A 105,848-nucleotide genomic window follows, 5' to 3' on the forward strand; every position below is an offset into this window, starting at 1 on the left:
GGTCTAGGCCCGAAACGTCAGCCTCTCTGCTCCTATGATGCTGCTTGGCCTGCTGTGTTCATCCAGCCCTGCACCTTGTTGTCTGTGAAAGAAGATGCTATTGCTCTAATAGTGAGTTACTGGAACTCGTTGGCAGTTGTACCTACAATAGTACCTTATTCAAGTAGTGTGGGAAGATGCTGGACATCTCAGCTCCGTGTGCATATTCAGGGCAATTTTGCCTAGAAGCTGTCCTATGATTGATCTTTCAATTGTGGGGTCAGAAAGGCTCAGTCCAGTAACACTTGATTGGTTCCTGGGTAGGTGGCTACTGCCTGAACGTGGACAGTAGAGGGGAAACATTCAACCTGCAAAGGGAAAGTATCTTCATCTTTTCCTAGTTCCCTTTCCTGTGTCGAGAACTAACAAGAAATCACCTAGGTGTTCTCGCACACCTTTTCCTTGTGAACTACTCTCTGCAAATTCCCTTACCGAAAGGAAAAAGGGAAAAATCATCTTCAGTGACATTGAAAGGTGAATCCTTAACTAATGAAAGAAAGACTGAGAATCCACATATCCACACCTTGTTTCCTTGATTCAAAAGGAATTGAACGAAACTGAAAGAAAACACTCCCTCAATGTTTGTGATCTGAACTGATCTAAAACTGTGCATCTGGCTTTTGTTTCCTTCCTCTCCCATGGTATTTATGCCTTGCCTTGTCTCATGTGTTTGTATGCATAAGGGAACTTCTTTTTTAAAACAGGTAGGATTTAAGTTATAGAGTTATTAGTTAGAAACAGTTTGATTATTATAGTTTTTTTTCTTGCTAATGAAAAATGCGGTGATCATGTTCTTTTAGTTTGCAGTTAGGTAAAATGGGTAGTTTGATAGTTTATTCAAATTGTTATATTTGTGAGGTCTCAGGGAATAGTGGGTCTTGATTTCCAGAGCATTACCCCAGTACATTGTGGCAATGTTGGAGAACAACTTCTGCAAGGCAAATTTAAGAAAAAGAATCAGTGAATAAAAGTGGTGAGAAGACCACTGTCAGCAAGACCTCACTTGCTTAAAGAGTCATCATTCCAAAATCTTTGGGAAAATGGTGCAGCAAAACCTCCAGCCACTCATGGAATCTCACCAGCATCCATCTACAATTTCGCTGGAAGGGTTGATTTTGAATACAGGGCAACAGTCTCCATGGCTGAGAGGGGTAAAACATTGGAAGAGTCAGATGAACAGCAAGTAACTTAAAAAGGTATAGACAGAAGACTATTGGAATCAACAATAAAGGAAGTATAGCAGAATATTTGGATAATCTATTCAAGCAAAGTCAACATAGTTTCATGAAAGGAAAATTGTTTCTAACTAATTTATTAGGAGATTTTCAAGGAAGTCTCAACAGGATTGGATAGAGGAGAACCAGTAGATGTAGATGTGTTGTAGGTGGACTTCCAGAAGGCGTACAACAAGGTACCTCAAAAGGTTAAATTCCAAACTGTGTTAGCCCTACCATCCCAGACAAGTTGCTATGTAGTCACAGGACCCCACTCCTTTGATTGCAGAGACCTGGACCCCTGATCGAGAACATGCTAAATAGGCACCTGACCATAGCCATCCTCCAGACTAGTATTGGAGGCTGCCCCTGACTTATCATGTGGAGACACACTGACTGATGGTTGCCTCCATGGATTTGATGAGGACAATTCCTCTAAGACTTTGAGACAAAGCTACCTCCTTGCTGCACGTGCAGTGTGTTTGTCATTTAAGCTGCTAGCACGTAGTGTAAGTGTGAGATTGACGTAGCACACTGCGTCAAACTATCAGCCTCCTTGACTGTAAGCTGTCTGATTATGTAACTGCGCTTATTGGCATGGCAAGGCATGGAGGATGTGAGCACACAGGTAGGTGCTAAGTGAATGAGCGCTAACAGCATACTCAAGCAGTTCTCAGATGTAGCCTGGTTCAAGCTGGATGCTTGCAAGAGCCAACTTTCAATGCTAGTTGCTGGTGTACCCTTCAGTGCAAAACTATGCTTCCTAAAGTTATGGACCAGACCGGACCCCCTTAAAATATATTAAGATAGCCTAGACCCTAACTTTTTCTTACTTTAAAAGGTAGATGTCAGATGCTGTGTTCCAGATGCAATTCGTCTGGTCAACATAACACAATTTATTCAAACAATATAGTTAAACAATAAAAGAAAAAAGAACTTGGAATAACTGAAATCTATTGGAAAACTTAACAGAATAATTGATATAGTAACTATTACTAATTTACTTTTCCAATATAGTAACATCCCATAAAAACACCCTTGGGAAAAAGGCAAATTCAGAAAACATTTGTCTTACATGCAATCCAGCAAAACAGGAAGAGAACCCCCAGCTTTTGGCTGGAATTGAGAAAGCTTCTTCAAGACCCCAACAGCAACTGCTGCAGAATACTAAACCTAAAAATCCCTAGTTCTGTGCATGGGAGCTCGAGCACACCCATTCAGTCTGCTTTTATTGTTCCAGCTTTAAAAAAAAATATGCAAGGCTTCACAAGCTGTTTATCTTTTCATAAACTGCTCAGTGCCTCTCTAAAAGAAAGCAGGACAAAACACACTTCTTACAGCCACAGCATCATCACACTAAGCAACCTGCACATAGATCAGACAGGTACCATAATATTCACGAGGGGTTGGAAAATGTCAGATGCCAATGTTCACAGTCGCAGAGTGTACATGTCTGGTGTTGGTGATCGTGCTGTGAGATATTGCTTGGTCTGAAGCAACATGAAGTTTCTGTGCAGCCAGCAGCAAGCTGAAGTCACCAGATACCTGCTCTGATTACCATATCGATATTTCTCAGTTTAGCTTCAGCGGGTTTGAAGGTAGGAACTAGAATGTTAATGAGGAAAATTGTGGCATTAATAAGGTGTTTAACAAGCTATAATCCATTAATTGGCATGTCGTCACTGCCTAGCAAGAAACTTGCCTTGCTGCTCAGCAAAAGCATAAAGAAAGGTGTGACGCTCCCAACATCGAGATTGGCTTTGTCAGACTTTTTATCTGATTCTGCAACAAATCTCGTCATAGCTCACATCTGTCAGACCCCCATAAGATTCTGCTATATGTGTTTGAACAATGAGATCCAAAACTCTGAATGTAGCTGCTTGTTTCTATGTCCCACACAGGGGAATGCAGCTGACTGTTAAGAGTCAGCGGGATTTGCAATGCACCAGAATGAACTCTCTGTAATATTCCAGTATGTCAGAACAAAGCTAATAAATGACAAGAACAATGAAAAAGAGTGCAACAAGCTGTGGTGAAGTTGGAAAGAATGTTACAATAGCAAGTTATATTTACATAGCATCTTAGAAAAAGAAATTTCAAGTTGCTGTGGGAGGTGCTTTATATTGCACTGATTCATTCTGAAAAACTACAGCCCCTCTCTGTATTATACTAAGATGGAATACCCTGTTTTTAATACATTCTGATGTACCACATCCTGCCTCTAAAACAAAGATACATCACAAGCTGTTCAATATAAGATGTAACACATTCTCTCTAATATGCTTTGATATATCACATCTTCACTCTAATACACTGATAAACAACACCCATTCTCTAATATATTTATTTACCACAATCTCTGCCTGCATTTGATATACCACACTCCACATCTAAGATACTCTGATGTACAATGCCCATGCTCTCTTGTTTTCTGATAATTAAGATTCTGCTGCAAGTTAGGCAACCCAGTTTTCCACAGGGATCCCAAAAGCAGGTGCCAATTAAGGCATGCAAGAGGCTCCACATCTGTTTCAAATATAAAATCATCTGACCCAATACGGAGTCAAGCCTATTTCTGAAACTGTGGGCACCTAGGTGATAACTGTTGTTGGTTCAGATTCCTTCAGTGAACTGAGTGAATGCTCAGTAAACATATTAACAACAAAAAATTACCTGAATTTACTTGCACAATCATTCATGTTTTCAGTTGCAAATCTGACCGATTCTGTCCTGGTAGGACATTAAATTTGCATCTATTACAAAAAGGACATTGAGGAAATTAAAGGAACTGTCGTAAGGAGGGTAAAAAAATTTAGAAAAGTGCTGGAGAGCACTGGGAAAAAAGCATCTCTATCATCAGCAGCCACTGCTTCATCAGACTTGCAGTCAGGTTGCTAGAAAAAGGATCTGTAGACACAGCCAAGAGTCTGCAGATAGAACATGGTACAGTTCATCTTGCTCTTTGATGGCTGCTATAGTCAAGTTGGATATATATGCTAATGGTGGGAAATAAGGATTGTTTAGTTGAGGTGCTTTTCCATGTGTTTTTGTTGAAGGTCAACTTCTGCTTTCTCACTGTCCTCAATGGCATCATTGATGATCCTTCTTCACTGATGGCTTCATGAAATGGCCCTCGAAATAACTCCACAGAGGTTGGTATCCCATCACCACTACGTACATAGTACTTGACACTAATCCAGCTTCCTTGACACTCCTATTTGTTAGACTCTCTGATTGGGACTGTTAACCTAGTCCACTCAGGGAAGTCATATTCAGAGGTCCACCTGGCTGGCCTGATTACAACTACTACATCCGTCCGTCTCCAAGTCCGGGGACGTGGGCCTGTTCTTTTTCTTGTAGCCTCACCTGGGGCATTTTCACACCGGATCTCGTTCTTCCAACTCAGCCTTGGATTCGGGCAGCATGTAATGGACCTTAGCCTGCTTCTTGCGCCAAAAGTGCCTTGGAAGCAATTTATCCTCTTCTTCAGGCGGTGAAGGCTTCAAGGCTGGAACATCAGCTGTGTCCATCTCAGACTTGAACATTTCTTTGATGCTAGAAAGAGGAGGAGAATGTACAGGTTCCGACAGCCTTTGTGGCTGTTCTGAGGGACCAGGCATGTTTTGCTCTTGCCCCATTTGCAAGTTTGCAGCTTTCGTGGCTGTCTTACTCAATTCAGGCCCAGTGGCCATCTTTTGCTGTCTCGAGTCTGCATACCGGCAGCAACTACAATGCAATACAACCAGCCCAGATCCTGAAGAAAATGTTGGCCATTTGGCTGAGGGTTGGCCCTGTTTTAGGGTTTGGCTGTGGACTGTCCTGAGTCCCTCTGTTCAGGATATGTCCTGAGTGAGGTTTTGCAATTGCCTTCGCTTAAATGGTGCCTTCCAAGCTCAGTCAGCCGGGCGAGGGTGTCCACTTCCATTGGTAGACCCTGTAATTCATATGCTCCACTTTCTGCATTTTCCAGTGACAAAGCCAGTTGTAGTGCCTGTTTGGAGTTCAGTTGGGCTTCAGCTAGTTGGCGCTTTTGCATGGTTACATCATGAATCCCACATACCAACCTGTCTTTCAGCATCTCATGAAGAGTTAAACCAAAGTCAACTGCCTCTGCCAGTCTTAACCTCATCAAGAATCCAGACACGGATTGCCCTGGTTTTTGAACTGCTGAGTAAAACCGATAAGAGTCTCAGAATTAGCAGAGGCTTGGGGTCGTAATATTCCTTATCTGAATCTGTCAAGTCTTGGAAAGTTTTAGTATCTGGTACGTCGGGAAACTTTAGGCTCCTAATAATCAAAAAAGCTGCGTGTCCATGACCTGTCAGGAAAATTCTTCAGTGCTTTTCATTTGCCCACTTAAAATAACACATTCTTTCCACATATTGGGGCCAATCTTCAACAGCAGGAGTCAAATTAATCAAACATCCCAGATAATGGCATAATGCCAGAAATGCTTACGCCAAATCAAAGACAACAGGTGTGAGTGAATTTCTTCAGGACTGTATTTTTTTTCCCCTCATCACCACTGAAATAATTCCACAGAGGCCGGTGTCCCATCACCAAGTCACCCTTGTTATGGACCAGTCCAGAACCCCTCAAAATATTTTAAGAAGATAGCCTAGACCCTAACTTTTTCTTATTTTTAACGGGAAATGTGAAGTGACTGTTCTAGATGCAATGCGGCTGGTCAAACTACTTGCCGTTATGCAAAACACAATTTATTTGAAAACAGTAGTTAAAATACAACCAAAGAAAGAGGAATTTGGAATAACAACTCTATGGAAAAAATTAAGAGAATAATTGTTAATAATTAACTGTTCCAATACAGTAACATCCCATAAACACACCCCTTCAGAAAATTCAGACAGATTCACACATGCAGTTCTCCTATACAGGAGGGCAGCACAGTGGCTCAGAGGTTAGCACTGCTGCCTCACAGTACTAGGGTCCTGGGTTCAATTCCATCCTCGGGTGACTGTCTGTGTGGAGTTTGCACATTCTCCCTGTGTCTGCGTGGGTTTCCTCCAGGTGCTCTGGTTTCCTCCCACAATCCAAAGATGTCCAGGCTAGGTGGATTGGCCATGCTAAATTGCCCATAGTGTTCGGGGATTGGTCTGGGTGGGATACTTGGATGTTCGGTGTGGACTTGTTGGGCCGAAGGGCCTGTTTCCATACTACAGGCATTCTATGATTCTAAAATTCAGAAAGAGTAGCAGCCAGGAGACGTTCACTGAAGCTTCAACTCTGTTGAGACCCCAATAGTTTCTAATGCTACTGAAAACCAGAAATCCTAATCTGTGAAAGCTGGCTACACCCATTCAGGCTGTCTTAAAAAAAAAACCCAAAGCTGCCCACACCATTGACTCAAGTGGTTGCAACTAGCCAGCTCAGACCTCTTGTTCAATCTCTGCCTTAAAAGAGGCCAGGTCAAAATAACCTCTCAAAGCTACAGCGTCATCACACCCTTTATTTACATGTTCATAGTACTTGACAGCTTCCTCAAAGCCAACTATCAAAGTGAACAGAACTTCTGACAGAGATAGTAGGAACTGCAGATGCTGGAGAATCCGAGACAACAAGGTGCAGGGCTGGATGAACACAGCAGGCCAAGCAGCATCATAGGAGCAGAGAGGCTGACGTTTCGGGCCTAGACCCTTCATCAGAAAAGGGGGAGGGGAAGGGGGTTCTGAAATAAATAGGGACAGAGTGGGAGGTGGATAGAAGATGGATAGAGGAGAGGATAGGTGGAGAGGAAACAGGTCGAAGAGGCGGGGATGGAGCCAGTAAAGGTGAGTGTAGGTGGGGAGTTAGGGAGGGGATAGGTCAGTCCAGGGAGGACGGACAGGTCAAGGGGGCGGGATGAGGTTAGTTGGTAGGAGATGGGGGTGCGGCTTGAGGTGGGAGGAGGGGATAGGTGAGAGGAAGAACAGGTTAGGGAGGCGGAGACGAGCTGGACTGGTTTTGGGATGCGGTAGGGGGAGGGGAGATTTTGAAGCTTGTGAAATCCACATTGATACCATTGGGCTGCAGGGTTCCCAAACGGAATTCTGTTTATATCTGTCAGCTAGGGCTTCCTGATTGCAGCTGTTAACCTGGTGCAGTCAGGGAACTCATATTCTATGCGGTCCACCTGACTAACCTCTTACAGAACAACCACCACCAGAGGGAAGAATGTTTTTTGGCTATATTTGAGGAAATTATTGATGTGTTCAGACAACCTGTAGTTCTGCTCCATGAAAACTCAAGTTGATCCGTCCACTTAAATGTTGTTAAAGGATCAAGTATCAAGCGTTTAGCATACTTGACTTTGTCATGTTGGTTCAAGACCTGATCAAAAAACATAAGCCCGAATGCAGATTGACACCTCCACTGCAGTGTAGAGGGGATGCCGTACGATCATTTTGCGTGGGAACAAGATAAAATTCACATCAGTAGTATGTTTTATAATATGTCTTACCTCTGCCAATTTTGGCTTTTTTTTGTTCTGAGTTCCAGGATCATAAGATATGTAAAATGGGCTGTACACTCGCTACCAGCAGTTTTACTATTGTACCAAATCAAGATCTACCCTGCTGTATCTGAACCACACTTAACTTACGTCTTTTCTTAATTTTCAGGATCTGTTTTATGATAGCAAATCCTTTCTAACTCCGTTTTATTCAAAGGTTTTCAAAAATTAAAACAAACAATAGTCCCTATTATACTTAAAAGGGTAATGTAATCATTTTGCGTTCATTTAATAGCAAATAATTGCTCCCAGACTGAACCACTGCTCCACTCCTCATTAATTTATTTTATTTCAGACCCATAAACTCCACTGGAAACTGAAGAAATAAGAAGCTCCCAGCAGTACAGCAAATGATAGCTCACATTGCTAATAACTCACCTTTCAGAGACGCTGCAAGCTGCACGAAGTGGCTATCCCTACATTTCCTACAGCCTCCATTGCACACTTCGACCCTCCGTGTCGAGCCAGAAACAGGAATCCAGATTCTGAAGCAGCTCAAACCTCATGGCCTAAGGTGCAGCTACCATGATCAGTATGGTATAACAAGGGACCCCTCCCAAAGTCGTGGTGTCAAACAGAGCAACCCATCCCAGGACTCAAAGGCTGCGCTCGCGGTTCTCCCAACGGGTTTACCCCAAGAACCAGTTCTTCCCGCCGTGCCACGCGTGCTTGTGGCTCCACCAATCAAAACTCGCCTTTTTTGCCGCTCTTTGGCCCGTCGCGATGTGACGGTTTGTTTTGAGTTTCGTTCGCGACCATCCTTTAACTGCAGCCATGTTGTCTCAGAAATCAGCTGCTTTATATGGTTTATAATCAAATAAATCTGATAACAAAAAGTGTTCCACGATTTCTAACAGGCCAATGGTTTCGCCCCCAAAACTGAGGAAAAAGGTCAAGTTCCTTGAATGAACAATGCATGCGCGTATTACTTGATTTGTCTGCATGGAGCTAAAAGCGTAAAATTGAAACCAGTGTCTAGTGGGAGTTAAGATGCCAGTAGCGATTCCTAACAACCTAATACTGGGACAACAAGGTGCAGGGCTGGATGAACACAGCAGGCCAAGCAGCATCATAGGAGCAGAAAGGCTGACGTTTCGGGCCTAGAATACTGGAATCGTTAACCCCTTTAAATAGTTTTGTGTCAAAAAAAAAATCATTGGAGATCGTCCAAAGAAAACTCAAACAGAGATCAGTTAATTGAACAATAGAAGATTCACGGTAAAACATGCAGATTACATTGGGAAAGGCTCCTCTTTTATTACTTTGTCTGAACTCGGTGGATCCAGATATAATGCTGACAGTGTGTATGCAGCACAATGTTATGTGGTTGTAGGTTATAGCTGGGGGAATGGATGGAAAGATTTTTTAGGATTGATGCTCTAAAAAGGTTGGCTATTTTTAGAGTGGATTAGTTGCATGTTCTGGATGTTTGCATCCCAAGTTGCTAAGGAAAATGGAGTGGAGACAATGTAAGAGCTTTCCACAATCTTCTAATCCTCCTTCCACCCAGGGAGGTGCCAGAGGATTCGAGATTTGCAAATATGGAAACTTATTATTACATTCTTAGATGCTGTAGGCAGTTAGTTTAACAACAGCAATTGGTCAGATTTTAGAAACAACAATCAGGCAAGAAAGATCAACAGTCACTTGAGAAAGTTTGAACTAATTTCAGTAAACTAATATGATTTCTGAAAAAAAAATTGTGCTTAACTAATCTAATTAAGCTATAGATGTTCTTCATATGGAGTTTTAGAAAATGCTTGACAAAGTGCTTCATAAAAAATTAGCAACATTGAGTCTTAGTAAATAGCAGGTCATTGTCAGATTTGTTAAAAAAAATGATTTTCGTTCAAATAACGGCAATTATTGGGACATAATTATTTATCAGATTGGAAGATGATTCTCCAAGATTCAGTGCTACGACCAGTAATTTTTGATGACTTATATTGGAACATAAAGTAAAATTTCAAAATTTGCTAATGATACCAAACTTGGAAATGTGGCAGTGAGAATGATATCCACCTAATTGCAACACAATATACATAGGATAGTAGAATGGGCAAAGTGGCAGATGGACTTTAATACAGAGAAATGTGAGTTGATGCGTTTTGGCAGACAGAACAGGGAGAGGCAATATGAATAGTTGGCACAGTTCTGAAGAGTGTACAGGGACAGAGGGACCTGGAGGTTTATTTGCATGCATCTTTGAAATTTTTGTGGCATACTGAGGGAGTAGTTAGCAAATCATTTGAGATCTTCAACTTCATAAATAGAGGTTTTGAGCAAAATCAGAAATGTTATGCTGGAACTTTATAAAGCTTTGGTTAGGCTGAGTGGAGCCCCCTGCAGCGCTGGGGTTACCCAATGCTCTCTGGTACATGACATACTACTGGACATGATGAAATAAACTGCACTCTCTTAACAATGACTTTTCCTTCTAATCCCCAGGTCCAGCAGAAACGCCCTGACTCCTCCTTTTCCACTCCCTTGGCTATTTCCATTGCTATCTGCACTACTGGGTAATGTGGTAGAATAAAGGCTTCCCTGTCTCAGCACTTCTCCTCAGGGTCAGAAATCACACAGGTGAAGAAGGAGTGAGGCTCTGAAAACTTGTGTTTTCAAATAAACCTGTTGGACTATAACCTGGTGTCATGTGATTTCTGACCTTGTCCATCCCAGTCCAACACCAGCACCTCCACATCACTTCTCCTTATCCTATTTGTACATTTTTCCTGAAATGATAGAAAAGACCAAAATAAGGTGCCACTGTGCAATAGGAGCAACACGTCTCAGGGTGACAGTTTCCCAGTAGCTCTTTGGCTGGGAGCCATTCTGGGGAGTTTGTATATGCCCAAAGCACACATACCTCCAGATTTTCAGGAACAGATTGTGCCTGAGGCTCCTCAGGTGGTGTGTCTCTGTGTGCAAGCTCTGAGACTATTCCAGATCGTTGGAAGTTTCACTTACCTGCCTGAATGTATGAAATTGTTTTACAGCATTAAACCCAGGTTCATCTTGGTTTCTTTCTGCTGCTGATGGCAGCCGTAATCTGAACCGAAACCACTTGAATTTCTGATGGTGACCTTTTGCCAGCTTTAGATATAGAACCTCCCTTCTTTTCCCCCCAGCGTTAGATTCAGGTTCATATCAATAAACAAAGGAGCAGCTCTCTCCCAGGTGCCACGTCTCCAGTCCTGTTGACTCATATCACATCACTCTGAAACAATAGAAGACTTTGGCAGAAGGTGTAAATCTCTCCCTTAGCCTCAGAACAACCAGCATCCTCACTGACAGATGTTGTGAAGAGTCTAAATCCCAACATTTCATCTGATCCACCATTGTACCTGCCCTCACTGGCTCTAATTGAACAGGAAACCTATCTTCATATTAATTAAGGGCTCACCAACATGAAACTTTTGACTTGAACCAGTACCAGAGACAGGTTTCAGGAATAGAAACAAACCCAGCCATTGTTTCCCCCTTCTGTATGTGAATCTTCAGCCCGGGGTCTTTGTTTATTGTCTCATCAAAAAGGCAGCATATCCAATAGTGCTGCATTGAAATGAATGCTTGAATTATGTGTTAAATCTCTGGCTTGAAGCTTGAATCCATGACGCACTGAAACAAGGCTGCCATAAGTCTGCTGCTAACATCTTAGTTTTACTTTCTCACCATCTTTTTCTCAACCTCACAGCTACTTCATGCCATTAGGAAAAACACTGTATTTAATTATTTATCCGTGTTCAAGGAGTAATGGGAAACTGATTGAATTTCATAAAATTTTATCTTGTTCATTTGTATACTTTTGTTTACATATGATCTGGTGTCACATTAGTGTTTATCATAGAATCATAGAGATGTACTAAACGGAAACAGGCCCTTCAGTCCAACTTGTCCGTGCTGACCAGATATTCTACATCAATCTAGTCCCATTTGCCAGCATTTGGCCCATATCCCTCTAAACCCTTCCTTTTCATATACTCATCCAGATGTCTTTTAAATGTTGTCATTGTACCAGCCTCCACCACCTCCTCTGGCAGCTCATCCCATACTGGCACCACCTTCTGTGTGAAAAGGTTGCCCCTTAGGTCCCCTTTAAATCTTTCCCCTCTCACCTTAAACCTGTGCTGTCTAGTTTTGGACTGCCCTTACCGGAGGGAAAAGACCTCGACTATTCACCCTATCTATGTCCCTCAAGATGACGTAAACTTCTTTAAGTTCACCCCTCAGCCTCTGACGCTCCAGGGAAAATAGCCCCAGCCTATTCAGCCTCTCCCTATAGTTCAAATCCTCCAACCATGGCAACATCCTTGTGTATCTTTTCTGAACCTTTTCATGTTTCATAACATCTTTCCTATAGCAGGTTGGCCAGAATTGAACACATTATTCCAAAAGCAGCCTAACCAATGTCCTGTACAGTGGCATCATGACCTCCCAACTGCTGATCTTAATGCACTGACAAATAAGGGCAAGCTTGCCAAAAGCCTTCTTCAATACCCCGTCTTTCTGTAATTGCACATTTAAGGAACTATGAACCTGCACTCCCAGGTCTTTTTGTTTGGCAACACTCCCCAGGACCTTACCATTAAGTGTATAAGTCCTGCCCTGATTTGCCTTTCCAAAATGCAGCACTTCAAATTTATCTAGATTAAACTCCATCTGCCACTCCTTGGCCCATTTGCCCATCTGATCAAGGTCCTGTTATACTTTGAAGTAACCTTCTTCACTGTCCACTACACCACCAATTTTGGTGTGCAAATTTACTAACCATACCTCCTATTCACATCCAAATTCATCATATCATTACAGATGTCAGTATTCAATAGTTTCTTAAATTATTTTCATTTTAAGTTTTATTATTCTTCATGTTTCTTTTTACCATTATGAACTTCCATCACTAAGTTTCACTCCCACAATTTATCCAATTGGTATTCCTAATTTTACCATTTCTTTAGCCATATATTAGAACATTATAAAGTTATCTCCCAGACGTAGCCTTTCCTGACGTAAAAAATAGTGTCTGTATTCTAACCTCATAATTCACATTCCAAATAAATGAGAGGAGAGTGAGTGAGATTCATCAACTTAAGGACTGGAGGAGGAGCTCGGCCCCAGTGAGAGTCAGCACCCTCAATTGGAGGGGAAGAGAGGGCCTGAACCCATGTGTGACTCAGGACTGAAACTGAACATGAGAGAATCAGTACCTTCTGGACTGGAAGGGATCTGAACTCCATTGAGAATCAATATCTTCACACATAATATGGTTGAGTTGATACTGGGCCTAAATTACTTGAATGCTGCCCTGAACACTCCTGTTGTAACTCTGGATAACTAAATTGTTTTCCTGCTTTGTTATATAAGGGATGGAGATTCTGCCCATCCATTACAAGATCAGTTACATGAAAGAAGTGGGACAGCGGTGGCTGGTGGGAGGTGTTATTGTCTTGGCCCCTATGGGATCTGATGTTTATCTTGATAAGAGTTTATAAACTTATGAATATTGTGAGCAAAAGGACCTTGAATAATAAAAGTTTTGTTTTATAAAAAGTTGAGTATCAACCCCTTTTATCGAAGTTGTCAACCATGAATCAAGGTGGTGGCAGGAAACAACTGAAGTGGACTCAGTCCTGGAAATTACAGTAGGCAGGTTATCTTCAGAACCACTAGGATTACGTTGCATATATTTTTGTCTTAAAATAACAATGCTTCCAGAAACACTGATATCAGTACCAGGTCTAATAAATAAAGAAAACCCCTGATTAAATGATGGTCTGTCATAAGAAAATTAATGAACAAATAAACAAGGCAGGAATATTTTGATTAGATTTTTCACTGAAATGCTGACTGACATTTTCAAAAAATATGTCACTTCCATTTTGAGAAAACTGTATCAGGGAATGATTCACAGTTATTTGGAAGTAGAAGTATATCTTGTCTAAAATATTTCCGATTCCATGTTCACAGTTGCAAAAAGCTAACAGGTTTATTAATGTCCTTTAGAGAAGAAATCTGAGTCTAGTTCAACGCCATGTTAGCTCTGAAGTGACCTGATAAGCTACTAAATCATATTAAACTGCTGTATCATTTCAAGAAAGCAACTCAATTTCTCAGTCCAATCAAAGGAGCAGTAAAAGTTCCTCTTGCTAATGATTCTCACATCCTGAGAATACATAATTTTAAGAAGTGAGTTTTCCAAAATATATGTTACTAATATGACCAGTTTATGAGCTAATCTTACTTGCAGAATTAAATTTAGGTGCAGAGGTTTTACGCAGTTTGAATATATCAAGAGGGCACATTCTACTAGGATAGTGCCAAAGGGTTCTCACACTCAGACTGCTGTGTAAATTCTTTGAAAGACTTTGGAAGGTGAATTTGACACGTGTAGTTTTTTGTAGGGTCGTTAGTGTAATAACTTCCAGATCAACACAGTTCTCTCAAACAGCCTGCATCTCAGCAGCTGCTTCCCTCCTGCCAGAGACAGGCCTTCAGGCTCGATGTGGGCTACTGAACAAGCATGTTCCACTTCAAAAGGGCACTCAGCGGGTCTCCCCACTTCTCAGATGTGTTGTGCTGCTGCAGCACAAATAACACAAAAAAGGTGAGTTCTTCTTGTCTCCCCATGGTACCAGTACCATGAAATGCTTGTGGGTGTGTTTTCAAAGAGGCTTTTACAATTACGATGAAAGGATGAGAAAGGAACTGTGACAATTTAATCCTTTATATAGGATGATTTATGCATTGGTTGTACAAATCAACCAATGCATCATACATGAGCACTAATTTCTCTGTATTTTCATGTCAGTGTTTTACCAACACAGAATTACTCTTCCCTGCAGTTCATATGCCAAGGATTCCAGTCATCAGGGTTGGTGTGTTAGTTCAAAGTGTTCTGAGGTTTGGCCAAGGTGTTAACACTAATGAGGAATAATAGAGATCTCTGAAAGCTGTATGAGTTATGCAGAACATATGTGACATCTCACTATTGTGTGTGACATCAATGTGTGAGATCATTATTGAGTTGCAGAATTATTATGAGGTGTACAAGGTCATTAGACAATGAGAACTGTTAAAGGTGTGCAGACCAGACTGATGTGCGCAAGAGACAAGACTCAGCCCAGTTAATTACGCCACAGTTATTCCTTCGTATAGTTTCTATAATTTTTCTTTCACTGGAAGAAATCTTTAGATAGTTCTCAAACACTATTAATCTCTATTGTGGAGGAACATCAGTATATTCTTAACAACGTTTCCCTTCATCTGTAACCCTGGTTTCCAATCAATTGCAAGAAATTAGTGGAATCAAGCTGGTCAATGGGGTGTTAGGTCTTCTTTCTTTTGTTAAAGCCTGGAGAACTCAGTGCCAATGAAACTTTTATAGAAAAAGAGTAAGATTTATGGCACAAAACAAGGCCATTTGGCTCACTGTACCCATGCCAACCAAAGTAAGGTTCTCCAGTTTATCTATCCTTCTAGCATCCAGTCCATAGTTCTATAACTAAAGGTGCCTAACGTGCATGCTCATTGGTTTTTGTATACTTTACAAGGTTTCCAGCTTCTACCACTCTTACAGGCACTGAGTTCCAGGCTTCTCCCTGCCCTGTGGATGAAATAGGTATAAATACAACATTTAAAAGGCATCTGGATGGGTATATGAATAGGAAGGGTTTAGAGGGATATGGGCCAAATGCTGGCAAGTGGGACTATATTAATTTAGAATATCTGGTCAGCATGGATGAGTTGGACCGAAGATCTGTTTCCATGCTGTATATCTCTAGACTCTAATTCATACAACAGTTACTTCAACCAATGCCCCTGCCTATTGACTTCAAAAGTAGGTTCTTCCCATCCATTCTATCTTGGCTGTTCCTGTAATGCAGTAACCAGAGCTGTATGCAGTATTCCTCCTGCTGTCGTCTAGTGTTTTAGCATAACTAACATGAGCTCCCTATTCTTATACTCAAAGCTTTGGCCAATATTGAAAGTATCATATATGTCTTCTTGACCATATCTCTGGAACATGTTCAAACACATTATTGCCCATTCTAAATGCTTTTGAGTAAATGATGGTGGACTACCTTCTAGATCCACTGTAGTCCATGTGATGTATGTACATCCATAGATCTTTTAACTTGAAGGTATTTCTTTCTTTGTATTCAGACACAATGTGATGTGATGGAATTTGTGCCAAAGTAAAGCACTGCATCACAAACTTTTAACAGCAGCAAAAAACAAATCTCTCCTCCATCCCAAAGAAATAACTGATGTAAATGATCTTTCAACATTGTATATTGTCTACCTTAACACTAATTGCATATGACTCATAATTCTGCCTGTTTTCTAATCCAATGTATGAAAAAAAATGTAAACTTATTCCATCAGAGACCAATCATCCTATTGCCCCTGCCGAGCACCAAAATGCAAGAACGTTATCAACTGCATGTGAAATAGACTTAGAAGTAAAGAAATACATAAACTCCTCTGAATCATTTCAAAGTGGTCAAGACATGGCAGACCATTGAGAGGCTCTAAAAGTGGGAAAACTATATTAGACGTGTTAGACCGACACACAGGGGAAAATATTTGATGGATTAGTATAGGGAGAACTTTAAACTGTATTTACCTCAGGCTATGCCTATAAGTGTTTGAACTTGGCACAGAATAAGGGGATTAAACTTTCTTGATTCTCTTCCCAAACGGAATTTATGTCTCATGAGTTAACAATATCAATCCAATTCCCAAAATAAAAGTCTGCTGGGTTCACTATACATTGGAAACACCCCATTAACCTCCGGATTCAACGCATCATTCTCCGCCACTTCAGCCACCTGCAATCTGACCCCACTACGAAGGATATATTTCCCTCCCCACCGTTATCTGCCTTCTGGAGGGACTGCTCTCTCCGCGACTCCCTTGTCTGCTCCACATTTCCCACTAGCCCCACCACCCCCGGCACCTTTCCCTGCTACTGCAGGAGGTGCTACACCTGCCCTTTCACCTCCATCCCAGGCCCCAAAAAAACCTTCCACATCAGACAGATGTATCCGCTGTTCCCGATGTGGCCTCCTCTTTTACATCGGTGAGATCAAGGGGAGACTCGGAGACCACTTTGTAGAGCACCTACGCTCGGTTCGCGACAAACGACAACACCTTCCAGTTGCAAACCACTTCAACTCCCCCTCCCATTCCCTGGACGACATGTCCATCCTGGGCCTCCTCCAGTGTCACAACGATGCCACCCGGAAACTGGAGGAGCAGCACCTCATATTCCGCCTTGGCAGCCTACAACCCAATGGTCTCAATGTGGACTTTACTAGCTTCATAATCTCCCCACCCCCGGCCTCATCCCAAGACCAACCCTCCCTCTCCTCGCCGCCTCCTTGACCTGTCCGTCTTCCCTCCCACCTATCCGCTCCTCTCACCTCACTGACCAATGCCCACCATTACCTACCTGCACTCACCTTTCACCATCCCACCTACCTTCCCCAGCCCAACCCCCCCTCTATATTTATTTCAGAGCCCCCTTCTCCTCCCCCTTCTCCTCTCTGAAGAAGGGTCCCGAACCGAAACATCAGCTTTCCTGCTCCTCTGATGCTGCCTGGCCTGCTGTGTTCCTCCAGCTCCACACTGTGTTATTGGAAATGACAGTCATGTCATGTCATGTCTTGGGAGAAGAACCATTTAACTATTCCGGGACACAACCAACCTCTTTAATGTCGCCTATTTCAAACCTGACCCTCAGGAGTCACTATACGTTTGTTGCCAATAAGGCAGTTGGTCTGAAATTGAAGTCTTTATCAAGATAGCGGCCTGTGGAGACATGACCAGCTCAACATGTGCTGCTTTTGCAGTAACTTCACACATTGTCTGAATGAAGTTCAACCAGAGAATTTTAACTCAGAGGCTTGAATATGTGGGGCTAAATACTTCAACAAGGACCAGCAGGCAGTCTTCATGATGGAAAAGCAGTTGGATCAGAAAATCAGCTTTTGGTTTATTAGGACACTACAAATGGTTGGTGCAGACTATTAGAATAACTAGGGAGGGGCACTGGCCATGTATTGGGGTTTACATTGATGGTTTCAGTTTTCCCAACGATTGGTTGGGCTCTGGGATGAACTTTGACGGTATATTCCATTTAAGAATCTATCCAAAAAATGCTCATATCCACAATGATTTTCTTTTAGGGACTCACGCTCTCAAGTTCAGGAAAAGTGGGCATGAAGGTGACATGACCAATACAAAATACCCTTTATTAAAAACACTTCAATGTAATGTAAGAAATATTAGTACATAATAAATTCTTTAATCATTTCCATGTTAGTTAATAAATATTTGAAAATGTTGTAACATTTTGAACTGGAGCCATTTTTCCTACTGTTTGATCCCATTGGGAGGGAGTACTCTTTGTACGAGTCAATTGAATGAGAAAAGACCTGTCAGACAGCCCAGGGCACATTGCCATCCAGGTGCCTTCATGCACTGTGGTCTGATCATTACATCATTTTTCTTCCTACCTTAATACTCACTTACACCTACCGCAGCCTGCCTGCTGAGTCAAGTAATGGTCCAGTTCTTCTTTGAATCCAGACAGTGTATTTACTGTGGCAAGTTAGTCTGTAACTTAATGACTTCAAGACTTAATCCTTTAAGTTATGTCGAACTTATGTTATTTTTCTGTTCCAGTTGTATCTTTAACATCTCAGACCTTTGTCCCTCTTGCTCACAATGACTCATATATCCAGCTACCTCCAGTCTATATATACGGAGAAGAAAATTAGTCAGTTGTAGAGTTCAAGACTGATAAGGAGTTTGTATTGGATAAGCTATTGGATTTGACAGGACATCAAGGACCAGATGAGACATTTGAAGAATTTGATATTTGAGGAAAGTGAGAGTCAAAATTGCAGAGACACTGGCCATAATCTTTTAGTATTCCCTAGACTTGGGGCTGGTGCCAGAGGACTGGAGAATTGCAAACATTATGCCCTTGTTCAAAAAGAAAAGTTGTGAAGATAAGCCCAACAATTACAGACAGGTCAGTCTAACTTCAGAAGTGGGGAATTATCATGAAACAATAATTCATGATAGGATTGATAGTCACATGGACAAATGTGGTTTAATTGGGGGAACCACTATGGATTTCTTCAGGGAAAATCCTGTTTAACTAACTTGCTGGACTTATTTGAAGAGGTAACAGAGGATTCATGATGATACAGTGTACATTTATTTTCAAAAGGTACTGAATTTAATACAGCACTACACAACATACTGTGAGGGAAGTTAGAACTCATGGGATAAAAGCAAAAATAGCAACATGGATACAACCATTGGCTGAATGGTAGAAAACAGAGTAATTGTCTTCCAAGCTGGCAGCAGATTTGCACTGAATAGGTATTTGGAATTAGATCAACCATGAACTCATTAAATATCTTGGCTTGAGAGACTTGATGGCCTACTCCTGTTCCTATGTACCCCAGGGTTCAGTTTTAGGATTCTACATCTTAGAGTGCAGGGGGGCAGTTTCAAAGTTTGCAGATCCTACAAAATTTGGAAGCACTGTAAGCTATGATGACAGTGTAGAATTTCGAAAGGACAATGACAATTATGGTGGATGGCTAGGCAGATGAAATTCAATGCAGAGAAATGTGAGGTGGTACTTTTTCTAGAAAGAATTTGGATAAGCAGAAAAAAAATAGGATACTACTTAAAATGTGTAGGAGCAATGAGTCCTGGATACGAATGTTCATAAGTCGTTAAAGATGGCAGGACAGGTGGAGAGTGTGGTTAATAAAGCATACAGTATTCAAGACTTTATTAATAAGGCCAGAGACATTAAGAATAGGGAAGTTATTGCTGAATCTATGTAAGATACTAGTTCAACATCAGCTGGAGTATTATGTACATTTCTGGTGCCACACTTTAGGAAGGATGTGGGTGTATTTGAGGAAGTGCAGAAGAATGATTCCAGAGATGAGTCATATCAGTTATGAAGATATTTCGAGCAAGTTGGGACTAATTTTGGTTGTTCATTTGCTCGCCGAGCTGGTTGTTCTGTGATGTGCAGACATATCGTTACCAATCTAGGCAACATCATCAGTGCGACCTCTAGTTGAAGCATTGGTGTTCTGGTCAGTTCCAAATTGGCGTGATGGCTCTTCCGGTTCTGTTTTTCAGCAGCGGTCTGTATACGGGGTCTATTTCTATGTGTTTGTTAATGGAGTCCCGTGTTGAGAACCAGGCCTCCAGAAATTCCCTTGCATGTCTGTTGTTCACTTGTCTCGGTATAGGTACTATGTCCTAGTTGAACTGGTGGCCTTCGTTGTCTGTATATGTTGAGACAAGTGAATATTGGTCGTGTTTTTTTACTGCCAGCTGGTGTTCGCATATCCTGGTTGTCAGTTTCCTCCTTGTTTGTCCAATGTAATGCCTATTGCACTCGCTGCATGTGATTCTGTATATCACATTAGTCCTGTTTACTTTCAGTATGGGGTCTTTAGTCTTTGATAGCATTTGATACAGTGTTGATGTAGGTTTGTGTGCAACCCTGATCCTACGTGGTCTAAAGAGTCTGATTGTCATTTCGGAACAATTTTTGATGTAGGGTAGAGTTACTAGTGTTTTCTGTTGCACCGTGTCCTTTGAGTGTCATTTGTTTTGTAGGCATCGACGGACGAAACTTCTTGGGTGTCCGTTGTCAGTAAATACTTTGTGCAGGTGTTCCTCTTCCAAACTCCAGAGTTCTGGGGTGTTGCAGTGTGATATGGCTTGTTTAAATAGTGTCTTAATGCAACTCTGTTGGTGAGGTAGTTACTATTGAAGTTCAGGATTTGATCCGTGTGCATAGCCTTCCTGTACACTTGGGTCTGGAATTAGGCACTAGTTAGCCTCTCTACCATTACATCAAAGCACACACTAGGACTCTTTCGACCACATAGGATGAGGGTTGCACACAAACCTACATCATCACTGCATTAAATGCTATCGAAGACTAAAGACCCCATACCGACAGTAAACAGGACTAACGTGATATACAGAATCCCATGCAGTGAGTGCAATAGACATTACATTGGACAAACGGGGAGGAAACTGACGACCAGGATACACGAACACCAACTGGCAGTAAAAAGACACGGCCAATATTCACTTGTCTCGATACACACAGACAATGAAGGCCATCAGTTCGACTGGCACAAAGTGACTGTACTCGGACAAGCGAACAACAGACATGCAAAGGAATTTCTGGAGGCCTGGTTCTCAACACAGGATGTTGTTAACAAACACATGGAAACAGATCCAGAATACAGACTGCTGCTGAAAAACAGAACCGCAAGTGATAAGTCCCACCATACCACAGGATCATATAAATTCAGAACAGAGCAGAACACCAATGCCTCGATTAGAGGTCGCATTGATGTTGTTGCCTAGAATGGTAAAGAAATATCTGCACACCATGAAACAAGCAGCTCGGTGAGCAAACGAACAACCGCATCCACAACCCGAGCTACAAATTTGCACTAAGAACTTAAAAACCTATGAGACGGTTTTCCTTGGAGAGGAAAAAGTTAAAAGAAGACATTTTTTGAAATGATGAGCAGTCTGGACAGATTAGACTGTGATAAACTTTTCCACTTGTAAAAATATTGAGTACAGGAGTGCACAGATTTAAAGTGATTTGCAACAGAAGTAAATGTGATGTGAGATGAAAACTTTCACCCAGCAAGTAGTTCAGGTCTAGAATGCACTACCAGAAAATATGGTAGAGGTAGTTCAAATGAGGCATTCAAGGGGGCATCAAATGATAATTTGATTAGAAATAGTGTACTGGACAACATGGAAGAGGCAGGAAAGTGACTGTTAGGGTGAATTCTCCATCAGAGGGTACAATCACAATATGCCAAATGGCCTCCTTCTGTGCTCTCACTATTCTATGATTCTACGACGCAAAGCTCCAAGGGAAAGTAAACTGTGAGGAAGATGTAAAAAAAACTGCAAAGATATCTAGATATCCAAAAAAGAGATATGCTGCTGAAGCTCATCAGGACAGATGGAAGATTACTAAATTTCAAAGGGAGCAACAATGTATACTGCATGTTTTGTTGGCAAGTTGACTATGATCAAATGAAGCGTTCGTTAGATAATGCACCAGAGAATTGTTGCTCCCCACACTTCTGTTTATTGGCCATCCCTTACTGCTATTGGACAGATCTTTAGTCAGACCAGCCTGTTTTTATTGCTTAAGAAAGATATACTTGGTCTAAAAGCTGAAAATGCTGGAGAAACTCAGCAGATCTGGCAGCATCTGTAGAGAGTGAAAGAGTGTTAAAGTTTAGGGTCCAATTTGACATCTTCGGCGCTGGATTCTAAATGGTTCTGACAAATATTCATATTGAGCTTGAGACATCAACTCTGCTTTTCTCTCTCCACAAATGCTACCAGACCTGCTGAGTTTCTCCTGCAGTTTCTGTTTTTATTTCAGATTTCCAGCATCTGTTATATTATGCTTTTATAAAGATATACTTGGCTTACAGGCATTATCATGAAGATCCACCACATTATTTTTTTGCTACGAGCAGATCATTCTATGAGGAGAAATTAGGTGGAATGAACATATAGGCCAGGGTCCTGTAAAGCTGTTGGAAATGGGATACAAGGTGAGTGGGACTTTAATTGTGCAGGGGGCCAAACGTCACCTGCCTGAAGTAAAATGAAATTACCCAATTAGTTGGTAGCAAGAAATTGAACTTCTTGAAACATTTTTCAATATATTTGCATACAATGCATACTCATTAAGAGGCAACCTCACCTTTCCAAATAAGCAATCAGTGAACAAGAATCACATGCCTTCAGATTTATAGCTGTTTTAAATATGGCATGCAGCAAGGGAGGTATCACCAAGGGTGATAAATTTGGAGCAACTAAGAGCTACTTTTTCCCCTATGAGGAGTTTTGTTCAAGTACAAGAAGTGTTCTGTACAGAGAATCTTGAGGATAACATTGGCCACAGTGGGCTGGCGAGAGTCCAGCTGTAGCTGATGCTAAGCATAGACCTATTCATTGACCAAAAGTGCTCAGAATGGAAAGAATAGTCCCTGCTGCCATCCCGAGAAAGAGGACGTCCATCCAGCCTGAAGAAGCACCTGCAGAGAGGCATGCTGAATCATGGGGCCACTCTTTGTCTACGGTTGGACTTATACCACTTTTGTATAGGGCAGCAGCAGTTCCAGGAATCCAGGTGATGAAAAGGGGGTGGCAGCAACTCCAGGATCCAATGGCCAGTGTTGATGGAGTAGCAACAGTTGCAGTTCCCAAAAACTCCTTTCAGACAAATAGAATAATGCTCCCGCTTTGAAGTGAGTGAAAATGCCTGGGTGGCCAGTCACCTTCCTGCGAGTGGAAATTCTGCATACCTCCTGTCCCACCATTGACAATCTCAATACTTACCCCTACAGTCTCTGAAATTTAGAATGAGAGGTAATCTCACTGAAGCATCTGAGATTGTGAGGGAACTTAATAAAGTAGTTGGTGAGAGACTGTTTGCCTTGCCTGGAAAGTTCAAAATTTGGGACATAGGGCAGAGTCTTAGTGAGGCATCGGGGGTCTCATCATGTGAAGGGCCAATGCAAGACCTGTGCTACACTTCCAGGAAAGCCATGTGCTAATCAGGTATTGGCAAGGTCACTGCAGGTCTTCACTTGCAATTCAGACACCAGTGGTAGAAGTTTTGCCCAGAAAATCAGAGTCTAGCATTCTTGCACTCAGTAGGTCTGTAAAGGAGACTGTAGCTGCTGCAAGGAGGGCACCCCCGGATTTCCAAGATCAGGATGTATATAGGATGAAGTAAATGATTTGTAGGGGTGGTGTTCTTTTGCATTTGTGTTTGGGGTTTGAGGAGAAACAGAGGCATGAGGCTAGATGCACGGACCAAGCGTGGCTCCCAGTGGGGCACCCCTCTATCCAGTTTCCCCTTTCAGGCACTTGAGTAAAAGCACTTTTTCTAAGTTCTCTGTACACTCTTTTAGACCTTCATATTTGTCCCAAAGTGTGGTTTACAGATCATATGTAATGAATATTTCCTTTCCAAAACCTTGCTTCCTATTATCACAATTTTTGATCAGATGTTCCTTGCCACATCTCCTATTGTAAATTGCTGCAGCCATTTTTTTTTGCTCTATTAACTGTCACAGTAGAGTTGCCAACTCCAGGGGTGTCTTTCTACATATGTTTCTAAACTCTTTCTAACCATACCACCAACTTGTGTGCAAAGACCTTATATCCATCAATTAATTGTAGGTATGGAAACAGTTTTATTTACTTATATTTGAAGCTTAGACAGATCATTGTATTTCCTATTTTTGTCACACTTACTTCCTGCAACAATTCTTCCCATTAATTTATTGATTTGAAAGAACTGAATTACTGTTCAGTAATTGTAGACCTATGCCCCTGAGGTTATGAAGTATCTAACAGAAAGCTCCTCATATTATAAATTAAATCTGCCCAAGCCTCAAAATTGGAATAAGTAAAATACAGGATCACAAATACTTACTGTGTACAAATTTCTATTAACATCTCTCTCTCTCTCTCTCTGAGCACCTTTGGGTAACTGAAATTAACTACCAATCTAAACAGGAAGGAGAAATATCAAACACAAAAGTCACCACTTAGTCCCAACCAAACAGACAGGAGAGACAAACAGTTGCAAGATGTTGGCGCTAACTTGCACACAAATACTCCCACAGTTACCGACACATACTCCCAGTTCCAGAAAAGCCTACATATATGCATATGCCCACCCACACCTACAGTTAATGACAGGCACATACACCTAAGCACAAACAAATAGGAACAGGTGAAGAAACAGTCACCTAATTACAAAGGGAGATATCCATACTAACATGCAATTTGAAATATACAGACAGCAAAAAAAACACGTGACCTCGATCATTTGTATTCTTTGGCTCTCCGCTGGCTTCTTGTAACTCTTGCTATCCTGACATCACCTGCTATTCTTGTGAACTCTTGTCCTAATTTATTTTCCTGGTTTGATCTGTCTGTGTTTCTCTTCAGTTATTTTCTTCTGAGTCAGCTGTCAGCCACCTTGTCATCTTCCTTTCATTGAGTGCTGTCTTTTGCCTCTATTTTATCCATGTTACCCAATTGCTGTTCTTCTGATGTTCTCTCATTGCTGGATGAGATAAAGACGATCTAATTCTTTTAAGATTTGTATTTTCCTTCATTCTAAGCACAGGCCGATCAGAAGTAGCCTCTGTACATAACAGCACTACCAAGCTGCAAACACAAAGGGAAACAGGTTGTTTACAAGCCTCCTGGAGAACTGGTGTGCAAGTGTCTATGGCACATTGATCTCTTTGAATATTGCTAGTTTGATTAATGATTTTATGTGTGTAATAATTGGGGTTTCCTTTCAGTTGGTGTCAATTAGTAAGCATCTCTGGCAATGGATTGTCTATCTTCAGCTGCCCTGTTACTGTGGTATGCAGTTCAGAAGGCAGTTAAAAATCAATGTGGACTGAATCACATATCAGTCACTTGGTCAGCATGGAAGGATTTCCTTTCTAAACGATATCTTTGAACTAGATTTTTCAGGAATCACTCAACAGCATCATAGCCGCTTTGAAATTAATTTTTTTATGACAAACAGAAAGAGAAACTGCTGAAGAAACTCAGCAGGTCTGACAGCGTCTGTGAAGAGAAAATAATATTAACGTTTCAAATTCAGTGCTCCTTCTTCAGAACCTTTCTTTTTCATTTTCTGAATTCATTTTCTCAAACTTGAGATCTGCTTTGGTATTGTTTTCTTGAAAAAAATTTCCACAGTTTCCAAAATCATATAAATGTTGAAGAGAGGAACCATTAAAAGAAAATTTTAAAAACTTGTATTTATGTTTGAATGAATGAATGAATGAATTAGCTTTATTGTCACATATACTCAATAAGTAAAGTGAAAAAATTATATGTCGCTAACTACACATTTTATGACCAGAGGATATCCTAAAGCATTTGCAGACAATGAAGCATTTTTGAACTGCAGTCACTGTTGCAGTGTTGGAAATTCAACAATCAATTTGTACATAGGAAATTCCCACAACTAACAGTGTAATAATGATCAGACAATAACATGGGGTAAGCAACAAGGGAGAACAGGGTAACAACTATCTTAATTAAAACTCAGGATTGGGCAATACTGAACCAGTGGCAAATGTCAACAACAATAATATAATTATAACTTATATTCAACTACTAATCCAAAAGAGCCTGAATTAATGTTCTGTAGATAAGTTTAAATCCCACTATGGCACACAAGGGAATTTAAATTCATTTAATTATTAAATCTGGAAGAAAATGCAAGCGTCATTAACAATAATGATCATAAAACTGCCACGTTGCCATGAAAACCCATTTGGTTTGCTAATGTCCTTATAGGGAAGAAATCCGCCTATATCTGACTCCAGACCCACAGCAATGTAGTTGACTCATGAGTGCTTTCTGAAATGGCTTATCAAGCCACTCATTTGTGTCAAATTACTGCAGAAAAATCAAAGAAGGATATAACAGCATCGATTTAGGCATTGTAAAGGACAAAAGGCAACTTTCCTATTTTGATCCAGCAAAATACTCCTCATTAACCGCTAGGAACTTATGCCAAAATTGCAAGAGCCATCCACAAGCCAATCAAGCAACAGGCTAATATTGTCATATTCAGCTGATCATACCTTGTGACCAATGTCTCAGCCTCCTGCATCTGTTTCTTAGTATTTTCTATTCCACTAGCAGGGTAGAACTATCAGAGATGGTAGAACTGGAGTGGCCCTGGGAGTCCGCAATTAACTCCAGACTTCATGAGGTCTCATGACATAAGGCTAACCAGGGGCAAGAATATCTACTGCTGATTACCACCTACTCTGCTCCTCAGCTGATGATCAATATTTCTCCATGCTGAACACTAATTGGAAAAAGCATCAAGGGCAGCATGGGCACAAATTGTACTGTCGGAGTGTGGGTCCATTATCCATCACCAAGAGTGGTTCACAGCACCAGGATTAACCAAGTTGACTAATTTCTGAAGGACCTATGCCAGACTGGGCCTGCAGCAGGTAGCAAGAGAACAAAAATATCCTGTACACAAAAAGCAGGACTCCACCTTCCATATCTATTACCTCCTCCAACAACCCAGGACACACAGCCATACCATTTTCCACTATTCATACTCCCCATTATCACCTATCCAGCTTCTCTTCTTCTTTGGCTTATCAACAAACACTTTGTCTTCCTACCCTTTTCTCTCTCTCTCACTCTCAATCTGTATCTCTCTAGGCTCCATCTCCACCTATCTCCTCACTCCTTTGCCTTCCCACCCTCTCATCGTCAGCATTAATACCACATTGTCCTAGCTGCTTTCAGTTCTGAAAAATGGTCACTGAACTTGTAATGTTAACTCTGTTTAATTTCCAGAGATGCTGCCAGAGAAAAGTTAAGTTTGTGCAGCTCTCAAACCAGGAGTGTTTGATCAGAAATCTGCAGGTTATTAGAAACAAAGAAAGTTTAAGCTGTCAGTTTTGAAAGTGTTCATGTAATAAGACTCTAGAGTTCACAGGAATAAAACTGGGGAGAACTAGTTAAGTGGAACTTAAATATTTGATGTGGAGGTGCTGATGTTGGACTGGGATGGACAAGGTCAGAAGTCACGCAACACAAGTTATGGTTCCATAGTCCTGTCCTTCACCTGGCGAAGGAGCAGCACTCCGAAAGCTTGTGATTTCAAATAAACCTGTTGGACTATAATCTGGTATTTTGTGACTTCTTACCTTAAATATTTGATATAGAATTATAACTTTTCTGGATTTGAGTCTCTAACAGATAATGTCAGAAAACAGATTGAAACTTTGTTTTGCTTTGTGTCTAAATTAATCTAGTCCTATATGCCAGCATTTGGCCCACATGTCCCTAAACCCTTCCTATTCGTATATCCATCCAGATGCCTTTTAAATGTTGTAATTCTACCAGCCTCCACCACTTCCTCTGGTAGCTCATTCCATACACACACCAACCTCTAAGTGAAAAAGTTGCCCATTAGGTCCCTTTTAAATCTTTCCCCTCTCACCTTAAACCTCTGTCCTTTAGTTTTGGATTCCCCCACCCCAGGGAAAAGACCTTGGCCATTCACCCTATTCATTCCCCTAATGATAAGGTCATCCCTCCACCTCCGATGCTCCAGGGAAAATAGCCCCAGCCTATTCAGCCTCTCCCTACAGCTCAAACCCTCCAATTCTGGCAACATCCTTGTAAATCTTTTCCGAACCCTTTCAAGTTTCACAACATCCCTCCTTATAGAAGGGAGATCAGAATTGAATGCAGTAATCCAAAAGTGACCTAACCAATTTCCTCTACAACTGCAACATGACCTCGCAACTCCTATACATAATGAACTGACCAATAAAGGCAATCATACCAAACACGTTCTTCACTCTCCTGTCTACCTGGGATTCCACTTTCAAGGAGTTATGAACCTACGTTCCAAGGTCTTTGTTCAGCAACACTCCCCAGGACCTTACCATTAAGTGTATAAGTCCTGCCCGGATTTACCTCTCCAAAATGTAGCACCCCACATTTACCAAGATTAAGTTCCATCTGCCACTCTTCGGCCCGTTAGCCCATCTAATCAAGGTTCCATTGTACTCGGAGGTATCCTTCTTCACTGTCCACTACATCTCCAATTTTGGTGACATCTGCAAACTTACTAACCTATACCTTCTATGTTCACATCCAAATCATTTATATAAATGACGAAAAGCAGTGGACCCAGCACCGATCCTTGTGGCACACTGCTGGTCACAGGCCTCCAGTCTGAAAAGCACCCCTCCCCCACCACCCTGTCTTCTACTTTCGAGCCAGTTCTGTATCCAAATAGCTAGTTCTTCCTGTATTCGATGTGATCTAACCTTGCTAACCAGTCTACCATGAGGAACCTTGTCGAACGCCTGACTGAAATCCATACAGATTATGTCCATCGCTCTGCCCTCATCAATCCTCTTTGTTACTTCTTCCAAAAACTCAAGTTAGTGAGACACGATTTCCCACACACAAAGCCATGTTGACTATCCCTAATCAATCTTTTCCTTTTCAAATACATGTAAATCCTGTCTCTCAGGATTCCCTCCAACAACTTGCCCACCAGTGATGTCAGGCTCACCAGTCCATAGTTTTTTTCTTACCACCTTTCTTAAACAATGGCACCATGTTTGCCAACCTCCAGTCTTCTGGCGCTTTACCTGTGGCTATCGATTTTACAAATATCTCAACAGGAGGCCCAGCAATCACCTCTCTAGCTTCCCACAGAGTTCTAGGTTACACCTGATCAGGTTCTGGGGATTTATCCACTTCTATGCATTTTAAAACATTCAGCACCTCCTCCTCTGTAATATCAACATTTTTAAAGATGTTGCTATTTATTTCCCAAGTTCTCTATCTTCATATCCTTCTCCACAGTAAATACTGATGCAAAGTACTCATTTAGTATCTTCCCCCATCTCCTGCAGTTCCACACATAGGTGGCCTTGCTGACATTTAAGGGGCCTTATTCTCTCCCTAGTTAATTTTTGGCCTTAATGTATTTGTAGAATCCCTTTGGATTCTCCTTAACCCTATTTGCCAGAGATATCTAATGTCCCCTTTTTGCCCTCCTGATTTCTCTCTTAAGTATACTCCTACTGTCTTTATACTCTTCTAGGGATTCACTCGCTCCCTGCTGCCTATACCTGACATATCCATCCTTCTTATTCTTGATCACAACCTCAATTTCTCTGGTCATCCAGCATTCCCTACACTTACCATCCTTGCCCTTAAGCCTAACAGGAACATAACTGTCTCTGAACTCTTGTTACGTCATTTTTGAAGGCTTCCCATTTTCCAGCTGTCCCTTTACCTGCGAACATCTGCACTCCCCCCTTCTCCCCTCCCCACCCCACCAAGTCAACATTTGAAAGTTCTCGCCTAATACTGTCAAAATTGGCTTTCCTGTAATTTAGAACTTTAACTTTTAGATCAGCTCTATCCTTTTTCATCACTATTTTAAACTAATAGAATTATGGTCACTGGCCCCAAAGTGCTCCCCTACTGACACCTCAGTCACCTGCCCTGACTTATTTCCCAAGAGTAGGTCACGTTTTGCCCCTTTTCTGGTGGGTACAGCCACATACTGAATCAGAAAATTTTCTTGTACACACTAAACAAGTTCCTCTCCATTCAAGCCCTTAATATTGTGGCAGTCCCAGTCTATGTTTGGTAAGTTAAAATCCCCTACCATAACCACCCAATTATTCTTACAAATAACTGAGATCTCCTTACAAATTTGTTTCTCAATTTCCCTGCTGACTATTGGCGGGGGGGGCTCTAGTACAATCCCAGTAAGGTGGGATCCCTTTCTTACTTCTCAGTTCCACCCAATAACTTTCCTAGACATATTCCCAGGAATATCCTCTCTAAGTACAGCTGTGATGTTATCCATAATCAAAATGCCACTCCCCCTCCTCTCTTGCCCCCCTTTCAATCCTTCCTACAGCATCTACACCCTGGAACATTAAGCTGACAGTCCTGTGCATCCCTGAGCCACATCTCTGTAATTGCTATGATATCCCAGTCGCATGTTCCCAACCACGCCCTGAATTCATCTGCCTTACCTGTTAGGCCTCTTGCATGGAGATAAATGCGTTTAATTCATCAGTCCTACCTTGTTCTCTGCTTTGTTCCTGCCTACCGTGACTGTTTGACTTGCTCCTTTTCCCAACTGCACCAATCTCAGACTTATCTCTTTTCTCAGTGTCTCCCTGGGTCCCACCCACAATTTACTAGTTTAAATCCTCCCGAGCAGCTCTAGCAAATCTCCCGCCAGTATATTAGTCCTCTTCTGATCCTGGTGCAATCCGTCCTTCTTATACAGGTCACTTCTAACCCAGAAGAGATTCCAATGATCCAAAAATGTGAATCTTTCTTCCTGCACCAGCTCCTCAGCCACGCATTCATCTGCTCTAGCCTCCTATTCCTACCCTCACAAGCTCATTGCAAGGAGTCCAAGCAAAACTGAAGTCAGTGGGAATCAGGGACAAAACTGTTTATTTTAAAAAGTGATATCTAGCATAAAGGAAGATTGTTATGATTATTGGAGGACAATCATCTCAGCCGAAGGATATTGCAGCAGGACTTTCTTGGGATTGTGTCAAGGGCTTGATCATCAATGACCTATCACAAGGTCAGAAGTGGAAATGTTTACTGCTGATTACAAATTGTACCATTTGCAACTCATGAACTATTGATGAAGTCTGCACCCTAAAGCAGCCGGATCTGGAGAATTTTCAAGCTCGGGCTGATAAGAGGCAAATGACATTCCATATCATCTAAGTGCCAGACAGGCAGTAACATCTCCAACAAGAGAGAATCTAACCATCTCCCCTTGACATTCACAGCAATACCTTGCTGAATTCCACACCATCAACATCTTGAGTCGATTGATTATAAAGTTAAAAAGACGAGGATGAAGAACACAGTGATTACAGGAACAGGTCAGACGCTGGGAACTATGTCATGAGTAACTCACCTCCTGAGTCCCCCAAAGTCTTTTCCCATCTTCAAGGCAGAAGTCAGAGGTGTTATGGAATACAGTCCACTTACATGAGTGAGTCAAGGTAAAGTTACAAAAGTCCCACTCTCTCATTTGAGAGAGTCTACTGGTCATAGAGTCATAGAAATGTACAGCACAGAAACAGACCAAAATTAATCTCACCCCATTTGCCAGCGTTTGGCCCATTCCCTCTAAACCCTTCCTTTTCATGTGGCTATCCAGATGCCTTTTAAATGTTGTAACTGTACCTGCCTCCACCTCTTCCTCTGGCAGTTCATTCCATACATGCACCACCCTCTGCGTGAGTTTAATCTGACAATCACCACACCTCAGGTGAGGGGTAAGATTGAAAAGGCGGGACTTTCACAGTAACCTCAGCTAGTACAGGAATTGAATCCATGCTGTTTGCATCGCTCTATGTCGCAAACCAGCCATCGAGCCAACTGAGCTAACTGACCCTCCCTCTCCTGTATGGGTAAGTATAGCCCCAGCAACTCTCTAAGTTGGGCATCATCCAGGACAAAACAGCCCACTTGAATGATAATCCAGTCACCACTTTAAACATTCACTTCGTCCACTGTGTCATCTATAAAATGCATTTCTTCAACTCACCAATTCTCTTTTGACAGTTTCCAAATCTACCAACTATATCAAGTGCAGTAAATATATAGAAAACCACACCTGCAAATTTCCCTCCAAACCATTCACCATCCCGACTTTGAACTGTTTGGACACTTCTTCACTGTCACTGAGCCAAATTCCTGGAACTTCCTTCCAAACCACACTGTGAATGTACCTATACCACATGAACTGGAGCTGATCAGCAAGGTGCTTCACCACTTCCTTCTCATGGGCAGTAGGAATCAGCAAAAAGAGATAGCAAGAATTGCAGATGCCGGAGTCAGAGATAATAAGGTGTGGAGCTGGAGGAACACAGCAGGCCAGGCAGCATCAGAGCAGCAGGAAAGTTGACATTTCGAGTTGGGACCCATCTTCAGAAATGGGGAGGGGGTAGGGAGCTGGGAAATAAATAGAGAGAGGAGGGGCAGGGCTGGGAAAGGTAGGGGGAATGGTGACAGATGAGTGCAGGTAGGTAGTGGTGGGGATTTGTCAATGGGATGGGAGGACGGATAGGTGGGAGAGAAGATGGACATGTTGTGTCAGCTCAGGGAGGTGGGGATGAGAGGGAAGCTTAGACATGGGATGAGGCCAGAGGTGGGGAGATTTTAAAACTAATGAATTCCATGTTTAGGCCATCAGGCTGTAGGCTTCCAAGGTGGAGTATGAGACGTTGCTCCCCCAGTTTGTGGGTGGTGTCATTTTGACACAGGAGGAGGCCCAGGATGGACATGTCACACAGAGGGTGGGAGGGGGAGTTAAAATGGTTGGCAACCGGAAGGTGTTGTTGTTTGTTACGTACAGAGCGCAGTTGCTCTATGGAACAGTATCCGAGTTTACATTTGGTCTCATCGATGTGGAGGAGACCACATCAGGTGCAGCGGATACAGTAGACCAAGTTGATGAATGTGCAGGTGAACCCCTGTCTGATACGGAAGGTTTGTTTTGCGCCTTGAATGGAGGTGAGGGGTAGATATAGGGGCAGGTGTAGCACTTCCTTCAGTTGCAGGGAAAGGTGTCAAGGGTGGTGGGGTTAGTGGGGAGTGTGGAGCAGATGAGGGAGTTGCGGAGAGAGCAGTCCCTACGAAAGGCAGATAGGGGTGTGGAGGGAAATATCTCTTTGGTTGTGGGGTCGGATTGTAGGTGGCAGAAGCGGCAGAGAATGATACATTGGATGCGGAGGTTGGTGGGGTGAATGTGAGGACAAGGGGGATTCTGTCTGTATTTTTTTGGGGGAAAGGAGATGTGAGGGCAGAACTGCGGGAAATGCAAGAGATGCGGTTGAGGGCATTTTCGATCACCGCAGTGGGGATGTTAAAATCCTTGAAATAGGAGGACAAATGGGATGTGTGGGAGTGGAACGCCCCATCTTGGGAACAGATGTGGTGGAGGCGGAGGAATTGGGAGTAGGGGATCGTATTCTTGCAGGAAGGTGGGTGAGAGGAGTTGTAGTCCAGGTACTGTGGGAGTCGGTGGGCTTGAAATCGATGTCAGTTTTGAGGCTATCACCAGAGATGGAGACAGAGGGGTCCAGGAAGGAGAGGGAGGTATTGGAGATGGTCCAGGTGAATTTGAGGTTGGGGTGAAAGGTTTTAGTAAAGTTGATGAACTGTTCAAGCCCCTCGTGGGGCTTGTAGTGGAGGAAGAGGTGAGGGATAGTGCCAGGGAAACAGCGGAAGAGGATCTGTTCCACATATCCTACGAAGAGGCAGGCATAGCTTGGGCCCATGGTCACCCCCTTAGTCTTTAGGAAGTGAGGGGAGTTAAAGGAGAAGTTGTTAAGGGTAAGGAAAAGTTCAGTTAAGCAGATGAGGGTGTTGGTGAGGGGGACTGGTTGGGCCAATGGGAGAGGAAGAAGCGGAGGGCTTTTCAGCCATCCGCATGGGAGATACAAGGGTACAGGGATTGGATGTCTACAGTGAAGATGAGGTGTTGTGGGCCAGAGAATTGGAAGTCTTGGAGAAGGTGGAGGGCGTGGGTGGTGTTGCGGATGTAGGTGGGGAGTTCCTCGACCGGGGGAGAAAACAGAGTCAAAGTAAGCGAAAATAAGTTCAGTGGGGCAGGAGCAGGCAGAATCAGCAAAACTGCTGGTTTTGCCTATCACACTGATATCCCAGAGGGAAAAAAATGTTGCTCTTTTAGCATGATGTATTCATATGCACAGACACAGATAACATGTCACAGATACAGAAATTCACATTTGGACTGACAGATGGAGGCACACATGGACTGTAATAGAAAATCAGACATGACTAAAACATACACAGAGATTACTCAAGTAAAGGCACATAATCATAGAGAATGGCACAGATAGAGAATGATGATTCTCAAATGTAGCATTGACTCAAAAAGACATACGTTAAAGAATGTACACTTACACAGATAGACCTTTGGATATAAATATGCACACAGGCATTTCCTGAGTTGAGTGAGCACTGAATTTCCAGGCAGCATTGCAGTGAATGGTATATGCCACTCGAGGGGGCTGTACACTTTTTGATAAATTTCTCAGCCTATGAATTATGAGGCCTCCAAAGGACGCTTAAATTCTTCGTTGTTACTTTCTTTCCATTTGAGATTCCTTCTGACATCCCGCCAGAAAATTTAGAGGCAGTTACAGTACAACCTCCTTGTAAATCCAACAGTTTGGGTAGATTGCAAATAATATTTCGGCAGAGGAACTGGGTTGTGGTTTGGTGACATGAACAGAACACATGCTGAGACGGACAATGAGGTTGTGCGGCATATCGAGTTGTTCTATTTCTAAAATAGATCTCTTTTCAGGTAGTTTTCTGCGGCTTTCTTGTGTTATGAAGTGGCATTAACAACAGGTACCGGTTGACGTGAAGAGCTATAATCACTATATCTGATCACAGTCCTCTGAATTAAATCCTTTAGTGACCAATTCATTTGAAGAATTACAGATTTCTCATTGAAACATAAGTTTTGGGATTGAAATGATGACAGTAGGAACCTTGCAGGGATCCCATGCAATTCTTGTTTTTATAATTCTTATTCACTTGAGTGAGGGTGCATGAACTGATGTGGATGGGCATGTGGAGTGTATGGAGAGTGAGATTGTGTGACTGGTGAGGGCTATGGTGCTGTTTTATAACTTCGATACAATGCTGGAATATCAAGGTTCAGTCCCATTCTGTACCTGGCAGTTTTGGCACTCATTCCCATTTCCTTCAGCCTGACTCCCAGTAACCATTTTCTGCCAGTCAGGTTTGTGGAGCCAATAAATATGATGATACTGCACTCTAGACCCAGAATCAAAAAATCAAGCCTATGTTTCCCAAACCCATTTCCCAAATCTTGTTCTGAAGACTGAAAATGTCCTTCACCTTAGTCCACATTTACCCAGAGTTCACACCAGATGTACATTTGCTCTTTACAGGATTCACTCACCAGTAAATTGTTAAAACAGCAGCTCCCAGAAATGCCACACTGCATAGAACTATCGTTACCAGGAGTTGAGTGGAACTGAGTATCTGACCATCTTCCTGAGCTGTAAGAGAAATGTAGGAAACTTGCAAAACTGAAAATTAGTTCACAAACAAATTGCAAATTATAAATGTCCTCTTGTTCTCATGACTGTTATGACTCATTAAAAATTGTGTCATGTCTACCCTTCCCATTTCACAACTACTAGCATTGGGGAAGAAGACACAAAGGGATTAGGAGAAGGGGCACTGGAGTTCATGCCCTCTTCTCTGAAAGTGCTGACTCTGGTTTTCAGACTGCCGCTTTTGGTACTTGAGGCCCTTTTTCATGTGTGTTCACAACAGTGACTGCCACCGGGCTGCCTTTCCATACATGCAAGGCTTTTCCAACATTGGACAATGATCGAAAACTGGAACTATGATGATTTTGCCTTCTTAAAGATGGGGCATATAGGAGAATACTTATTCACTAACAGTAGTGCTTCTTTGTAGGAACTATACTCATTATTTTACTTTATTCCATTGTTACCTGTTCGACCTTCAGCCACTTTCCCTGCCATCCTTACTCGTTTTGTGGCTTTGACGTTGCTTTCCAATAGTCTTCCTTGAATTCCATCACTATTGCAATCAGTTAAAGACATTGCTCCCTTTCCGTTTGTTCTGAGGCCTACTGGACAGGCCTGACACTGAGTCTTGCCAAAATAATGCTGGTAAAAATTCATTGGACATGGAATACAGATGGCAGTCCAATTTGGGCTGTAAGAACCAGGTCCACAGGTTACTGTATGGAAAATATTGTAGTCAGTTAATCCATTCAAAACTTCATTTCAAATTCTATTTAAAAGATGCTTGCTGTTTCAATTCCCTTTTCATTCCAAAGAATGATTTCAGATCAATTCAAACTGAGGGAAGAAAAATCTCCCTGTCTGCTAGCCATAATGGTCCTGTATGAAATACATTTGGTCACTATTCACTCTCTCCCTGGGGAATAAGTACTAGGAACACAGGGACACACCATTCCCCTCAATGAGATCATGACTGATCTGAACCATAACTCAATTTTCCTGACTTTGCTCCAGATCTGTATTGATGTCAAATACTTCTGGCACGTAGCGCTCTCATTGTCGGAGTCAGAAAATTGTGGATTCTCGTCTGTCTCCAGAAAGTACAGCACGTTATTCAGGTTGACACTCCAATATCTGGCACTGGTGTACTGTCAGAATAGAAGTTCAAACAGAGGCCATATCTGCCTTGCGTCACCAAAACAGATCGTCTGCTCATTAACGCATTGTTATGTGAGAGACATTTGCTGTACACAATAGGTCATCATGCTTCCTGCTTTGCAACAATGCACTTCTTAAGGTACAATAGAAATGCAATGTTTTGGTCATCCTTATATCTTGTAACTAAAGATTGTGAGCACATGTTCATAATTTAGTAATGTCCAGACAACGCGCTCAAGCATTAGGCTATCTAGGAATCACTCCCCATCCTGCTACCAGTCTCAAGAAACAGTGAGGCATGAGTATTGAGATGAGGGACTCCTTAAGAGTTACTCCTAACAAACAAGTATTTACCGCAGCAATCCATGCAAGGGCTGTTCCTACCAGACAGCTTCCCCATCCCTTCGAGGCAATGATCCACCTTCGTTGCCTTAAAGGTTCCCTCCACATAGTAAAGAGGAGGCATGTTGTTAGACATCAAGATAGACTCAGACTGGGCTAGAAATGCACGAATATTTTCAAAGGCCTGCAAGCAAAGCAGATAGAAAATCAATTCATTCCTCCTACACTTTGTCAGCTGCAGTTCCTTAAACTTCAATAAAGCCACACAAGGCTTTCAACACTATATTTAATGGCACTATGCATGGTACATGCATCCTGTTCATATTAGCATTAATGTCATGCTTTTTGCATCAACATAGAAAAACATTTATGCCCCCAGTGGCTATATTTGAGGCTAGAAGCATCTAAAATAGGATGGGAGGTTAGCCCACTGTCTTCAGCTCACCCTCAAATGGTTCCACAAAATATTGGTGAGTTGGGTTGGAGGAGGAATAAGGCACCCACTCGGCCTTAGCACTTAGGCCACTTGAAGTCCTTAAATGCATGAATAAGTGGCAATTAAAGGTCTCATTCCATCTCCCCTGTTATAATGTGCTGGTCAGTGGAAAGCAGATCAGAAAGAGTGGGAAGAGCACCAAAGTTGATGAAAAGATAGGAAAGGATGGGGCAAAGCCCCTAGGATAATGCCTCATTTTTGTACCTCCCCTCCTGACCTCTAAAATCTGATTCTAATGCTCTCTCATCCATCTCTCTATCACTCCTGATTCTCTCATCCAATAAATCCTAGACTCACCTGATACCTGATTTCTTTGTGGGCCTCCTTGCATTCCCTGCAACACACTATTTTCTCTGAGGCCTTGATCAGATAGGCCAAGCAGTGGCAGATGGAGTTTAATCTAGATAAATGTGAGGTGTTGCATTTTGGCAAGGCAAACAGGGCAGGATGTATACAGTTAATGGTGTTGCCGAACAAAGAGACCTCAGGATGCAGGTGCATAAGTTCCTTAAAAGCGGACTTGCATGTACACAGGGAAGTGAAGAAGGCGTTTAGCACATTTGCTTTCATCAGTCGGTGCATTAAGTATGGGAGTTGGGATGTCATGTTGCAGCTGTACAGGACATTGCTCATAACACAGTGTGGAGCTGGCAGAACACAGCAGGCCAGGCAGCATCAGAGGAGCAGGAAAGCTGACATTTGGGGTGGGACCCACCCCATTTCTAAAGATGGGTCCCAACTCGAAACGTCAGCTTTCCTGCTCCTCTGATGCTGCCTGGCCTGCAGTGTTCCTCCAGCTCCACACTGTGTTATCTCAGACTCCAGCATCGGCAGTTCTTACTATCTCTGAGTGAGTTATAACCCCACTGCGAAGCCTCTTCTAGGGATGCCTACCTTGAAGAAGTTATCCTCCTCCTTCCAGAAAGACCTCAGTGGATCTCTCTCCCACTGCAACCCTCTGGCAATCTCTTCGGCCCTGAAACTGCTCGACCACATACTAAAGCAAACCAGGTACTACAGCCACATTACCTTTCTCAGTACCTGCCTACAGAACTGGATCATCCCAAATGGACTGCAATCTACATTCAGGCCATCCCAATTTGGCCCTGATCACGACAACTTCTATATACAGAATATTCCTTTGCGGCTCCTCAAGCACATGCTCTCAGCAACGCACCGGCATCTTCTGGCCCTACAATCAAGCCTACCCCAGCTTAGAGCCTCCCTCTCCCAGACCAGCAAAGGACCTCTTCTGTTTTCCATTTATCGCAGCATTTCTGAAGAAGGGTCCCAACCTGAAACGTCAGCTTTCCTGCTCCTCTGTGTCTGCCTGGCCTGCTGTGTTCCTCCAGCTCCACACTGTGTTATCGCTGACTCCAGCATTGGCAGTTCCTACTATCTCTAAGGACATTGGTGAGGCCACTTTTAGAATACTGTATTCAATTCAGGTCTCCCTACTGTGAGAAAGATGTTGTTAAACTTGAAAGGGGTCAGAAAAGGGGCAAAAGTCCAACCCTCTACAATATATTCTCTCATCTCCCCTGTAAAATGTAGCACATCTGCGTCTGTTACATTGCAGTTGCTGACCTCCTATTCCTTGTGGGGAAGCAATATCCTGCCCAGCTCTGTCACCACTTTGTTTTTTACATTGATGTAGTGATTGGAACTAGGTGGACCTCATTAACCATGATTGGGGTTGTTAACCTGAGACAATCAGAAAAGCATTGACTGATCGATATAACCAAGAGATTAGAATCTTCTCAGTTGAGGACTCACTCCGAACTGGCTGACCCCAGCCAGTGTACTGTGCACTAGTAAATAAAGGGTGATTTTGTGACAGGACACCAGCCTCTGTGCAGTTATCTCAGTGGCGACAAGAGTGAGATTCCAACCTTTAAGCTTGCACAAGACCTCAGCCAGATTGAGAACATACACTGATAACATACATTGCAAATTACGGGTACAACTTCAGTTTTGGTCTCCAATGAGAAGCAGTTGGTGCAGTTACCACTGATGAAAGTAAAAGGCTCAGGCCCAAGCCTATTGGGGCGGAATTGGTTGAGAAAGATTCACCTAGATTGGCTAAACATTTTTTGATTTGAAAAAGGCTACCTCAGTGAAGAGATAGTGAAATAAACAAGCATTCTTCAACAAGGGCTTGGGACTATCAAAGGGGCAAAAGCCTCTTCATGTGTTGATCAGGACACAATTCTGAGATTTTGCAAGGCCCACCCGGTGCCTTTAGGAAAGTGGAAATGCAACTATCGTCATCTTAGGTGTTGATCCACTACAATCCAAAGTGAGAAGTAGTGCTGATATGCCATGCCTCCCCATATGGTATCAGGGTAGTGTTGGCTCACCGGTGGCCCAATGGAGAGGAACACCTGATAGCGTATGCTTCCCGGACCTTGGCTGGTGCCAAATACAGACATGTCCAGATAGGGAAGGAAGGTTTGGCGGTCATCTTTGGTATGAGGAAGTTCCACCAGCACCTGTACAGACGGGAATTTGTCATAGTAACAGTTCACAAACCCCTGCTAGGGCTACTGAAGGAAGTCTAGGTGGTGCTGCCCATAGTTTCCGACAGAATTCAATGTTGGGCCCTTATTCTCAGCATATACAGGTACAAGTTACAGCACCATCCAAGAAGCCAAGTGCCTAATGCAGGTGCCTTGAGCCGCCTCCCACTGGCATTTATTCCATCAGTGGGGCATCCCCTGGAAGAGTCCATTTTGGTTATAAACTTTCTGGACACCCTTCCAGGCACCGCGGACAATATCCGACTGAGGACACGAAAGATCCTGTCCTAGCAAAACTGAAACAGCTGGTGGTAATGGAGGAAACAGAAGGGCCATCACAATCAGGATTGAAATCTTTTTGGACCGGGTGAGACCAGATCATCGTAGAGGGTGACATATTACTGTGGAGAGCAAGGGTGATTGTCCTGAGTAAAGGTCACCGCCAAATACTGGCTGAACTCCACTGGGGTCATCCAGGGGTTTCCAAGATGAAGATGCTAGTAAGAAGCTATGTCTAGTGGCCAGGGTTGAATGTCAACATAGCTCCATTGGTGGAACAGTGCCCAGAGTGCCTTCAAGGACAAAAATTGTCACCAGCAACACCCCCACATTCGTGGGAATGGCCAAGTAAACCCTGGACTCGGTAGCATGTCCACTATGTTGGTCCTTTCATGGGCTCAATGTTCCTGATCTTTGTGGATGCTCAGTCGAAGTGGGTGAACGTGCATAAGGTTATTTTGGCAAACTCAGGGACGACGATTGAGAAGCCACAAGCATTGTTCGCAATGCACAGACTCCCGAAGGATTGGTTACGGACCATGAATGCCATTTACCCGGGGTGGGGGAGGGAGGTGTTGCAGCAGCAGGAGCGCCTATGGCAGCCAAAAGCCTCCTCTATGCAAGAGAGGAAATTTAATTCAGGGGATGGAGTTTAGTCTTGGAACCATGAAAATAGCCCCGTACGGGTACAAGGCGAGGTTGACACGAGGTCAGGTCCCATGACTTACAAAGTTTGGGAAGGTGATACCATTCAGAGCTAACATGTGGATAACCTGAAAGCCATTACCTCGCAAACAGGGCAGGAGCAAAACATTCCTAGCCCCTTAGAACAGCCCAAATGCCTGGCAGAAACCGCAGGTGTTGCCATTTCGTCTAGTGTCAAGGAAACATCAGAATCTGAAATGGATGCATCCTCAATACCGTTGCCACAGGAAGAAGAGGAAGAGATTCTTCCGAGACATTCCAGGCAGAGATTCGGGCCACCATCCAGTACACACAGCCTGTGTCTGAGTCTGAGTCTGAGTCTGAGTCTGAGTCTGAGTCCAAGTCGGAAGAACTGGACCTGGGGCAAAAGCATCACAAGAGAAGCGGGGGAGGGATGTGGTGACTGGAACCAGGTGGACCTGGTTAACTACAAGGTGCTTGATTGGGATTGTTAATCTGGGCCAATCAAGAAAACCTTGGCTGACCAATATAACCAGAAGATTTGAGGGGATTGTTAACACTGGATAGGTTTTCTGAATCCGCCTTTCTCATTTTATTCTGTGAAATTGATGAGAAATAGAGCTGCACCTAGTTTTTGGTCACAAAATTCCCTTATATCGTACAATTAAGAAAAGAATAGAAGCAGTACAGGTACTGCTAGAAAAAGAATATGAAATTTTCTCCCTGCATCTTATTTTGTTTTAATTCTAAAAAGACTTTCAGAAGAAGACAAATCCACAGAGGTATTTTTGCAAACCTATAAATTGTTGACTGTTTCAATACTTCCATCTATATTTTAATTCTTAAAAAATAAACTGCATGTTGACTGAAAAAAAATATAACCAGGAGATTAGAATGTCTTCAGTTTAGGACTGACTCTGAGCTGGCTGGCCACAGCCAGTATACTGTGCACTCGTAAGTAAAGGGTGATTTGGTGGTAGGACACTGGCCTCTGTGCAGTTATTTCACTTATTCAATATTTTCTTTTCTCCAGTTTGTCTCTTTAAATATTTATCATTCAAAGTAATAGTTATTATTTGATTTTGGGCCCACCATAGTTGATGGCAATTTCTGTTGATTTTACATTTTTTAAACTTTAACTCATTGCTTGCAGACACTTTGGTTAATTGTCAGGATGCCTACAGGAAACAGGACAATACATTTATCATACACATATTTTGCCAAGCACAGACCCCAGGGAATTCTTCTATATTTGAGATCCAGTTTCAGATCAAGCTTTTAAATTCTTTCAGAGTAAAGTTTCTCCTTCAGTGTTCTTTCAAATATTCCAAGGACAGGCACAATTTGAGTTAGATACAGAGTTAACCTGACTCCAGTTTATCACATTAAGCATTTCCACAAAGTAGAACAAAAACAGAAGTTGCTGGAAAAGCTCAGCAGGTCTGGCAGCATCTGTTTGGGTCCTGTGACACTTCCTCAGAACAATGTAGAGTACAGGTTAGATACAGAGTAAATCTCCTACGTGCTCTAAACATTGCCAGGGCTGATAAATACAAAGTAAATCACTCTTTACACTCTAATCAAACATTCCTAGCATAGGTTGGGTGACCACTATGCGGAACATCTCTGTTCAATCCACAAAGTTGGCCCTGAGCTTCTAGTTTCCTGGCATTTTAATTTTGCTGCCAGCTCCTACTATGACCTTTCTGTCCTTAACTTTCTATATTGACGACAGCAGTTCCACGAACAGCACTTAATCCTTTGAGACACTTTACAGCCTTCCAGACTTAACACTGACGTATAACAATGTTTTTTTCCTTCTTGAATTTCAGATCATAACCACTGCTCTTTTTCTTTATGGATAAAAGCTGTTCGCATTGAGTTTGTTGTTGCCATTTACACCTTTCAGGATCCATTTTATGTTTCTTCTCTTGTCCTACTTCGACCCCTTTTTGTTTTGTTCCGCGATCCCTTTTGTCATTTAATCTCTCCTGTTTTCCATCCTATCATAGATTATCCTTTTTTGCTCTTTTCTTACCTCTGCCCTATCTTTGATTGAAAACATTTACATCTCTAACATAATCACATGAAAGACTGTCTACCTGAAAGGTAAATGTATTTTTCTCTCAAGTGTGGTCTGACTTGTTGAATTCTTCCAGCATGTACTGTTTATATTTGATTTCTAGTGGCAGCAGTATTTTGATGCAGCTAAGATTATTTTGTCAAGGAATGAAATTTTCCTGAATCTTCCCCGTGATTTCCTTACCTTCCTCAATGTCTCTTCATTGTGACATTCCTGGTCCGTTGTACATGGGATCATTGCATCTTCACCTTGCGACTGCACTGTGTATGGAAAGAAAATCATAACAATCAGAAAATTATAACTATGCATTTACATTTGAGTCTTCCTGATAGTGAGTGTGAATCCCACACCAGGAAGCGCATTTACCCTTGAGGGAGGCTATACACATGCCAGGATGCATTTGATATGTGTGCAGTGACCCAATATCACATACCTGTGATATTGAGCTGGATGTGGCGTTCCATTGTACCGGGTGATGTTCCCCACTGTGTGCAGTCAAATTCTAAGTTTATCTGACAAGACAGTTTTTCGCACAACGCATCGAGCACTGACTTCACAGATGTAATGGAGTTCTTCACATAACGTTGCTCACAGGTCGTGGTCTCCAGCTGTGCACCAACTTGTAGGCTTTGAAATGGTAAGTGGTAGGCTGGAGCAGAGGAAGAGGCAGATTATTTCATCTGTGGTCCACATAGAGTCACTTCAGTCAAACAGGAGGTGTCAGCATGGTTCCTTGTTCCTGCCCTGCTCTTTCTTGAATGTTAGACTACACTGTGCCAGACTGCTCTCAAACTGAATATGGTTCATTAACTTATACATGCACATAAATGACAGAACTAAGGTTTCACTCACCCACAAGACAGAAGCGGAGCGTCAAGCTGTGTTCTTCCTGGTGTCTGAAATGCGTCATGGTGCAGAAATAGAGGCCAGTGGCTTGTGAGCTTTCCCAATTTAACAGCATCAAGCTTCCATCAAGCCTCACTCTGTACTGATCACCCTCTCCTGGCAAACAATTAGATGCAGGGATCATCATCAAACAATCATAATCCTACAGTACAGCAGGAAGTGCATTGGGACACTGCGCTTACACCAGTGAATGAGGTACCTAGTTACTCCCATTCCCCTGTTTCTTCTCTATAAAATAACAAGCTTAATATTTTAATGAAGATCTGTAGCTCGGGTTGCGGTTGGAGTTGTTGGTTGGTTCACCGAGCTGACTGGTTTTTGTGCAAATGTTTCATCTCCCTTCTAGGTGAAATCGTCAGTGCTGTGTAGCCTCCATTGAAACGCTGTTGTTCTGTCCCGCTCTGAATTTATATGATCTGGTCTGTCATGGTGGGCAGTCACCTAGAAGGGAGACAAAGTGTTTGCACGAAAACCAGTCAGCTCAGTGAACCAACCAACAACTCCAGCATAACAGGCTGATAGCAATATTTTCTTCTTCAGCTGTCTTCCCTTCTTTCCTGCAAGGTATGGCTTCTGATGCTAAGTTTATTAATCTCACCCAGGTGTCAAGAACTACAACTACATTCAGTGGACCTGCTTTAGTGAAGGAACGATCACCAAGTTGCCAGATTTTCATGCCTCTATTTTTTTTTGAAACAGATGTGAGTTGGGGGTTGGGGAATTTAAAGTGGTAGTATTGGTCTAATTCCAGGATTCCCACCCTTATACCAGTCACGTGGGATTATCTTGGTCCCAGGACAAGGGTGTAGATCATCAGTTAGTTCACTGTGGAGTGTGAAATTTAGATCTACCCTCTGCTTCCCTGCAATGGTGCCTATTTTCTTATGAGATCTGATTCATGTCACCTCTGAGGAGATGTGTATCATGTGTAAAGCCTAATTTGGAGTCAGGATCATTTTAACAAGTAAATTCAGACAGTGTTGTTGATAATACCAAAAATCATAATGTAATGGTGTATAATGTGTATGTTTTAAATGCAAGATTTGATAGATAGCACTTTGTTCTTCAAGGTAAGTAAACAAAATATTGGCTAGCATTATGAAGTGTTAAGATATATCAGAGTGACTCATGCAGAAGATAAACCGTTCTTCTGTATTCAGCAATATTGAAATTAAGATTTTAAAGTGTTACCTTCCTGTTGAGTTTTTTTGTTGTTTGATAGTCTGGTTATCAGAAGCTGTACTACATCAAAAGACTTTAATGAATGCAGCTCTAGGAACTTTGTTGACACACCTGCGCTTTGGAAAAATTTTAAATGTTTGGCTGAGCACCAAGCCCCACTATTTAACTGAGATGAGCAGCAGTTGGTAATACACCTGCCAAGGGAACTGTGGGCTTTGTTCTGATTGACAATTTTATGAACAATTAATGGTCTAAAGACATTTTTGAATATGTTGTTTATTTTAACAGTTTTGTGAGCTCTTAAGATGATTAACTTTTTCTCTTGAAGTGGAGTTTGAAGGCTGGGTGTTTGGCACTTTTATACACTTCTCAGCAGAGTGATATTTTTTGGAGGTGTTTTTGAATGGCTATTTATTTTGACTGTTTGATAAGCATCTAATATTTCCTGACGTTGTAGGGCTCAAGAATTCTCTCCATGGTGGATACTGGATGAGTGAACATGGGGATTTAGAACCAATGGGTGCAATGAGAGGGCTTAGGAAGTATGGTGAGGGCAGGAGGGGCATCATGGTAGGGGGGAGGTGGTGGTGTTGGGGTGCATGAAGGGTAAGGTGAGGGCAAGGAGCCCAAAGCTCATTTTCATAGTGGGACCAAAGTCCCAGTAATTTAGGCAAGCTTATAGAAGCTTTTACAAGTCAAATATTTGTTTCTTGCTACTTCCTCCTTTGCTGAATAGCTTACACCTGCTTCTTTGACTACTCTGTAGTTGACATAATAGTTTCCACATCAGTAAACACTCCCTTACAGTCACATTAACCTCATATTCTTGACTTAAGTTACCCAAAAAGAATCAGCCCATACCTCTGCCTTTGTGCTCACTCCCAGTAACAATTGGACAATTGATTGGACAGTCTAAATCCACCCCGAATATTAATAGATTGGACAGACTGATGCTTCAGTGTTGAGCTTTTGGACTTTTTGTAGTGAATAAAATCATGCAGTAAGAGGTTAAACAGAAATAACCAAAATTATAGTAAACATCATCAGGCATCACTTATACATACACATACTGTCACACCTATACAAACACACTGACGTATGATTTGCTATGATCATACAGGTGTGGACTAGGATAAGTACTGATGGAGAAACTGGTTTGTCTTTACCTTTCTTACTGTTTCATCTGTTCCTTCTGTAGTTTACTATCCAAGGGTATATTTTCCTTCCATTTGGTTGGGGGAGTGAAAGCACTGAACTAGTCAGAAACCAGTGAAAGAGAGCTGCAAAACACTACATAAACACGTTTCCTTCTCCCTCCTACACCAAATTCTTGCCCCAGTTGCCCAGAAATGTTGTGGAGTCACAGGAGCTGGAGTAACCAAACAACGTATTTGCAATGTCTTAAGAAACATAATCTTATAAAAGGATGGAGAGTAAAACTGACCATGTAACTGACTTTTCCCCAGAATGTACCAGATGATTTGCAATCACATTGAAATCTCATGTCTGAACCCAACAGCAGTTTCAGTTTCACTTTTCACTAACATACCTATTGCACGAGCCCGAGACTCCCCCTCCCTCCACCAGTACGTCGAGGGATTGCTGATGGTGTTCTGACTTAGCTCTGGAGTCAGACAGTAAATGGCAACAGGCAACCCTCTCAAAGGGATCAAAACTTCAACTGAAAAAAAAGATGAGACACCAGCATGTTTATATGGCACATTTTAATAATCTACACAATTTCCCGATGCTTCCCTTCGCTCAAGAAGACTGTGCTGTGGGCTTCCATTAGGAACTTTTCTGCATATTTCCTAAGTAGCCATGCTTCAGATGAACATCTAGATAGTAAGTATGACAGATTCATTTAAAAATTAGTTTCATTTATATAGAACCTTTCACAATCTCAGGACGTCCTAAAGCATTTTGCTGTCAGTGAATAAATAGCTTTGGAAATGCAGTGACTTATAATTAAACAATTGTTGTAGCCAGTTGTACCCTGAGCAAAATCCCACAGCCATGTGATCATGACCACATCCTCTGTATTGGTGAGGTTGATTGAGGGATAAATATTTGCCTGGAATCAAAGGAAAATTTCCTTCTGTTTAAATAGTATTGCAGATAAAGCTTTAATTTAATGTCTCACTTGAAACAAAACATCTCTAACAATGCATCATTTGCTCATATGCAGTATTAGGAGAATCAGCAAGGGTTACAGACTTGGGTCTGGGATTCAGACATGAACTCGTGACCCTCTGACTCAGTCAAACATGCTATTACTGAATGGAAGCTGACATTGTAGGGAGTCTGACAGCTGATATATGTGAGAAAAATATTTGTTTGAGTCCCCTTCATCTAACCAAGCTTGGTCAGTCTAGACAACACAGTAGTTAATTAGTTAAGAGAACAGTTTTACTTGACATGCTCTTGATTAGTCAATTATTATGACATGCCCAATGCCATCAATTGAAATCAAATGAATCTAACAAAATTGTCCCCTTATCTACAGGTTATTAACAATAAATTTCATCCCTACCAGTTACAAGAGGCATCGAATGTGATAGTAGACATCACATGTTTCTTCTTCAGGGAGATCCGAGAACAAACAAAGTCATGGGAAGTAAGTAATCAGTCAAAAGACTCCATTAAACACATGCTGCCTCAACCTGTCAATGAATACTTTCGCCTGACCCAAGAATGCAAGCTGCAAAATAATTATAGAAAGTGCTGAAAAGCAAAATTTAGAGGACTAGTAGAATCCTAGACCCAACTATCTTCATCTGCTTAATCAATGACCTTCCCTCAATCAGAACGTCAGAAGTGATGATTGCACCAGTTGATTGGTCAGTGCCATTCATAACTCCTCAGGTATTGAAGCACTCTTATGTCCATGTGCAATAAGATTTGAACCACATTCAAACTTGGATGTGTAATAGATAAGTAAACTTGTGCAATGTGCCAGGCAATGACAATGCACATTGTCAACAATGGAGAACCTAAACATCTGCATTTGACACTGAATAGCATTAATATTATTGAATCCCTGACTGTCAACTTCCTAGGGGTTACCATTGGTCTATTCCGGTCAGTAACATGAATACTGTAGCTACTGGAGCAGGTCAGAGTCTAGGAATTCTACAGTGAAGAACTCACCTGACTCCCCAAAACCTGTTCACTACCTACAAAGCATAAGTCATGAGGGTGATGAAACATTCTCTAGTTGCCTAGAAAAGTGTACTTTCACAACGCTCAAAAAAACAAGAACACTATGACAAAGCCACTCACTTGATTCATACCCCATCCACCAATTATATATTGACTCCGTCTGCCACCAATACTCAGTGCCACAATTTGTATCATCTATAAGATGCGTTGCAGTAATTCACTTTGGCCCTTTCAACAGCACTTCACAAACCCATAAACTCTACCACCTAGAATAAAATGTTTCAGATTCATGGGAACACCACTACTTCTCAGTTCCACTCTAAACTAGACACCATCCTGTCTTGCAAATATATCACTATTCCTTCACTGCCACCGGGTTAAAATCCTGGAACTCTTTTCTTAACAGGTCTTACATCTGTTCAAGAAGGCAGCTTACTTCTACCTTCTTAAGTTCAATCAGTAGGGACGGACATCAATTGTTCACCCAGCTAGTGACAACCACATCCTATGAAAGAATAAAAATAAGCTTCATGCAACAAGGGGAAATGTCAACATAATGAGGCTGACAAGATGCTCAGCCTAATGTTCTGGGGCAACAGGTTTAAATCCTTCCACAATTCAAGTATAATAAATAAATCTGGAAAAGAATCCCTACAATGTGGAAAAGACACCATTCGACCTATCAATTCTGCACTGTCCCTCTGAACAGCATCCCATCCAGACCCTACAACCTGCATTTACCATGGCTAATCCACCTAGCCTGCACATCCCAAAACACTATGGACAATTTGGCATGGCAAATCCACCTAACTTGCACATCTTTGGACTGTGGGAGGAAACTGGAGCACCCAGAGGAAACCCATGCAGACACAATGAGAATGAGCAAACTCCACACAATCAGTCGCCCAAAGCTGAAACTGAACCCACGTCCGTGGCACTGTGTGGCAGCAGTGCTAACATTTGAGCCACCATGCCATCCTTAAAAGGTACACTTAAAAAGCTGGTATTAAAGGCTACATGCAGTAATAACCATGAGATGAGCTGAACTCACTATCTGTGTGTAATTATCACACTACTCAGGAAAGGATGGAAACTGGCTGTGGTATTCTGGACCCATGGATCCTACAGTGAGGAGGAGGCACCAGAGCTTGGAGGATAGCATAAGAGCTATCACAGGTAATACGGAAGTGGAGAGACAAGAATATGTGACCTAATAGGTGGGCACAAACATGAGGCATAATGCGATAGTCCACCATTGGTAAAATAGAGCTCCACACAAACGGTAGAATGAAGGACATGATGGAATTCTCATGTTCCTCTTTCAACTGCAGGGACTGGGAATAGTTGTCTTTCTGTAAAGAGGGTGTGGGATCCACAGAAGTCATTCTGTCACATCCCTGATCCACACCTTCCACACAACAGATATTTTCATGTTGGTGGATGTGCATTCAAGTAGATGTGGAACCATAATCTAGTCAACACAGCACAGATGCACCCACCCAAACAGCTGATGCAGACTGTGACAGGCAAAAACACCGAATCTTGGAACACTGCTGGAGGGTCCAGTGATGCTGATACTCAGGCTGATGGAATTGTCAGCAGGGTAGAAGTGGCAAATGTTAAAGCAACATGGGGAGATGAAGAGACATCTAAAAAAGATCTATGGATCCAATCATTCCTGTATGAACAGGTGCTTAGAATCCCTTGTGCCTGTAGACTCTCTGGCCTTCCATAGGACTGAGCAGCATCTAGCACCTGACCACCACTTCCTCTTTACCATTGGAAGAGAAATTGTGCTCAACAATAGGGGGCACCATTGTGGCTCAGGGGTTAGCACTGCTGCTTCACAATGCCAGGAACCTGGGTTCAATTCCACCCTCAGGTGACCGTCTGTGTGGAGTTTGTACATTCTCCACACATCTGCATGGGTTTCCTCCAGGTGCACTGGTTTCCTCCCATAGCCCAAAGATGTGCAGTTAGGTGGATTGGCCATGCTAAATCAGTCATAGTGTCTAGGGATGTGCAGGCTGGGTGGATTAGCCATAGGAAATGCAGGGTCATGGGGTTAGGGTAGGTGGGCAGGTCTGGGTGAGATGCTTTTTGGAATGTTGATGCAGACTAGATGGGCCAAATGACCTGCTTCCACACTGTAGGGATTCTGTGGTAATATCCTCATTGTTCAGTTGCTATCCCCTGTATGTAGGTTGTATTGGGCATGACATACCTCAAATGGTATGGGAAACAACTTCCAGACCATCATTTAAGGCTCCAAATCATCTGTTTAGGCAATTCAGCTTAATTTCCAGACTGCTTTATCATCACATGAATGGTGCTGTGATAGCTGTTGTAACTCTCTTCAAAATCAAAGCAAGGGTTTTGCATAGGCATTATGGCTTCAGCAACACCCACTCCCATCACCAAGTATGCATCCTTTAAGGTATGGGTAAGATGGCAGAGATCTAAAAAGGTCTAGTCCTTGGGATAGCCTTATACGTGGGCATTGTGCCTGCTTCTCAGGAACCATGCAAGAACGTAAAAGAAGTACTTGCAATGATCATAGACTAGTCAGACATTGAGAAAGTGGAAATTCTTTCTGTGGCTGCAGACTGTTAAGTGGGAGCCTTGTTGACTGTACAAATACCACTCTGCACCTTGGAATCCTGTGATTGGCCCGAAATCTTATTGTCTTCTCTACCTGAACCAATGCACAAATTGGTCGACCCTCTTGAGCGTGGTATTGCTGTATCAAGATGGTTACCGATAAGCTGAAACTAGGAGGTCCCACAACCTGTTCAATGGATCCCTAGAATGATCCAAAGATTTATATGCCGTAGTTATCTTCAGTTCCACTTGCATTGTGTAGTCACCGTTTCCTATGGACTTTAGCTCATCCTCCAGCATAACACACAGCTAACCTGGGATGGTGTCCTTGGAGAGGCAGAGTGTTTGGTGCCGCAGCAGCAGATCTGACATGCAAGGTAGATATGCCATGGTCTATAAAGCCTCCCTCGTGGACAACTCCTTCTCTGTCAGTAGGCTTGTTCTACACCCTAATTCTCCCTCCCATCCCTCCTTTTCCATTGCATCCCCCAAGGTAGGCATATCTGCTGCCACTAGGGTTGCTGTTGCACTTTGTTACAGCTCTCTCTCTCTCTCTTTGCTATTCCTTTTCACTAAAGGTGCAAAAACCTGAGTGAATGAGGCACATAGCCCTCTTGATTCACTCACTATCCATTTCCACCATTTTTTTTCACATACAATCTTTGTGCATTTGCATTTCCTCACTAATGCTTCATTAGGTTAAAGCTTTCCTGGTAGAACAGTTTAACCTCCCCATAAGGACACGCTCCCTGCATTGTTGACGTCCAACCCATCCATTTTGTGGAGCTCCCTCCTGCCTTAGTGCTGGTCCCATTTCATCAGGACCAGGTTATGACTAAGTGAGTAATGTTAGTGGGCAGGCTTAGTTATTAAGGTTATAGTAAAAAAAATCACTATTTGACCCAGTGTTTCACCAGAGATGTCCAATTCTTTTGAACCCAACTAAGTAACAGCTGTGGTATGTCACCTAGGTTTAACAATATAAAAGTAAGCCAGTCAGCATAGATGTGTTTTACCTGTCTCTCCCTCTCTTCCGAAGACTCGGTGAATACTGTCTGTGATCTGGGAAGTTCGAAGCAAAGACTTAGTGAAACGTAGAAACTGTTCAGTCAAGGTCTTCACTGGCCTCTTATCAACTTTGTCACTGTTCATGTTAGGTTGATCTCCTGAGTGTGAGCGATACATAGAAGGAAAGAAACATATAACACAAAACAAATCAGGAAATTTGTGTGAAACAAATAGTGAGCCGGAGGAAAAGAGAGTGAAAGATTGTTCTGATCAAATTTAGATAGCGCTGAAATTTTTTTAAAATTGGTGAGCATTAACAAGTACGATTGAAACATGTCTTTACAAGGTAGATGTGTATATTCATAACTAACCTTTTGCCTTTCTTTGAGAAAGCAAAAGACACACGATAATAATCATGAAAAAGGCTCGCATCTCCGAGTTCTCTCAGTGACAGCGGAGGGTCGGTATAAGTCATATATAAGTCTTATATATTTATCCAGTACGGTAACATAGTGGTTACCGATTTAGAGGCCTGGACTATAATTTAGCAGAATTCCCCCGGGATTAATATACGATTTGAATTGAGCGAACTACGTCGGCAGAAAGAATTTCCGACTCGGGGTCACCAATTCCATTGTTGGGTTGGCAAAGGTCACAAAGATATTTTTTGTTACAGTTTTAGGATTCTGCTCGCTTGTAAAGCGCTCATTACTGAAAATAAAAGTCGGCTAATAGATAAAGATCAATAAAGATCAAACTCCTAGAGTTGGTCAGAGGTAAAACAAAAACGTATTGAAGAAAAATAAAGATCAAACTCCTGGAATTGGACAGAGGTAAAAAAAAACGTATTGAAGAAATAGAATTCATAAGATTTTCCTGTAAACATTCATATATATTCGTAAACGTTTTTACGTAAATAGGATCAAATGTGAGACTTGGTATTGGTGTACGGTTGCGGTTATAAACAGTCAACTTTGGCATTGTTAACATAGATGAATTCATTTTATGAATATATTTGTTTAATTATGAATCAATGCGTTTTTGAACTTATATAGTTATTTGAAATTAGTAATTTTTACTGTTATTGTTTATAGGCGATTATATTCTTACTTCTTAAATCTTATATATTTATCTAGTATGGTAACATAGTGGCTACCGATTTAGAGGCCTGGACTATAATCTAGCAGGCATCGACTTGAAATTCTACCGTGGCAGCTAAAAAATTCAGTTAACTAGATCTGAAATAAAAAGCCAGTGTGAGTAATGACAATTCAAAAGCAAAATCCTGCAGATGCTGGAAATCTGAAATGAAACAGAAAATACAAGTACTAGAAATACTCAGTAGATCAGCCAGCATCTGCTGGGGAGAAAAAGTTCACGTTTCGGGTGTATAGCTCTTCAGAATTGAGGAAGATAGAAATGTGTAACAGGTTTTCAGCAAGTGAAATTGGGGAATAGGAAGAAGAACAAAGGGAAGGTGAAGAAAGCGTAAGGGGCAAGGAAGATTAAATGATAAAAGATTTCACAATACAAAAGCCAAAAGGAATGGCAAAGGGTATAATAAAGGAACAAAAGATATGTCCAGAGCTGGGGAGCATACTACAAAACAATGTTCAAATGCAAAATGAGGAAATAAAGAAAGAAATGAGAAAAAAAAAGGACAAGCAGAAAGAAACACGAGGCCCAGGTTATGATCTAAAACGTTGAACTCTGTATTGAGTCCAGTAGGCTGCGGAGTGCCAAGTTGAAAGAGAAGTTACTGGTCCATATCACATTGGTAGTCATGATGTGGAGGTATTGGTGTTGGACTGGGGTAGATAATGTCAGAAGTCACACGAAACCAGGTTATAGTCCAACAGGTTGCTTGAAATCACAAGCTTTCAGAGTGCTGTTCCTTCATCAGGTGATGTCTGAGTTCTGACATTACCAGTCATCTATTTTCCAAAGTAGGCATGTGTCTGTCCTCTACCACTCTTTATTTGCATTTCATAGTTCAATATAAACTTCAATCTGCTCCCTCCTGTATTTCACTGACTTCCTTCAGTGGGGAAAATCAGTGTTTTTTTTAATGCCATTACCACAGCCTTCCCAGAAAGGGAGCTCCCTCTAACACCACTTCAAAAATTCTTAGATAGGGTGGCACATGTGACAGCTGACTACTGGAAACTTCTCAGTAACAGATGCTACTTCGCAAAGACATATCTCTGTCTGAAAGCAGATGTCTAATGACCTTCTTGCCTTTGTTGTCTGTGTGCAGATTCTTGATGAGGGACTCTCAGGTTCACGGCCCTATTCATGTTGATAATTGCCTATTGCCACTGGGCTTGCCATAAAGATCCTGGTAGAAAGATCCATGGCATAAAGATCCTGATGGGGCAGCACAGTTGCTCAGTGATTAGCACTGCTGCCTCACAGCACCAGAAACCTGGGTTTGATTCCACCCTTGGATGACTGTCATGTGGAGTTTGTATGTTCTCCCAGTATTTGTGTAGGTTTCCGCAGAGTGCTTCAGTTTCCTCCCAAAGTCCAAAGATGTGCAGGTTAGGCCATGTGCATGGTTTGGCCATGCTAAATTGTCCATAGTGTCTAGGAATGTGTAGGCTAGGTGGATTAGTCATGGTAAATGCAAGATTACAGAGATAGGGTAGGGGGCTAGGCATGGATGGGATGCTCTTCGGAGGGTCAATGCAGACTTAATGGACTGAATGGGTCTCTGTCCGCACTGTAGGGATTCTATGATTCTAGAAGCCTGCAAATGATTTTATTTAACCTGGAGATGTTGGGGACATCATCATTGTCTACATCATCTTGACAGATCAAAGAGTGAGGTTTGCTGGCTCCTCACCTCATGGAGATCCTTGACATCAACACTACTCATCTGCATAAGGAGTAGGTTCTGTACGTTTTTGTGGATTTGGGACAATTTCATCTGCCTCTCTCCCTTGCCTTCTGAACACCTTTGAGAATAAAGAACCTCTTGATGTTCATTTTGATTGCTTCCCACCAGTGTGCTGAAGGCTAAAAGTGGAGTTTCATGGTTTGTTAATGTGTTCAGGGGTCAACAGTTTTGTGTTCAGCTTCCATGTTCCCTTGACACCCCTCTGGCCCTCCTGTAGATGACAGTTGGGCAATAGAAGGTAGTGGTCAGAGTAGAACACAAGTTTTATGTTGGTGGATGTGACTGAGACACAAACAGGAACTCTATTCTGGAGCAGACAGATCCATCTGGCTGTGACCAGGTGAGTCTAGACGTGGCATCTGGTTTGCTGCCAGCCTCTCCAGATCATCCAGCTGCTTCGATGATTCAACTGAAATCACTGGCTGAATGACCTGCTTGGACATTGCCCGCAGCAGTGGCAGCTGCTGAAGGACGGCTGTACGCTCACTCTTTACCACTGGGACATACACGTGAATTAGTCTTGGGAGAGTTATCTGATACAAGGAGGTTCCCAACCACCATGTCTTAACCTTGGAGATGAAGTTGCCTCTCACAACAGAATACCCAAGGTGGACGAAAAGCAATCATTACCTACTGACTGTGTGGATGGCCCATGGGCCCACCAGCTCAATCATTTCCTGCACCTACTGAGGTACATTTCTGCAGGGACACGAGATCCACTTTGATGTTGGCCCAGTAAGCCAACGTAGAATCACACCACGTAGTAGCTTTAATGCTATGCACAGTGATGCTGGAAATTTTAAATCTTATGTTAAGACTTTATGTAGCATTTCTGTTACTAAAGTCTGTCCCTGCAGGTTTACTTTTCATGACCGGCTAATTGTATTTCTATAGTTATGATCAAGTGTATCTCTCTCTGCACGTTTACTATAGTCCAATTGAGTTGGCACATTATATATCACCGCAGATTAATTCTAAACTGAGGACAGGTAAACATATAGAGATAACAGTGTGGAGCTGGAGGAACACAGTAGGCCAGGCAGCATCAGAGGAGCAGGAAAGTTGACGTTTCAGGTCAGGACTCTTCTTTAGAAATGGGGAAAGGTGGAAGGCAGCTGGGAAATAGAGAGGAAGGTTGGGGCCGGTGAAGGTAATAGGTGAGTGGTTAGTGAGGTAGGAGGGGCAGCCCCACTCCTCCTCTATTTATTTCCCAGCTCCTTTCTCCCTCCCCATTTCTGGGGCAGGGTCTTGACCTGAAACATCAATTTTCCTGCTCCTCTGATGCTGCGTCCCTCCAGCTCCACATGGTGTTACCTCTGACTCCAGCATCTACAGTTCTTACTATCTCATCACATGTAAACATATGATATATACCTGTAGGTTTATTACTCCCGCCGCTGTTTAGGGATCTCTACAGGCGTATTCCTGCTGCTGGCAGTGTTATTACACATCTCTGGAGTAGGTGGGTCTTGAACCCGGGTCTCTTGGTTCAGGAGTGGGGAAATACTACCAATACACCACAAGGGTACCGCTTCCACCAACGATGGTCTGCTGAAACAGGAATCATCTATCCTGGGTGAAGTTTATCATGAGTGAATTGCTGGTTCACTCGGTCCTCCCACCACCAGGGGTCGTAATGTAAAAACTAACTCGGAGTAATCGGAGGCCAGTGAGCGCCGCATCCTTTCGGAAACCGCTGGGGCTGGAGCCAGTGCGATCAGGCCAGGAGGTGGAGGCTGGTTTTGTAGCGCTTCTTTCTATTTTTGTTCGCAGCAAGAGCGAAGGCGAATAGGGCCGGTCAAAAGGAATGATTGGGGATTGGGTAGGGGGTGGTAATGTGAACGGGGCGTATTGCTTATGAACAACGTACCGATACAGAGAGAGGGATAGTTTGGGGTACGGAGAAGAAAAAGAGCAAGGTAACGGGCAGTGAATCAATATCGCTCCGTGCGTGGTCGAAGAGGAGGGCGTTTCACATGCAGGGGCTAGAAGAGAAGAAGGAGTGACCGGCGGTTCTGTGGAGGGAGGAAGAAAAAGGTGGTAACGTGTGTGCCCAAGCGGGGTAGGGGTGGAGGACAGGAGAGATGGGGCGTATAGGAGGCGGAAGAGGGTGGGCTTTTGGTTGGTGGGCAGTAGAAAGTGAAAGGGGACGGGAGATACTCGAGTAAATGAGTTGGTGAAGGGGGAGGTGAGGAGATTGAGTGAGTACGCGGGAAGTGTGCGGGGTGAAAGGGACGAGGTGATGAAGAAGATGTTAGGGGCGTGGAGAAGCGGGTCCAGAGGAAGGGGAGAGGAGGGTGTTAGGGGCAAGTGGAAAGGTGGGATGAAGGGGGAATGGAGCGGAGTGGGACAAGGTGGTAAGTGGTGAGGGGAAGGATGACGAGGTGGAGTTGGGAGAGAGGAAGGGAATGGGAGATGGGCAAGGGGCAAGAGTAGGCTGGTGGGTGGTGAGCGTGGGAGCAAAAAGTGGTGAGTGGGAGGACCAATGAACCAGCAATTCACAAATGATAAACTTCACCCAGGTAGATGATTCCTGTTTTAGCAGACAGTCATTGGTGGAAGTGGTCCTGTTGTGGTGCATCGGTAGTATTCCCTACTCTTGAACCAAGAGATCCGGGTTCAAGACCCACTTACTCCAGAAATGTGTAATTACACTGGCAGCAGCAGGAATGCCTGTAGAGATACCTAAACAGGGGTGGGCGGAATAAACTTGCAGATATACGTATGTTTACCTGTACCCAGATTAGAATAAATCTGCGGAGATAAATAATGTACCAACTCAATAGGACTGTAGTAAATGTGCAGAGAGAGAGAGATACACTTGACCATAACTATAGAAATACAATTACCCAGTCATGAAAAGTGGTGATAAAGGGATGAGGTGGAGTGTCGATGGGGAACTGGAAGAGGAGAGGAGGGTGGGAATTAGGGAGGACGGATGGATGGGATAGATGCATGGTGACCAAGAGTGCAAGTTAAGTGTGGCTGGATGGTACAGAGCACATACATACATGGATGACTAACACGTGTGGTTAAGAAAGTGATTATGTACAGTGGGCATAGATGCATTGATGTGCTAGAAGGGACTAACATGTCTAAGACTAAAATGAGGTAGTGTGGTGGGATTGGCGTGGGGAGATTCCTTGAAGTGGGGCTATGGGAGCTAATCAGCCTGGGGAGTTGTAGGAACAACAACAATGTGGGGTATAGTGTGATGAGGGTATTATGTCTGAGATAGAAGGATTGTGGGGTGATGGTGAAATGGGGAAAAAATATCTGGTTGTAATTAGGATATTTTGAGGTGTTGAGATGAATTTATTCAAGAATAATCAGGTTTGCTTAGAGTTCCTGGAAATCTTGGGGTATTTCAGAAGATTTTGATGCTTCAGGGTGTAATTGGGTCTTATTGGTACTTTGAGCTGCCATCAGGTCTGGAGATTAATGTTCAGTAAGTTTCCATAAAAAATTCATTGATTACAGAGTGTTTCAAACTGAGTTATAGAATTGACTGATTTTTAATCTCATTTCTCCTATAAACAGCTGGATTGTATGAGCAATAACACAAGATGAGGATCAGTAACCCAGGGGCAGTGTGTTTGAAGCAGGCTGTTAACACAGCAGCTCGACGCCGTAGGTGGAAACGCAAGGCCATGTTGGTGTTGACTGATGTGTCAGGACCCAAGCAACTGAGTGTGTTGTCACGCAGCTGTTGTCTGCTTGCACCCTGTCGCCGAGGAGTGAAAAGACCCCACCACAAACGGAGTACAAAGAATGCTGCAGTTTGGGAAAGTACAGAAGAAGTGTGTGACGCTGATGAGACTGAAAGATCAAATGTCATAGAACAAGATGAAGAGCAAAATGAGGAAGAAGAAAATAATACTGAATCCCCTCCTTATAACACAGATGGTAAGGTTAATGGTTCACTTACAGAAAGCAGGACTCAGCCAAAACATGCTTGCCAAGCCATGGAGGCCAATGGAGAAGGAGAATATCAGCAATTGTATACAGATTCATTTGCCCTTAATGGGATTCACAACAGTGAATCATCTCAAGATTTCATTGATGATGCTGCTTCCCTTGAAGCTAGTACAAGACTGTCACTCACTGCAGTGAACATTGGGAATGAGCAGACTGTTGTCCTCATGTCCCCATCACAGGTAGGAGGAATTATTTTTATTTTCACTGTAGTCTCTCTTCAGTGAAACTGCTGAATTCACTGGGCTTCAGGCCTCTCGTTTTCCTGGATGTGCTTACACTTACTGGGGTACAGTGCCCCTTTGTTGCCTTTCTTCAGCAATTTCATGCACAGGCTCATGTGTTGACATTTGGAAGATGATCCAGCTTTGGATTCCTTATTCAGAATTGAAGGCATTCTTTTGTCATGGTTTTCAGTGTTCCCAATTGCTCCTTTTTCTTTTTGCAGAAGTTGACATTTCAAGGAAGATGTCGCATGACTTGTCTGTATGGGAGTGTCCAAGTGTTAGGATTTACAATTGGACAGGGCCAGCCTGCATATTGCCTGTACTCCTTACCGACACACACTGCCCTGAGCATCGAAGCACTGCCTCATTGTAAACCAGGCCGTACCAAGCGAGAGATGAAAATGGAGGTGAAGGCAGTTTTCCGGCAGCATGTACCAGCAGGTAAGGGTCTACTGTTCATGGAGAAAAACAAGCTATCAACGAAGACATCAAATATACGCTGTACTCATTCAGTGTAATCGTAAGCAGGTAACTGGAGTAATTGCTACAGCATTTATTAGTGGATACTGAACAATCAACATCAGGACAGACTGGGTTACCCTTCTTATCCTGTTGAAGCTGCCCATTTTAATAAATTTAGATTGAGGCGCAAAATTAGAGGTATCAATAGATTAAGCAAAAGGGTAAAACTGGGAAATTGATTTTATTGAAGGCAAGTGTGATATCCACTTTTAAGCCTGTAAAGAATAAAACAGTGTATATTACACAAGCTGAAAAGTTAGAAGCAGCAGATGACTGGATACAAGGGACTAGAAGTACATTTCAGCAATTAAAAAAAAACCCTGGAGTTCTGTGAGCACCATACCTTAAGAGGGAATTTTGGTTTTGGAGGGATTGCAGTGTAGGTTTACTGGCATGATGTATTGAAATCCAAGGTTACATTTCAAGGAGAGATGAGACAAACTGGAGTTGATACGGTTAAAGGGTAGTTTGATCACTGTTTAGTATATTACAGGGAACAAATCGAGTAGATAGCAAAATTTGCTTCTGCTGGTTGGGGAATCTCATTCTTGGGGACATCAGCTAAAAGTTAGAGCTGGGCTTTACAGCAAGGCTTTCCAGAACTTTAGAAACGCCTCCAATGTGAAAGTTTGAAATTCTTCTGCAAATGACAATTGGCTGCTACTGGAAAGTTAAGGATTATTGATGACATGAGGAAAAACCTTTTTACCCAATGAGCACTTGGGATCTGGAATGCATTACCTGATGGTGGAGGCACATTCAATCATGAATTTCAAAGTGATGTTGGATAATTATCTGAAGAGAAATTTACAGCCCCTTGGGGAATATGTGGGAGAGTGGGACTAACCGGAGTTGCCTCCACAGATAAAATGGTCCAGTTGAATGATTACAGCATAAAATGTCAGCATGGATGGAGCTTTACCCAAATCTAACCTGTGCTATATTTACTCTGAGTGTTTAATGGCCTCAAGATCTTAGAATGGGAGGTGGCCATTTGGTCTATTGAATCCAGTTGTGCTCTCTGCAAGGCACCCCAACTAGGCTTGCTGTTCTTCTGCCCCACCCTAACACCATTAGCACCATTTTCTTGCAAATCTTTTCTCTTCAAATGCTTACCTGATTGCCCTTGAAAGCCATGATTGAAACTGTCTCCAGCATCCTGAATGCACAGCCCAAAAGATCTTGCTGCAAGAAACAATATTTTTGCCCATGTTTTTGAAAGTGGTTAGCAAAAGAACCAATCTGTCCCCTTTGCTGATATACCATTCCACCAATAGGAACAGTTTCACTGTGTGTACAATGTCTAGACCAGTGATTGACAAAACCTTTTTTCTTGGTTTAAGGACCCCTTTTCAAATGGATTAGTTAACACAGATTCCCCAACTAAATTACAGTATGTATAATATTCATGATGTAGAAGTGTTGCAAGTAGAGCATGGTTACAGTAGTAATTTGAAGACAACGTCATTGATGTAGACATTGAAATATACTAGACAAACCAGAGGTGAAGGATAAATATAGTTCACTAACATTCTATTGCATTTTAGGTGAACTGCTTTTTGTGTTTAAAGATTGGGTTTGTCTGCTGTTAACAAGCAGTCGGTTCACAGATCACTTTCAATACAAACATCCAGTGATCCAAATCGTATCAACAACCATAATTAGCCATTTAGCAGGCTCAAGATAGGTTACTATGTTAATTCTCCATTTTTAAAAAAAAACTTGCCTTAAGCAGCCAAGTTTCTTCCCTCCGATTTTGACACATTCAAGTGAGTACTGTAATATTCTTAGAATATTTTACGAAAATCCACCCCAATTTGTTACTTAATTTCCCTGAGTTTTTATTATTGAAACATGGTGAAAGATGTAGGTCAAACTGGCAGTGTTTCCACAATTGCACAAGTCAAACCAGCAACAGGGACATAATAAACAGAAAATGCTATAATTGCTCAGTAGGCAAGGGATCATTTATAATGCTGCTTCTCAAATTGAATGTCCCCTGGTTTGATAACAGCTAATCTTCCCTTCTACACCTCGCACCAAAACTAAATGCCACTGAAATCCTTGGCCACTAAGGCACCCATCACCATGAAGGCAGCTATGTATTTGGAAGTTGTGGACAGGGTTGGACACCTTATCAGCTCCTTGTATGAGACTAACACTAACTTTTGTTATGCAAAGTAGGTGGCATCTTATTCATTATTATCTTTTTACTTTTTTTTTGTTCCGCTTGCTCTAGAGTGTTCTGTTAATCCCCTAGAAAGTCTCAGCAGACTGCTAGTGTTCCATGGACCCCATTTTGAGAGTCACTGCAATTAGCCGGTCATGATTTTGAATATCTTTATCAAATTTTCACACCACCTCATCTGCTCTAAGTAGGGCTATCCTCATTTCTCAAAACGTTCAACATGATTAAGTCCCTCATCTCTGGAACCAATCTAGTGTTTTTCTCAGCACCCTCTTTGAGGCCTCCACATCTTTCCAAAGCATAATGTCCAGAATTAGACCCAACAATCCTTTTGTGAAAACATCAATGTTTTATGAAGGTTTGTTATAACATCCTTACTTCGGTACTTTATGTCTCTGTTTAGAGGTCTCATATTTTTTAAAACTGTTTTCTCAGCCTGCCTTGCCATCTTAAATTAAGCTATTAATTTAGATTGCTTGCCTCTTCCTACCAAAATGTACAATTTCTCACTTCTGAATGAAACTTTGCCACATGTCTGCCCATTCCACCAGCCTGTATGTGTCCTACTGAATTTTATGACCATCCTCCTATTTGTTAACTGTGCCTTGAAGCTTTGCGTCCCCTGAAAATTTTGAAATGTGCTTTTTATGCCTTAGTCCAAACAATATATATCGTACAATAATATATTTTAATTGTATGTTTGTAATCTGTCCTATACCTGCATTCGGAAATTTAGATGAGAGAGATTTCTAGGTTTAAACAACGCTTGTGATATCTGTGGCTCTTCATTGCAGCATCAAGACACAATTTGATAAAGGAAGTGACATCTTCATGCTCTGTTCTGCTCTTCGAGCATCTCGACACCCCTGGCACTGTTTATCTCTCTGGCTTCCCAGAGTACAGGGAAATCTTTACTTCACATTCAGTGAGTTATTCATGAGATTTAGAGGCTTAAAATGAAAATGTTTTCTGGATTTTGTGCTATGTGTGAGTATTGCAAGTGTGTGTTCATAACATGAGCTTTGTCGGGTGTGTTAGCTGTAAGGAAAAGCATTATTACCTGTGGTTCTGCAACATTTTAAATTTCCGTATGTACCTTGTGCTTTGTTGGTCCTGCTGGGACTAATCTAAAACCCGCAAGCATCAGAAGATGTATACTAGTCATAAACTCATAGGGAATGGTATTTGAGTTGTGTGATATCAGACATCAAGAAGTGTTGGGTAGCATCTTGCAGCAACCTGGTACCAAAACTAATTGAAAACTTGCCCAGTTTTCTAGCAATATAAAAATTCTGTTGTGTTGATTAGCCTGATCTGAATGAGATTGTTAGATATAGGATGCAACAAAAGACAAGGTTGGTTAGCTTGGATAGCTAGACAATTGATTTGCAATACAGAGTGGCACCAGGAATACAGGTTCAATTCCTGTACAGCTGATATGTCTTAAAAAGGGACCTAATTAGATAGAATACACGTTTTAGGTTTTGTGGCATGTGGTAGTGTTCCAACCCCTGGGCCAGATGGTCAGAGTTCAAATCCCACTGCCTCGGACAGTCTCACTGTGTCTGAAAAGATTGATTGAAAATAACGACAACAAAAGATTTAGAGGTATTTAGATTAGGTATGAAGTTGGTTAGCAAATGGTAAATTAGGTCTGCATTTGTATAGATTCATAGTCACATATCTGAAGTTATTCAGGATGTTCCGATGTACACTCCAGCTAAAGAAGTAGTTTTGAACTTCAGTTACTTCTGTAAGGTAGAATATAAACCATTGCATGTTAACCATAAAAATATACATCAGTAGCACTGAATAAAAGTCATTCATACTATCACACTGACTCAAACTGCCTGGATTAAGAGCTGTAAATAATGGTGAAGTAATTTTTTCAAAATCCAATCCTCAGCAAGAGCAGTTGATGCAAGTGCCCAGAGATTGTGCTGGATTTTGATAGGAGTCGAGGATAACTTAGAAAGTGTGGGCAATTCTGGCCACTGCATCATGAATCTACCAAAACTGCAGTGAACCACGTTATGCATTTATTCAGTTAGTGACCAGTATTTTATTGCCAACAGATTAGAGACAGTTGGGCTGGTAAAACAACAGGGTGAAGGACAGGCACTGTGGAACAAAGCCTTAGGCTGGGAAGACTGTCCCTACGACCCAACAATTTCCCGTGCCGTTTTTCTTCCTTACACTGGGTCCCCTTATTTTTTTCTTTATTTACCAACTGAAGACCTGAATTCTTTAGACTTGTTTGGATTAGAATTCTTTAGACTCGGAGGATTAGATAGGGTGGACAGTGAGAGCCTTTTTCCTCGGATGGGGATGGCTAGCACAAGGGGACATAGCTTTAAATTGAGGGGTGATAGATATAGGACAGATGTCAGAGGTAGGTTCTTTACTCAGAGTAGTAAGGGCGTGGAATGCCCTGCCTGCAAAAGTAGTAGACTTGCCAACTTTAAGGGCATTTAAATGGTCATTGAGTAAACATATGGATGATAATGGAATAGTTTAGATTAGATGGACTTCAGATTGGTTTCACAGGTCGGCGCAACATCGAGGGCCAAAGGGCCTGTACTGTGCTGTAATGTTCTATGTTGTATTTAATTTTGTCAGTAACGATATTATTGCCCCTGTTGTAGCCTGTCTGTGTATATAATTTTATTTCTGATGCAGGCTTTATGATGAACTTAATTTTTGGTTTTGATTCTCACTTTCAGAAGAAGTTGAATTCTAGAAAACATCCATTCCTTGAATGCTCAGCTTTGACCTCAATTGGAGTCATTCCCCTCCCTGATGATCAGGGGATAACTATGTCGGACAGCTGGATTGCCACTGTGCAGGAACTTTTAAACACATGTCTGGGTAAGATGTTAGTGATGTGCTGATATGTTAGAAATATAACAATTTTGTTACAAAATTCACATAAACCACTTTTTTTTCTTGACCATGCCTTTGTCCATTGCACTCTGTCACTGTTTTATCTAATTATTTAATTCCAGAAGAGCATTAGTGATTATCTTTCACAGTTCTGTGGACAAACTTTAGAAATTGTAGGCATATTCTATTATGTTTGTACTAGTCTGGTGTTGGAATTGTTTTAGTGAGCCAGAAATTGGAAGTGAGGGGGTAGATGTGTGCAGATTGATGATTTGCTGGATGAGTTAGGGGTGGTTAAATATGGTATTGATACAATAATTCTTTGTGAAATTGTGCACCTATGTGGATATTTTTGTTTTCTTGCAGAAGATGATGATAGATGTCCCATTATCCTGGTATGTGGAGGAAAGAATTTTGGGAAGTCAACCTTCAGCAGATATCTCCTGAATTCATTTCTAAATCAGTAAGTTTCAAAATCCTGTGACCTCTAGCGTTAATCTCACAACAATTAGTGAAAGCTGTGTCCAGAGTTTGAATTTGAACATTTGATGTTACGTTACTAACAGTAACAGGACTTGCACTGCATTAATCCCCAAAGGTTGGTAGTTTGTTTCATGTTGAATTGTTGTTGATAGTTAAAGTCCTGAGTGTTTGGGAGCAGATTGAAATCTGTGAACCACACAGCAGCAGTTTCCTAATTCAGTTCCTGACCTGCGAAAAGCCAATTGGGGCAGTAGATCATGAGCTGTGACTGACTTTGGGGTCCCTGAACCTGAGGAGGTAACCCAAACAGCCAGGATTCCTGCCTTGGCAGAAAGTGCACCTGAGAACAGGGAAGCACTGTGTAGAATTTTCCAGCAGAGGAGACTATTCATTCCTGAGTAGGCTCATAACAGTAATACAAATTTAATTCCATTCCTCGACTGTCTCCTATAATTCTCCAAATGAATACCGTTGCCCCCTTCTCTCCAGGTGACTTTGATCTTCTGTTTCAAATATTTGTCTAATTCCCCTTTAAAATGTAATTGTATCAGTCATAACCACTTTCTAGGATAATGCGTTCAATGTTCCAACTGAGACTTTGATTGTAAAAACCATTTGTCTAATTTATCTCCTTATTTAGTGTTTAAATTGACGATCCTTCATCACTGACATCTCCACTACAGTGTTTGCAGGAATACCCTATTTTAAGTAGTAGGTATATTCCTGGAAACAAATGCTTAAATTGAAACTACTTCTAGCAAGTGAGTTTTCCCATTTTTTTGAACAGCATCATAAAATGCGTTCTAAATCCAAAATTTTCAGCCCCAGTGCATAACACAAATCTAAAATAACTAAAACTCCATGTAAGTGTGTCTTCTACATGGCCAGTGATATGCCAAAGAATTAAAGACAACAGGTTTTGATTTTCTTGATTGTATTTCCTTGATGCTGTAAAATAAAACTGCAAAATAATCCCAAAGCTATAGTCAGTTTTTTTATTTTGCAAGTTTGATTTTCCCCATGCCTACTGGTGATAATTTGTTTCATCCCAGCAATGACCAGGTTGCCGGTGCTAATTGATTGCCGGTGCATATCACATTACCAGACAGCTTCTCCCTTCTAGTGAAGGAATCCGTAGCTGAGCTTTGAGTAGTGGGGTGCGGACCTGCACCGCCTTCACAGCACTCTGCCTCACCATCATGCACACAGCCCTCTGGCAAATTGAAGGGCCTGGAATATCTGGAATGAGATAGCGTTGATCAGCATTCGAGCTGCCAAGCTGCTGGTCGGCCACCTGGATCAAGCGAGCACACAAGTGACGCTGAGGCGGTCCCCTGGATCTGTCACTGTTGTTGACCTTGGAGTGCTTGGTGTGGGTTCCCTTGGTCACCAGTAGGAGGAGCACATCCCAAGATAAAAGGGATGAATCTGAAATCTAATCCAGAATTTCTACAGAATGGGAAACAGGCCTTTCCACCATACAAAAATTGTGAAATAATTATGCAAAACTTTTTCATCTGGTTCCAAATGCACAGGTAATATTTAAAACAAATAAGTAGGCAGTATTTTTAAAAACTCTTTCATGAAGAATCTACTCTATTTGGGACTATGTAAGATTGGGTGTAGTTGTACATTCCTTGTTCAACATATCAAAAACGGTGTACTTTAAAACTTGTAAATCTCTATTCAGCTTCCTCTGCTCTAGTGAATATAGATCCAGTGTCTCAAGTCTCTGATTGTAATTTAAATTTCCCATCATGGCATAATCCTGGAGGTGAACACTTTGTTATGGCTCTAGCATGCTCTGTGTAAGAAGATTGAAGATTTATACATGTTGACGATCAACCCAGCAGTTACAGGCCAGTTATAACTTGGTTGTGGAGAAGCTTCAAGAAACATTCATTTCAGGCGAATGATTAGTCACTTGGGCAAATATCAGTTAACTGAAGAAAGCCATCGCAAATTTGTTGAGGAAAAAAATTGCATTTTACTATCTTGTTGCAGTTTCTTTGAGGTCATGATGTTGATGTTATGACAAATGCTGCACAACAGACGTGTAAATTACAATCCATGGAATAGAAGGTAAAATAGCAACATGGATACAAAATTGATTGAATTTCAGGAAATGGAATCTATTAGTTAAGTAATGTCTTTTTTGGATTGGAGGAAGGTTTTATATTGAAGTTGTATAGGGTTGGTGTTTGGATTCTTGCTCTTGCTGATGTATATTAATAACCCAGACCTTGGTTCAAGGGACACGATTTCAAAATATAACATGAACTTGGAAGTATAGTGAACCATGAGGAGGGTGGTGTAAACTTTAAAAGAATGTAAACAGGTTGGTGGAATGGATCGTCAAGAGACAGATTAAACTTAATGCAGAGAAGTACAAAGTTAAAATAAATAGTACCAGTCTAGAGCTGGGGGACCTGGTGTGTATGTGCATAAATCATGAAAGTGGCAGAATAGGTTGAGAAAGCTTTATTTATTAGAGCTTAAAATATAAAAAGAAGTTACGTTAAACTTGTACAGAACACTAGTTCACCCTCCGGAAAAATATGACAGCATTAGAGAGAATGCAGAAAAGATCCACTGGTATAGCCCAGGGATGTGAATATTGAGTTCTGTAGAGAGTTTTGGAGAAGATGGGGCAGTTTTCCTTGGAGAGAGCACTTTGACAGGAGATTTAATAAAGGCATTCAAAATCATAAGAGCTGTGGACAAAGCAGTTGTGAGGAGAAAAGAATTCCAGTTGGTGGAAGAATCGAGACCAAGAGGCCATATTTGGTAAAAGAAACAATGGCAACATGAAAAAGATTTTCATTCAGTTAGGATCTGGCACGTGGTGGTGGCAGTTTCAGTTAAGACATTAAGGAAGGAATTGGATTGTTATCTGAAAAGAGAGAACATGTAGTGCCATGGTGAATGGGAAGAAAGTGACCCAAGGTAGAATGATCCTACAGAGAGCTGAAACAGGCATGGCAAATCAAATGACCACCTTCGGTGCTGTAAAAAATTCTGTGATTCAATAGCGAGGTACCCTGAATTGCAAATAGTCTTGGGCAACTATGGCTTAAACAGGTTTTTGCACAGATTTATCATGATTTATTCTGGTAGTCTATGCCTACCTTTAAAAACCCAAAAAGCTGTGTTCCTTTTATAATTTTATCAACATGAAGATTTGAGTCTGATCTGTGAAGTGTCAAATAAAAAGGAATGCTCTCTCTCACCATATAGTATTCCGTGTGTGGAGTTTCTGGAGCTTGACTTGGGTCAGACAGAGTTCAGCCCCCCTGGCTGCATGGCATTACACTTGGTGACTGAACCAATTCTCGGTAAGTAGTCTATTTTAAGTAGTATTGAGGTAGGTGGACAGGCTGCAGATCAAAGTGCTGGTGTTCTCCATTACAAATAGTGCAGAACAAGGTTACACATTAAGGGAGAGGGTAACTGTAGAACCAGATTCTATCATTACACCCATTGGGAGCCTAGTTTTTATTTTGAGATTTTAAAATATGGCAAACTGACTAACATCTCCAAATTTCACCCTTTTTCTGAGAGAAGCCATTCAACCAAATACCAGCCTACCATAATAAAGCAAAGAACTGCAGATGCTGGAAACCTGAAACTGCAGTTCTGATTTAGATTCACTGGACTTGAATTGTTAACACTGCTTTCTCCCCACAGATGCTGCCAGACCTACTGGGTTTTGCCAGCAATTTCTGTTTTTGTTTCATGATACACCATTACGGTTGTGGTGTGCACGTGGAGAGGGAGGATGGATTAAAAGGAGCAAATCCCTGTCCCTCCATTCTGGTGCAGCCCCATCTTGCTGCAATGATTTTGCTGGCCTAGCTGTCTTTTGTACTTGTACACATATATCTACTTATTTTTGATATGCTGTTTGTTAAACCAACACACATTTCCTGACTAAACTCCATTTATTCACTCAACCTTTTAATTCCAGTTGCTTCCCTCATTTCACTCCTCCTCTGGAATCCAAATTGGTCACCTCCATTGTAGTTCTGTGCCTTGCCACTTACTCTTTGTTATATTTCTCAGCACAACCTTGGATACGTAGATGGACAGGTTAATTGAACATAAAATACAACGTCATTTGCCTTTGTGGATTTTGAAAAAGCATTCATTTGAGTTGACTGGATGAAACTCTTGGCAATGCCAAATGACATGGGAGCAAACTGAAGAGATGATAGAAACGTAGCGTAATACAGCATGGAAATGGACCCTTTGGATGAGGTAGAAGAAATCTGTATACATGGGATAAGCAAGAATGAGTAGCCAGTAGGGAGTGGGAATAATCTGTAATTGGAAGAGGAATTCATCAACAGCTTTATACTTGACAAGACACTTGTAGAAACTGCAAAAAATGGGTTACAAAAGCTAATGCACTAATAACATTAGGCATGATCTAAATGAGATGAAAGTCTCCAGTCATAGAATTCCTACAGCATGGAAGCAGGCCATTCGGCCCTTAGAGTCTGCACTGACTCTCTGAAGAATATCACGCCCAGACCCACCTCCTTACTCTATAACCCTACGTTTCCCACCGCTAATTCACCTAGCCAGCACATCCCTGGACACTATGGGCAATTTAGCCTGGCCAACCTCCCTAACCTGCTCAACCTTGCACTGTGAGAGGAAACCAGAGCACCCAGAGAAAACCCACGCTGACACAGGGGAAACGTGCAAACTCCAGTCACCCGACGGTGGGATTGAACCCAGGTCCTTGGCGTTGTGAGGCAGCAGTGCTAACCACTGAGCCACCATGCCACTCTTTGCAAAAGCAAAGTGCAAATGTCAGAATTGTTGAGAAATATTTTGATGTTCATGGAAGAAAAAGAGGTAGAGCAGGTGTAAAAATTCAGTTGTTTAGGAGAAGTACATCAAAAACAAGAACAAGAATAACACTGGCAAGATCTGTATTTGGTAAGAAGATGCTGTAGCTAACTGGAAAGTTGAAAGACAGAAAAGACTTGAGAGCTGGTTTAGGAATGTCATTTTATATGCATGAGAGACTTTGAGCTTCTAGAAAATGGAGATCAGCTTGCTAAATGACTTTGAAATGAGTTTGGAGGAGATAGAGGGTCAGCTGGACAGAGGAAGTAACAAATGGCAGACTGCTCAGGTGATTGAACAAACGAAGACATTTGCTGAATTTAATTGAGAAAAGGCAGAGACCCCAGGCAGAGCACTGCTTATGAAGAGGGCAACCTGTAAGATACGGTACGGAGGGAAGATCTGAAGGAAGGTGAGGAAGGAAAGGCATATAAATGCTGGATGGCATAAAAATTGTAAGAGGTTATTGGAAAGATTGACACAGGAAAGAGAGAAGAAGGCAGATTCTTGATTCAGTCTTCAGGCTGAGTAATCCTGATATTTTGTCAAGCCCTGTGTATCAGCTGTGTTGGTTGATACCAAGCAGAGTGGGCTAGCTAGAATTCAGTAAGGCAATACCAAGTCTTGGTATTTATTGGCTCAGTGTCATTAATATCTGTGGAACTATGGACCAATAACAATTTTTTACTCCGGAATCTCGCAGCAAGTAACTAGACAATGTGGAGCTGAAGAGAGTAAAAAGTGTATCCCAATTGCTTTCAAAAGCTGCAAAAGCAAGCACAGAGTATATCCTCCATCCTCATTTTAGTTTTTGACATGTTTAAGATAGCCATTAACAACAAAATCTTCAATGCTGCTGTCCCTTGTGTTTTGTGCTTGCTCTCACTTGTATGCTGTATTTTGTTTTATCCCTTTTACAGGCCCTCCTTACATGCACCAGTGTGAGCCCCGTAAGATGTTGTATTATGGTGATGTGTCCTGTGAGCGGGACTTGGATCGATATCTGGAAACTGCAAAGTATCTATATGCTGGATGCAAGAAGGAAACACCTTTGGTCATAAACACCATGGGCTGGGTCAAAGGTCAGACTAAAGCTCTTGAGTGAAATCTAACAAGTATTGGCGATAGATTTCATTTTCTTCGTTTTGCTTTTTTTGTGTGTAATTTTGTCTTCCAACCTCCTGAAGGGTGCTGGTTCATACAAGGATTCCAATTTTGTTTTAATAACTTCACCATAGGCAACTATACCTTCAGCAGCCAAGGTCCTAAGCTCTGGAATTCCCTCCCAATACCTCTATCCATTTAGAGATAATAAGAACTGCCGATGCTGGAGTCAGAGATAACAGTGTGGAGCTGGAGGAACACATCAGGCCAGGCAGCATCAGAGGAACAGGAAAGCTGACGTTTCAGGTCGGGACCCTTCTTCAGAAATGGGGTCCCGACCTGAAACATCAGCTTTCCTGTTCCTCTGATGCTGCCTGGCCTGATGTGTTCCTCCAGCTCCACACTATGTTACCTCTATCCATTTTCTTTTCTCTCCCTTTAAGGTGATTCTTGGAACTAACTTCTTTGACTGAGCTTATGGTCATCTACTTGACTTGGTCAAATTTTGCTTTATAAACAAGCGTATGAGATGTCTTGAAGCATGAATGTTAGGAAAGGCATTATATTAAAAACACACATTTTTCTGCTAAAGTACTCCACTATCTCAAAAAGTGGACATTATTCATGCAGAAGTTGTTTTCCACCATACCATCCCTACTACTCACAGCCTTCTACTCTGCTGGCTTTTTTTGTTGTTCATATGACTAAACAAGTTTCTGTCTCGTTCCTGTCCTGCACTGTGCTTCTGTTTGGGAGAGGCTTTAGAAGCAGTGAATTTGCATCCCTTGACATCACAGCTAATTACCTAAATCTGCTGCTGTTGTACTTGGCCCCAGTGATGATTTGTGTGTTAACATTATGTTGACTGGAAATTTTCATTTGTTTCTGAATCTGTTTTATGACAGCAGCAACGCCCTCAAAACACAGCTAAAGTCATTTTGTGATAACAAGGTGTAGAGCTGGATGAACATAGCAGGCCACAGCATCAGAGGAGCAGGAAAGCTGACTTTTCGGGCCTAGACCCTTCTTCAGAAGTCATTTTGTGTCCAACACAGTGCACATAATCACTCCACATGGAGTCTTATAGAATGCACACTGCTTCTGTAAGGAAGCGTAACCCATATGTGAGTCACAGAGATTAAGCACAGGTTATACCCAAAAGTGTGGACCTCCTAACTATGTAGAGCATTGCCTGGCATCCATCTCCTCCAACTGGAAACACCCTATCATGGGTATGTTAATTTACAGGATTACCTGAGGTCAGTTGGCAGAAGGCCAGCTCTAAGTGAGAGGTCAATCAAAATTTGGTGAATGGATCACAATGCAACAATGGAAGCAGTAGTTGAATTGCCTACTAGATGTAAGAGGTGGGGGTTGTGCAAGTGGTGGTTTTTCTGCTAATGATCAGAGACTGACAGGTCAGGGAAGTATGTATGGCATTTTGGATTCTCCAGGAAGAGTTCCTACTTCTGATGAAGTGAGTCCAGGTCTACTTGTTTATCCTGATTGGAGGTTTCATTTTCCGTCATTCCTTAACTGTTGGCAGCTGTCAACTGCAAGATGCAAAGTGCTCCTGGGCATAAAAGGCACTGCACATCTTTGTTTCTTTCTGAAATTGTAGAGGGTCTGTTTTCCAAGGAGAGGAGAAGCCGGAGAGGAGGTTTGATTGAAATTGTCAAAATCATGAGACGTTTGGACAGGGATCAAGCCACAAAGACAGGTTTAAAGTGATTTTCAAAAGTAGTAAATATGATGAGAAACAATTTTCTTCTAACAGCAAGTAGTTTGTGTCTGGAATGCATGCCTGGAAGTATGGTAGAACCAGGGTCAATCAAGACGTTAAAGAGAGCAGTAAATGATTATTTAAGCAGAAGTAATGTGTGCAGAGTTACAGGAAAAGGCCAGGAGAATGGCACAAAGTGATGGTGCTAATTCACTGAGTCAGTGCAGGCATAATGGGCTGAACAGCCACTTTCTGCACCATAACAGTTGTGATTCTGAAACTGAACTAACGGTCAAACCTCATGAGTTCAAATGCCACTGTGGCAAGTTGCAAGATTGAATTATTTTTGGTGGAGTCCCCACCAATTAGCAGCCCCTGTTTTATCTGGTTAACTGCCTATATTTAGAAAATGGTACAGTCCAGACATGCTGACTGTCAGGAAGTTAGGAAAGTTTCTCATACCTTTCATTAAGTCCTAACACTCTTGCTGTTGTGGCAAATCCTTATTGATGAACTTATAAATGTGAGGTGCTGCACTTTGGAAAGGCAAATCAGGGCAGGACTTATACACTTAATGGTAAGGTTCTGCGGAGAGTTGCAGAACAAAGAGACCTTGGAGTACAGGTTCGTAGTTTCTTGAAAGTAGAGTCGAAGGTAGACAGGAGAGTGAAGAAGGCATTTGGTATGCCTGCCTTTATTGGTCAATGCATTGAGAATAGGGGTTGGAAGATCATATTGAGGCTGTGCAGCACATTGGTTAGACTACTTTTGGAATACTGCGTTCCGTTCTGGTCTCCCTGCTATAGGAAGGATGTTATGAAACTTGAAAGAGTTCAGAAAAGATGTACAAGAATGTTGCTGAAATTGGAGGGTTTGAGCTACAGGGAGATGCTGAATAGGCTGGGGCTTTTTTCCCTGGAGGCTGAGGCATTACCTTATAGAAGTTTATAAAATCATGAATGGAATAGATAAGGTGAACTGCCAAGGTCTCTTCCCCAGGGTAGCGGATTCCAAAACTAGAGGGCATAGTTTTAAGGTGAGAGGGAGAGGGGAAAGTTTTAAAAGGGACCTAAAGGACAACTTTTTGTCCTTTACGTGTGTGTATGGAATGAGCTATCAGAGGAAGTGGTGGAGACTGGTACAATTACATCATTTAAAAGGTATCTGGATGGGTATATGAATTGGTAGGGTTTGGAAGGATATGGACCAAATGCTGGCAGTGGGGACCAGATTAATTCAGGATATCTGGTTGGCATGGACGTGTTGGACTGAAGCTCCTGTTTCCGTGCTGTACAGCCCCAAGACTCTACGGACACCTCTGTCTCCATTGTACAATTTAAATACAGCAAACGTTTTGTTAACTGGTGCCTATGGGACCAGAAGTGTGAAATCAAATTCTCCTGTTGATCAAGAGGTCTACCTAATCAATGTAAAACACACACACTATGTAATGGAAATGTAACGTAGGGGATATACACATCACTGTTTTATACTTTACAGCAAAAATTACTTAAATAGTAATGCAACTTTGCCTTAAATAAAACTTACCAGCAGAGAGTATTCTCACTCACAGCCTCAACTGACTATTCGAATATCACAGAGATCCCTGGAGCAGGTTCAGAGGAGGTTCACGAGAATGGTCCCAGGAATGAAAAGCTTGACATATGACGAACGTTTGAGGACTCTGGGACTATACTCATTGGAGTTTAGAAGAATGAGGGGGAGATCTAATTGAAACTTACAGAATACTGAATGGCCTGGACAAAGTGGATGTTGGGAAGATGTTTTCATTTGTAGGAGAGACTAGGACCCGAGGGCACAGCCTTACAGTAAAGGGAAGACCTATTAAAATGGAGATAAGGAGAAACTTCTTCAGCTAGGGAGTGGTGAATATATGGAATTCATTGCCACAGAAAGCTGTGGAGGCCAGGTCATTGAGTACATTTAAGACTGAGATAGATAGGTTCTTGATAATCAAGAGTTGTGGGGAGAAAGCGGGAGAATGGGTTTGAGGAACTTATCAGCCATGATTGAATGGCAGAGCAGACGCGATGGGCCAAATGGCCTAATTTCTGCTCCTATGTCTTATGGTCTTATGATAATATAGTAAACTTCCGGTATTTGAAGTGTTTAATTTTTGCCAGTTTGTCGAGAGTGCTGATTTTGTAAGGTGTTGGTTAACACAGATTGTGTTTGGTATTCCGGGGTGTATTGATAAATAAACTGAATGCAGAAACATCTTTTGATAATGTTGCAGTCTACTGCTTTTGTTCATTTTGTTGGGTATTGTTACATTTAATATTGATATGATTTTTGGCTATAGATTTAAAGGAAATAATAGCCCTTCACTTAATCCCTTTGGTAGACCTGAAGGGTAATTGTGATGTAAAGTTGAATTACCTTCATGGGTTAGGGGTTCCACCTTCAACCACTAAGGGGCAGCTTGGTGGCTCAGTGGTTAACGCTGCTACCTCATAGCGCCAGGGACCAGGGTTCAAATCTACCCTTGGGCGATTGTCTATGTGGAGTTTGCACGTTCTCCCCGTGTCTACATGGGTTTCCTCCCACAGTCCAAAGATGTGCAGACTGGCTGGTTTGGCCATAGGAAATTGCCATGGTGTCCCAGGATTTGCAGGCTACGTGAGTTAGCCATGAGAAGGGCAGGTTTATAGGGATAGGGTAGCGGGGTGGGTCTGGGTGGGTTGCTCTTTGGAGGATTGGTGTGGACTCAATGGGCTGAATAGTCTGCTTCCACACTGTAGGTATTCTATGATTATATCAATTTTTATGAGTTGTGAACAAATTACAATTGTCTAAGGTTCTTGAGTAGATTTGTAGCTCAGGTTGGTTCGTTTGCTGAGCTGGTTCATTAGTTCGCAAACATTTCGATACCCTGATGGGTAACATCATCAGTGCCGCCTCCGATGAAGTGCTGTTGTTTTCCCCTGCCTGGTATTTAAACCCTGGTGTCCATTGGAATTGGTTCCTCATTTCCTGTTTTTCTTCGCAGTGGTGTATATATAGGGTCTAATTCTAATTCTACGTGTTTATTGATGGCCTTCTTGGTGGAGAACCAAGCCTCTAGAAATTCCTGTGCTTGTCTCTGTTGGCCTATCTTAGGATTCTGATGTTGTCCCAATTGAACTGGTGGTTCTCCTTATCTGTGTGAATGGAGATGAGTGAGTACTGGTCACGTCTTTTTGTTGCTAGTTGGTGTTTGTGTATTCTTGTGGCCAGTTTCCTTCCTGTCTGTCCAATGACTGTATCAAGACTGCGACATACGTTACGTTGGAAGGAAACTGGCCACCAGAATACATGAACACCAACTAGCAACAAAAAGACGTGACCAGTACTCACTCGTCTCCATTCACACGGATAAGGAGAACCACCAGTTCGATTGGGACAACATCAGGATCTTGGGACAAGCCAGAGACAAGCACGGGAATTTCTAGAGGCTTGGTTCTCCACCAAGAAGGCCATCAATAAACACGTAAAATTAGAATTAGACCCTATATATACACCACTGCGAAGAAAAACCGGAAATGAGGAACCAATTCCAACGGACCCCAGAGTTTAAATACCAGGCAGGGGAAAACAACAGCGTTTCATCAGAGGCTGCACTGATGATGTTACCTAGCAGGGTATTGAAAAGTCTGCGAACTAATGAACCAGCTTGGCGAGCAAACCAACCACAGCAAAATACATTTTGTATCTGACTGCATCCCACACTACATTATTGGTTTTGTTATTCTCTGAAATGACCTAGAAAATTTATCAGAAACCTGTTTTTACGTAGAAAATTAAAACATTGAGTAAAACTAGCCCCACCCAAGTAGTCTTATCTGAGGGATAAGATGTAGACTAGAATATATAATGTTTGTTCCACAGAGGTTTGCGTGTGTTAATATGTACACATCTCGGTACCCCTGATAAGAGCATAAGAACTAGGAGCAGGAGTAGGCCATCTGGCCCCTCGAGCCTGCCCCACCATTTAATAAGATCATGGCTGATCTTTGAGACTCAGCGCCACTTACCCGCCCACTCACCATAACCCTTAATTCCTTTACTGTTCAAAAATTTATCTAGCCTTGCCTTAAAACATTCAGTGAGGTAGCTTCAACCACTTCAGTGGGCAGGGAATTCCACAGATTCACAACCCTTTGGGTGAAGAAGTACCTCCTGACCTCAGTCCTACATCTGCTTCCCTTTATTTTGAGGCAATGCCCTCTAGGCCTAGTTTCACCTGCTAGTGGAAACAACCTCCCTGCCTCCACCTTATCTATTCCCTTCATAATCTTATATGTTTCTATAAGATCTCCCCTCATTCTTCTGAATTCCAATGAGTATAATCCCAGTCTACTCAGTCTCTCCTCATAATCCAACCCTCTCAACTCTGGAATCAACCGAGTGAATCTCCTCTGCACCCCCTCCAGTGCTAGTATATCTCTTCTCAAGTAAGGAGACCAAAACTGCACACAATACTCCAGGTGTGGCCTCACCAGGACCCTATACAGCTGCAGCATAGCCTCCCTGTTTTTAAACTCCATCCCTCGAGCAATGGCAGACAAAATTCCATTTGCCTTTTTAATTACCTGCTGCACCTGCAATCCCACCTTCAGCGATTCACGCACAAGGACACCCAAGTCCCTTTGCACAGCAGCGTGCTGAAATTTTTTACCATTTAAAACATAGTCCATTTTGCAGTTATTCCTACCAAAATGGATGACCTCACACTTATCAACATTGTACTCCATCTGCCAGACCTTTGCCCACTCACATAGACTATTTATATCCCTCTGCAGACTTTCAGTGTCTTCTGCACACTTTGCTCTACCACGCACCTTAGTGTCATCTGCAAATTTTGACACACCACACTTAGTCCCCAACTTCAAATCATCTATGTAAATTGTAAACAATTGAGGTCCCAACACTGATCCCTGAGGCACACCACTAGCCACTGACCACCAACCAGAAAGACACCCATTTACCCCTACTGTTTGCTTTCTACTGGTCAACCAATCCTCTATCCATGCCAATACATTACCTGTAATACCTGCGCTACTTGTGATCTTAGTCCCCCCTCAAATCTGACTGATTTTCTTTGTGCCCCACCCCACCCTATTCTTCCCAATAGGATTTGGTTTGTCGATTTTGGTTGATCTGATTCGGCTCTTGGCCCCAACCCACGTGGTGCAGCTTGGCAGTGCTGAAAGGAACCAGGATCCTCCACCCCTCACACCAGAGTTTGTGCGGACAGCAGCTGGATGGCAAACTAAGGGAAAGCATCACATTCAGCAAAAGCCTATAGATTTCAAGATGCCCTTGAGCTTATCAGAGGAGGAGGAGGAGGAGGAAGAAGAGGATCATGTAACCCTGCAGGGAGGATTCCGGGGGCATAGGTTGATGCGTGTTCAGTCTGAGTTCCCTGGAGTGGGAGAGGGAAGCTGTTTGTAAGTATAAAACTGTGTCAGTTATTCTATTGTGTTAATATGTGCACATTGTAACAACCTCCCCAACAGATGAATACAGCCAGTTTGTAATAAAGCAGAGAATTTTGCTTAAACATCCACACACTCTGCTACCATGATACGTCTGTACTACCTACAGAATGTACTGCAGTAACTCACCAAGGCTTCTTTGACAGGAGCTCCCAAACCTGTGACCTCTATCACCTAGAAAGGCAAGGACAGCAGGAACATAGGAACACCATCATCTCCAAGATCCTTCTCTCCCGGCCTTGCTGACATTTATTCTCCAATTCAGACTTCCTCCCATCCTTCCTCAATATCGCCATTTCCTTCTGTTGCCTTCCTCCCTTACATGCTTATCGGATTTCCGTTTAAATGCTTCTATAGTAGAACACTCAACGATTCCAAATTCACAGCATGCTGAAATTGCTTCCGAATTTCCTTTTTGATTTCTAGATGATATCTTTTATCAACGATCACTGGTATTGCTCTCCCTTACAGTGGTAACAATGTTTTCTCAGTCAAAACACCATGCAATTTAAAAAAAACTCTATTAAATTATCCCTCAACCTCCCTTTACAAAGAAAAGGCACTAACAGTTCATCCCTTCCTGGTGGGTTCAGCTTCACAGTTGTCATACATGTACTGTTACCAGCTGTACTGTTGATTTGTGTTTACAGATGCAAAAAAAAAACTGAAACTTGCTGTCCTGACAGAACCTTTCTACTGCCTTGTTTTTCAGGAAGTTCCGCAGCAATGTCTTAAGAGAGTTGGCTCTTCTGGGTTATTTTAGCCAACTGCAGCCATCAGACACTGGGTGTCCCTTGCTGTTGCACAGCACGCTACCCTATCAGGTACCAACACTCCTTTACCCATTCATCTCCAGTTATTTCTGTCAGCTGAAAGTTTTAAAGTTTAGGGCATGAGTCATAGCACAGGTGTTTCCCTGTGTTTGCTTTGTGTGACGCAGTTTACCACAGGGTGCATTATTTTATGAGAACTGAGGTTAATTCTGCTGCTTGACAAGGAAGCCTTTTTAGAGAATTTAACTTTTGGAGACTGTGTGCAATCTCCGATGAGCCAATCCATCCATCAACATACAATATAATCCAACATGATGGACATAAGATCATGGCATAGAAATTAGCTTGTTCTGAACATGAGATGAGCTCCAAAAGCAATATAATGTGTGCCTATATAATGAATCAGTGGAATGGTGGCAAAGTGATCTGCCAGCTTCATTTGGAAAATAACAACAAGTTGACAGTGATATTTTTAGATACTGACCTGGGGTGAATTCTGAGTGGTGGGTTTAAGAGGAGGTATAAGTTGTGGCTAGAAGCAGCCTGCTGTTTTTAATGTGGTTTCAAGAGCAACTTTTCCCAACTGCCTTTCCATTAAGGTAAATTACAGAAAAATAGATTTTATATGGTACCTTCCAGTCATTCCTTTAGGATCCTGTTATTTGACTGCAGAATGTGCTCCCACCCCTCCTTGTGGATGTTGCCCTTTACTTTCTGCTTCTAATTTAGTTCACTATCCATCAGGATACTGTGAGATAAAAGACTTTGAAATATGCAGACAGGGTAATGTGTTTTGTGATGGGCAGAGCTGCTTCGTAATAGTGCTCCTTTCTTCAAAAATCGAGTTAATATTGTTTGAACTTCCCTGTTGGACCTAGACTTGATGCTTTCAATGTCTGTAGCTTGGCACGATTGAGGGATCTACATATCTGATTATGAGGGGGGAATAAAGTTATAGCATTCTAGACAGGAGCATTACTACTGAAAAAAGAAGTCGGTAAATTAAACTTTAATGGAGGCAATATGTTTTGAACATTGTTATCCAAGTCGTTTTCCCTTTAATTAAATGGTAGTATTAGGTGTCGTGCCATGTAGTAGTTTGGGTCCTGTGTAGGATGGGACAGTGTTGGATTCCAGATGCAAGTAATATTGGATGTTGGCACGTACTGTGGAGCTGCAGGGTGTCAATGGATAATTTTCTAAGAACAAAACTGGCTTTTGTTTTCCAGGTGCCATTTAGTGCAGTTGCTCTGCATGTGTTACATTGTGATGTAACTCCTACCAACATTTTGTATGCAGCCAATGCCAGTTTAGTTGGATTATGCAGAATACCAGATGTTGTCTGCTCCCAGGCAGATGGGCCTGTATTGCTCCCAAAGCCTCCAATATGTGACTGTTTTGGTATTGGTAAGTACCGAGACTTGTACAAGATCACATCCTATTAGATAGAAGTGTGTTGTTCACTGTCCAATCTCTCTACATTTCCAGTGTACAGTGCAGAAGCTTAGCAGTTTAACAGAGCTGAGGTGCAAAATAACCATCAGTCGTGCAAGTGTTTGGTACTCACGAATGCTTTCAGATTCATGGAACAGGCATCTCCTACACACTCTGGTCACCTGTTTTCAGATACCATCAAGTGTCATTTGCTTTCACAGGCCATGGTGTTGTCATGTCACTAAATTATCTTTGCAGTCTTGTCATCAATATTGTGTATTCAGATGCAACAGCAAGGTCCTATAAATAATAAATGTGTGATTAGGGGAATAATGTTTAGTCAATACTCTGGGAGAATTGAGTCGATGTAGGAAAACGGAAGTGTCCTAAGTTGTGTTTTTTTTAATTTATTCACACATGGGGCATGGGCATCCCTGGCTGGACAGCATCCCTAGTTGCTGTTGAGAAGGTGGTAGTGAGCTGCTTTCTTAAACTGCTGTAAGTTGACTCTCAATGACCTTAAGGAGGGAATGCCAGGATATTGACCCAGTAACACTGAAGAAATGGCGATATGTTGCCAGGTCAGGATGGTGAATGACTCGGTGCACAGCTTGCAGGTGATGGTGTTCCCATGTATCTGCTGCCTTTGTCCTTTCAGACAGAAGTGGTCATGGTTTTGGAAGGTACTGTCTAAGGAACTTTGAATTTCTGCAGCGCATCTGGTAGATAGTACACACTAATGCTACTGAGTGTCAGTGGTGGGTGGAGTACATATGGTGCCAATTAAGCAGGCTGCTTTGTCCTGGACTTTGTCAAGTTTCCTGAGTGGTATTGAAGCTGCACCCATCCAGGCAAGTGACGAGTATGCGATCACACTCCTGACTTGTGCCTTTGTAGATGGTGAACAGGCTTTGTGAGTTAGATGAGTTACTTGCCACAGTATTCCCAGCCTCTGACCTACTCTTGTAGCCACTGTTTTTATGGCAAATCCAGTTGAATTTGTGATCAGTAGTAACCCCAAGGATGTGGATAGTGGGGGATTTGGTGATGGTAACACCATTGGATGTCAAGGGGCAGTGATTAGATTGTCTCTTATTGCAAATGGTCATTGCTTGGAATTTGTGTGGCACGAATGTTACTTGCCACTTGTCACCCCAAGCCTGGAAATTGTTCATATTTTGTCACACTTGAACATTGACTACTTCAGTATCAGAAGTCACAAATGGCACTGAACATTGTGCAGTCATTGGCAAACATCCCCACATCTGACTTTACAATGGGAAGGTCATTGATGAAGCAGCTGAAGATGGTTGAGCCTGGGACACTACCCTGAAGAACTCATACAAAGATCTCCTGGAGCTGGAGTGACTGACCCCTAACAAGCACAACAATCTTCCTATGCGCTGCACATGATTCCAACCAGCTGAGAGTTTAACCCCTCATACGATTTGATTCCAGTTTTGCTAGGTTTCCTTGGTGCCACACTCAGTCGAATGTGGCCTTGATGTTAAAGGCTGTCCCTTTCATTGTCACCTCATCAAGTTTAAAGTCTTCCACAAAGATGACTGTCTGACAGTGCAAAAATGTCTTAGGACAGTATTGCACTGCAGACCTAGATTGTGTGCTCAGATTTATTGAATGGTGTACAGACAAGGGTAATATCAACTGAGCCAAGCTGCAACACAAGCTTCTTACAATGTATGCGGTTATAATGACAATGCCTTCCCAGTCCTGCTCTAACCAATGGGATGAATTTTTTTCCCTCACTCAACTGGCCAAGAATCCTATATGAAATGAGTTTGCACTTTAAACCTACATATAAGTGGGTGCTGTCCAATAACACGACTGCCAAGGGTGGCTCTAAATCTTAGTCCAAAACTTGACTGAAGGCTGGAATTTTGTTTCCAGGTCAGTGGAGCTATGTGATTGTGTCTCACTTGCACTTGATGAGTATGAACTAGACTCAAGTGATTGCTATTAAAATAAATTGAATGATTATTGAGCAGGTTTGTGCTACACGTGTGATTTGGTCTTTGCTGTAAGACATCTGGATATTCACTATTTGGATTAATTTTATACCTTTTCTCCATAGGAATAATTCGTGGGATTAATTTGGAGAAGAGATTGTATTATATACTGACACCGGTTCCTGTGGCCAGGCTAAAACAGGTTAATTGCTTGCTGATTGGAGCAGTCACCATCCCCCATTCACTTTTCAGGAACCAGGTAAGTGGAACGTGAACTACCATGATTACTGAACTACGAAGAGTGTGATCTGCTCACCTGGAATATTAGTAATCACTACTGCTGCACTAGCCATGTTGTTGAGGGAACCCGAGAAACAAATGCTGAAATAATACTGAATCTTTTGATTTGAAGAATTAGTATTAAATACAGTTGCACAGTTGATTTTCTTCATGGACCATATGTGTTGGATGGAGTCATTTCAGTGGATTCTGTTAGTGAGAATGCAAGGGGCCATTGATTGGTCGCATCTGTTGAGCAGGCAGTGTTGCTAGGGTATGTTTTTGGGCAAATCTGGTGTTTTAAATAGATAATGGTACATCTGCAGGGTTAATGGTGTTCAGTTGTGTTTGGCTTGGGGTACTTGCTGGATAATCGCACATTGGGGTGCATGCAGGCGTTGCTGTAAAGTTTGTTTGCTAGTTTTGCCCATGCTGTAAATATATTTAGTTCACTGTTGTTTCCAGCTATTTTGTTGCAGAGATGAATGATCCTTTGTAATAACCTTTTTTATTCACTAATTTGCTAGCAAGATCATCATTTATTGCCCATCCTTGATTGTCCTTGTGAAGATGGTTATGAGTTGCGGCCTTAATCCATTGCAGTCCATGTGATATGAGTTGACCCACCGTGCTGTTACAGAGGAAGATCCAAGATTTTGACCCAGTGACAGTGAAGGAATAGTGATTATATTCCAAGACTTGGAAGGGAACTTGCAGGAGATGACATTACCATGTATCTGCTTATCCTTCTAGGTTGCAGAGGTTGTGGTTTGGAAGCTGCTGTCTAAGGAATCTTAGTGAGTTTGTGACAGTGCGTCTCGCACATGGGACACTCTGCTGCCACTGTGTGTCTGTGGTGGAGGGAGCGAATGTAGAAGGTGCTAGACAGGATGCCAGTCAGGTAGACAGCTTTGTGCTGAGCGGTGTCAAGCTGTTTATGGTATTGGAGCTGCATTCATCAAGGCAACTGGCGAGCATTCCATCTCACTTGTGGATCCCAAACTGAGCATCAGTGAGCAAGTGTTTTTGAGTAAGTGTCACTTGATTACACCTTGTATATAATGGTTTTTGACTGGGATGGATTTCACTTTTTTTGGGCAAGGCATATCTAGGCAATTTTCCCATTGCCAGATAGATGCCAATGATATAACTGCACTGCATCAGCTTGGCTAAGGTATGGTGATCCTTAACACCCACCTGAGAGGACAATGTTTGAACAAGACTAGAGGATTTCTCTCCAGGTTCCTGGCCAATAATTATCCCTGAACACAGTGATGCTGATACCTAAACATGCGTACAAGGAAAAACAGTTGGGGAGAAAATTCAGAGAAAGGTACACAAGGGAAAAGTGAAGTCCAGAAACAAAAAAATTGCTGGCCATTGTGGATTTCATTGTTGCAGCATCACAACAAATGGAAGCATACTGAAAACAAATTCCGATTACTTAATCTGCACTATCAGCAGCCTCTCTTCCTCCAGCACTCCACCGCCCCCCAACACTATTGCATAAATGCTGCTCCCTCTACACTTCACGTCAGCTCTGATGAAGAGTCATCTAGACTTGAAACGTTAGCTTGCTTTTGCTCCATGGTTGCTGCCTGACTGGCTGTGACTTCCAGCATTTTTTGTTTTCAGTACAGATTCCAGCATCTGCATTTATTTGCTCCTAAAAGGAAGTATACACAGCACTGGCATTTGGCCTTGATTACTGGACTGCGCCATCTCTGTCATGTGCACATGAATAAAACTTGCCTTGAGATATTGGACCTTATGCTGTGGACACTTTCATACATCACGAACAAGCCTACTGTACACATACGAGTCTAGGTGGGATGTACCACAGAGTTTCTTTGACTCTTGAAGAGTTTTGAAGTGATTAATGTTTCAGGAAAGGGCAGTTTATTATTTCTGGTTAAGGTTGCCCAGGGTCTTTGATCCAGTGAATGGCTAGGTGATTGAAGAGAAGCAGAGGTAAACTGCAGAGCAAAGGGAAGGTGCCAGTGAGTCAAGGTTTCATCTCCATTGCCATGGAGCAGAAACTTTGGAACAGCTTGAAATTCTGAAGTGATGGTCTGACAGATTCCCCTGTCATGCTGACTTATTTTTATTTCCTTTTCAGCCTGAAGTGACAGGAGAAGTTCCGTACGTAACGTCTGATTATTCCTTCGATATTTCTGGAGCTGGAAAAATTAAAGTATGTAAACAGCTGAGGAGGCGGGAACATCATAAAGATGTCTCATAATGGGGAGAATTCCTGCTCATCCTTAAATCAGGGCAAATGAACGTTTGGTAATGTGGGTTAATTGGCACTGTGCCTTATTGCAGTATTTGGGGTTTAAAAATGAGGGTTTGAGAAGTAAATGTGAACGGTCTGCAGACTGCTTTATTTTAGCCCCCTTTCCTTTCCTTCCCCTCCCCCCCCCCCCCCCCCACCCCAACACCACTTTTTATCAATCTCAGACTGTCATCTAACCCATGCTGAATGAGAAATCTTTGTTTTAAAGTTTGACACTGAGCATTTGTTGTAAATAAAGAATTACTTGGCATCCCAGCTTTTGCTCTGGTGTTATTTACTCTTATCTCCAACCTCTACACTTTAGAGTGTAATGTGTTAATGAGTACAGCTTCTCAGGTGGCTGTACAGGATCACAGCATTGCAATATTTAAAGGATAGCAGGGGAGTTTTCTCCAGTTTCCTGGCCAATATTTATCCATGGACCAACACTGAAATACAAATTATCAGATCATTATTACATTGCTGTTTGTGTAACCTTGCTAAATTCAATACGTACATTTGCTTTATTACAACATTGATTACATTCCAACAGTATGTCATTAGCTTAAAGTGCTTTGGAATATAGAGGTTTTGCAAGATGTTCCATAAATGCAACTTAGACGTTTCTTCTTTAATACTACTTTTTTGAAATTTAATCAAATGCCGTTTGTCACATCTGGATATTTTTATTAGCTAGTGGCTAACGTTGTACAATACAGACCTAAAACACCTCAAGTTGGGGCCAGGAATGATGTTTGCTGCATTTGCAGAGATTTTTTTCGGGGGGCGCAATTTGTGGCACGGGACAGTATGTTATACTGATATACAATCTGTCACCTCAGCTGCTGAGTGTTAAGGTCATTGGTTGAAATGCTTCTGACTGAAGAGGTTATGCACCAAAGAAACTCGAGAGTGTATCAGGATGAAAAATTTGAAGACTGACCTGATTTCATGCAATTTATTTGGTAGAAAATGTGCAGATCTCTATCAGGTCTGCATGCTAAAACTGCCTCACTACCTAACGGTAAGTGAGGGAGGAATAAGTCAGTTTACCTGAGTGAAATAGGACTGCAATGCTTGTATGTCTCTTAACACTTGTCAGTATTCATTGTGTGGCGTACTATGAAAGGAATAGCCCCCTTGGTTATCTACTGGAAGGTGCGTGGTGCTACTGGAGGCCAAACCCCAATGAGAGCTGCCACAACTTGGGATGAAAGTGGCCAAAAAGGACAATGTTTAGTGTTATATCTGTATGTATCGCTAACTCTGAGGCTGGTTTAAACTTGCTGAAGTAACGTTTAATGCACAAACAACCTCTAAGTGAAGTTGGTCAATTTCCAATCCTGATAAATGTCAATGCTCTGGCTCCCATCATTTTTAAAGGAACCATCTCATGAACAAAGGGAAAGCTCGCTGCGTCGTGCAACTGGTCTCAAAATATCTTGAAAATCAAACCCTATGGCAGGAGAGTTTCAGGAAGATGAGGATACACATGTCCCTGCACTGCAAAAAGAGTACGGCTGAATGCTGACTAGGGATTGCTGTGGACCCTTCTCATTTCAGTCTCTATCTCACATGCATACACGCACAACACACAGAAAAACTCACCCCAAATTTGATCCAAGAACCTCCTTGCAGCCTTGTGAGACACCTAAACTTGATTTAGAACTCAACTGCTGAGAGCATGTTGGAGGCATTCTGCTCACTGACAGCAAAGTGAAACGCAACTTAAATTTCTTTTGCACTCTTAGCATTGCCTTGGCTGTACATGATTTTGCTGCTGTTTTCCAATTGCTGCTGTTCTTTTGGCTTGTTGGAAAGCTTGGGTTTGTGGGGATCTAAGTGTTATTGATCGAGTTTAAGCCATCGGTGAATTTAACATTTTCCCAATCAATTGAAACCTTCAGTTTTTCAGACCTTGATGGAAAATGGTCAAGAAGCACAGCATATTTATTCAAATGTAGCAGTAATATAGGAAATATTAAAATTGCAATAACTTCAAAACTAGTTCTGTTATGCTGTGAAAAATTATAACTTATTTTTCCCAGCATTACCTAAAGGACAGATACTCAAACTGGGTTTTTTAAGTTCAATGGGTGCTGGTTTCCATAAACACTAAAATATGCACTCCAAAGACATTGACGCTCACTGGGGTATGGGTCTCATGAGCTCACTCTCTGGATTTCAGCATCCACACACGCTGTCGCTTGCTGGAGTATGAATCCTGCTGCAGGCACTTGTTTCAGCTGAGGTATTGGCTCACATGGATGTGGGTTCCATGGTCATCAGCTGTCATGGACCACATTTCATGCGCAGTTGAACAAATTTGCTGTTTGTACAATTGCTTTACTAACAACGAGCTTACCTAAAGACCAAGTTTTCCACATTGAAATTTAAAATCCAGATCAGTTCCTGCAACCCTTACTAACTGAGGCAGGCTTTCATAATTGGCTAGTGGCCTGGCCTTGCTGGGAGCAGGGGTGAAAGAGTGGTGAATGTCAGTCAAACTGTCTGTGACCCAGAATTTTGTCTCCTTTTGGGAGTGATTTACATCTTGAAGCTGATTATTGGATAGATGTAAATATAGGTGTTAACTGTGGCCCAGTTGTAGCAATTTTGTCAATATTTAATGTTGAGATCATGCTCGGCCTCCTAAGGAAACAAATCTGACTACACAATTGACACAAAAAAACAATGCAGCCAACTCTTATGTGCTATGCCTAATGTTTCCTCTGAAGAATGGTATGCTAAAGAAATACATTCTGCCATATAGAAACGTGCTTCATGTTCCCTCAGCCAGCCTACTGCCTTCACCCCTGCTCATTGCACCAGAAACAAGGAACTGCTAGAAATCCTCGTTTTAACCATGCGTGTTTCTATGATCAAAGGCTAGCATCTGGGACTGGTGGGAGATGCTGGCCTGACCTGGGCAGTACCTTCAAGTACCTGCACTGTGTTGAAGCCAAGGTATTTTCCTGGTTGAGCTAGGAAGGTGACAACCAATGGTTGATACAATGTGGAGAGCCTCCATGTTAATAAAGTTGCTCAAGGTTCTGAAGAGGGGAACGGCATCTGAATCTTGCTTGGCAACTAGCTACCTCCCAATTTCAATTTGCCATTTTTAATGGCATTACCTATGACTTGACGTTGCTCCTGTGAACCATGAACTCAGGCAGGATCGCTTCAATAAACACAGCAATGGCTGCCTCTTGGTTGCACTCCCCTTTTCCACTTGTCACCTCCACGGGAAAGGAGAAAGAAGTTCAATGCTGCTCCTGAAGCCAGAAAGCACCACCTCTGCATCATGGGTTTTGTTCTTATTTTGTTGTCAAGTACAAATGTTTAGTTGTGGAAGTTGAAAGCAACAAAAAGACCAGATCAGCCCTGAAACTGATACTAAATTTTGGTGCACTTGCAATACACATAGTACTGTAATAATTGCATTAAATTGAAAATCAAGGTGGTGGCTGACATCGTTATTTAGGAATGTTGCTTTTTTTTTAATATAAATCTGCACCAAAACTAATGTATTAGAATGTGCTTTAAAAATGTGATATCGATAACAAAGACAAAATTTGACTAGATGTTTCTACCCCAATCATATTCTGCCAATTACAGTCCCTGATCGTTATCCTTCCTCTCTGCTTCCTGCTGCTTAGCTAGTCTTTTATAATAGAAACAAAGAACTGGAGAAATTCAGCAAGTCTGGCAACATCAATGGAGAGAAAGACAGTTAATGTTTTTGAATCCGATTTGATTTCTCCAGAACTGAAAGGAACTGGAAAATGATTGTTTTTATGTTGCTGACAAAGAAGGAGGAGTGGTAGATGGAACCAATTGTGAGGGAGCCCAGAGTGAAAGACAAGAGGGGTGCTAATGTTGGTGATGGAGATGTAAAATGGGTATAAATGAATGTGATTAAAGGAGAAAATGGGTCCAGTCTATTGAGAGCAATGTCAGCAAGACAGGATATGTTGGTAGTATGTAAGAAAAATAGAGACAGAGGTCATGCTCCAAAGTTGTGGAATTCAGTGTTGAGTCCTGAAGGCTGTAAATTACCCAAGTGGAAAATGAGGTGTTCCGACAGCTTGTATTCAGCTTTGTTGGAATACTGTAGCAGGCCCCACACAGAAAAGTTAGCATGGGAGCAAGGTGCTTTATTGCAGTGACAAACAACAGGAAGGTCAGAGTTGGTCTTACGGACAAGAGTGGAGGTATTTCACCCAGCGATAAATACCATCTGGTCTTTGCAAATGCATTCACCTTAAAGTGAATATTTTCATTATTCATATATCAGTGTTACTGCAGCAACAGTCCCTTGTTCTAATTGGATTCCCAGTTTTAACATTCAGTTACCTATTTCAGGACAATCTTCTGAACTCCCCTGATTTTTGTTTGTTTTTGTGGTTTGACCATGGGTTGAGGGAGGGAGTAAGAAAAGTGTGACCACTCAATGCTGACCAGTAACTCCTGCTGGAAAGTTTATGGGTAGAATTGTACTGTGTGTGATGATTTCTGGTCAAGTTTCCTGTTGATGCTTATCATCTGTGGTCACAGCTGATGAATGGCATGGTGAGATGTCAGGAGAAGAAGAAACTTCAGGAGTCAGCATTTTCAGGAGAGGAAATGACTTAAACCCCAGTGAGAGTCAATACCTTCAAGAGAGCAGGGGTATGAACCACTGTGAGAGCCGGCACCTTCAGGAGAGGAGGGAGGAGCTGAATCTTGTGTGGATCAACACCTGGTTAGGAAGCTCTTGAACACTTCTGAGAGTCAGCACCTTCATGAGGGCAAGGAACCTTAATCCTAGTGAAGAGAGTGGGGTAAACACTTTATTCGTGCTGTGAATTTTGCCAGTAGAATCCAGTACTGAGCTGTACTCATTTGTGTGGGGTCCCCAGTGACTGTAAGCTGCTTCACTATGCTGATCGTTGCTTTTCTTTGGTTTATTGTATGGGATAGATCCAACCAGAAACCCCTTCACTCCACCCTCAGTGAAATCCTGGCTCGAGTATCAAACCAGCTCAACGATTTAGCTTCCTTTTAGCTTTTTTGCAGATGTAATGAGGTACAATTCACAGGAAACTCTTTGTTAAAGCACACTTTACAAAAACAAAAGTCTTGGACGTGTCTTTTAAAGTTAGGTTTTTTTTTCAAAAAATTGTAACACTTTGATTTAGGAATGAACTGGTGAAATTGTTTTTACTTTTATTTAATTGGAAAATTTTGGAGAAAATTGTTGAGCTTTAGAACTCAATGCAGGATTATCTCCTGGAAACCTTTGTGCTGCCTTTTTAAGAGACAGAAAGCTTCAGCCGATTTAATTATCTCCATATGCTGATCCTGGCTGTTGCAGAAGGACTTGGCACAAGAATCGGACTGCACAGTGGCAGAAAATAAATATGGGCACCGCATGTTTGTGGCTGGGGAGAAAATTCCATCTCTGAAATATTTGGGCTGCTTCAGACAGACCCTGTAAAGGTAAACAGATATCGGAGAGGAAATTAATCTGCAGTCTAGTCAGAGGAACAGGACGCGGCAGTGGTATACGAGACAGAGACAAACTTTCAGGGTCTGCACAGCGAGACAGTGCTCAGGCTGCAGAATGGTACTGCTGTATTGTGAAAACTCTTGCTGCTATGGTGATGGGCATCATGTGGGTGATGCTGAAGAAATCAAACTTTGTGAATGTTGATCAGATATTGGAGGGTTTGGCTTCAGTGAAACTGTCTGAGTGAGTCAAGTTAAAAAAAGAGCAACCAAAAGGGGACCAACACAGAAAAAGGGAGGGGCGGAGGGAAAGAAAGGGTGAGAAGAGAAAAGGGAGTGGCATAAAGGGAAAAGGAACGACAGAAAGGAAGCAATGCGGTGAAAGAAAAAAAAGTACAGAGAAAAAGATGCAGAATAAAAGAGAGGCAGTGAAGGAAAACGAAAGAAACGGGGTAAAAGGTAGATTATGAGAGAAAAAAGTTGAACAGTGAAAACCGAATAAAGACAGAGGAAAGCAAAAAGAGATTTTAAAGAAAGGATGAATGAGAGTGATATTCAGGTCAGCTAGAAAGGAGCAAAATGAGAATGGGAAGGGAGACCACCAAAATGAGACAGGCACCAAATAAGGAAGACTGACAGCAATACAGACAAGATTGAATGAAATGGAAGATAATGAAATACACTGACCCTGGGAAGTTTGATGAGAAGAAGCTTGTGGATATTTTTGGGTTGATGTGTGGAGAGAAAGTTACTATAAAGCTGCCTATCCAGCAGATGTTTGGAGCTCAGCATTTGACTTCAGGTGGCATTGTCTGCAGGGCTGACCATGAACTCTGTCCTTTATAAATACGGATCCCCACCTCGAAACTGGCTTAATCTGCGCCTCAGAATGCAGCCAAGTAAGTACTTTGATTAACCCCTAATAATGTGGCAGTGACTTCAGAGGGTGCAATTGGGAAAAATGAAATTATTTTATTAAACAAATTATTTTGATGGAAATTTTCAGTGCAAACTTTCAACTTAAATTGGAGGTATGTTTGAAAAGAAGGAATTTCCAGGGCAATGAACATGGTGTGGGACTAACTGGATAGCTCTTCTAAAGAACCAGGCACAGGCTTCATCCTGTGATGTAAAACTCTGTGATTTTCAACTTGCCTAAGTATTACTGCAATTATAATCAAGCAGTTCAATAGCAGTTTGTTTGTTCATTCATTATTGTTGGTCGTTAAAATTATTAAACTTTACCTTTCTGTCAAGGAAGTTACTGATAAGGTCCCAGATGTCTCTGTGATGGCAGCGTGCTTTGTTTTAGTTGCTAAAGGAGCCATATCAGTTGCAATCATGAACTATTCAGATTAGCATAATTGTTGAACATTTATTGTACATCTTTAAGATTTATACTTAACATTAAACTTATGGAATCAGCTGGTTTTAAAATTTTGTCCCCTCCAATCCAGAAGGAGCTGACTTTCACTGTGATTCTACTCCATTCTTCTCCTGAAGGTATTGACTCTCACTTCTGTTCACTCTGAGCTCCCACCCCCACCAGTCACTGCCAGCCTCTTCCCCCCACCTTGGAAAACAGAACAGACTCAGATGCGATGCCCTCCAAAGTCAAATTCCCTGATCAATTTGCTTCACTGGGATGGCATTCCAAGAATGATCAGTACCTATAAAACCCTCAACCCAACAATGATCAACACTGAGAGGGTGGGGGAAATGGATGGATTAATGAGATATTAAACAGGAAGTGGATGACGAGATGGAAAATCAGGAGCATAATCCGTACAGTTTTTCTCTGTAAATCGTTTCTTGAGCTGTTTTTACAGATAACACAATCTAAAAGCAAAATACTGTGGATGCAGGAAATCTGAAATAAAACAAAATACTAGAGATGTTCAGCAGGTCTGGCAGCATCTGAGGAGCTAATGTTGACAGTAATGATCTGGAATATTAACTCTATTTTCTGTCGTCACAAATGCCACCTGATCTAGGTATTTACAGCACTTTCATTTTTTAGACTGTCATTTAGTATTGTTCATGGAAGCCTCTTAACAAACCAGAAGTCTAGCCACATTTACTAATTTTAGTAGAAAACTTCTCAGATATTTTAATCAACCTGTTCAGGAATGTTATGACACATCTCTGGAGCAGGTGGGACTTGAATCTGGGCCTCCTGGCTCAGAGGTGGAGATACTACCACTGCACCACCAGAGCCCTTATCTAAAGCTGTCTATCTCACAACACAGGTAAGTGTATGTCACATGTGGATATTTACTTCCACACTTACCACCCATTCATAACCAAGGAACTAAAATACTCAATGAACAACACTACTCACGTAGCACTACTTTTGTTTTACCATTTCAACAAAAATTGCTAGAAAGGTTATTGTTCACAAATGTGCATTTCACAAAATACGATCATCGAGATCATGGGCTCAACAAAGTGGCCAATTGCTAATTTACTAATCAGAAATGCAATTATCCACATCTGGATTCTGAATTAGTCAGTTGTGCCTCACTTATTGGACAACACTGCTCTATTTTCCAGCCAGGACATTCTCCTTCCTGTTTTCGGAAAAAGGGGAGAAGCCATTTGGAATGGAGATTTTCCCGGTGGTCTATACAGAACGTGCTGTTGGCTGCTATGGAACCATACTCCCCTTAACATTCTGCCCATGACTTTTCCTGCATTGAAATAGGACACCCAGCTGAAGGAATAACACTTGACGATTTGCAACAAATATTTTATTTGAATGGCCTGTTAGTAGTAAATTTCGTTTCCGTTCAACCTGCTCTGGGACCTACATTTAGATTTAAAACTGCATCCAGTTTTGGGCACGACAACTAAAGAATAATATATTGATTTTGGAGACAGTACAATACAGAATCCCCAGAGCAATATCAGGGCTCAGCGATCACAGGTTGCATAAACTTCCCTCTTATTCACATGAGTTTAAAAGATTAAAGGGTGATCCGATTGGGACATTTTGAATGAAAAGGAATTTAATTAGATAGAAACAGAGGGAAAAAAATCCTTGCTGGGGTAACCCAGAACAAGGGGACACAATCTAGCCATATAGAATCAAATTAAGGTAGCACTTCTTCACATAAAGGTTCATAGAAATCTGGAACTGTCTCCTTTAAATGACTGGATGCTGAGGATCAATTGGGAATTTTCAGATGGAGATCAATGGATTTTTGTTAAGTAAAGGTAACCAGGGACATTGTGCACAGTTGGTTAAATTTACTTAAGGTGCAGATCTGCCATGACCCTAGTTAATTAGTTTAGTGGCCTTGAAGGGATGAATGGTCTCATCATATGTCAATCTAACAAGTTTAAGGAATTGGATGACCTTCCCAACAGGCATGATGGGCTGAATAGCTTCTTTTTCTTCTGGAACAGGCTGAAAGGCCTCCTCATGTTCCTGCAAAACAGGCTTAAGCAGGTGAAGAGCTTCTTGTTCCTCTATAACAGGATGAAGAAGCTGAATAGTCTCCTTATTCCTCCACAACAGGTTTAAGAAACTGATCGGCCTGTTCTTGTGCCATAGACTTTGGAGCTAAATGGCCTGCTCTTTTTCCTGTGTAACGACTCAAGACTGAATAGCATCCACTACATCCCCACCTCCCACCCCACCCCACCCCCATTCCTGCATTCACAGTATTCCCCTGTGTAATGGCAGAGCCGTTTGCCTCCATGTTATTAAATGTTATCTTTATTTAATGTTGATTCTTCTTGCTGAGCCCCTCCAATACAATTCTGCAGTGTGAGAAATTATGAAGAATTCAAGAAATCAGTTTTGATCTAAGTTTTTCATAGCGAAATTCTATTTATCAATCTGTTATTTCTACATTTTAAATTTTGTCTTCGTTATGTTCTCAGTGGGAAATTAGTAGGAAACATGACAGTGCTGTAGAGGATAGTAACTGTTGTTTGTATTTTGTCCAGAGGTTGAGTTTATAAGTTCTCACAGTCGTTACAGCAAGCACAACTACAAGACATCAGGAAGTGTAAATCAGATGAGATCTAATGTGCATGAATCACCAAACATTGGTTTATAGGTACATCAGGTAATTAAGAAGGCAGATGGAATATTGTCCTTCATTGCTGGAGGGATGGAATTTAAAAACAGGGAGGTTATGCTGCAGCTGTATAAGGGGCTGGTGAGGCCACAGCTGGAGTACTGTGTACAGTTTTCGTCTCCTTACCTGGGAAAGGACATACTGGAAGGATTGCAGAGGAGGTTGATTCTGGAGGTGAGAGGGTTGGCTTTTGAGGAGAGATTGAGTAAACTGGAATCAAACTCATTGGAATTTAGAGGAATGAGGGGGCAATCTTATAGATACATATAAAATTATGAAGGGAATAGACAAGGTAGAAGCAGAGAGGTTGTTTCCACTGGCGGGTAAAACTAGAACTGGGGACATAGCCTCAAAATAAGGAGGGAGAAGACTTAGGACTGAGTTGAGGAGAAACCTCTTCAACCGAAGGGTTGTGAATCTGTGAAATTCCCTGCCCAGTGAAGTAATTGAAGTTAGCTCATTGAATGTTTTTAAGGCAAAAATAGATTTTTAAACAGTAAGGGAATTGAGAGTTATGGTGAGTGGGCAGGTAATTGGAATTGAGTCCATGAATAGATCAGACATGATCTTATTGAATAGCGGGGCAGGATCGAGGGGCCAGATGACTCCTATTTCTTATGATCTTATATAAACGGGGCAATAGCTTTTTCCACTTGACTAGCAACTGCTGAAATTGGCAGCTTGTACCAATCTCTTGGCCCTAGATGTCTTTATACACACCCTAACCTAAACTTTCACTCATAGCCAGGCCCAAGTTCCTACTGATATGCAAAGAGGACTTTGAGTGCATGAGAGGGCAGGGGCTCAGGCTGGCATTGAACCTGAGTCCAATTTGTTGGGATTTGAAACTTTCGCAGGATATGGTCAGAGTTCCTGGCAATGCTGGATTCTGGTGACTGGGTCAATACTTTCTTCTGGGATTTTTTTTTTGCTCAGGTATTTCTTTCCTGTTTATTGGGCCTCATCTGACACAAACCCAAAGTTCCCAAGCCAAAAGAAATTGGACTTGATACTCAGAAGAAACAGAAAATAATATGAGCAATGGAAGGCTAAGCTAACCAGACAGTGAAGTCATCCTGCTTTTCTCCTCCCAAAAAAGGGAAAAACACACTTGTTTTCACCTCTGCAGCAGGTTGTGATCATGCTGCTTAGATTTGGCACTGAGACCTACTTCCTCAATTTGCCTGCCTTTCTGCAGCGGTTCAAAAAAATACTTAGTTCTCATTTTTCTAGAAAAAAATTCTTTTGAGAAACGCAGGACAGTGGTCAAGATTCAAGGTGAAGAATATATGATTGTAGATGTAGGAGTTCGCTCTGTACAGTGCCTTCAGAGATTCCAAGGGCAGGTACAGCATAGGTTAGATTCAGGGAGAAAATCGCTATGAATACAATCCCATTTAATATGTCTAAGACAGGTAGAACATAGGATAGTTAGAGAATGAAGTTCCCTTTAACCCAACTCATCAAGCACTCCCAGGGTAAGTACAGCCTGGTTTAGATGTAGAGAAAAACACTCTCTACACCATCCGATCAAATACTCCCAAGGCAAGCAAAGCATTGGTTGGAAACTAAGCAAAGCTTCCCTTTAACCCCTCTCATTAAGCATTTCCAGAGCAGGCATAGCCCAAATTAGATACGAAGAAAATCTCTCTACTCCATCCCACCAGACATCCCCAGGATAGATACACGCGGGTTAGGTACATAGTAAACCGCTCTCTACATTGGCATCAAATATTCCCAGAGCAGGTATAGCACGGGCCAGGGTTTCAGAAGGTTGAATGCAATTGCTATCTGTCATCCCTGGCTAGTCCCATGACATGCAGTCCCATGTTTTCTGTATTGAGGGTTAGCAGTTTCATTATTCAGGATCCAGACTTGATCTCCATCCCCAGACAATACAAAAGCTGATAGAGTTCAAATTTGAACATTTTAAACAGGATCCTGGTTCTGCTCAGGGAGGGGCACAGAATCCACACACCCATCTGGAATAACTTATGCAGCTGGAAGTAAATGAGGTAAAGATGCTGTTTGGGATGCATCAGAAGAAAATAATTCACCTAATCGCAGGGACATCACCATTCCTGCTAACCAACATCAAAAGAGTATTACTTAGAAGCTAAGATTTGTTCAGCTTGTGTAATCCTGTTGTCTTTAGACAAACTATACAATCCTGAAGTATTTTGCTGCTCTGCAGCACTCTGATATATTGCAGTGTCACTGGTTGGAAGTACCTTAGAGCAAAGTGTGGTGCCTTTCTCTGTCTTTATTGGCTGTTTGTTTGGCACATGCCCAATGGGACACTATCTGAAATGAGGATGAAGTTGTGGGAAGTAGTTGACTACACTACAGGATCTCTCCTACTTTCCTGTTCTTAACTAGGGCCTAGAAAGCAAGTATTGACAGAACATTTACATATAGAACATATCCCAGTGGAATAGCACATCCTGTTCAGGCTCAATTTCTAGCTCAGCCCAGCTCTGTATATTCAGCTGGGGCCACAGCAGGGATTTGGATGTATGTTAGGATCAAAAACAAAGTTGCTGGAAAAGCTCAGCAGGTCTGGCAGCATCTGTGAAGGGAAAAAACAGAGTTAAAGTTTCGGATTCAGTGACCCTTCCTCACCGTACCTGAAACCTTAACTCTGTTTTTTCCTTCACAGATGCTGCCAGATCTGCTGAGCTTTTCCAGCAACTTTGTTTTTGTTCCTGATTTACAGCATCCGCAGCTCTTTCGGTTTTTACTGGATGTATGTTTATTGATTTGTTTGTGCGGAGGGGTCATGGATAGAGGAATGAATGGATTTTTCTCTTAAGCATTTTTCAAATTCATTCACGGGATGTGGGCATCGCTGGCTGGGCCACCATTTATTACTCATACTTAGTTGCCCTTGAGAAGGTGTGGTGAGCTGCCCTCTTGAACCAGTGTGGTCCATGTGCTATAGATAGACCGACAATGGCATTACGGAGAAGTTTCGAGGATTTTGACCCAGCGACACTGAAGGAACAGCGATATATTTCCAAGTCAGGATGGTGAGTGTTTTGGAGAAGGATTTGCAGGGGGTGGTATTCCCATGTATCTGCTGCCTTTGTCCTTCTAGGTGGAAGTGTTTGTGACTTTGGAAAGTGCTGAATTTCTACAGTACCTCTTGTAGATGGTATACTCTGCTGGCTGAGGGTCAGTGATGGAGGGAGTGGATGTTTGTGGATGTGGAGCCAATCAAATGGACCACTACTTCTGGATGGTGTCAAGCCCCTTGAATGTTGTCAGACCTATTTTTATCCGGACAAGTGACTCCAGCCACTGCTCACCATGCCTTGGAGATGGTGGACAGGCTTTTGGGAGTCAGGAGGTGGCTTACTTGCAGGATTCCTAGGCTCTGACCTGCTTTTGTAGCCACAGTATTTATGTGGCTAGTCCGGTTCAGATTCTGTTTAATGGCAACCAACATTGTCTCTAAGCTGTGCAGACATAGGACTGTGCAATCACTGTGAAACCCAGTGCATGTTAATTGTCATGCTGCTACTGACTTTCTACTCTGGAAGTCACTGCTGCATACAGACCTCAGCAATCCATGCAGAAGGAAGCAAAATTGGAGGGAACATTAATGGTAACCCGAGGTTGTTGGTGCTGAGGCAATTAACGATGGTAATATTATTGAATGGCAAGAGATGGGATTCTCTGTCCTTTGAGATGATCATTGCCTGGCACGTGCCTTATGTTAGTGTTACTTGCCACATGTCAGAGCAAAATTGAATATTGTTTACCTCCTCACTGCCTACCTCTTTCCTATCCACATTTATTTCCCTGTTCTCTCATTTTCTTTCACCCCTCCCTCATAACTCCCTTCTTCTGGCTTTTCATCTTCTTCCCTTTGATTTTCATCCTCCTGCTCTCCTTTCCTCTTTTCCATTTCTCTCTCCATCTCCCTCTACTATTCTTTGTTTCTCCATCTCCCCTGATTCTGTTCCCTTTTCTATCATTTCTCTATTTCTCCAATGTCATCCTGCTTTCTAACACTGTCTCCCTTAATCTTCCCACTGTCTCTGTTTCTCTCCATTCTTTCCTCCCCTTTTCTCTCTCCCGCTTTCCTTTATCCTTTTCTCCCTCATTGCTTATGCCATTTTTCAAATGTTCCTCCCACTATGTAGATCTACATTTCCTTCTTCCCTCTTTATCTTTTTCACCTCACATCTCACGCCTACCCATCCAATATTTCTATAGCTCAGTGGTTAGCTCTACTGCCTCACAACACCAGGGACCTGGGTTTGATTCCAGCTTCAGGCAACTGTCTGTGTGGAGTTTGTACATTTGTCCCTCTGTCTACATGGGTTTCCTCCCACAGTCCAAAGATGTGCAGGTGAGGTGGATGGGCCATGCTAAATTGCCCATAGTGTCCAGGGATGTGCAGGCTAAGTGGATTAGCCATGGGAAATGCAGGGTTACAGGGATAGATTAGGGAAGGGTGGATCTGGATGGGATGCTCTTCAGAGGGTCGGTGTAGACTTGATGGGCTGAATGGCCTGCTTACAAACAGTTGGGATTCTTTGGTTCTCCACCCACCCTCAGTTGCTTCCCTCTTTGTTTTCGTCTTCCTCATCTAGCTTGGTTCACTTTGGCTCTCCCTCCCTCCCTCTTTTCAGCTCGTTCCTTCCTCCTTCTTTTCTCTCTCCCCTGCCTCCTTCACCCTCCTTTCCTGGCATCTATTAACAGCTACACCTCCCTGCTTTTCCTTCTTCAACCTGTCTCTATCCCCAAACCCCTTTTCCCTGTACCCTCTCTTTTCCTGCCTTTCTTCACTTCCTCGTTTATTCACTTTCTTTCACTGTCATACCATCCCCTCTCTTTCTTTTCCCTCTCTCTCTTTCAGTATATTCGTCGAGGTGTTCAGTAAAGGAAGCAGTACACATTCTGGCTTGGTGAATGAAACACCCACTGGGGCCAGGCTTGGTGGCAATGGGTGTGACCAAGTGACTGACTTTTGGAGAGATGCAGAAAACCAGAAAGAGGGTATTTTTCCTGATCGTAATGCACTAGACCATGTTACCCGTTAACTAAATCCACTTTGTTTCTTACTGTTTTCTAGCAATTTTCTCCCTATTTTATAGAATCATAGAATCCCTCGAGTGTGGAAACAGGCCATTTAGCCCATCAAGTCCACACTGACCCTCTGAGGAGCATCCCATTCAGATCCAATCCTATCCTTGTAACCCTGCATTTCCCATGGCCTGAGTTCTGAGGAAGGGTCACCGGACCCGAAACGTTAACTCTGTTTTCACCTTCACAGATGCTGCCAGACCTGCTGAGCTTTTCCAGCATCTTTGTTTTTGTTTCCCATGGCCAATCTGCCTAACCTACACATCTTTGGACTGTGGAAGGATACCGGAGCATCTGGAAGAAATACACACAGACAAAAGGAGAATATGCCAACTTCACAAAGACAGTCGCCTAAGAGTGTTTATGTTAATGTTGTAATTCATGAGAGTGTCATCTCTCATTTTATCTTCAGGAGTTTTCTTATTTTGATTGTTGACAGCCAGTCAATATTGCAATAGATGTTCCTTTCTAACATCCTAGGTACTCTTGCAGTGGGAGGCAGAGGCCCCAGGGATACTCACAGGACCCTCCCACATTATAAACTAATGGGACTTACTTTCTGATTACGAAACGTCAGCCTTTCTGCTCCTATGATGCTGCTTAGCCTGCTGTGTTCATCCAGCTCGGCACCTTGTTGTCTCGGACTTACTTTTTTATTCTCTTTTACTCTTTTAGCTACTTGTCCATGTGTGAATCAAGCTGTGTCATAGTGACATCAGATCACATGAAACTGGAGCCTGGGTCTGTATGGCTTCAAATAAAATGACCTCGCTTACCATCTCCTGTAGTTATGTTCAATTAAGCCTCTTACTATTCACTCACAAGACCATAGATCTGACATCACTATATGGTGGCAATGGTCACTAGACCCACAGAACAGGAGTTAAATAGTCATAAGAGACTAAAGTGAACCCCTTCGATGATATAGTGAGACGGAAAACCACAAGGCTAGCTCCAATCCAAACTGAAAGGTTGGGCAAATACACAAGATGAAACTCAGTGGTGGTATGGCTGGTAAGTGATGGATTCAAGGCATATCCAGGCACTAGACTGACGCAGGTGCTGAAGAAAGAGCAGGAGAAGACCACTCTGCAGAGTATGTGGTAAACAGAGTGCGGCAGACCATCCACCTGACTGAAAACAGCAGGAAAATTAAACACAAAAGAGGACCAGAAGGTATTCTGGACAGTGGTGTTCTCTCCGCTTTTAGTTACAGAGAAGGAAAGTATCATTCAAGTCATTAACTTACTCGAATCGGAAACTTCTGATCTTCCTGGATTCAGGTGGTACTGCTCCCGAAACTCAAACTGTCTTTTATCGGTCCTTACTTGAAAACTGTACATACTAAGTAAAGTTGTCTTCTTATTGCACAGTCAGAGATGCAGCAACCACAAATGCATGTGGTGAACAGTATTTTTCTATTACATTCATCCCTAGATCGAGAACAAAGCAAATAGTAAAGAGAGTGAGATTTTGATTTCCTTGACTTTCTTTTGAAGACATTGCCGTTTGAGCGCTGGAATCTTCTGCTTTGGATAATTTCTTCCTCACTTGGTCTTCACTGCTACTGCATTTAAATCTTTGTACGTGTCAATGCCCAAAGCCTAGCCATTAATAAGACACTTTCATCTCAATCTATCAATGTGTTAGCCATTCAAGGAGATGATAAGAAAGCTCATTTGTCCGACATACCCTTCTAATGGACAGTGCTATTTGAGATTAGTGCTTGTAGCAGAAGAGATTTAAGGCAGGGACGGGATGTGGAATAAAACACCTAAATGCCCATCATTAAATGTTAATGTTGAAAGACGATATTGTAAATGAACTTGGGGGGGAGACATAGAGTAAAAGGATTCACTTTTCCCTTTAAGCACAGCTACTGAAGTATGTGTGAAAGCAACTATGTCATTGTGATGGATCACACAGAAATGGAACTGGGGTCTGTAATGCAGACATCCTTTCTTGCTATCCTCTCTGTGTCGTTATGTATGTTCAACACAATCTATTGTTATAAACTCACAACAATGTTGATCTCACATTACTCAGATCTCACATTACTCTCATCTCACGTTACATGCAACAGTTAGCTAGCCAGATTCTGGCCCCTCCCACATTGCCACAGCCAGACCCTGGCCCCTCCCACATTGGCACAACCAGACCCTGGGCCCGATGACACTGGCACAGCCAGACCCTGGGTCCTCCCGCACTGGCACAGTCAGAGCCCAGCCCCCTCACACTGGAAGTCATACCCCAGGTCTTTGCACACTGGCACAGTCAGATTCTGGCACCTCCTGCAGTGGAGCAGCGATGCCAGGCCCTCTCACACCGGATGAAACAAGTCCAGATCTTACCACAAATAAGAAAGTGGTTCAGCATTGGGAGGGTGACCCTGGATGGTACAGGGAGGCTGAGATGGAGAATAGAGAGAGAGAATAGCCTAGTCCTCAAATAACTGATGGGGGCATTTCAAAAATAAATCAGCAAATACTAATTACAAACCCATACCCTCCAGAAAAAGATAGAAGCAAATGGAATGTTATCCTTTAGCTCGAGGGGATAAAATATAGATATTTGGGAGATTGTCTTTCAGCTGTGCAGAACTCTTGGTCAGGCCCCTGGTGAAGGACTAGACACTGCAGCTCAGGAATGATGCATTAGCCTTGGATGAGATGTAGCATAGATTCGCCAGAATGATGGCAGAGCTAAAAGGATTAAATATTAAGGCTGGTTGCATAAACTAGGCGTATGTTTCCTTTTAAATCTTAAAGGTTAAGGGGTAAATCTATAACAATTAAAGGAGCTGATAGCTTTAAAATTGGAGCTCTTCCAGGGTGATATCTGGAAGCTGTTCAAGTATTGGAAATGTGGAACTCTTCCTCTAAAACACTTGAGACTAGGGATCATTGCAAATGTCAAAACTGAAATTGATTTTTCTTGGTTGAGGGTATTTAAGAATTACAGAACCTTGGTGGATAGATGGACTTAAGGTATGATCTATGATTGAATGTCTCGAGGGGCTGAATGGCCTCCTCCTGTTCGTGTGGTCCACCCTCAAATATCTGGGGTACTATTAATCGCAGCCATTATCCTGTGGACAGAGAATGATAATCATCCATGGTCTCCTGTGAATTAATTGATAGCGAATGTTTCGACTCTCTGTGATTGTGCTGTGATACCAAGAGTGTTGCACTTCCTGTGCTGTTTGCTCACTCTCCTTCAGGATATCTCTCAGCCCATTACCCCAACACCAAGCTCTTGCATGAACTGCTGCCTGAGTTGTCCTCGCCTTGTAGAATGCGCTGAATCTTCACGTTCCTGACCGCAATAAATAAAATCAATACTAATGAGGGTGAAAAGTTAAACCCTCCCCTATTCCTCCTTAACTATAAAGTGGCCATTTTTTAAGACGAATTGTTAAAGATGAAGAAAGCCTTTGTTTGAGGCAGTGCCGCAGTGGCCAGTGCTTTTCTGTGTGCCACCCGCAGCAATCCCACAGTCCCAGACTTTCAGTAGATGAATACAGCTCTCTGTGCAAGTGAGGAAGACTTCAGGTCAGAGATTGTGCCTCCTGCGTTAGCCCCTGCAGTGGGACAGTGGAACTGTGCAACAATAAGCCAGCATTGTCAGGGAGCACTGAGCTGTCATTTTCTGTCTGCTGGAGCCGAGGGGTATTTAGGAATGCTATTTGAGAATTGTTTCAGAATCCAACCGAAATGTTTCTTTATTGGAAGAAACGTGGAGCGTATGAACTGGAGAGCTTGCCGCCATTGGAGGAATACAGTCCCATCGCAGAGAGATATGTCTGGTCATCCACGCTGGATATTCTGGAGGAGTGGGAGGATGGTAGGAGAGTTTATGCTGTAGGGCAATCTGTAGCAAGGGGCAACTTAGTGGGGGAATATATAATGGGTTGAGGCAGGTGATGGTTTCCCCTCACCTGTGAGTAAATTTATCACCGTGCTCATGAGTGAACCTCAGTCTTACTGGGAACATGTTCCTCATTCTAGGTGGTGATATATAGGTGGTGATCAAACTGATGGTGAGAAAGTGAAAGTAACTACTAGCTTTTTGATTTAATTTGATTTTGATTCGATTTATTATTGTCAGATTGTGAATATCACTGATGTTGAGTTTAGCTCAAAAGTTGCAAATTGGGCAAGGTACGGTGGATTTTTGAAGTCAACATGGTTAAAGTCAGTGTCTCTGAGATACTGTATCTAAATTTCTATTCACGGGTCAGGCCAGGCGTCAGGGCCCATGCTGGCTAGTCTGTGTTATTACTGGGATTTCACAATCCAACTGTTGCATTGGACAGTGATCTTAATTCTGGTGCTAGGTGAGTGCAAATATCATTCACCTGTGTTTTGAGCTACAGCCTCAAGAAGGGACTTTTCCAGAAATTAAAACAGAGTGTTTAAGTGCCAGGAAAATCGTGAAGAACCCCAATAGTGAAATTTATAAACAAATTACAGATAATGTTGTCCAAATCCCCTTGCCTGGATTACACTCAGTGACAGGAAGATTGCCAATCATCGCAATTGCCAGATTAGGAATCTGAGCCTCACATCCCATCTTTACTGAGAGTATGTCAGTCATTTGTTTGTCATCATTTGAGTCAAATTCTTGTAACTTTCCATGTGACAAAACTGTGGAAGTACCTTCACCAGTCAGACCACTATGGTTCAAGAAAACCCACTCAATGGCAACCCGGAATGAGGAATAAATGTTGACCTTGACATGCCATTCATATCCCATAAAATAATTTTCAAAAAATGAGTTACAAATCAGCTTCCGCAGACATTACAGCCCACGTTAGCAATCTGATGGCTACAAATTCTAATTAGTTTGTGTTCACACGTTTGTGGAAGAGACTAAGGCATTCAATTCAAATGCAAGTAATTTTTGAAATTTGTTGAAGTATAATTTTCATTGGCATCTTTTTTTTTGTAACATAAGAAACATAAGAACTAGGAGCAGGAGTCGGCCTTCTGGCCCTTTGAGCCTGCTCCGCCATTCAATAAGATCATGGCTGATCTTTTCGTGGACTCAGATCCACTTACCCGCTTTCTCACCTTATCCCTTAATTCCTTTATTGTTCAAAAAAAACTACCTTTTTTTGAAAAACGTTTACTGAATTAGCGTCAACTACTTAACGTATTAGATGATTTGATAAACGTTTGCTCTTTTGAAGAAATTGTTTAAGTCAGACCTTCAGTGAATAGATATATAGGTGGTGATCAAACTGATGGTGAGAAAGTGAAAGTAACTACTAGCTTTTTGATTTAATTTGATTTTGATTTGATTTATTATTGTCAGATTGTGAATATCACTGATGTTGAGTTTAGCTCCAAAGTTGCAAGTAATTATTTCCTATGACTTACATTAATAATTAACTGGTATATTCTATTACTGATACTATTCCCTTGTTGTTTAACTAATTTGCTGGGCAAATTAAGAAAAGTTTAGGATTACATCATTTCCAGAAATGATGAATTTGATATGAAAACAAGTGATTAAATCGATAGCTGAAATAGGCTAATGCACCTTATGACTTTACTTGGGAATCTGAACAGGTGAAAATATTTTCTGAAGGCAGATCTTAGTTCTGGCAGGAGTGTGAAACATGAAAACCAAAAAGAGACTAAGGAAGAATGAAGAAACCCAACGTAAACAATGGTTTTGATCTAATCAATTGCCTTGGTCAGTGTGTAGTCTGTTAATTGCTGAGTAATTGCCCATGGTGAGTAACTGCCCTTGGTGAGTAACTGCCCATGGTGAGTAACTGCCCTTGGTGAGTAACTGCCCATGGTGAGTAACTGCCCTTGGTGAGTAACTGCCCATGGTGAGTAACTGCCCTTGTTGAGTAACTGCCCATGGTGAGTAACTGCCCTTGCTGAGTAACTGCCCATGGTGAGTAACTGCCCATGGTGAGTAACTGCCCAAGGTGAGTAACTGCCCTTGCTGAGTAACTGCCCATGGTGAGTAACTGCCCATGGTGAGTAACTGCCCTTGGTGAGTAACTGCCCATTTTGAGTAACTGCCCTTGGTGAGTAACTGCCCTTGGTGAGTAACTGCCCATGGTGAGTAACTGCCTTTGGTGAGTAACTGCCCTTGGTGAGTAACTGCCCATGGTGAGTAACTGCCCTTGGTGAGTAACTG

At 42.1% G+C, this 105,848-nt stretch overlaps 3 protein-coding genes across 7 annotated transcripts in view; 2 read left to right on the forward strand and 1 right to left on the reverse strand.

The window, feature by feature from the left end:
- Window positions 1–24,044: 24,044 nt before the first annotated feature.
- LOC109915523 (zona pellucida-binding protein 1-like) lies at window positions 24,045–52,419 on the reverse strand. The gene is made up of 10 exons (XM_048615039.1): window positions 52,302–52,419; window positions 51,939–52,088; window positions 46,709–46,840; window positions 43,924–44,073; window positions 43,505–43,720; window positions 43,255–43,331; window positions 37,041–37,212; window positions 35,993–36,244; window positions 35,429–35,528; window positions 24,045–25,053 (listed from the first exon to the last, which is right to left on the reverse strand). The coding sequence occupies exons 1-10, from the start codon at window positions 52,360–52,362 to the stop codon at window positions 24,900–24,902; spliced, it is 1,464 nt and encodes a 487-aa protein (XP_048470996.1). The 5' UTR covers window positions 52,363–52,419; the 3' UTR covers window positions 24,045–24,899.
- Window positions 52,420–56,448: 4,029 nt separating this feature from the next.
- On the forward strand, window positions 56,449–85,293 carry nol9 (nucleolar protein 9). Of its 5 annotated transcripts, none has more exons than XM_020515165.2 (13): window positions 56,449–56,558; window positions 58,370–58,986; window positions 59,253–59,472; window positions 62,536–62,666; window positions 64,465–64,609; window positions 64,991–65,087; window positions 68,345–68,442; window positions 70,885–71,046; window positions 77,926–78,241; window positions 79,002–79,113; window positions 80,292–80,469; window positions 82,589–82,722; window positions 84,862–85,293. In XM_020515165.2, the coding sequence occupies exons 2-13, from the start codon at window positions 58,396–58,398 to the stop codon at window positions 84,982–84,984; spliced, it is 2,307 nt and encodes a 768-aa protein (XP_020370754.2). In that variant the 5' UTR covers window positions 56,449–56,558; window positions 58,370–58,395; the 3' UTR covers window positions 84,985–85,293. The 5 variants fall into 5 exon arrangements, with proteins under 5 accessions (XP_020370754.2, XP_048470995.1, XP_048470994.1 ...); XM_048615038.1 differs by having other exon boundaries at window positions 64,468–64,609; XM_048615037.1 differs by having other exon boundaries at window positions 56,543–56,564.
- Window positions 85,294–91,322: 6,029 nt separating this feature from the next.
- plekhg5a (pleckstrin homology domain containing, family G (with RhoGef domain) member 5a) overlaps window positions 91,323–105,848 on the forward strand; it is an 84,091-nt gene continuing 69,565 nt past the window's right edge. The window contains exon 1 of the mRNA XM_048614883.1: window positions 91,323–91,406. Coding sequence (XP_048470840.1) covers window positions 91,334–91,406 — 73 coding nt within the window. The 5' untranslated portion in view covers window positions 91,323–91,333. The remainder of the gene's footprint in view (window positions 91,407–105,848) is intronic.

The sequence above is a fragment of the Rhincodon typus genome, chromosome 31 (assembly GCF_021869965.1).
Source record: "Rhincodon typus isolate 14 chromosome 31, sRhiTyp1.1, whole genome shotgun sequence".
In the NCBI taxonomy this organism is placed as follows: Eukaryota; Metazoa; Chordata; class Chondrichthyes; order Orectolobiformes; family Rhincodontidae; genus Rhincodon; species Rhincodon typus.

Bases quoted from the DNA above. Each gene is read 5' to 3' on its own strand.
- nol9 (XM_020515165.2), top strand. From the start codon at position 58,396: ATGAGGATCAGTAACCCAGGGGCAGTGTGTTTGAAGCAGGCTGTTAAC. The intron at 62,667-64,464 runs GTGAGTTATTCA...TCTCACTTTCAG, and splicing joins AAATCTTTACTTCACATTCA to AAGAAGTTGAATTCTAGAAA. The intron at 82,723-84,861 runs GTAAGTGGAACG...TTTCCTTTTCAG, and splicing joins ATTCACTTTTCAGGAACCAG to CCTGAAGTGACAGGAGAAGT.
- LOC109915523 (XM_048615039.1), bottom strand. From the start codon at position 52,362: ATGCGAGCCTTTTTCATGATTATTATCGTGTGTCTTTTGCTTTCTCAA. The intron at 43,721-43,923 runs GTGAGTGAAACC...CCTCTGCTCCAG, and splicing joins GCTCCGCTTCTGTCTTGTGG to CCTACCACTTACCATTTCAA. The intron at 36,245-37,040 runs GTAAATACTTGT...TTTTCCATACAG, and splicing joins CCCTTGCATGGATTGCTGCG to TAACCTGTGGACCTGGTTCT.